General features: G+C 36.8%; 2 long non-coding RNA genes and 1 pseudogene across 2 annotated transcripts in view; 2 read left to right on the top strand and 1 right to left on the bottom strand.

The window, feature by feature from the left end:
- The window catches only part of LOC144334687 (uncharacterized), a 10,061-nt gene extending 6,834 nt beyond the window's left edge, over positions 1-3,227 (top strand). The window contains exon 2 of the long non-coding RNA XR_013404811.1: positions 1-3,227. This exon is cut by the window's left edge and continues 1,975 nt beyond it. This is a non-coding gene — a long non-coding RNA (uncharacterized LOC144334687).
- A 33,648-nt stretch (positions 3,228-36,875) lies between these two features.
- Positions 36,876-37,696, bottom strand: LOC709444 (large ribosomal subunit protein eL8 pseudogene; annotated as a pseudogene).
- Positions 37,697-67,882: 30,186 nt separating this feature from the next.
- On the top strand, positions 67,883-139,482 carry LOC144334810 (uncharacterized). Its single transcript, XR_013405051.1, has 4 exons — positions 67,883-68,041; positions 86,554-86,661; positions 130,920-130,977; positions 139,395-139,482. It is a non-coding gene; the product is annotated as an uncharacterized LOC144334810 (long non-coding RNA).
- The last annotated feature ends 4,697 nt before the right edge of the window (positions 139,483-144,179 follow it).

The following is a 144,179-nucleotide window of genomic DNA, read 5'->3' as shown; positions in this document are numbered from 1 at the left end:
ATGGATTCAGAAAGTGGTTTATGAAAAAAATTAATCAAATAGACCAATAGCTAGACTAATAAAGAAGAAAAGAGAAAAGATTCAAATAAACACAATCAGAAATGATAAGGGGGATATTACCACTGACACCACAGAAATACAACCAACCATTAGAGAATACTTTAAATACCTCTATTCACATAAACTAGAAAATCTAGAAGAAATGGATAAATTCTTGGACATATGTACCTTCCAAGACTGAACAAGAAAGAAATTGAACCCCTGACTAGACCAGCAGCAAGTTCTCAAATATATAGCCTACCACAACCACTACCACCACCACCACCACCACCAACAGAAAGCCCAGGACCAGACGGATTCAAAGTTGAATTTTACCACATGTAAAAAGAAGAGCTCATGTCATTTTTACTGAAACTAGTCCAAACAATTAAAAAGGAGGGACTCCTCCCTAACTCATTTTATGAAGTCAACATTATCCTGATACCAAAACCTGGTAGAGATACAGCAAAGAATGAAAACTTCAGGCCAATATCCCTAATGAACATTAGTACAAACATCCTCAAGAGAATACTGGCAACCAACTGAATACAGCAGCACATCAAAAAGTTTATCCGCCATGATCAAGTTGGTTTCAACCCTGGAATGCAAGATTGGTTAAACATACACAAATTAATAAATGTGATTTATCACATAAACAGAATGAAAGACGAAAACCACATGATTATCTCAATACACTTAGAAAAGGCTTTTGACAAAATTCAACACCATTTCATATTAAAAACTCTCAATAAACCAGGTATTGAAGAAACGTACCTCAAAATGATAAAAGCTATCTATGACAAACCCACAGCCAATATCATACTGAATTGGCAAAAGCTGGAAGCATTCTCCTTGAAAACTGGCACAAAACAAGAATGCCCTCTCTCACCACTCCTATTCAACGTAGTATTATAAGTTTTGGCCAGGCAATTAGGCAAGAGAAAGAAATAAAGTGTATTCAAATAGGAAGAAAGGAAGTCAAATTATCTTTGCTGGCAGATGACATGATCCTATATTGAGAAAACCCCATAGTCTCAGCCCAAACGCTTCATAAGCTGATAAGCAACTTCAGCAGTCTCAGAATACAAAAATCAATGTACAAAATTTTCTAGCATTCCTTATACACTAACAATAGACAAGGAGAGAGCCCAATCTTGAATGAACTCCCATTCACAATTGCTACAAAGAGAATAAAATACCTGAGAAAAGAGCTAACAATGGAAATGAAGGACCCCTTCAAGGAGAACTACTGCTCCAAGAAATCAGAGAGGACACAAATAAATGGAAAAAACGTTCCATGCTCATGGATAGGGAGAATCAATATCATGAAAGTAGCCATACTGCTCAAAGTAATTTATAGATTCAATGCTATTCCCATTAAACTATCATTGATACTCTTCACATAATTATACAAAACTATTTTAAAATTCTTATGGAACCCAGAAAGAGCCTGCATATCCACAACAATTCTAAGCAAAAAGAACAAAGCTTGGTGCATCATGCTACCCAACTTCAAACTATACTACAAAGCTACAGTAACCAAGATGACATGGTACTGGCACACAAACAGACACATAGACCAATGGAACAGAATAGAGAACTCAGAAGTAAGACTGCACACCTACAACCATCTGATCTTTGACAAACCTGACAAAAGCAGGCAATGGGGAAAGGATTCCCTATTTAGTGAATGGTGCTGTGATAAGTGTCTAGCCATATGTAGAGAATTAAAACTGGATCCCTTACTTACACCTTATACAAAAATGAACTCAAGATGGTCAAGATGTGTTAAAGACTTAAATGTAAAACCCCAAACTATAAAAACCCTAGAAGAAAATCTAGGCAATACCATTCAGGACACAGGAATGGGGAAATATTTCATGATGAAAATGCCAAAAGCAATATCAACAAAAGCAAAAATTGACAAATGGGACAGAATTAAAGAGCCTCACAGCAAAATAAACTATCATCAGAGTGAACAGACCACCTACAGAATGGGAAGAAATTTGCAATCTATTCATCTGACAAAGATCTAATATCCAGAGTCTACAAGGAACTTAAGCAAATTTAGAAGGAAAAAACCAACGACCCCATTAAAAAGTGGGCAGAGGACATGAACAGATACTTCTCAAAAGAAGATATTCATGTGGCCAACAAACATGAAAAAAAGCTCAACGTCGCTGATCACTAGAAAAATGCAAATCAAAATCACAGTGAGATGCCATCTCATGTCAGTCAGAATGGCACTTATTAAAAAGTCAAGAAACAAATGCTGGTGAGGTTGTGGAGATAAAGGAATGCTTTTATATTGTCAGTGGGAATATAAATTAGTTCAACCATGGTGGAAGACAGTGTGGTGATTCCTCAAAGACCTAGAGGTATATTCCTTGGGTATATACCCAGTAATGGGATTGCTGGGTCAAATACCATTTGACACATAGACCAATGGAATAGACACACAGACTATTGACCAAATACCATTAAACTCAGCAATCCCCATTACTGGGTAGATACCCAAAGGAATAGAAATCATTCTATTATAAAGATACATGCAGAAGTATGTTCATTGCAGCACTATTCACAATAGCGAAGATGTGAAATCAACCCAAATGCCCACCAATTATAGGCTTGATAAAATGTGGTACATATATACCATAGAATACTGTGCAGCCATAAAAAGGAATGAGATCGTGTCCTCAGCAGGGACACGGATGGTACTGAAGCCATTATCTTCAGCAAACTACCACAGGAACTGAAAACCGAACACTGTGTGTTCTCACTTATAACTGGGAGTTGATTGATGAGAACACATGGACACATAGGGGAGAACAAAACACACTGGGGTCTTTTGGAGGATGGAGGGTGGGAGGAGGGAGAGCACCAGGAATAATAGCTAATGCAATCTGGGCTTAATACCTAGGTCATGGGTTGATCTGTGCAGCAAACCACCATAATACATGTTTACCTATGTAACAAACCTACACATCCTGAATGTGTACCCTGGGAAATAAAATAAAATTTGAAAAGAAGAAAAGAAAAGAAAAGAAAAAGGCATGGAAAGATGCCCAAACACAACAGCAACTGTGAAAATAAAGCAGCCCAGAAATTAGCTTAACAATATATGTATGGAAACTATATGAAAAACTATAAAATTTTACTGTGAGTTATAAATAAATGAATACAAGAAATATAGGCATATCATGCTCGTGATTGAGACTACTCTGTGTTATTAGGATATGTTTCCTTTCAAAGGAAAGATAATATATTTATTTAAAGTAATGTCAATCAAAATCTCAGTGGACCTCTTTTAGGAGATGTGCCCAAATTATTTTGAAGCTTATCTAGAAAAATAAGTGGAGATAATTTCTGCCTGTCCTCCTGGGGAGATACAGGGCTGGGTTTGGTAAGGAGGCTGTAGATGGCAATAAGGTAAGTACAAAGGCTGGTGGCAGAGGATGGGCCACCACTGGAGTCTTATAGTCTCTGAGTTTTCAAAGTGGTCTAGGGAAACTTCTGACAAGACTTGGGCATTTCCCACTGAGGTGGATGAGTATATTTCAGTCATTCAACAAATACTCTTTAAGCAATAAGCATGATTCTGGGAAGTGGAGATGGAACAGTGAACAAAACAGAGTCCCACCCTGGGACTATTTGTTCTATTGGGACTGGTTCTATTTGGGAAGCAAGACGATAAACTTGAATTTTTTTTTGACTAATTCTTAATACTTAAAAGGGAAACCTGGAGACACCTATCAAGACCCTAATGTAGTAAACTAGTGCTTTATAAACTGTTGGTCCTGAAGGCCCAATTGTTCTACTTCCCAATCCAGGCACACAGATATCTTTGGACCTATGAAATCTTTTGCCTGGATGATGTGGCAATATCAAAGGTTTCTACATACACTCAATTTTTGTTCTTATCTCATTGCTGACTGCAAATTAATTAACAATTTGTGATTGGTAGGTCCTTGGACTACACTTTAAGTAGCATTGAAATAAATAATCTCAGGGACTATCTCGGCAGTGGGTTATGGTGCTACAGACAAGCTACTTTTGAAAGGGAGTTGGCTCTGGGAGTCCATTTTCCTTCATTCTATTGACATTTAATCATTTCTCTCCTCTATTCATACAAGAGCACTCCAATTTTAAAAAGTTTCAGCCTTTCTACTCTTAAAAACTTCAGCCTTTCTACCCTTAAAAATTGGTCTTTATGGCAGCAGAATAAGGGGCACCAGCACTGGCAAGTTAGTCTTGCAGAAGAGAAGGAGTTCAGACTTCAGATTGGACCATTCTTGGTCAAGCCTTGAAGCTCTGCCCACTAGCTCTGTGCTAATGGATGCTTTGGGAAGACTTCATTCCATGGGAAATGGAGTTTACTGGAACAGAATATGGATAATCTCCTAAAAGAAAGAAAGAGACAAGAACAGGGATGATCACAGAGTGTTTCCTTTCTCTATATACTGAGACATATTGGGAATTTCAGTTTCTGAAGATCCAAGAAATAATAAAAGGCCTGATTTCCCATCTTTATTTCAAGTTCAGGTTTTTCCTAATTCCCAGGTCTCTCAGGCTGTCAGGCATGCACAGGGCCTCGTTCAAGTTATGTCAGAAGAAATAACTATTTATTTCTAAGAAAGTTCAAACTTCTCTAAGCATTAGCTTTTCTGATTGTAGATATAAATAATTATATACACCTTTTACAGCTGTTTAGAGTTTTAGAACTAATGCTTGTAGATCCTCTAGCACAGGTTCAGTAATATTCTAAGTGCTCACTTAATGTTACTTTTTATCTTGGAAGCAAAAGTTGGATAGGTGGTTACTTGTTTGTGTGCATGATGGTTTACTTCTCTTTTTTTGTTTTTATTTTTTATTTTATTTTATTTTTTTGAGATGGAGTCTTGCTCTCTCGCCCAGGCTGGAGTGCAGTGGTGCAATCTCGGCTCACGTGCATGGTTTACTTCTATGTCCAGGCTTCTATGTATACATTCAGAAAATACTTCCTTGATTCTTTTTCTCTATTTGTTTTTATACGAAAAAGAAGAGGCATGCTGGTATTATTATTATTACTATGGGTTTAGTTAACACACTTTAAATGGGATGCTGTGGACCCCACATTTCTCAATTTTTTTTTTTTTTAATTTAGTGACTTGCACTCAGATACTTCAGTTCAAAAGTCACTTTAGTCCTGAGGGAGATAAACAACACATCCCCAAAGGGCAACCTGCAGTTAGTGAAGTGAGTGAGGGGAAGGCCAGTTTGATGAGCTAGCTTCTGCAAGGAGACAAGGTGTCCCCCAACAGTAACCTCATGCTTTGTGTCCCAAATCAGGACAACTTTGACTCATTTCAGACTTTATTCCTAGGCAGAAGCAAGTCTTAGTCCATGCCAGTTTATCGCTTGATTTGAAAATAGTCTCTGGCTGTCAGACACAACTATGTTTGAAATTAAGATTAAGGTCTATGAATCTTCAGTGAACAAAATGGAAATAAATGCTGAAAATCCCCCTACCTCTCTTGAAAGCATAGCCTGGAGTGAGAGATTGTTTTCTCAATTAAAATTTATCTTTTCAGGTGTTTTGTAGAAGTCTACAGACTCAGTCAGTGGGCATGAGTCATCTGGCTGTGGTAAGATTAGAAATTCCTAACACATGATATAGGAGGCCAGTGCTCCAGGAGGCAGAGAAAATGAAGGAAAACAGCTTTCTATGGCTCTTACCCCCCGGACCCCCAACTCTCTGTAACCTAATTTTTCTTCTCAAGTTTCGAGCAAGTACAGATAGAACCGCCTGTTTTCTAATCTTTTTCTCTTTTTCTCATTCCTCCTCTTCTTTCTTTATTCTTCCTTTTCCTCCTCTTTTTGTTTCCTTTTCCTGACTCTTGAAAACCATGGCAAGTGCTTATTCTTTCAGTTGAATATATTAAAAATCATAATCAGGAAGTTGATTTTTGTGTATAAAAATGGTGAACTAAGATACTGTTAAAAGAGTGGAAAAAATGAAGAGGAGAGACAGAAGAACTAAAGACGGGAAAAGGACTGGAAAAGAAAAAGAGATTAAAAGGAAGGTAAGGGGCGAGGAGGAAATGGGCCTCTGAGCCTGTAGAGACAAATGGGGACTACAGAAGTCTGAGTTTATTTAAAAGACGAACTTGGGGACATACTTTGCTAAATTGTGTTTTTCATTAACTAATATCATAACAAAAAAACCAAAGATATTGCAGCTTCTATTTCAGGAAATGGCAATCTAACTATTCAATTTTTTTTTCCCAGCTGTTTTGATGTTAAAAGATAGGCCAGAGCACAGGTTCTGTACATTTGAAATTGCTAAGTAGCTGGCCCCCAGGTGTTCTTCACTTGTAGTGCTCTTCAGGTGATTGGTCAGTGTTGGTGAGGATAATGTTTCCAATGCTCATTCAGTCTCTTTGGCCTGCTTTCCTGAAGGAGAGTAATACAAATCCTAATTAAAATGAAAATGAGAAGTTACTAAATGTCCTTTCCTTTACAGAACTCTATTTCATTTACAGAGGTCGGATGTTCGTGTTTAGCTACCAAATCCCTCTATCTCGCTTAGAGCTCAGGAGTCAAATAATCTAGACAAATAAGTCAGTGTAGTTCCTAAAAGTGCTGAAGTACTTTCCTGCCATATCTATATATTTTTTTAACTTTGAGGACATCTAGCGGTCATTTAGTGGCTGTGTTCTTCAAAAGCAAACTGAAAGAAACTTCAGGACATAGTAGCAATGGCAGAACCTATTTTTCTGAATACCTTCACACTTGCAGTGATTTATCTTAAGCCTGAAGACAAAACTGCTATGGTCCTGGAGGATAAACAGGCTCCTTCCAGACTCTGCAGCTAAATCCTCACCTGCTACTTTCACTGTTAACCAGACAAAATTCCCTTAGCCTAATTGTTTTATGGGTAGTTTTTAATGAGCTCATTGTTTATTGACACAAATAGATCTCCTTTTAAAGACTGCAGAATGGTCACAATCATGTCAATTCATCAACTAATTAACAGATATTGATAGCCTGCTTTGGGTGGACATTTTGAGGGTAATACTAAAGACAAAGGTCTACATGAAAGGGAATTTTTAACCTCTTTATTCTGTTTGGGCTTGAATTTTACTGGGCAGCATCTTCATCAGTGGAAAGAGGGCAGGTCTTTTTCAAATCCTGGTGGTGAAAGACTTCTTTCCAGTTCTGTCCTCACAGATGAGGGCCTAATAATCTCTCTGAGTTTCCCTTTCCTCATTTGTAAATGAAGGTGATTATACTTAGTTCATAAGGTGGTTGTGATGATGACATGAAACCTGAAGACAACTCCCATAGTGTCTAGTATCTGGAAGATATTAAATAATTTTTAAAATCCCCTGTCTACTCCCCTCACCTCACCCCATGCCTTCGACATGGCCCTTGCTGTAGTGGTCTTCTGGGCAAAAGTGTTCACTGTCTCGCCCAGAGCCCCGCAAATGCCACTCTGATCCATCGTCATCTGAGTCTTTGCAGCTAACCACATCTCACAGCTTTGTAATTCGGATCTACTGACTTGCCCTGGATCTTTCATACAAACCTGTTCTATAAGATCAAGGTAAATCACACAAAATAGCTTGTATAGGCAGAGTTTCTGATAGTTATCATAAGCAGCATCAAAACTGGCTATTTTAGCAGTAAATTCCCTGATAATCATGGGTTTGAGAAGTGACATGTTCAGCTCGTTGACATGGAAGCTGTTGATATCTATATTTTTCATTTAATGTAAATTTAGACAAGGTGATTTCTAAGATCCTCACTGCATGTAACAAAGTTGAAACATTTTAATTCAGTCTCAAAGAGCCACTCTAGCCTACTCACTCCTTCAGATTTATCTTGGGTCACTCTTGCCTTGCTCATTATATTCCTACCCATTCATTTCAAAAACCCTTTTTGAACTCACTGAGCTCTTTTCTACCTTTTGACACTAGACACAAGTTTTCTTTTTTTTGGACTCCTTTTTTTATTCTTCATCTGGCTAATTCCTTCCTATTCATCCTTTGGCATCAACATAAATATTGCTTTATCAGAGAGATTATTTCTGACCTTAATCTAAATTTAGTCTCTTCCTTTATTCTCTCTCCTTTCACTCCTCCTTCCTATTATAATTTCTAAACATGTGTTTGTGGTTTTATTTGTTCATTTATTGTCTGTGTCCTCACTAGAAATGTATACTCAATGAGAATAGGGACGTATCTGCTTTGTTTATTTCTAGTGTATGGCAAGGTGCTTGGTTCATGCAGGGCATTCAGTATCAGATGGCTGAAACTCAACCCTTCTAATTAAAAAGTCAATGACCCTATGACTCATTCTGCACTTGAACATACTCCACATTTCCCTTGACAAAACTTTTGTTTTGCTTAGTAGCCCTCTGGGGAATCTCATTTGCCTCTGATTATTTTTGGTTACTGACGGTTTCAATTTAGCAAATCTTGGTTTGTAAGAAAGATTTCTTAAAATAATCTTCATTTTTCTCCATTCAGAAAATTATTTTTCTTCTTAAACAGGCAATTCAGTGTAGGTTTTTAACATATATTTCGTGCACTTATAATAGTTCAAATCCCATGAGTACAAATTCCCTCACAACAGATATCTGTTGTGCAATGAAAAGATTTTTTTCAAGCCCTCAGTTTGTGGGCTGAGAACTAATAAAAAATTGAAGTCTGTTCTCTAGATTCTTGTCAGTGAATCATGTGCAGTTCCATAGACCTTACTCTTGACATGTGACTAAGCCTTACCTACTAGTGAACTATTAAGGAAGGTATTAAGGAGTGCTAAAATGTGGTATTCGTAAGCACCAGAGTCTTAATAAAGCTTAATGAGGATTTGAATTTTTCCTTCTTTTACCATATTAGGCTGGCACAATGTCTTCGCAATTGTAAAACTCCCAGGTAATTGAAATTTCCAGGACTACATATTGATAGTTATTATAGCATGGTTTTAAAATTGGTTTTGTATTTTATATGTGATTAATATTGCTTTTTCAAAATTGAAATTGCTGTTCATTTAGCTTGATTCTTTTCAATTTAACTTGTGAATTGTTTGGTTAACCTTTCCCAGATCCTTCCAGTCAGAAGTAATTTCTCTTCTTTCTGAACTCTTATAGTTCTTTGTAATACCTTTTTAGTAGCCTTTACCAAAAGCCGTCTTTCAGATATTTGGCTATTTCATTCAACTCCCATTTTTGGACCTCTTCTGCTTTCTGGATTTTCTTTCTCCACTAAAAAAAAATCTACTTAATTCCTAACTGCTTTACTCTGCAAACCTCTAATTCTCACTCATCCTTTAAGGTTTATCTTAGGCAACCTGCCGGGTGACCTCTCTCTCATTTCCTCATCCTCATCTTCATTGCACACTTATATTACTCTGTGTATGACTGTTGTACCATTTACTATGCTAAACTGTCAATTTATTTCTCACCACCAGATCATGCTTCTCAAGGGAAAGTAGCCCACATTTTATTAGCACTCAGTATCATTGCCTTAACATAACACATGTTTAATAAAATTAATATGTTTTATTTCCTCAAGTAGACATCAAGGTCCTTAAGATTAGAGATTATGTTTTATTCAGTCTTATATTTCATTGTCTACTATAATGTCTTGTATAGTACATGCTTTCAAAACATTTGTGTAACGCTAAGAGAAAACCCCTATACTCTCCTCTTGTCTCTAAGAAAATGGGGCTATAAAAACATCTGTAACTCAGGTTGGTGGGCATCTGCAGATTGCATTTCTATTTAAGAAACTCTAGGTATAGACGTATCAGTGACCGCATTTGCCAGGTATCTTCAGAGAATGTTTCTTTTGTAAATTTTAAATCAAAATAGTGACTTGGGCAGTCTCAACAGAAGTGAGAAATAAGAAAATGCAGGTGGTGGCCGGGTGCGGTGGCTCAAGCCTGTAATCCCAGCACTTTGGGAGGCTGAGACGGGCGGATCACGAGGTCTGGAGATCGAGACCATCCTGGCTAACACGGTGAAACCCCGTCTCTACTAAAAAAATACAAAAAAAAAAAAAAAAACAAAAACTAGCCAGGCGAGGTGGCGGGCGCCTGTAGTCCCAGCTACTCGGGAGGCTGAGGCAGGAGAATGGCGTGAACCTGGGAGGCGGAGCTTGCAGTGAGCCAAGATCACGCCACTGCACTCCAGCCTGGGCAGCAGAGCGAGACTCTGTCTCAAAAAAAAAAAAAAAAAAAAGAAAAAAAAAAAAAGAAAATGCAGGTGGTGCACTAGATGAGTCTAATTGGATTTAGAATGAGACACTAGTTTTGGATTTAGAATGAGACACTAGTTTTGAAAGTCCATGTAGTCATTGCCTGTCTAGTATTTCTTCTACTGTGTGTAGTAGTATCTACAAAACAAAGATATCTTGATGTGTGTTTGGTTGATGTAAGAAAGTAACCTCACATATTGCAAAAAGGAGATTTTGAGTGGATTACATTATAATAACTTTTGTATATCTTGTTATGTTTCCACATAATCCTTATTATTTATTTCCATTTTTCTTTGTTATTTTTATAGCCCAGCTTTGGTGGGATCTGAAATGCTCTTACAATATAAACATACATATCTATTGAAAAAAGTAATATCCAGAGATTCTTAGGGTCAAACACTAAATTCTTAGTGTAACAAAGTCATTCTATTGAGTTTTGACCCATTCAATTTTTTTCAAAATCTGAGACTTTACTTTCACTTGGTCTGCCTCCTTCAGTCCTTATAGAAAAACCAATTCAGGATGTCTATGGGTAGTGAAGATAAGGCTGCAGAAATGAGGTAAGGTGTTCTCAAGGGAAATTTAGACTTTATGAGAAATTTTGAGAAATTTTACTCAGGAACAATTCGAATTAACAATCCCTTAAAAGTCAAATATTTCTAGGAGAATTAGGTGTTAAGGTAGGGGTGTGTGTGTGTGTGTTTGTGTGTGTGTATGTGTGTGCATGTACATACAAGTGTGTTTTGGCTGAATTAGAATTCTTCTTTATTTTAATGCCAATCTGCTCAAATGCAAACACGCGTACATATATGTGCATGTATAGTTTTTATTACCTAGCTGAATTTAGCCAGTTTGAAAGAACGGCTATTTAGGCAGGAGGTCTGGGCAGCAGATGGGAAGGATAATGAGGAAGGCAAGCCTGATTGGGTGGTCCATCATTCTGAAGGCCTTTGAGGATTGAAGGTTCATGAAAAACAGTAAGTGTGGTAGTTAAAAAGTATTAGAGATACACTGCTCCACTTACCAGCTGTGTGACTTTGGGTAAGCTGTTTAATCTCCCTGGGCCTCAGTTTCAGTTTTCTCATTTATAAGATGTAAATAATAATAGGCCTATCTCATAGGGTTGTTGCGTTAATTAAGGAGATTGATACATATAAAATGCTTAGGACATAAGCACTCAATATATATAGTTTCTGTCCTCCTCTTCTTTCTCTTCTTCCTTTTTCTCTTCTTTTTCTCCTCTTATTTTGGTTCTTTCTTTGTTTCCTGGTGGAAAGAATACAAGACTGTATCAGAAGATGCGAGAAACATCAGAAAATAAACTTTGGCAGATACAAGAGACAATTCTTCTGGACTTGTGGTCTTTTGTCAAACTTCTGTATCTTCCCTGTCAACCATCCTCTGTCCTGGCAAAGAGGAGACTGCAAGAACCACAGAGTTCTCCACTCTGAGACTCTTGGCCTCAAGTAACCACTGAATCCTTGGTCACTTTAAGGTATACAGAGAAGTTCTGGCATACATTTTTCTCATACTAGGGCTGAAAGATGAAAGTGATCATCTCTAAGTTGGCTGGTTCTCTAGACTTCCCCACCGTAAATACACTTCTGGTTGTGAGCATTAGTGAGCTGGCTCCACTATAGAACATGTAAGTGGAGAGAGAAGGGTGTCAGTTCACATTTGTTCACAAATTGAGAATTTGTGCATCATTGGTGACTGCCTCCCATTTTAGTCCACAGCATTTAAACTCCAGCGAAAATAGGTGCAACCAGTGATGTTGAGCTCACAATGTGCCAGGCACTGTTCTAAGTGCATTCTGTGTATTAATTTTTTTTATCCTTACAACTACCCAATGTGAGAGATACCATTATTATCCCAGTTTAACAAATGTGAAAACCAAATCACAGAGAAGCGAAATAGCAGTCAGGACTAGGCCCATTTGACTTCAGAACCTACCTCTGAACTATTGCCATCTCTCAGCGCCCCCTGCTGTATTCAACTCTTCAAAGGCTCTCATTCTGTGCTTAAAAGCTATGACAAGACTGTTTATTCTGCAAGCCATGCTTTTTCTCTTTAATCTTCACTTGGACACCTATTATTATTAAAAATCATTTCAGTCAATAAGCACCTAATATATTCCATTTTATTTGATTCCTTATTTCTCTTCTCCACAATCATGTTATGTTTTATTTACTATCCTTAGTCCATTGTACATTGCCTGGTACAAACGAGTTGCTCAATAAGGTCTATGGAATGAAATAAAAAAATTATATATTGGGTTGAATATACAATTTATTCATTTTTGAAATCAGGTTTTCAGAATATGATTGTGTAGACAGGTCCAACTATAAAAGGTTGTCATGAACTTTGAAGTTTAAATAAATTTAAATGCGTTCACAGCTTCCTATTAGGCAGAAGAGGCTAATAACTCTGCAGGTGGTAGCTTGCTTTTCTAAGGAAAAGAAGAAACCAGCCGTACAGTTACGCTGATTTCTGCCATTTAATCGTGTGTTTTTGATGTTTGACACTAGGTGGAGCCAAGAAGCCTTGCAGGGAAACTCAAAAGAAGCAAGAACTACTGTTACCAATGCTCTGATTGTACTCAAAATAATTTGAAGTTTTTTTTGTTTTGTTTTGTTTTTTAAAGATTGCAAACTGGCGCATTATTCGCATCAATTATTTAATTTCATTCATTCTCCAATGAATTATTTGCTCTACTGTTTACCTTATTATTTTTGAAGTGGAAAGGTTTTATATTTTATTTCTTTCAGTTTCCCAATACTTAGAGACAATTTTAAATATTTAAGTAAAATCTCTTGGTAGTTGAGACTCAAAACCCCAAATCTTTCTTCACCCTCCCACCCCCACCCTCTTTTCTTTTAAGTGCAATGTGGTGGCAGACACCGAAGGTCTGGCATTCTGTGAAAAAAGTCCTGGACTAGCAGTGGGGAAGTTTTCTTTTTCTTCTCTTTCCTTTTTCTTTTTTTATTTTAAAAATAATTTTTGTACATTAAAACAGTGAATATCAGCAACTGCAATTTGTTCAACATAACCAATTTTACACTTACCAAGTTCACATGAAAGTCAAAAGCAGAGTCAAAACCATTATGGTTTTGGTAACCTTGGTAAGTTACCTGTCTTCTTTGGGTCTCATTTTCTTCATCTGTTAAATGGAAGGAACAGGCACCAACTTGAAAGACCCATTTTCATTTGAATTTCTCATAATTTTGGCCCCTGAATTACTCTGATCTGTGTCACTGACTGGTTTTCTATGCTTTTGTCGAGCATGTGTTTTTGAATTCTATAGATGTTGGCTAATTATGTACTATTACTAGATGTTCATTAATGACGGACCACCGGAGACCTGAAATGTGTCGTCTACATAGGCTCAAGTTCATTTTTAATTTCCTGACATAATTTCTTACAGGATGCTGAGTTACTGTTAATTATATTTAGTTCCATTAAAGGAAAACAATAATAGAAATTCATGTTTTATTATAGTGTTACCTTAGGTTTTTCCCTTTATAATTAGCTTAGTGAGGTAGCTCTATTTCTGTAAAGTAGTGTTGATTTCTTTCCAGCGGGGTATTTTTCTCTAGTCCTTTTAATCTTTCAGCATAAGAATATTACATGGTTAAGTTGAACCAAACCTTAACTGGGAAAGTTAAACTGAATCTTAATTTTCATTTTATCCTTCACCCTGGGTGGGATGTTGGAATAAATCAGTTTTAATAGCTTTTCCAAATATCAGTGTTCATAGCAATTAATAGATGGTTCTGTACCATTTTCATATGGTACTATGTTTAGTTGGTAAAAACCAGATGATGATTTTCCAATGGCTAAACTGTAAGTATTTTAAAATAAGAGTATTATCATTTGCTAGACCAATAATTCCCCCAATAAATTCAGTAGCATGCAAATCCTAAAAAAACTCCCTAAGGAAATTATTTTATGATTAAATAGCATAGGTAACATTGCATATTATATATGAAGGTTCACAATGAATAGCATAATAAAGCTATGAGAAGGCCTGCAGTTATGATTCTTTTCAAACTTTCACCGGGTATTCCCAAATTTTTATGACCTTTTCTCCATAATATTGTGTAGAACTTGATATCCATGAGCCATATCTGATACATACTTTATCTTATTCTTAAAATTTTTTCAAGGCAGTCGTTTACATTAAATTACTACATTAGCTAGCATCAATATTTTACCTCTGGAACAAAAAAGAACATTCAAAATTTAATAACTCTTTGATTTTATTTACTTAGTAGTAAATAAAAGTGAAGTTATAGTTGGAAATTGTACTTTGAAATTGGAGTTTCTTCCATTTTGAAGGAGACATTCCTGCCCATAGTCTTTTACTAGCAGTGGACTGGGTAGATATGTTTTTTAGTCTAAACATGATGGAGGAAGGTGCACAATTTTCGACCAAAACCATGATATAATTTCCCCATATTTCTCATTTCCCTGGTGCTAAAACTGTTCTCTTTATATCAATTGAAATGGGTCTTATTACTAGCTAAGGTCTCTTGAATTCAATCCTGACTTTCTGCTGTGTCCCTTTTTGCAAGCTTTCTAACCAACCTGTGCCATGTTTTCCTCATCTGTAAAATGGATATATTAGTATCTATGTTAAGAGGTTGTTGTGAGGACTATACACACAATGCACTTGGAGCACTGATTGGAAAGCCTTTCATCATGTCAGCTATTATGGTTAATGATTATGGTGCTATGCCTAGGTGATGATGGCGAATGTGATGCATTAACCTTTCCCCAACACCCTCATCAATAGAATGTAAAATTTTTAAAGAAATAGATAAATCTTGAGCTCTGTTTTGCCAAGGCAAGAATTTCCAGATCATATTGTGTTATTTGATCAAAATTCTATTTTGCCTTCCATCTATATCCTTAAAATTAGTCAACTAGTTATCCATTTGTTGATCTCATATATATTAACTGAGTGCCTGTTGTTTTATAGGCACTGGGCTAATTTTGTAGTAACGATATTGGACAAGTTAGATATGGCTCCTCTCCTTGTGGACCTCAGAGTTACAGAGGGACTAGCAAAGAGCATACTGGGACTGTGAGAGAGGAATTCATGAAAGCAGGCAGAGTTAGCCACCTCCAAATAGGGAATTATGGGATTTTCATGGAGAAAAGTAACATCAAGGTTGAAGCCTTTTTTTCTTTTTCATGCTTTCATTTCTTCTTATTTACTTAATTATTTTCAACTTTTATTTTAGATTCAGGGGATACATGTGCAGGTTTGTTACCTGGGTATGTGGTGTGACATTTGGGGTACAAATGATCCCATTACCCAGGTATTGAGCAACATTTAACCCTCTCCCTCTGTTCCCCCTCTAGTAATATCCAATGTCTATTGTTGCCATCTTTATGTCTACGAGTAACCAATGTTTAGTTCCCACTTATAAGTGAGAATATGTGGTATTTGGGTTTTTGTTACTGTGTTAATTTGCTTAGGATAATAACCCCAGCTGTATTCATGTTGCTGCAAAGGACATGATTTAATTTTTTTTTTTATGGTTGCATAGTATACCATGATGTATATGTACCACATTTACTTTATCTAAGCTGCCATTGATGGACACCTGGGTTGATTCCATGTCTTTTTTTTTTCACACTGTGAATAGTGCTGTGATGAACATGCAAGTGCATAGGTCTTTTGGCAGAATAACTTGTTTTCTTTCAAGTATATACCCAGAAATGGGATTGCTGGATTGAATGGTAACTCTCATTGAGAAATCTCCAAACTGCTTTCCATAGTGGCTGAGCTAATTTACATTGCCACCAACAGTATGTAAGCATTCCCTTTTCTCCAGCCTCTGTTGTTTTCTGACTTTCTAATAATAGTCATTCTGAGTGGTGTGAGATGGTATCTCATTGCGGTTTTGATTTTTTCATTTCTCTGATGATTACAGATGTGGAGCACTTTTTCGTGCTTGTTTGGCCACTTGTATGTCTTCTTTTGGGAAGTGTCTGTTCATATCTTTGCCCACTTTTAATGGGGTTATTTGCTTTTTGCTTGTTGAATTGCTGAGATTTTTTATAGATTGTGGCTATCAGACCTTTTTTTGGATGCACAGCAAATATTTTCTACTATTCTGTAGGTTGTCTTCTTACTCCGTTGATAGTTTCTTTTGCTGTGCAGAAGATCTTTCATTGGTCCCAACTGTCAATTATCTTTGCATTTGTTTTTGAGGATTTAGTCATAAATAACTTTCCAAAGTAGATGTCTAGAATGGTGTTTTCTAGGTTTTCTTCTAGGATTATTATAGTTTGATATCTTACATTTGAATCTTTAATCCATCTTAATTTTTGCATATGCAGAAGGTAGGGATCCAGTTTCATTCTTCTTCATATGGCTCACCAGCTATCTCAGCACCATCTGTTGAATAGAGAGACCTTTCTTTATTGCCTATTTTTGTCAACTTTGTCAACGATTAGATGGCTGTAGGTGTGTGGCTTTATTTCTAGGTTCTCTATTCTGTTCCATTGGTCTACATGCCTGTTTTTGTACTAGTACCTTGCTACTTTGGTTATTGTAACCCTATAGTATAGTTAAGTTGGGTAATGTGATGTCTCTGGTTTCGTTCTTTTTGCTTAGGATTGCTTTGACTATTCAGGCTCTATTTTGGTTCCATATGAATTCTGGCATTTTTTCCCCTAATTCTGTGAAAAAATGATGTTGGTAGTTTGATAGGAAAAGCATTAAATTTGTAGATTGCTTTGGGCAATATGACCATTTTTATGATATTGGTTCTTCCAATCCATGAACATGAAATGTTTTTCCATCTGTTTGTGTCCTCTATGATTTCTTTTAGCAGCGTTTTGTGACTCTCCTTAGCTAGATGTATTCCTAAGTATTTTATCATTTTTGTGACTATTGTAAATGGGATTATATTCTTGATTTGGCTCTCAGCTTGAAGATTATTAGTGTATAGAATGCTACTGATTTTTGTTTCCTGGAACCTTAACATTGCTTACCAGCTTTAACAGCCTTTTGGCAGAGTATTACGGTTTTCTGAGGATAGAAACCTATCATCAACAAAGAGAGATAGTTTGACTTTTTCTTTTCCTATTTGAATGCCTTTTATTTATTTTTCTTGCATGGTTGTTCTGGCTAGCATTTTTAGTACTATGTTGGATAGGAATGGTGACAGTGGGCATTCTTGTCTTGTTCCAGTTCTCAAGGAGAAGCCTTCCAGCTTTTGTTCATTCAGTATGATGTTGGCTGTTGGTTTGTCATAGATGGCTCTCGTTATTTTTGAGGCATGTTCCTTCAGTGCCTAACTTCTTGAGTTATTATAATGAATGTATGTTGAATTTTATGAAAGCTTTTTCCAAGTTCATTGAGATGAACTTTGTGTGTGTGTATGTTAATTTCTGTTAATTTGGTGAGTCTCATTTATTGATTTGCATATGTTGAACCAACCTTGCATTCTAGGAGTGAAGCCTACTTGATCATTGTGGATTAACTTTCTGATATATTGTTGAATTTGGTTTGCTATGATTTTGTTGAGGATTCTTATGTCTATGTTCCTCAGGAGTATTGGCCTGTAGTTTTCTTGTTTAGTTGTTTCCTTGCCAGGTTTCAGTATCAGAGTGATGCTGGTTTCATAGCATGACTTAGGGAGAAGTCCTTTCTCCTTGATTTTTTGGGATAGTTCCAGTAGAATTGGTACTAGCTTTTCTTTGTACATCTGGTAGAATTTGGCTGTAAAGTCATCTGCTTTGGGGCTTTCTGTAGTTGGTAGGTTTTATTACTAACTCAATTTCAAAACTTGGTATTAGTCTATTCAGTGTTTCCTGATTAAATCTTGGAAGGTTGTGTGTTTCCAGGAGTTTATCAATTTCCTATAAATTTTCTAGTATGTATCCTAATAGTCCCTGTATTAGTCCATTCTCATATTGCTATAAATAAATACCTAAGACTATGTAATTTATTTAAAAAAAGAGGTTTAATTGGCTTATGGTTCCACAGGCTGAAGAGGAAGCATGGTGCTAGTGTCTGCTTGGTTTCTGGGGAAACCTCTGGAAACCTTTACTTATAGTGGAAGGCAAAGGGGGATCCAGCACTTCACGTGGCCAGAGCAGGAGAAAGAGAAAGAGAAAGAGGGGAATGTGCCACAAACTTTTAAATAACCAGATCTCATGTAAACTCACTCAATCACTTTCATGAGAACAGGACCAGGAGATGGGGCTAATATTTCATGGGAACTCCACCTGCATGATACAATCACCTCCCAGCAGGCTCCACCTCCAACACTGGGAATTATAATTCGACATAAGATTTGGAGGGGAACACAGATGCAAACTATATCATTCTGCCCCTGGCCCCTCCCAAATCTAACGTTCTCACATTGCAAAATACAATCTTGCCTTTCTAACAGTTCTCCAAAGTCTTAACTCATCCCAGCATTAACCCAAAATTCCAAAGTCCCAAGTCTAATCTGAGACAAGGCAAGTCCTTCTACCGATAAGACTGTAAAATCAAAGAACAAGTTTATTTCTCCAAGATACAATGGGGCTACAGGCATTGGGTAAATAATCCTGTTCCAAAAGGGATAAATTAGCCAAAAGAAAGGGTCTCCAGGCACCATGCACGTCTAAAACCCAGCAGGGCAGTCATTAAATTTTAAAGCTTCAAAATAATCACCTTTGACTTCATGTCTCACATCCAGGACATACTGGTGCAATGGGTAGGCTCTCAAAGCCTACTCAGGTCCACCCCTGTGGCTTTGCAGGGTTCAGTCCTCACAGCTGCTCTCATGGGCTGGTGTTGTGTGCCTGTGGCTTTTCCAGACTTGGGGTACAAGCTGTCAGTGAATCTACCATTTGTGAGTCTGGAGGACAATGGCTGTCTTCTCACAGTTCCACTAGGCAGTGTGCCCCAGTGGAGATTCTCTGTGAGTGCTTCAACCCAGATTTCTTCTCCTCATTGCCCCAGTAGAGGCTCTCTATGAGGGATCCACCCCTGCAGCAGCCTTCTGTCTGGACATCCAGGCTTTTCCATACATCCTCTGAAATCTAGGCTGTGGCTTCCAAGCCTTAATTCTTGCATTCTGTGTACCTGAAGGTTTAATACCACATGGAAGCCACCAAGGCTTATGTCTTGCACCCTCTGGAGCAGCAGTCTCAGCTGTACTGGGCCTCTTTGAGCCATGACTGGAGCTGAAGTGGCTGGGATGCAGGGCTCAGTGTCTGGAGACTGTGCAGGACAGCATGGCTCTGGGCTTGGCCCACAAACCATTTTTCCCTGTGGGGCCTCTGCAGCTGTAGTAGGAGGGGCTACTGTGAAAGTCTCTGAAATGTCTTCTAGGCTCTTTCTTCATTGTCTTGACTATTAGTACTTGGCTCCTTTTTACTTATGCAACTTTCTGCAGCCTGCTTGAATTCCTCCCCTGAAAATGGGCTCTTCTTTTCTATCACATGGCTGGGCTACAAATTTTCCAAATTTCATGCTCTGCTTCCCTTTTAAATATAAATTCCAGTTTTATGACATTTCTTTGCTCATGCATATGAGCATATGCTGTTAGAAGCAGTCAGGTCACATTTTGAAAGCTTTGCTCCTTAGAAATTTATTCTGCCATGTTCCATAAATCATCATCTGTCAAAGTTCCACAGATCCCTACATCAGGGCCACAATACAGCCAACGTCTTTGCTAATACATAACAAAAGTGATCTTTGCTCCAGTTCCCAATAAATGCCTCATCTCCCTCTGAGAGATCCTCAGCCTGGACTTCATTGTCCATATCACCATCAGCATTTTGGTCGCAACAATTTAACAACCTCTAGAAGTTTCAAACTTTCATCTTCCTATCTTCTTCTGAGCCCTCCACAGTCTTCCAACCTCTGGCAGTTACTCAATACCAAAGGTGTATCCACGTTTTCAGGTATCTTTATGGCAATGCCCCACTACTTGGTACTAATTTTCTGTATTAGTCCATTCTTGCCTTACTATAAATAAATGCCTGAAAGCGGGTAATTTATAAAGAAAAGAGGTTTAATTGGTTCATGGTTCTTCAGGTTGAACAGGAAGCATGATGCTGGCATCTTCTCAGCTTCTGGGGAGACCTTTGGAAACCTTTACTCATGGTAGAAGGTGAAGGAGGAGCCAGCACTTCAAATGGCTGGAGCAGGAGAAAGAGAGAGATGGGGGAGGTGCCACACACTTTTAAACAACCAGATCTCACAATAACTCACTCACTCTCATGAGAAGAGCACCAGGAAATGATGCTAAACTATTCATGATAACTTTGACCCCATGATCAAATCACCTCCCACCAGGCCCACCTTGAAATTTGAAGATCATAATTCAACATGAGTTTTCTATTGGGACACAGATACAAACTATGTCAATCACTGAGGATCTTTTGTATTTCTGTGAGATTGGTAGTAATATCACTTTTGTTATTTTTGATTATGCTTATTTGTATCTTCTTTCTTTTTTTGTGATACAAAATTGTTTACTAGGAGCTTGACAATTTATAATACCTAGAAAGTAGAAATGGCTTTTTAATACAGTTTAAATTAATGCAACAGGAGTAGCTGAAGGCACAAATTAAAAATCCTTTGCTTTTTTATACTTAAAGTATAGAAAAAGAAGGAATAACTTTAATTTTAAAAAGTACTCTGATAATCCATAGACTTCTTGTTGTACTTTTTAAAAGAAAATCTGATTAAAAAAAACATATTTAGCCTTGTCAAACACCCACAATAATAATGTTTGAAAAAAACTTACCTCTGAAAGCTATTAGACACAGGGAAAGCATTGTGAATATATAAATTTTTTATTTCCAAAACTGAACTCTGCCAAGTGTATACCTATGTAACAAAACTGTGCATTCTGCACATGTACTCCAGAACTTAAAGTATAATAATAATAAAAGATCCCAAGGAGTAAAGCAGGCAAATTGGTTTAAATGCCTGAATCTTGATGACTCTTTTATCCGTTTTACATAGCATCCAAAGCACGTCAATGCTGTGAGTTCCTTTGTCAATCTTTTTTTGAATTTCTGAAGTGAAAAACATACCAAAGAAACAAAATTCAATTTAGAACTAGCTGCAGAGAGTCATGGACGTGATCATTTACGTTAAAACTCCTGCCCACTTCCACTGCGTGCACAGGCCATCCAGCTGCCCCTCGTTGCACCCAGTTGTCCCAGTGATGGTGTTTCCATGGCTATTACTACCACTTCTCTGCCCCTGCAGCCTGTTAGACAAACACCCTTTGCTGTTTCTAAGAGTGCTTGCAGATCCACATAATTATCTTTGTGGCTCCAAATCCCAAGGATTTGACCACTAGCTAAAATTGCCATTTACTTGTTTTCATAAATCTTTTTTTCTAGTTTTATTATTTATAATGGATTTTTATATTGTTACGGCTGCCACCCCTTCCTCCACAATGCACATCCTTTTCCTGTTAGCTTTTCTCTAAGTCTCCCTTAAATCTCAGCTAACAAGATCTCTTATATATGATTAGCCATTCCTTTTCTTTGAATGTTCTTTAAGACAGACAAACCCCTGGGATGACACACAGTTGGTGAAAAGTACATCATCGGGTAATCATTCCATAGCCATCAACTGTTAAGAAATACCAGAGGCTAAAAGAAAAACCTGCTTTTCAGACCCAGTAAACTAAGAACTATCTTACAGTAGCACAGAATTAGCAGATGTTAAGCCTCAGGTAGTTGCTAGAGGAGGTATTCCAAACCAGAGACCTTGGGGACCTCATCAAATTTGCCAGGATATCTCAGTTGCTCAATTCTGCCTGGTGTACCCCTAAGAAAAAAAATTAAATAGTGTCTTTCTTTGTTAATCTAGCTAGCAGTCAATCTTGTTTATCCTTTCAAATCACCAACTTTTGGCTTTATTGATTTTTTGTATGGAGTTTTTGGGTATCTATTTTATTCAGTTCAGCTCTGACTTTAGTTATTTATTTTCTTCTGCTAGCTTTGGGGTTGGTTTGTTCTTGTTTTCCTAGTTACGCTTGGTGCAGTGTTGCATCATTAATTTGTGATCTTTCTAACTTCTTGAGGTTGACATTTAGTGTTATGAACTTTCCTCTTAACACTGCTTTTGCTGTATCCCAGAAATTTTTGTATGTTGTGTCTTTGTTTTTCTCTAGTACAAAGAATTTTTAAATTTCTTTTTTGATTTCATTGTCTACCCATAAGTCATTCAGGAACAAGTTGTTTAATTTCCAAGAAATTATGTGGTTTTTGAGACAACTTAGTATTGATTTCTATTTTTATTCCACTATGGTCTGAGAGTATAATTTTAATTTTTTTTGAATTTATTGAGACTTGCCTTATGGTAGAGCATGTAGTCAATCTTAGAGTATATTCTGTGTGCTAACGAGTATATTCTGTGGTTGATGAGTGGAGTATACTGTAGATGTCTATTAAGTTTATAAATATAGATGCTCAAATATTGGATGCCTATATATTTAGTATAGTTAAGTGTTCTCATTGAATTAAATCCTTTTATCATTATGGAATGCCCTTCTTTGTTCTTCTTTACAGTTGTTGGTTGAAAGTCAGTTTTGTGCTATAAGAATAGCAACCCCTGCCCTTTTTTGTTTTCTATTTGTGCAGCTGAACTTTCTCCAACCCTTTACTTTGAGCGTATGGGTGTATGTGTGAGATGGGTCTCTTCAATACAGCAGATTAATGGATTTTTTTTTTTATTCAACTTGCCACTCTGTGTCTTTTAAATTAGGTGTTTAGTCCATTTACATTCAAGGTTAATATTGGTATGTGTGGTTTTGATCTTATCATGAAGTTGTTTTCTGGTTCCTTTATAGGGTCACATATTGTGTGATCACTTTATAGGGTCTGCAGACTATGTATTTACATGTATTTCTGTGGTAGCAGATATTGTTATTTCATTTCCATTTTTAGACTTCTCTTAAGAATCTCTTGTAATGCTGGTGTAGTGCTAATGAATTCTCTTAGTCCTTGCTTGTCTGGAAAAGATCTTATTTCTCTTTCTCTTATGAAGCTTAGGTAGGCAGAATGTGAAATTCTTGGTTGGAATTATTTTTTCTTTAAGAATGCTGAAAATAGGCCCCCAATGTTTCCTGGCTTGTAATGTTTCTGCTGAGAAGTCTGCTGTTAGCCCAATGGGGTTCCCTTTGTGCATGATCTTCCCTTTTTCTCTAGCTGCCTTTAAGATGTTTTCTTCAGTGTTGATCTTGGACAGACTGGTGGCTGTATGCCTTGGTGATGTTCATTTTGCATAGTATCTTACAGATGTTCTATCAGTTTCTTGTATCTGGATTTTTACCTGTCTAGCAAGATTAAGAAAGTTTCTTGAATTATTCCCTCAAATATATTTCCTATTATTGAATGCCAAATAATTTGAACGTTTGTTTGCTTTGAATGATTACATGTTTCTCAAGTATTCTGTTCATTTTTTAAAAATTCTTCTTTTTGTAATTCTTGTCTGTGTCAGCTCAAAACAACAGCTTTCAAGTTCTAAATTTTCTTTCTTCTGCTCGATACAGTCTGTTGATACAGCTTTCAATTGTATTTTGAAGTTTCTTAGGTGAGTTTTTCAATTCCAGACTCTCTAATTGACTTCTTCATATCTTTCTTCATTTTCTAGATTGCTTTAGAAATTTATTTGTGTTGATTTTCAACCTTGTCTTGGATCTCATTAAGCTTCCTTGCAATCCATGCTTTGAATTCTTTATGTGTCATTTCTGAATTTCCATTTTGGTTAGGGACCATTGCTGGAGAGCTGATGTGGTCATTTTGTGGTGTCACTCCTTTCATATTTTTCATGGTGGCAGAATTCTTATGCTGGTTCCTTCTCATATGGAGACACTAGCACTTTAAATTTTTATAATATTTTTGTGTTGGTAGGATTTTTTTCTTCTTCTTGCTTTCTCTATAATGTTAATATTATTATTACTTTTATTATTCTTTCATTTTCCCCTTTCCCTCCATTTTGGGGGGATATGACTGTAGAGAATGCTGGATAGGGTCCTCTGGCTTTGCTTTCATAACCTTATTCATTTACTTTGGCTGATTTTATATTGGGCTGTAGAGTTCAACCTACAAGCTATTGATGACATTTATAGGTAAGAGTTGGCTGTGCCCACTGTGTCTGGGTATATAATTGATTCTTATTTACTGACAGAAACTCCCTATTGCCTAAGACAGTAGACCAATTCATGGCATGTATAGTGTTCTGAACTCCCTGACCAGCCCCAGAGCAGTAAAGACCATAAAGGGAATGACTGAGCAGGTCTACCTATTGGTCCCCTGATGGCAGGCAAAGGTACCAGCACCAAGGGAGAGTCCTGTGGGTAGCCACCAAATACTCACAGGTGTGCCTAGGGATGGAGCTGGAACACTACTTCAGCTCCAGGTTCTCTGCACAAAATTGGAGGATGGCCTAAGCTTCTAATCCAGAAACGTAGGCACTCTAAGTGCCTGGAGCTCTGTGTAGGCATGGAGCAGAGAGGGTCCCCTGAACCAAGATCTCTAAACAGGAGGGTTGGGTGACAGACTGATTAACCAGGCATGCATGTGCTTTGAATTCCTGGAGATCTGTTTGGGCCTGAAGCAGAGAGGGACTTGCTGCACCACGATCTATGTCCAAGACGGGTGGGGTGGCTCAGGTTGTTGAACCAGATGAGTGGTTGTTCCAAATGCCTGGCATTCTGCCTGGGTATGAAGCAGAGAGATTCCCCCTGTACCAGGATCTCTGCACAGGAAGTGTGGGGCAGGACAGGTTGCTGATCCAGATGAATGGTGCCCTGAATGCCTGGATATCTGCTTGTGTGTGGAGTATAGAGGGCCTCCTTGTACAAAGATCTCTGCATAGGAGGGGTGGAATGTCTCTGGCTGCTGGGCCAAAAAGCAGGTGCTCCTAATGCCTAGAGATCTGCCTGAGCATGTAGAGATGCTCAGAGTAGAGAGGTGTGCCAGGATATCTTCACAGGAAAAGTGGGACAGCTTAGCCTGCTAATCCAAGCAAGCTGGTGCTCTGAACACCTGGAGATTTGTGTGGGTGGGGCACAGAGAAAGCCCTACTGTACCAAGATCTAGGTCCAAGAAGGGTGAGGCAGTTCAGGCTGCTGAACCAAGTAAATGAGTGCTTCAAATGCCTGGAGACAGAGACCTGCCTGGGCATGGAGAAGAGAAAACTCTGCTTCATCACAGTCTATGTCCAGGAAGGGTAGGGTGGCTCAGTCTGCTGAACAAGGCAAACGGGTGCTCTGAATTCTTAAAGATCTGCTTGGGTATGGAGAAGACAGAGCCTCCCTGCACCATTATCTATTTCCAGGAAGGGTGGGGCAGCTCAAGCTGCTGGTCCAGGCAAGTGAATGCTCCAAATGCCTGGATTTCAGCTTAGGAGTGGAACAGAGAGGGACCCAATGAGCTACAATCTCAGGAGAGCAGGATCGGGAATCTAGCAATGGCACTTACCAATCAGTTCCAGGTTGTCAAGCTGGTCCTGGCAGCAAGTCTTGCCACTTAGGAGATATTATAGCTGTAGCAGCTCTCCTCCTGCCCCAGGCTAGTGATAGGGGAAAAACACAATTTCTGCCTTACTGCTGAGGCATTTTCCAGAGTTCTGGCTGTGGAGGCCCTTGCCACACTGAGAGCTGGTGCTCCAATCTCTGGCCTGAGACTAAAATGCCTGTGTAGCCACACTGCTGTGTCGACAAAGAATGACTGACATTGTATGCATTCAGATTAAAAATGGCATCCTTCTCTCATTTCTGGGTCTGGACTGAGACCCTGGACTGAAAGCGTATGCAAGTTTTCATGGTGTCTTTCCTTTACAGCATCTCTAAGCCTCTCAGCCTCTTCCCAAGTTAGTGGGAGACACAAAGTGCTTTCCTTCAGCCTGGGATGCTCAGATCCCCAGTGGAAAGGTGAGTTCCAGAGGGAGGCTGTCTTCCTCTCTCACATACTGGAGCTTAACTCACTTTTATCAACTGAACACCACAGAGGCTGTTTGCTGGTGTTCTGCTCTCTGGGATCTGAATGAGAGGAAGTAAGTCATGTTCAAAGAAATGAGAGAAATTCTACATATCCTAAAGATAGAATGTAAGTTTGAAAGTAATGTGTGTGTGTGTGTGTGTGATAGGAATAAAGCTAGATATATAATTTTTCACATTAATTAGGCCTTTAGTGAACTATAGGTAGAGTGATAATCTGACAACTGTTATGTATTCATGGCCAGGAAGGAGATTCTCATCAGAATACCTTTAAGGCAGAAGGTTGCAACATTTTGAAGACAACAATTTTTTTTCCAATATTTTTTGTAGTAAAGTACACATAACATAAAATTTACCATCTTAATCATTTTAAGTCTACAGTTTAGTGTTGTACAATAATTACTACCATCCATGTGATAACTCATCTTGTAAAACTGAAACTCTGTATCCATTAAAAATCACTCTCTCTTCTACCCTACTCTGCTCAACTTGCTCACATAGGAGACTTAAGCCCTAGGAGAACTGTTGGTCCTGAACTCTGCAGGGTGGTATGACCCATCGTATAAGTTGGTCTGACCTGAGCACCCTTTGGTCTTCTGGCCTCCCCTAGGAACCCAGTCTGACTACGCTTGCCTTCAAGGCAGCCTCAGATGCCCTGGGGCCCTGTATCATAGCTTCTGCACTGGTGGACTGTGCCTGAACAGTGGAGAACTTCAGCAGAGTTTCCCCCATGGCTATGACCAGCCCACCTACTTCTTCCCCACACTGCAGCTTCTTCTGGGCCCGTGGAAACTCCCCACATCACTTTGCTGGCACATATCTGCATGGCCAACTTTTGCTTTCCTTGCTCTGCCAGCGTGTGACTGTTTGTGCACCCTGCCTTGCCACTGCTACAATAGGGTGAAGCCCATCCCCTCCTGCCAACAGCCATTGCAAGCAGAGCCTTGGCAGGCACACAGCCATTCAGCCCTACTCCTGCCAGTGCCCTACTCTTGCAGTCACACTGCTGGGGGAGTGAAAGTAAGTGCAGAGAACATAAGATCCTCTTCCAACTCCTGCTTGTGGCACACAGAGAAGGCACAGAGACCTGTGCCCACTGGTGCCCCACCCCTGAGCCAATACCACCATCAGAACAAATGCACACAGTCACCAGCAGGTGCCTCTGCCACCAACCCAGTTGTGTTGCCTCTGCCACTGTGGTGAATGCCTGCAGAGAGGCAGGCACCCACTAGCATCCTGTCGCAGCTGATGAGTATACAACTTACTGTGCTGCTGCTACCACTGCTGATGGCACATGCGAACAAGAATGAATACTGCTGTCACTGCACTATGAAACACTTTGGCCTACACCACCCTTTGGAGTGTAATGACCAGCAGTGTGGGAGCACCTTGGCTCCCCCCAGTGCATTGGTTTCCTGACCTTGAAAAGCCAGAGAACAAAGTCAGGGCCCAATACAAGTCCTGCAGAATTAGAGTGCAGTTCAGAAATTGGGATCTGAGTACTGGCCCCCCAAAAGTGTTCCAGAAACAAAGCTAGTCAGTTGAATATACTTTATGCCACAATCAAAACCCTCAGGGGTCATCAAATATGATAAAAAGAAAAGAAAAAAATCCAAAGGTCAGCAAACTCAAAGATGGAAGGAATGGAAGCCTACAAAGAAAAAAAGAAACCAACACAAGAACCCTGAAAACTCAGAAAGCCAGAGTGCCTTCTTTCCTCCAAGCAACTGCATCACCTCTTCAGCAAGGGTTTTGACCAGCTGAGATGGCTGAAATGACAAATACAATTCAGAATATGCATACAAATGAAGATCATTGAGCTCTAGTAGTACACTGAAACTCAGTCCACGGAAGCTAAAAATCATGATAAAACAATGCAAGATCTGAGAGACAAAACAGCCAATATACAAAAGAATGTAACTAACCTGATAGAGCTGAAAAACCTACTACAAAAATTTCATAATGCAATCACAAGTATTAGAAGCAGAGTAGACCAAGAGAAGGAAAGAATGTCAGAGCTTGAAGACTTTCTTTATGAAATAAGACAGTCAGACAAGATCTGGGAAAAAATGAAGAGGAACAAACAAAACCTCCAAGAAATATGGGATTACTAAATGAGGCCAAATCTGTGACCCATTGGTATCCCTGAAAGAGATGGGGAAAAGGGAACCAACTTGGAAACATATTTCAGGATATCATCCATGAGAACTTTCCCAACCTAGCTAGAGAGGTCAGCATTCAAATTCAGGAAAATTAGAGAATCCTATTAATACACTCCACAAGGAGCATCCTCAAGACATACAATCATCAGATTCTGCAGTGTTGAAATGAAAGAAGAAATGCTAAAGGCAGCTAGAGAGAAAGGTCAGAGTCATGTACAAAGGGAACCTCATCAGACTAACAGTGGACCCCTCAATAGAAGCCCTACAAGCAAGAAGAGATTGAGGGCCAAATTTCTTTAAGGAATTTCTTAAAGAAAGGAAATTCCAAGCCAGAATTTCATATCAGGCCAAACTAAGCTTCATAACCAAAGGAGAAATAAGGTCCTTTTCATACAAGCAAATGCTGAGGGAATTTGTTACCACCAGACCTGCCTTACAAGAGCTCCTGAAGGAAAATATAGAAAGGAAATATGTGGAAGTGAAACTAAGCACAGAGAACATTGGATCATGTGTCAAAAGCACACTGAAGTACACAGACCAGTGACCCTATAAAGCAATCACATAAACAAGTCTGAAAAATAACCAGGTAACATCATTGTGACAAGATCAAATCCATACATATAGATACTAACCTTGAATGTAAATGGGCTAAATGCCCCAATTAGAAGACACAGAGAGGCAAGTTGAATAAGGAACCAAGACCCACCTCACATGCAATGACACTCATAGGCTCTAAATAAAGGAATGGGGAAAAATCTACCAAGCAATTGGTAAGCAGAAAAAAGCAGGGGTTGCAATATTAGTTTCAGACAAAACAGACTTTAAACCAACAAAGATCAAAAAAGACAAAGAAGGAGATTACATCATGGTAAAGGACTCAATTCAACAAGAAGACCTAACTATCTTAAATATATATGCACCCAGTACAGAAATACCCATATTCATAAATCAAGTTCTTAGAGACCTTCAAATAGACTCCCACACAGTAATACTGGGAGACATTAACACCCTATTGACAATATTAGATCACCAAGACAAAAAAATTAACAAAGATATTCAGGACCTGAGCTAAGCTCTGGATCAAATAGACCTGACAGATATCTACAAAACTGTCCACTACAAAACAGCAGGTTATACATTCTTCTCACCACCACATGGAACTTACTTTAAAATCAGTCACATAACTGGAAGAAAAACACTCCTTAGCAAATGTAAAATAATTGAAATTATTACAAACAGTTCTTTGGACCATAGCACAATCAAATTAGAAATCAAGACTAAGAAATTCACTTGAGACTCCATCTCAAAAAAAACACAAAAAACAGAAATTCACTCAAAACTATAAAATTACATGGAAATTGAATAACCTGCTCCTGAACGATTTTGGGTGGATAATGAAATTAAGGCAGAAATAAAAAAAATTATTTGAAAGTAATGACAACAAAGATACAACATACCAGAATCTCTGGGACACAGCTAAGACTGTGTTAAGAGGGAAATTTTTAGTACTACATGCCTACATCACAGAATTAGAAAGATCTCAATATAACAATGTAACATCACAACTAAAAGAACTAGAGAACCAAGAGAAAAGCAAGCCCAAAGCTAGCAAAAGACAAGAAATAACCCAAATCAGAGCTGAACTGAAGGAGTACAGACATGAAAAACCATTCAAAAGATCAGGAAATTGAAGAGCTTTTTTTTTTTTTTTGAAAAAATTTAAAAAATAGATATACCACTAGCTAGACTAACGAAAAGACAGAAGATTAAAATATGCACAATCAGAAACAACGGGGATATTTTCGCTAAACCCATACAAATACAAACAACAATCAAATAATATTATGAAAACCTCTATGCACATGAACTAGAAAAAACTGGATAAATTCTTGGACACATACCCCTCCCAAGACTGAGCCAGGAAGAAATTGAATTCCTGAACAGACCAGTAATGACCTCTGAAATGGAAACAGTAATAAATAGCCTCCCAAACAAAAAAAGCCCAGGCCTGAGAGGCTTCACAGATGAATTCTACCACATGTAAAAAGAAGAGCTCGTACCATTCCTACTTAAACTATACCAAAAAATCGAGAAGAGACTCCCCTCTAAATTATTCTATGAGAACAGCATCATCTTTGTAGTAAAACCTGGCAGAGACACAACAAAAAAAGAAAACTTCAGGCCTTTATAAACATCAATGCAAAAATTCTCAATGAAATACTGGAAAACTGAATCCAGCAGCACATCAAAAAGCTTATTCATTATGATCAAGTAGGCTTTATCCCTGGGATGCAAGACTCATTCCACATAAACAAATCAATACATGTAACTCATTACATAAAGAAAACTAAAGACAAAAACCACATGATTATCTCAGTAGACTCAGAAAAGGCTTTTAACAAAATTCGACATCACTTCATATTAAAAACTCTCAATAAATCAGATATTATTGAAGGAACATACCTCAAAGTGATAAGAGCCATCTATGACAAACCCACAGCCAACATCATACTGAATGGGCAAAAACTGGAAGCATTCACCTTGAAAACTGGCACAAGACAATGTTGCCCTTTCTCACCACTCTTATTTATCATAGTATTGGAAGTTCTGGCTGGAGCACTCAGGTAAAAGAAAGAAATAAAGAACATTCAAATAGGAAGACAGGAATTTTACAGATGACATAATCCTATATCTAGAAAACCACATAGTCTCATCCAGAAAGCTCCCTAAGCTGATAAACAACTTCAGCAAAGTCTCAGGATACAAAATCCATGTGCAAAAATTACTAGCATTCCTATACACTAACAACAGTCAAGCCAAGAGCCAAATCAGGAGTGCAATTCCATTTACAATTGCCATAAAAAACCATCTAGGACTACAGCTCTCTAGGGAGATGAAAGTCTCTACAAGGAGACGTACAAAATATCACTCAAAGACATCATAGATAACACAAACAAGTGAAAAAGCATTTCGTGATCATGAATAGGAATAATAAATAGTGTTAAATGGCCATACTGCCCAAAGCAATTTATAGATTCAATGCTGTGCCTATTGTAACACCAATGACATTCTTCACAGAACTAGAAAAAACTGCTTTAAAATTCATATGGAGCTAAAAGGAGCCCAAATAGCCAAGACAACCCTAAGGAAAATGAACAAAGCTGAAGTCATCACATTATCCAATGTCAAACTATGCTACTGGGCTACAGTAAACAAAACAGCATGGTACTGGTACACACACACACACACACAGACCAAGGAACAGAATAGAGAACCAGAAATAAGGCTGCACACCTACAGCTATCTGATTTTCAACAAGACTGACAAAAACAAGCAATGGGGAAATAATTCCCTATTCAGTAAATGGTGCTGGTATCTCAACCAAGCAGTATACACTAAACTCAATTTATAGTCTTTTATCCCTTGGCCCCCTCCTGTCTTTTCCCTTGAGTCCCCAAAGTTCTAGCTATATGCAGAAAATTGAACCTGGACCCCTTCTTTAAACTATATACAGAAATTAATGCAAAATGAATTAAACTCTGAAATGTAAAACCCCAGATTATCAAAACCCTGGAAGGCAACCTGGGCAATTCCATTCTGGACATAGGAATGGGCAAAGATTTCATGATGAAGACATCAAAAGCAATTGTAATGAAAGTAAAAATTGACAAATGGGATCTAATTAAACTAAAGAGCTTCTGCACAGCAAGAAAAATGATCAACAGTAAACAGGCAACCTGCAGATTGGGAGAGATTTTTGCAACCTATCCATCGTATAAATATCCAACATCCAGCCTCATAAAAAAACTTAAGCAAATTTACAAGAGAAAACAAACAATCCCATTAAAAAGTAGGTAAAGGACATGAACAGACACTTTTTAATAGAAGACATACATGAGGTAACCTGGATGAAACTGAAGACTATTATTCTAAGTAAAGTTAACTGAGGAATGGAAGACCAAACGTCGTATGTTCTCACTTATAAGTGGGAGCTAAGCTATGAGGATGCAAAAACATATGAATGATACAATGGACTTTGGGGACTTGGAGGAAAGGGTGGGCGGTGGGTGAGGGTAAAAGACTACAAATTGGGTTCAGTGTATACTGCTCAGGTGATGGGTGCACCAAAATTTCACAAATCACCACTAAAGAACTTACTCAGTTCCAAATACCACCTGTTCCCTAAAAGCCTATGGAAATAATTTCAATAATAATAATAAAGTGGAAATCTTATCCAATGAAAAAAATAGAAAAAACTTTCCCATTCTCTCTTCCCAGACCTTGACAACCACCATTCTATTTTATGTCTCTATTATTTTGATTACTCTACCTACTTCTTGTAAGTAGAATCATACAGTATTTATTTTTTGTGAGTGGCTTATTTTATTTAGCACAATAGCCTCAAGGTTCAAATACTACCTGTTCCCTAAAAACCTGTGGAAATAATTTCAATAATAATAATAAAGTGGAAATCTTATCCAATGAAAAAAAATTAAAAAACCTTCCCATTCTCTCTTCCCAGACCTTGACAACCACCATTCTATTTTATGTCTCTATTATTTTGATTACTCTACCTACTTCTTATAAGTGGAATCATACAGTATTTATTTTTTGTGACTGGCTTTTTTTACATTTAGCACAATAGCCTCAAGTTTCATTCATGTTGTGGCATGTATTAGGCTTCTCCAGAGAGATAAAACCAATCAATAGGTCAATAAAGTATACATATATATATATATATATATATATATATCTCACAATAATATCCCTCCCTATTTCTTTTCTTTCTTTCCTTCCTTTCTTTTCTTTTCTTTCTTTCTCTCTCTCTCTTTCTCTTCCTTTCTCTTCTCTCTTTTCTTTTTCTTGATTCCACATATGAATGAAATCATGTGCTATCTGTCTTTCCGTGCCTGGCTTATTTCACTTAACATAATGTCCTCTAAGTCCATCCATGTTGTCACAAATGACATGATTTTATTCTCTTCTTATGGCTGAATAGTATTTCATTGTGCATATATGCCACATTTCCTTTATTCATTTATCCACTGATGAATACTTAGGTTGATTTCCTATTTTGGCTATTGTGAACAATGCTGCAATGAATGTGGGAGTGCAGTTATCTTTGACATACTGATATCGATTGCTTTGGATATATACCCAGCAATGGGATCACTGGATCATATGGTAGTTCCATTTTTAAAATTTTGGGAAATTCATACTGTTTTGCATAGTGGCTGTACTAATTTGCAATTCTGCCAATAGTGTGTAGGTGTTCCTTTTTGCATCTCATCAACAATTTTTTTTTTCTCTTCGATAGTAGCCATTCTAACTGGAATGAGATGGTATTTCATTGTGATTTTAACTTAAATTTCCCTGATGATTGGTGAAATTCTGCATTTTTAAATGTATTGGTTGACCATTTGTATGTCTTTCAAGTAATACTTATTGCTGTTTTCATGATAGTGGGTGCATTCTCACAAGATGTGGTTCTTTAAAAGTATGTAGCACCTCCTTGCTCTCTCTCTCTCTCTTCTGCTCCAGCCACATAGGACATGCCTGTTTCCCCTTTGCCTTCTGCCACGATTATAAGTTTCCTGAGGCCTCTCCAGCCATGGTTCCTGTACAGCCCATGGAACTGGAAGCTAATTAGCTAATAGCTAAACCTATTTTCTTTAGAAGTCACCCAGCCTCACTTAGTTTTTAGTTTTTTGTTTTTTTGTTTTTTTTTGTCGTTGTTTTGTTTTGTTTTGTTTTTGAGACAGGTTCTTGCTCTGTCACTCAGGCTTGATTGCAGTGGCATGATTTAGGCTTACTGCAGCCTCAACCTTCTGGGCTCAGGTGATCCTCCCACCTCAGCCTCTCAAGTAGCTGGGGAGTAGCTGGGACCACAGGTGCATACCACCACACCTGGGGCTAATTTTTGTGTATTTTTTTTGTAGAGACAGGGTTTTGCCATGTTTCCTAGGTTGGTCTCAAATCCCCGAGCTCAAGTGATCTGACCACCTTGGCCTCCCAAAGTGCTGGGATTACAGGTGTGCACCACCATGCCTGGCCTTCAGGTAATTGTTTATAGTAATTTGAGAATGGGTTAATATGGTGCATGTTTTAATTAATTAATTAATTAAATTTATTTAGTGACAGAGTCCCAATCTGTTGCCCAGGCTAGAGGGCAGTGATATAATCACAGCTCACTGCAGCCTCAACCTCCCAGACTCAGGTGATTCTCCAACCTCTGCCTCCTGAGTGGCTGGGACTACAGGCATGCACCGCCACACCCAGCTAATTTTTATTTTTATTTTTTGTAGAGATGGTGTTTCACCATGTTGCCCAAACTGGTCATAAAGTCCTGGGCTCAAGAAAGCCACCTGCCTTAGCTTCCCAAACTGCTGGGATTACAGGCATGGGTCACTACACCCAGATTGTCCCTGTTTTAAGTGTGTTATTTGGGGGTTTTGTGGCTACTGAGTTGTTTTAGGTCCTTATACAGGGTGAATGTTAGCCCTTTGTTGGAACTTTGGCTTGAAAATATTTTCTCCTATTTGGTAGATTGCCTTTTCACTCTGTTTATTATTTCCTTTGCTGTGTAAAAGCTTTTTAGTTCAATGTCATCCCATTGATAGGGTTTGGATATTTGTACCCACACAAATCTCATGTGGAATTGTAATCCCCAGTGCTGGAGATGGGGACTGGTGGAAGGTGTTTAGATCATGAGAGTGAATCCCTCAGGGCTTGGTGCTGTCTTCATGATCGTGAGTTTTCATGAGAAGTGTGTGGCACCACCTGCCACTCTCTCTCTAACTCTCGTTCCTATTCTCACTGTGTGATGTACCTGATACCCCTTTGTCTAACACCATAATTGGTTGCTTCCTGAGGCCTCTGAGAAGTAGATGTTGCTATGTTTACTATACAGCCTGGAGAACCATGAGCCAATTAAACCTCTTTTCTTATAAATTACCCAGTTTCAGGTACTTTTTGTAGCAGTGCAAGAATGGTCTAATACAAAATTGGTGCTAACAGTGGGGAATCACTACAAAGATGCCTGAAAATGTGGAAGCAGCTTTGGAACTGGGAAACAGGCAGAAGTTGTAAGAGCTTGGATGGCTCTAAAGAAGACACAAAGATCAGGGAAAGTTTAAAACTTCTTAGAGACTGGTTAAATGGTTATGACCAAAATTCTGGTAGTGATATGAACGTGAATTTCCAGGTTGCTGAGGTCTCAGATGGAAATGAGGAACTTATTGGGAACTGAAGCTAAGGTCATGCATGTTATGTTTTAGCAAATAGTTTGGCTGCATTCTGTTCATGCCCTAGGGATCTGTGGAAGTGTGAACTTCATAGTGACAGAGTATCTGGCAGAAGAAATTTCTAAGCAACAAATTGTTTATGATGTGGCCTGACTGCTCCTAACAGCCTGTACACAGACACATGAACAAAGGAATGACTTACATTTGGAACTTACATTTTAGAAAGAATCAGAGCAAAAACATTTGGAAAATTTACAGCCTGTTCATGGGGCAGAGAAAGAAAAAGCTTTTAATTCAAGCAGGTTGTGGAGCAATTTCTTGCTAGAGAAATTTGCATAACTAAATGAGAGCCAAGTGCTAATATCCAAGACAGTGGGAGAAGACCTTGAAGACATTTTAGAGGTCTTTGCAGCAGCCCCTCCCATCACAGGTCCAGAGGCCTAGAAGAGAAGAATGGCTTCATGTGCCTGGCCCGGGACCCTGTTTCCCTTTACAGCATCAAAACACAGCTCACCACATCTTAGCCACTCAGGCTCCAGCCTCATCTCAAAGGGGGCCCAGGTACAGCTCTGGACATAGTTCCAGAAGGTGCAAGCTATAAGCCTTGGCAGCTTCCACATGGTTTTAGGCATGTGGGTGCACAATGTGCAAGAGTTGAGGCCTGGGAGCCTCTGCCTAGATTTCAGAGGATGTATGGAAAAGCCTAGGTGCCCAGGCAGAAGGCTGTTACAAGACTGGATCCCCCACAGAGAACCTCTACTAAGGCATTGCCAAGGGAAAATTTGGGGTTAGAGCTCACACACAGAGTCCTCACTGGGGCACTGCCTAGTAGAGTTGTGAGAAGGAAGCTACTATCCTTCAGACCCCAGAATGGTAGATCCTAGTATCTATCAATGGCTTGCACCCTCAACCTGGGAAAGCAACCAGCATTTAACTTCAACCCACTGGAGCAGGCCTAGGGGCTGAACCCTGAAAACCACAGGAATGGAGCTGCCCAAATCCTTGGGAACCCACCCTTTGCATCAGTATGCCCTGGATATGGGACATTGAGCCAAATAAGATTATTTTGGAGCTTTAAGATTGAATAATTTCCCTGCTGGGTTTTGAAATTTCATGGGGCCTGTAGCCCCTTTCTTTCTTTTTTTTTTTTGAAGGAAAATTTGTATTTTAATTATTTTTATGTATAGAAAACTCAACAGTGTACATTTAACCCAGTTTAGTGGCAAGTTTTTTAGCCTTTGCCTTTTCGAGCTTGGCGATACCATCCACAGACTTGGGACCCAGGACATTGCCTCCCCAGTGACGGCGGATCTCATCGTATCTGTCGTTGTAATTGGTCCTGATAGCTTCCACCAGCTTAGCCAAAGCGCCTTTGTCTTCCGAGTTCACTTGTGTGAAGGTGACAGTGGTGCAGGTCTTCCTGTGGACTAGACGTCCCAGTCTTGCCTTCCCCTTGATAATGCAGTAAGGGACCCCCATTTTATGACACAGGGCAGGCGAGAAGACAACCAGCTCGATGGGATCCACGTCGTGTGCAATCACCACCAGCTGAGCTTTCTTGTTCTCCACCAAGGTGGTGATGGTGTTAACTCCTGCTCGAAGGACAGGTGGTCTCTTAGTGGGGACGTCCCCTTTGCCAGCAACTTTATTCTCAGCCCGGGCCAACAACCTCTGCTTCTTCTCTTGCTTTGTCTCCGGTCTGTACTTGTGGGCCAACTTAAGCAGCTGAGTAGCTGTTTGGCAGTCCAGGGCCTGGGTGAACTGGTTAATAGCAGGAGGCACTTTTAGCCGCTTAGAGAGGATGGCTCTCTTCTGCTGCAACCTGATATAGTGAGGCCATTTCACAAAGCGGGTGAGGTCTCTTTTGGGCTGGATGTCCTGTCCAATGCCAAAATTCTTAGGTCTTTTCTCAAACAGAGGATTCACCACTTTCTTGGCCTTCTGCTTTTTCATGACAGCAGGGGCCAGAGCCACCTTCTTTCCCTTGGCCTTCTTTCCTTTCAGCGTCTTGGGCGGCGGGAGTAGAGCTGTATTTGGCTGATTTCTTCCTTTTGGAATGGGAATATTTACCCACTGCCTACTCCCACTGTATATTGGAAGTAAATAACTTGTGTGTGTGTGTGTTTTTTTTTTTTTATTTTACAGGCTTATAGCTGGAAGGGACTTGTCTTGTCTCAGATGAGACTTTGAACTTTGGACTTTTAAGTTAATGCAGGAATGAGTGATGAGTTTTGGGGACCATTGGAAAGGCATGATTGTGTTTTGCAATGTAAGAAGGTCATAAGATTTGGGAGGCGCCGGGGCAGAATGATGTAGTTTGGATATTTGTCAACACCCAAATCTCATATCAAATTGTAATCCCCAATGCCAGAGGTGGGGGGCCTGGTGGGAGGTGTTTGGATCATGGGGTCAGATTCCTCATGGCTTAGTGCTGTATTTGTGATAGTAAGTTCTCATGAGATCTTGTCGTTTAAAAATGTGTGGCACCTTCTTTCATGACTTTCTTTCACTCTTACTCATGTTATTGCCATGTGATATGACTGCTCACCCATGCCTCTCATCATAATCAGAAGCTTCCTGAGGACTCCCCAGAAGCAGATGGCATTAAACTTCCTGTACTGCCTGCAGAACCATGAGCCAATTAAATATCTTTTCTTATAAATTAACTAGTCTCAAGTTTTTTTATATAGCAGTGCAAGAATGACCTGATAAACTTACTTGTTCACTTTTGCTTATTTTTCTTGAATGTTTGAAGTATTATTTTAATAAATTTTGCTCACTTTCATGTCATTTAAGGCATTTAAGATATGATTTCTTTTAGTATTGTCAGTTTGGGATGTTATTTAAGTCAGTTTTCAAATATGTTCAGAAATAGAAGTTTAGTTTTATTCTTATGAATGTGGATATATAATTTTTGAATCATTTATTGAACAGACTGTGTATTTCCTCCAGTGTACGTTCTTGGAATCTTTGTAAAAAAATAATTTCACTGTAGGTATGTGATTGTTATTTCTGGTCTCTCTTTTGTTCCATGGTCCATGTGTCCAATTTTATGTTGGTACTATGCTGCTTGGATTATTAAATCTTTGTAGTATAGTAGTGTGATGTCACCAGCTTTGTTTTTTTTGTTGTTGTTGTTGTCATTTTAGGATTTTTTTCTATTTCTGTGAAGAATTTCATTTATATTTTGATATCAAATCAAATAGGGATTCCATAAAATCTGTAAATTGCTTTGGGTAGTATGGTCATTCTAATAATATTAATTCTTTCCATTCATGAATGTAAGATATCTTTTCATTTCTCTGTCTTCTTCAATTTCTGTCATCAATATTTTATAGTATTCAGTGTAAAGATCTTTCACCTACTTGTTTAAGTTTATTCCTAGGTATCTTATTTACTTATTTATTTTGAAATCTATTTCAAATACAAATATATTTCCTGTTGAAATTGGAATTATTTTCTTGATTTTTTTCAGATTGTTTGCTACTATTGTACAGAAATGATTCTGATATTTGTATGTTGGTTTAATATTCTGCAACTTTACTGACTTTGTTTATTAGTTCTGATAGATTTTTGTCAAAATCTTTAGGGTGTTATCTCTATAAGATCATGACATCTGCAAACAGGAACAATTTGACTTCTTTTTTTTCCAATTAGGATTTCTTTTATTTCTCCTCTTGTCTAATTGCTCTGGCAAGGACTTCCTTTACTGCACTGAATAGAAGTGTTAATAGTGGGCATCATATTCTTATTCATGATCTTACAGAGAAACCTTCAGCTTTTTCCATTCAGTGTGATATTATCTGTGGGTTTGTCATATATGGTCATTACTTTGTTGAGATAATACCTTCTATACCTTATTGAGAATTTTTAAATGATAAAGCAGTATTAAATTTTGTCAAATGCTTTTTATATATGTATTGAAATGATCATATGGTTTTGTCTTCTTTTTAATGTGACATATCACACTTTTTTGTGTGTGTATGTTGAACTATCCTTGCATTCCTAGATGAATTCCATTTGATCATAGTAAATGATCTTTTTAATGAGTGGTTGAATTCAGTTTGCTAGTATATTGTTGAGAATGTTTGCATCTGTTTGTCAGGGATATTGGCCTGCAGCTTTTTCTTGCGTTGTTGTGTTCTAATTTATTTTTTGGAATCAGGATATTGCTTGCCTTGTAACGTTAGTTTGGAAGTATTTATTCAACTTTTTTCTGAAATAATTTGAGAAGAATTGGGACTAGATCTTTTCTAAATGTTTGGTATAATTCAGCAGTGAAGCTGTCAGTTCCTAATTTTTTTTTTTTTTTTTTTTGTAGGGGAGATGGAAGACTTTTTGTTATGGATTAAATTACCTCACACAATAGTAATTTGTTCAGATTTTCCATTTTTAAATAATTCAATTTTAATAGGTTGTGTGTCTCTAGGAATTTATTCATTTCTTCTGTGCTTTCAAATTTATTAGTATATAGTTTACATTAGTCTTCCATGATCCTTTGTATTTCTGTAATGCCAGTTTTAATGTTTTCTATTTCATCTTTGATTTTATTTATTTGGGTCTTCTCTTCCTTTTATTTAAAGTTACTGTACCTAAAGTTCTATTGTGTTCATCTTTTCTTTTTATTATTTATTTATTATTTATTTATTATTATTATTATACTTTAAGTTCTAGGGTACATGTGCATAATGTGCAGGTTTGTTACATATGTATATTTGTGCCACGTTGGTGTGTTGCACCCATCAACTCGTCAGCACCCATCAACTCGTCATTTACATCAGGTATAACTCCCAATGCAATCCCTCCCTCCTCCCCCCTCCCCATGATAGGCCCCGGTGTGTGATGTTCCCCTTCCCGAGTCCAAGTGATCCCATTGTTCAGTTCCCACCTATGAGTGAGAACATGCGGTGTTTGATTTTCTGTTCTTGTGATAGTTTGCTAAGAATGATGGTTTCCAGCTACATCCATGTCCCTACAAAGGACACAAACTCATCCTTTTTTATGGCTGCATAGTATTCCATGGTGTATATGTGCCACATTTTCTTAATCCAGTCTGTCACTGATGGACATTTGGGTTGATTCCAAGTCTTTGCTATTGTGAATAGTGCCGCAATAAACATACGTGTGCATGTGTCTTTATAGCAGCAAGATTTATAATCCTGTGGGTATATACCCAGTAATGGGATGGCTGGGTCATATGGTACTTCTTGTTCTAGATGCTTGAGGAATCGCCATACTGTTTTCCATAATGGTTGAACTAGTTTACAGTCCCACCAACAGTGTAAAAGTGTTCCTATTTCTCCACATCCTCTCCAGCACCTGTTGTTTCCTGACTTTTTAATGATTGCCATTCTAACTGGTGTGAGATGGTATCTCATTGTGGTTTTGATTTGCATTTCTCTGATGGCCAGTGATGATGAGCATTTTTTCATGTGTCTGTTGGCTGTATGAATGTCTTCTTTTGAGAAATGTCTGTTCATATCCTTTGCCCACTTTTTGATGGGGTTGTTTGTTTTTTTCTTGTAAATTTGTTTGAGTTCTTTGTAGGTTCTGGATATTAGCCCTCTGTCAGATGAGTAGATTGCAAAATGTTCTCCCATTCTGTAGGTTGCCTGTTCACTCTGATGGTAGTTTCTTTTGCTGTGCAGAAGCTCTTTAGTTTAATTAGATCCCATTTGTCAATTTTGGCTTTCGTTACTGTTGCTTTTGGTGTTTTAGACATGAAGTCTTTGCCCATGCCTATGTCCTGAATGGTACTACCTAGGTTTTCTTCTAGGGTTTTTATGGTATTAGGTCTAACATTTAAGTCTCTAATCCATCTTGAATTAATTTTCGTATAAGGAGTAAGGAAAGGATCCAGTTGCAGCTTTCTACTTATGGCTAGCCAATTTTCCCCGCACCATTTATTAAATAGGGAATCCTTTCCCCATTTCTTGTTTCTCTCAGGTTTGTCAAAGATCAGATGGCTGTAGATGTGCGGTATTATTTCTGAGGACTCTGTTCTGTTCCATTGGTCTATATCTCTGTTTTGGTACCAGTACCATGCTGTTTTGGTTACTGTAGCCTTGTAGTATAGTTTGAAGTCAGGTAGCATGATGCCTCCAGCTTTGTTCTTTTGACTTAGGATTGTCTTGGCAATGCGGGCTCTTTTTTGGTTCCATATGAACTTTAAAGCAGTTTTTTCCAATTCTGTGAAGAAACTCATTGGTAGCTTGATGGGGATGGCATTGAATCTATAAATTACCTTGGGCAGTATGTCCATTTTCACGATATTGATTCTTCCTATCCATGAGCATGGTATGTTCTTCCATTCGTTTGTGTCCTCTTTTATTTCACTGAACAGTGGTTTGTAGTTCTCCTTGAAGAGGTCCTTTACATCCCTTGTAAGTTGGATTCCTAGGTATTTTATTCTCTTTGAAGCAATTGTGAATGGAAGTTCATTCATGATTTGGCTCTCTGTTTGTCTGTTACTGGTGTATAAGAATGCTTGTGATTTTTGCACATTAACTTTGTATCCTGAGACTTTGCTGAAGTTGCTTATCAGCTTAAGGAGATTTTGGGCTGAGACAATGGGGTTTTCTAAATATACAATCATGTCATCTGCAAACAGGGACAATTTGACTTCTTCTTTTCCTAACTGAATACCCTTGATTTCTTTCTCTTGCCTAATTGCCCTAGCCAGAACTTCCAACACTATGTTGAATAGGAGTGGTGAGAGAGGGCATCCCTGTCTTGTGCCAGTTTTCAAAGGGAATTTTTCCAGGTTTTGCCCATTCAGTATGATATTGGCTGTGGGTTTGTCATAAATAGCTCTTATTATTTTGAGGTACGTTCCATCAATACCGAATTTATTGAGCGTTTTTAGCATGAAGGGCCATTGAATTTTGTCAAAAGCCTTTTCTGCATCTGTTGAGATAATCATGTGGTTCTTGTCTTTGGTTCTGTTTATATGCTGGATTACGTTTATTGATTTGCGAATGTTGAATCAGCCTTGCGTCCCAGGGATGAAGCCCACTTGATCATGGTGGATAAGCTTTTTGATGTGCTGCTGAATCCGGTTTGTCAGTATTTTATTGAGGATTTTTGCATCGATGTTCATCAGGGATATTGGTCTAAAATTCTCTTTTTTTGTTGTGTCTCTGCCAGGCTTTGGTATCAGGATGATGTTGGCCTCATAAAATGAGTTAGGGAGGATTCCCTCTTTTTCTATTGATTGGAATAGTTTCAGAAGGAATGGTACCAGCTCCTCCTTGTACCTCTGGTAGAATTCAGCTGTGAATCCATCTGGTCCTGGACTTTTTTTGGTTGGTAGGCTATTAATTATTGTCTCAATTTCAGAGCCTGCTATTGGTCTATTCAGGGATTCAACTTCTTCCTGGTTTAGTCTTGGAAGAGTGTAAGTGTCCAGGAAATTATCCATTTCTTCTAGATTTTCTAGTTTATTTGCGTAGAGGTGTTTATAGTATTCTCTGATGGTAGTTTGTATTTCTGTGGGGTCGGTGGTGATATCCCCTTTATCATTTTTTATTGCTTCTATTGATTCTTCTCTCTTTTCTTCTTTATTAGTCTTGCTAGTGGTCTGTCAATTTTGTTGATCTTTTCAAAAAACTAACTCCTGGATTCACTGATTTTTTGGAGGGTTTTTTGTGTCTCTATCTCCTTCAGTTCTGCTCTGATCTTAGTTATTTCTTGCCTTCTGCTAGCTTTTGAATGTGTTTGCTCTTGCTTCTCTAGTTCTTTTAATTGCGATGTTAGAGTGTCAATTTTAGATCTTTCCAGCTATTTCCCTCTACACACTGCTTTAAATGTGTCCCAGAGATTCTGGTATGTTGTATCTTTGTTCTCATTGGTTTCAAAGAACAACTTTATTTCTGCCTTCATTTTGTTATGTGCCCAGTAGTCATTCAGGAGAAGATTGTTCAGTTTCCATGTAGTTGAGCGGTTTTGATTGAGTTTCTTAGTCCTGAGTTCTAGTTTGATTGCACTGTGGTCTGAGAGACAGTTTGTTATAATTTCTGTTCTTGTACATTTGCTGAGGAGTGCTTTACTTCCAATTATGTGGTCAATTTTAGAATAAGTGCGATGTGGTGCTGAGAAGAATGTATATTCTGTTGATTTGGGGTGGAGAGTTCTATAGATGTCTATTAGGTCTGCTTGCTGCAGAGATGAATTCAATTCCTGGATATCCTTGTTAACTTTCTGTCTCGTTGATCTATCTAATGTTGACAGTGGAGTGTTGAAGTCTCCCATTATTATTGTATGGGAGTCTAAGTCTCTTTGTAAGTCTCTAAGGACTTGCTTTATGAATCTGGGTGCTCCTGTATTGGGTGCATATATATTTAGGATAGTTAGCTCTTCCTGTTGAATTGATCCCTTTACCATTATGTAATGGCCTTCTTTGTCTCTTTTGATCTTTGATGGTTTAAAGTCTGTTTTATCAGAGACTAGTATTGCAACCCCTGCTTTTTTTTGTTCTCCATTTGCTTGGTAGATCTTCCTCCATCCCTTTATTTTGAGCCTATGTATGTCTCTGCATGTGAGATGGGTCTCCTGAATACAGCAGACTGATGGGTCTTGACTCTTTATCCAGTTTGCCAGTCTGTGTCTTTTAATTGGAGCATGTAGTCCATTTACATTTAAGGTTAATATTGTTATGTGTGAACTTGATCCTGCCATTATGATATTGACTGGTTATTTTGCTCGTTAGTTGATGCAGTTTCTTCCTAGCCTCGATGGTCTTTAGATTTTGGCATGTTTTTGCAATGGCTGGTACCGGTTGTTCCTTTCCATGTTTAGTGCTTCCTTCAGGGTCTCTTGTAAGGCAGGCCTGGTGGTGACAAAATCTCTAAGCATTTGCTTATCTGTAAAGGATTTTATTTCTCCTTCACTTATGAAACTTAGTTTGGCTGGATATGAAATTCTGGGTTTAAAATTCTTTTCTTTAAGAATGTTGAATATTGGCCCCCACTCTCTTCTGGCTTGTAGAGTTTCTGCCGAGAGATCTGCTGTTAGTCTGATGGGCTTCCCTTTGTGGGTAACCCGACCTTTCTCTCTGGCTGCCTTTAAGATTTTTTCCTTCATTTCAACTTTGGTGAATCTGGCAATTATGTGTCTTGGAGTTGCTCTTCTCGAGGAGTATCTTTGTGGCGTTCTCTGTATTTCCTGGATTTGAATGTTGGCCTGCCCTACTAGGTTGGGGAAGTTCTCCTGGATGATATCCTGAAGAGTGTTTTCCAACTTGGTTCCATTTTCCCCCTCACTTTCAGGCACCCCAATCAGACGTAGATTTGGTCTTTTTACATCATCCCATACTTCTTGCAGGCTTTGTTCATTTCTTTTTCTTCTTTTTTCTTTTGGTTTCTCTTCTCGCTTCATTTCATTCATTTGATCCTCAATTGCTGATACTCTTTCTTCCAGTTGATCGCGTCGGTTACTGAAGCTTGTGCATTTGTCATGTATTTCTCATGTCATGGTTTTCATCTCTGTCATTTCGTTTATGACCTTCTCTGCATTAATTACTCTAGCTATCAATTCTTCCACTCTTTTTTCAAGATTTTTAGTTTCTTTGTACTGGGTACGTAATTCCTCCTTTAGCTCTGAGAAGTTTGATGGACTGAAGCCTTCTTCTCTCATCTCGTCAAAGTCATTCTCCGTCCAGCTTTGATCCGTTGCTGGCGATGAGCTGTGCTCCTTTGCCGGGGGAGATGTGCTCTTAGTTTTTGAATTTCCAGCTTTTCTGCCCTGCTTTTTCCCCATCTTTGTGGCTTAATCTGCCTCTGGTCTTTGATGATGGTGACGTACTGATGGGGTTTTGGTGTAGGTGTCCTTCCTGTTTGATAGTTTTCCTTCTAACAGTCAGGACCCTCAGCTGTAGGTCTGTTGGAGATTGCTTGAGGTCCACTCCAGACCCTGTTTGCCTGGGTATCAGCAGCAGAGGCTGCAGAAGATAGAATATTGCTGAACAGCGAGTGTACCTGTCTGATTCTTACTTTGAAAGCTTTCTCTCAGGGGTGTACTCCACCCTGTGAGGTGTGGGGTGTCAGACTGCCCCTAGTGGGGGATGTCTCCCAGTTAGGCTACTCAGGGGTCAGGGACCCACTTGAGCAGGCAGTCTGTCCCTTCTCAGATCTCAACCTTCGTGTTGGGAGATCCACTGCTCTCTTCAAAGCTGTCAGACAGAGTCGTTTGCGTCTGCAGAGGTTTCTGCTGCTTTTTTTCTTGTTGTTGTTGTTTAGTTGTGCCCTGTCCCCAGAGGTGGAGTCTACAGAGACAGGCAGATTTCCTTGAGCTGCTGTGAGCTCCACCCACTTCGAGCTTCCCAGTGGCTTTGTTTACCTACTTAAGCCTCAGCAATGGCGGGCGCCCCTCCCCCAGCCTTGCTGCTGCCTTGCGGTTAGATCGTAGACTGCTGTGCTAGCAATGAGGGAGGCTCCGTGGGTGTGGGACCCTCCCGGCCAGGTGTGGGATATAATCTCCTAGTGTGCCCGTTTGCTTAAAGTGCAGTATTGGGTGCGAGTTACCTGATTTTCCAGGTGTTGTGTGTCTCAGTTCCCCTGGCTAGGAAAAGGGATTCCCTTCCCCCTTGTGCTTCCCAGGTGAGGTGATGCCTCGCCCTGCTTCAGCTCTCGCTGGTCGGGCTGCCGCAGCTGACCAGCACCGATTGTCCGGCACTCCCTAGTGAGATGAACCCAGTACCTCAGTTGAAAATGCAGAAATCACCGGTCTTCTGTGTCTCTTGCCCTGGGAGTTGGAGACTGGAGCTGTTCCTATTCGGCCATCTTGCTCCGCCCCCCGTGTTCATCTTTTCAAAAAGACAACTCTTTGTTGAGTTTCTTTTTTGGCTCCTATTTTATGTATTTCCCTTTTGAGCTGTATTACTTTCTTTCTTCAAACAATTTTGCATTTAATTTGTTCTTGACTTCCTAGTTTGTTGGGTTGCAAAGTTAGGTTGTTTGTTAGAAATCTTTCTTCTTTTTGCATCAATATTGCTATGAATTTCCCTTTTAAAACTGCTTTTGTTATGTCCCATAGGTTTTGGCATAGTGTCCTTTCATCCTTGTCTCAAAATTTTTTTTAAACTTATTTTTAGTTTCTTTATTGATGTATTGTTCATTCAGAATTATGTTGTATAATTTCTATGAAAACTTTTGTAAGGTTTCAAAAATTTTTATTTTATTGATGTATAATAATGATTTATGGGGATGTGTGATATTTTGATATGTGCATAAAATGTGCAGTGATTAAATCAGGGTAATTGGGATTTCCACTACCTTAAATATTTATTATTTATTTATGTTCAAAGTCTTCCAAATCTTCTTTTTTATGCTATTTTGAAATATTCAATAAGTTATTGTTATTATAGATACCATGCTTTGCTATTGAACACTAGAACTTATTTCTTTTATCTATCTGTATTTCTGCACCCACTAACTAACCTCTGTTTATCCTCCATCCTCCTACCTTTCCCAGACTTGTAATCACCATTCTGCCACCTGCCTTAATGAGATAAATGTTTTAAGTTCCAATATATTAGTGAGAACATACAATATTTGTCTTGTTTTTCCTGGCTTACTTTACTTGCAATATCCTCTAGACTTATTCATGTTGCTGAAAATGACATAATTTTATTCTATTTATGAATAAATAATGTTCTATTTCACATATATACCACATTTTCTTTATTCATCCATTGATACACACTTATGTTGATTCCCTATCTTGGCCATTGTGAATAGTGCTGTAATAAACATGGGAATGCAGAGGAAAACATACTAATTTTCTTCTTTTTGGATATATATCCAGTGGTGGGATTTCTGGATCGTTTGATATTTCTATTTTTTGTTGTTTTGAGTATTGTGAGTATTTCTTGCTATTGGTTTCTAGTTTTATGCCATTATGGTTTGAAAAAATATTTGATACGATCTATATCTTCTTACATTTGTTAAAATTTGTTTTGTAGCCTATCATATGATATATCTTGGAGACTATTTCATGTGCACTTAAGAATGGGTATCCTGCGGCTGTTACAGTCAGTGTTCTGTAAATGTATGTTAGGTCCATTAGGTCTATGGTATGGGTTAAGTGCAATCTTTCTTTGTTGATTTTCTGTCTAGACTATCTTCTATTGTGGAAAGTGAACTGTTGAAGTCCTCTGCTATTATATTGCAGTCTATCTCTCCCTTTAGAATTAATATTTTCTTTATATATTAGGATGTCTGATGTTTGCTGTGTATATATTTGCAACTGATACTTTATCTTATTGAATTATATAATAACCTTAATTTTATTTTTTACAATTTTTGCCTTAAAGTTTTACCTAGTATAAATATGGCTACTCCTCATTTTTTATTTCCATTTGCATGAAATATCTTCTTCAGTCCATTCACTTTCAATCTGTTTGTCTTCAATGGTGAGGTGAGTCTCTTGTAGACAACATGTAGTTTGGTCTTATTTTTTTAATCCATTCAGCAATTCTGTATCTTTTAACTGAAAATTTAGTTCATTTATATTCAGAATTCTTACTGATAGGTAATGACTTACTCCTACTATTTTGTTAGTTTTTTGGGGGACTCTTTTGTAGGTCATTTGATCTTTTTCCACTTTCTTTTTTAACTTCAAGGTTTGGTGGTTTTTTGTGGTGTTAATCTTTGTTTCCTCTCTGTTCCTCATTTGTGTATCTGCTGTAATTTCTTTCTTCCTGGTTATTATGTGGCTAATATAAAAATCTTGTGACTATAAGACATTATTTTAGGCTGATAATAACTTTGTTTACATAAAAATACTCAGGACTTTTCTCCCTTGCCTCTACTTTCTGATTTGGGTTGCCTTAATTTACTTTACGTTGTGTGTGTTGCTTAGTCACTAATTGGGGTTGTTCTTTTTTTTTTCCTTTTTGACTTTAAACTTTTATACTAGAGGATTGAAAGGTTTTTAGCACTGGGATATTCTGATTATGATTATGTATTTATCTGCAATAGTTAGTTGTATACTTTCATAATAGTAATTATGGCTTTTTGTTTCCAGTTGTAGCATTTTCTTAAGCATTTCTCTTAAGACCAGTCTAGTGGTGATGAATTTCCTCAGTTTTGCTTGTCTCAGAAGGTCTTTAATTCTCCATTACTGAAGAATAGCTTTGCTGGATATAGTATTCTTGGCTGACATTTTTTTTTTTCTTACAGCACATTGAATATATCATTCTACTCTCTCCTGGCAAATAAAGTTTCTGCTGAGAAATATGCTGACAGTCTAATCATGATTCCTATGTGACAACATTATTCTCTTATAGCTTTAAAGGGTGTCTCTTTATCTTTGACTTTTGGCGGTTTGATTACAATGTGCTTCAGAGAGATTTTCTGCAGGGAGGTGAGACTCACTGGGAATCTTTGAACTTCCTGGATCTGAATGTCCATTTCTCTCCCAAGGCTTGGTAATTTTTCAACTATTATTTTGCTACATAGATTTTATGTGTCTTTTCCATTTCTTCTTCCTCTTGTACACCTATAATGCAAACTGTTTTCTACATAATATGATGTCCCATAAGTCCTGTAATCTTTCTTTATTCTTTCTTCTTCTTATTTTTTCCCTCTGAAGAGAATATTCCAAAATACTCTCTTCAAGTTCAGAAATTCTTTGTTCTGTTTAGTCTGCTGTTGAAGTGTTAAATTGTATTTTTTATTTTGTTCTTGAATTCTTTAGCTTCAATAATTCTAGTTGGTTATTTTTTTATGATATCTATTTCCTGGTTGAAATCTCATTCAGATTATGAATTGTTTTCCTAATTTATAGAACTGTTTTTGTATATTCCCTTGTATCTTACTGAGTTTTCTTAAGATCATTATTTTGAACTCCTTTCTAGACATTTCATAAATAGCCTTTTTGGTTACTGAAGATTTACTGTCTTCTTTTGGGCATGTCACATTTTCTTGATTTTTTATGTTTTTTGTCTTCCTGCATTGATATTTGCACATCTACTCAAACAGTCAGTTTATCCAATTTTTTGGAGTAGTTTTCAGAGGAAAAGACTTTTTGTGTAGATATGTTCCAAGATTTTGGGTAAGAATGGTGTGTTAGCTTTGATTCTGGGTGGACTCAGTAGTGTGGACTTTCTACAGATTCTTCAGCGATCATTTTTATCTGCAATGACTGTGATTGTCTCACTGGTCTAGTCTGTGGGAATTGGTAATGACAATGGTACAGTTTCCTATGCAGGTCTGCTTGTTTCTCTGAAGGACAGCATGCCCATTGGGTTCAAGTGATGTGGTCATCTCTTTAGGCCTAGGCTCTAGATAGCTGGATTATTGGTGCTGCAGGTACCATAATGGCAGGGCCTCAGGTATAGAGGCAGTCAGAGGCTACTGGCTGCAAGACAGGACACTCTAGCTCTGGGTCCTGCTTCAAGATGACTGCATGCCTAGGTTATTTTTAAAAACAAACACCCTAGTCCTAAATTTAGTGATTTGCAACATATGTGCTTAGTTTATTTTAACTGTTGTGTAAGATCGATTCATAATAAAGCCCAAGTGTCTCCTGACTACGGTGTACAATTATATTATGGGTAATATAGTCAGAATAAAATTAACAATTTTCTTTAGTTCCTTTCCTGGAACATTATTTTAGAGCTTCCTCTTTTATTATGTTATTTTACTCTAAAATGTTCTTGCTTGTATTATCAATCTTAACTTTTTCCAGATAATTGTGCCATAGCACCACATTCAGTTTAAGTAGTGAGTCTTTGTTATACTGTAAAATGAGACATATGTTTTCTGAATATGTCCTGCAAAACATCTGCTAATAACTGCAACCTCCTGGAGAATGACTCCTGCTCGATTCTTATGGTGCTATGACCCCACTCTCTAGGTGTCTTTTTCTTGGTTTGTTCTGCATTATTTTTCAAATCATGCAATGATGGTGGAAAAGTTGTATATTTTATTTTGGGTTTTAGAAGGAAGAGTGATTTTCTAATTAAACCTAAATTGTAAAGGGTCATTTCGTTGTAACAGTGCCAGTTTATTTTCAAAAACAACATATTGACTGCCATAGCTATGAATGATATTATAATCCCCAAATGCAGTTATTCTTTCAATAAATATGTAATGAGTACTTTCTATGTGCTAGGCATTGTTCTGGTGCTTAGGAAACATCTGTGAATAAAAATGTCAATAACATCTATTACCATACAGCTTATTTTCTAGTTAGGAGAGAAAAACAATTCACAATAAATCAAAAAGTTCTACCTGATCTGGATTAGTAGGTGTATTGAAGTATATTTTAATACTAGAAAATAACAGTATATTGGGAGGTTAAAATACATTTGGGGTTTAAAAATGACACAAAGCTTTTCCAATTAAGTGACATTTTTTAGTCCTCAGAATCTGCCTGGGTATGGGTTTCCATAGGTAAATTCTCCAAATTGTCTTGATATATTTTGTTTTATTTAAATCAGGGTTCAAACAAGCCACTTGCTGATTTGGTTATTTCACTGAAGTATTTTAAAAGTCTCCTTTAATCTGGTGTAGTGCCTTTATCTCACTCCCTTTTCCCATAGTTTGGTTGAAATGTCAGTTTTCCTATAGATTATTTCACTGTAGCAAATACTATTTTGTCCTATCATATTCCTGTGGCATTCACTGTTCCCATGAATAATAACTTAGTGGCCTCCAAAAAAATAGCAGCTGTCACTCTGCCTTTGAGCTTCCTTGCCTTTCCTCACCACCAGTCATGCCAACATTCATTCATGCCTTAGTTTATACTTCCCTCTCTCTTCAGCCATCCTCAACAGTCTTCAACCAATGGCTGATAAGAGTGAATTATCTAGATCTCCTATTTCATTTGGGATAACTCTGTATTTCAGAGTCCCTTAGTGGGACTTAACCCAAGTGACTTGCAGCGGTATACCTGCTCAATAACACTCTTTTAGTGGCTTGTTTTTCTGTGCTTGTGTTGCTACCTCATTTCTCTGCCAGTGATATCCCACAAATAACCTTTAAACATTTTCTCAAGGTTTTATTTTGAGGGAATCCAACCTAAGATCCCCTTGATCTAAATTTGGTGAAATAAGTAATTCTCATAATATCATTTATTATATTCATCTGCTTCTATAGACTGAAAGCTAGAATAAAGGCTTTTTTAGATTCAGTGTTTTTTACGGGGAAGGGTCAAGAATTTTTTGTAGTTGGTGCTGAGTATCTCATATTGCATCACATCAGGAATCAAACAGTGCTGGTTGTCTCACTTTTAGTACATTAGTAAATTAAAATGACGGGAGTGTGTGATTCCCTACTAGCCTTGTGCCTAAAGGTTTTAAGATTCATTAATGGCTATTGCCAGAATCAGTAATTTCATTAAGGATTGTAAACTGATAATTCTATTATTTCTTCAGCGTACACTACCTGAAATTCTTCTGCATTGAATAAGTTTTCTCTCATCTACTGGTGATATTTTGTTATCTTATAATACATTTTACACCCAAAGGCAGGATAAATGCTGGAATTATCTACTTATCTGAGTAAAAGTTTATACCCTAACAACTTAAAATCTTGTCCAATAAATTTTATTTCTTTTCCTTCTTCACTTTGTTCCATTCCTACTAGTCTTTCTTTCTCTTCTCCCTCCTCTCTACATTCTAATCCTGCCTTTTCTCCTACTTTTCTATTCCTTCTCCTTCTTTATATTATTATAAACCATGTCTTTTACATAATCAACATTTTAAAATCATTTTTGGATGTTAATATTGGCCCATCTTTGGCCAGTGAGGGCTCTATCACTCCTCTGTTCTTTTGGCATGATCTTGTTTTACTTTGATAGTCTCTGCAATAGACTATATTTTTATGTTCCCCAAAATTCATACATTGAAACCTCATCCCCAGTGTGATGACATTTGAAGGTAAGGTCTTTGAGTGGTAATTAGGTTGTGAGGGTGGAACCTAAATGAATGGGATAGTGTGCTTATCAAGAGACCCCAAGAGATCTCTTGCCTCTTCCATCATGTGATGAGACAGAGCCATGACATTGTCTATAAACCAGGAAGAAGATAGCCCTCAGCAGGCACCAAATCTGCCAATGCTTTAATCTGGGACCCCCCAGTCTCCAGAACTGTAAGAAATACCTTTCTGTGTTTTATAATCCATCACTTTGTGGTATTTTGTTATAGAAGCCTGAATAAACTAAGACAATATCTTTGCTTACTGGCACCTAGAGATATTTCAGGCTCCTTGTGAACATTTCTCTCCTAAGCTTAGAATCAGATGTTTTGAAAGAAGGTTCCCTTTATTAGAACTTATTTAGAAATTATAATCTTAGAAATAGGACTGTGTATTGCTACTATTTGTCCACTGCCTCTGGCATTTTTTTAATGAATAGGGCAAGGAAACAATGTTTCCATAAAGAGGGAAAATCATTATTTTACAGTGATATTTTCTGATTCAAATTTAAGAGATTTTACTTAAAATATTTGATTTTATAGTTAAATATAATTTATATTAGATTCTAACAACTTTTACAAAATTACTAATTTTCATTATTTTACAAAAAAGTTATTAATAAAAGACTGCTGAATAAAGGTTTTTTTTTTCTTGTTCTTTTTGTCCATAGCATATGTCTCATTGAAAATGCATAGGCAAAATACTGGTGTTAGTTGGAATAATTATTTTCTTTATGTGTTTATACCATCATCTTGACATATAGTTACATTTATTTGTTTTATTATTTTTATTTGCTTTTGGGGGATTTTAACATTTTTTTGTTTCCTTGATTATTAAAAACAATTACATGAGTGTAACACAAAAAGTATATTACAAAGTATGTCAGATAATTTTTGCTTTCATCCTAATTTCCTCTGCCCTTCTTCTATAGATAGAAAGTAGTTAATCCTTTCTATTTGTTTTGCTTTATTCTTCCAGGATTTTCTTTTTTTTTTTTTTTAACAATGAAGAAATTATATCCATATCCATTATCTATCTCTATCTATCTATCATCTATCATCATCTATCTCTAACTTTAATCTGTATTCCTCTCCTTTCTTTATAAAAGGTGAGTCATGTACATTGTTCTGTACCTTGGTCTTTTTACATTTTACAGCTGCATAGTCTTCTATCATGTGGATGTTCCAGTTATTTAACATTTGGTTTATTTCCTATCTTTTTCTATTTAAAAATGTCAGAAAGAATAACATACATAGCTTTGCAAGTGTATTTTCAGGACAGATTCCTAAAAGTGAGGTTGATGTGCAAAAGGGTAAATACACATTTGCTTTCATTGGGTGTCTTAGTTCAGTTGGGCTGCTATAACAAAATACTGTTGACTGGGTGGCTTATACGCAACTGATATTTATTTTTCATAGTTCTGAAGGCTGAGAAGTCCAAGGTCAAGGTGTCACCAGATTTCGTATCTGGTGAGGGCCTGCTTTCTGGTTGATAGATGGTATCTTCCTTCTGTCTCCTCACATGGTAGAAGGGGCAAGTAATCTCTCTCGCATCTCTTTTGATGAAGGTATTAATCCCATTCAAGAGGTCTATCCCCATGACCTAATCACCTCCCAAAGTCCCCACCTCTGAACACCATCACCTGGGGAGTTAGTATTTCAACATAAAAATCTTGTAGAACACATTAGTATGTGGTATGTCTTCAGACCATACCACTAAATATCAGTAAATTCTATTCATAGGAGCCATAGCATTTGCATTTCCTTCAACAGTGTATGACAGTATCTGTCTTTCCTCAGTCTTGCTAACAGAGTATGTTGATCAACATTTGGAATTTTGCCTATCTGATAAGTTAAAAATTATATTACAGTGTAGTTTTGATGTTTTACTTCACTTATGAGTGCAGTTGAATGTCTTTCAAATGTTGCAGTTTTTGTGTTTCTTCATCTTCAAATGTCTATTCATATATAGTATCCATATTTCTGTTAAATTTTCTCTTCTTTGAAATAAGTTTATTGAGTTATAATTTATTTACAATAAGCTTCATCCTTTATACATGTATACTTTCATAAATTTTCACAAATATATATAGTCATGCATTATCATCTAACTATCACCACAATCAAGATATTGAATCTGAAAAGGATTTGTTTCTCTTTGTTGTGCAAATTGTCAGAGTTTTTAATATATTAAGGATATTACCCCTGATATGGTTTGGCTGTGTGGCCCCATGCAAATCTCATGTTGAATTTGAATCCCCAGTGCTGGGGGAGGAACCTAATGGGAGGTAATTGGATCATGGAGCAGATTACATCCTTGCTGTTCTCATAATAGTAAGTGAGTTCTTACGAGAGCTGGTTGTTTGAAAGTGTGTAGCACTTCCCCCTTTCTTCCTCCTGCTCTAGCCATATAGTGCATGCTGGTTTCCCATTTGCCTTCTGCCATGATTGTAAGTATCCTGAGGCCTCCTCAGCTATGCTTCCTGTACAGCCTGCAGAACCATAAACCAATTACAATTTTTTCTTCATAAATTACCCAGTTTCAGGTAGTCCTTTATAGAATTGTGAGAATGGACTAATGTAGCCCTTTAAGATAAAGGTTGCAAATATTTTTTCTCTCTTTCTTTTTTTTTTTTTTTTTTTTTGAGACGAAGTCTAACTCTATGACCCAGGTTGGAGTGCAGTGGCACAATCTCACTGCAACCTCCGCCTCCTGGATTTAAGCAATTCTCCTGCTTCAGCCTCCTGAGTGGCTAGGACTACAGGCATGTGCTACCATGCCCAGCTAATTTTTTGTATTTTTTTAGTAGAGATGGCATTTCACCGTGTTAGCCAGGATGGTCTCGATCTCTTGACCTCGTGATACACCCACCTCGGCCTCCCAAAGTACTGGGATTGCAAATATTTTTTCATAGTTAATAATTTTTTCAGTCTTTGCTCATGTTATATTTTACCATTCAAAAGTTTTTAAAATGGTATTTTATTGAGTGTGTTAGTCTTCCCTTTTATTTCTTCCAGATTTAAAGCTTTCCATGTTTATAAAGGAAAACTATATTTTCTCACAGAAATCATAAAGTTTTATTTTTTAATATTTAAATCTCTGATCCATTTGTATTTTATACAGTGCCTAGTATAAATTTTAGATTAGATTAGATTTTCCCATGAAGTTTTATGTGGTTGTCTGGAGATCATTTTTTAAAGTTTACTTTTCTCACTATTTTTATTTGCCACCTTTATTACATAATAAATTTCTATATGTACTTGGATCTATTTTTATTTTGTCTATTATGTTCCATTCACCTACTTGCCTATTCAAAGGCTATTTAACTTTTAATTATAAAGAATTTATAATAAGAGTATAATGTCATCTTACCTGAAAAGCAAGGCCTTCCTCTTGCTCTCTTTCTCATCATTTTGTGATGTTGAGAGAATATAAAATTATAATTGATTTAAATTGTATTATTTTGTTTTGAATCATGAATAGTTTAAAATTAAAATGTTTGTGACACTTAGGAAGATAATTTTTTTCTTTCTTTGGTTCTATTCATAAAATAAATTATATTACTGCATTTGTTAATAATAAGCCTTTTCAGAAATGAGCCCCACAATGCATTTTTACTTTCTATTTGCTGAGATTTTATTTGATATTTTTACCACTCTTAAGGTTTTGATATTAATCTATACTATCTTCATAAAAACGTATTATGTTTCACTCCTTTGCCTATAGAACAGAAAAATTTAAGTAGTATTAGGACTATCTGATTTTGAAGCATCTTATAATTGTCTAGAGAAAGCTAAGTCTGGTGGTTTGGTTTCTCCTTGAAAACTCTTCACAAATTTCTTTACTTCTATTAAAATGGTTATATAGTCAGCTCTCTGTATCTGCAGGTTTCATATGTGCACACTCAACCAACTGTGGAGCAAACAGATCCAGGAAAAAACGTAAAAAAAGATGAAGTACTATGCAGCCTTTAAAAATAATAAAATCACGTCCTTTGCAGTAAACAGATGGAGCTGGAGGCCATTATCCTAAGCGAACTAACACAAGAACAGAAAAGCAAATACCACGTATTCTCATTTACAAGTGGGAGCTAAAGACTGAGGACACATGAACATAAAGATGGGACAAAAGACACTAGGGACCACTACATGAGGGAGGGAGTGATGGGGGCATGGGGTGAACAACCACCTGTGGGTAGGATACTTACTGCCTGGATGACAGATGGTTGTGACCTCAAACCTCCACATCACACTATTTACCCATTTAACAAACCTACATGTGTACCTTTTAATGTATAATACAATTTTAAATTATAAAAAATTAAAAAAAATTGAAAAATACAAATAAATACTATGTAACAACAATGTTTACAGCACTTAAATTGATTAGCTATTGTAAGTAATCTAGAGATAATATAAAGTATACGGAAGGGCCTGGGAGGCAGAGCAAAATGGCAGAATAGAAAACTCCATTGAGTGTCCCCCATGCAAGGAAACCAATTTAACAACTATCTACACAGAAAAAACACCTTCATAAGAACCAAAAATCAGGTGAGCACTCATAGTACCTAGTTTTAATTTTATATCACTGAAAGCACCGTTGAAGAGATAGTAGTAGAAAAAAACAGAGAAGACAGAATAAGCAGAGACAGAAAAAAACCTTTCTGAAAGACTGGTGCCACCCCTCCCCCACACCCCTGCAGCAGCAGCTTAGTGCAGAGAGCCTCTCTGGACACTGGGGAAGGGAGATTGTGAGGCAATTATGAGGCATTAAACTCAATGCCATTTTGTTAGAGAAGAAAGGAAAACCAGACCAAACTAAGTTGACACTCACACATGGAGGGTCCATTAAACCAGCCCTAGCCAGAGGAGAAATCGTCAGTCCCAGTGGTTTGAACTTGAGTTCCCGCAAACCTGGCTACTGAGGGCTACAGTGCTCCATGTTTCTAAATAAACTTGAAAAGCAGACTAGGCCATAAAGAGCGTAATGCTTAGGAGAGTCCTAGTGCTAAACTGGGCCCAGAGACAGTAGACTGTGGGAGCACACAACTACTGAGACACCAGCTGAGCAGCCAAGTGAGTACTGGCATCACCCTTCCCCTAACCCCAGGCTGCACAGTTTGTGGTTCCATAACAGATGCCTTCCTTCCCCTTGAGGAGAGGAAAGGGAAGAGTCAGGGGGACTTTATCTTGCAACTTGGATACCAGCTCACCCTCAGCAGAATAGGGCAGCAGTCAGAGTCATGAGTCCACCATTCTAGACCCCAGTTCCCTGACAACATTTCTAGATACATCCTGGGCCAGAAGGGAACCTACTGCCTTGAAGGAAATGACCTAGTCTTGGCGACATGCATTATCACCAGCTAACTGAAGAGCTCTCGAGCTTGAATAACAAGCAATGATATCCAGATGCTATGCTGAAGGCCTTGGGTGAGTCTCTGAGACTTGCTGGCTTCTGGTACCAGCAAGGCCATAAGAGGTTAGAGCACCAAGCAGGATCTTGGGGTCACTGATTTCCAGAACTTGACTCTTGTTTGGCATTTCTAGACCTGTCCTGGGCAAGAGGGGAGCCCACTACCCTGAAAAATGAGTCTTAGGCCCAAGAAGTATCCACCACAAGTTGACTTAGGAGAGCCTTGGGCCTTAAAGGAACGTCTGTGTTCATCTGTTCATCATTCGTCATAACCTGGGGTGGCAGCGGCTACAGAGTGAGGCTCCTCTGCCTGTGGAAAGGGGAGGGAAGAGTGGGAAGGACTGCATCTTGTGGTTTGAGTGCCATCTCACCTGCAATACAATAGAATACCAGGTAGACTTCTAAGGTTTTTGACTATAGTCTCCGACTCCTGATGGTAACTCTGGAACCCCCTGGGACCTGGGGAACCTGGGGAACTGCATTGCCCTGAAGGGAAGGACACAGGCCTGGCTGGTTTTGCCATTGCCTGATCATAGAGCCCTGGGGCCTTGAGGGAACATAGGCAGTAGTCCTTATTTTTTATAAGTTTTGTTATTTATTTATTATTTTTTGAAGCAGAGTCTTGCTCTGCCACCCAGGCTGAAATGTAGTGGCAAGACCACAGCTCTTTGTAGTCCTGAACTCCCAGGCTAAAGGAACCCTCCCACCTTAACCTTCCTAGTAGCTAGGACTACAGGCATGAGCCACCATGCCCAGATAATGTTTTAATTGGCCAAATTGCCCAGGCTGGTCTTAAACTCCTCACCTCAGCGATCCTCCTGCCTCAGTCACCAAAAGTGGTGGGATTACAACATGAGCCACCACCCTGGCCATTTTGTGATTTTCAATAGTATTTTTCCTTCACCTAAGAAGTGGCTTAACAGGAGGTGTTTTTAGTTTCTGGGTAGAGGGGACTGTTTTGGTTTTTTATTTTGTCATTAATTTATAACTTTGTTGTATTGTGACAAAGATTGCTACTTATATTAATTATCTTTTTGAAATTTAGTGATTTTCTGAGATCTAATATATGGTAAAATTTTTAGAAAGAAAGTGTGTTTTCTATTTCTGGAGTTCAGAATTTAATATATATCCATTCATATAGAATTATCTTATTGATTAAGTTTTTAGTTTTTGTTTATACTTATTATTGTTTTGGTCTCTTCATTTGTCTTGGACAGGAAGGTGTGTTAAAGCCTAATAATGATGAGTGGTTTCTGTCTGTTTTCTTCTTGCTTCCCTTGTAGTTCTGACTTATAAAAGTTTTAACTTTATATTTGCTTTATAAATGTTAACAACTTTTATTTTCATTGTAAATTAGAGCTTTTGGTATTAAGGTTACCATCATTTAATGATTTTTGACCTGAATTGTACCTGATAGGAAGATAATACCTTATTTTTATTTGTGTTTTCCTGGAATGTGTATATGTTTACCAAACTTCCCTTATTTTTTAATCTTGCTGAATTATCTTGTTTTAGATTTATCTCTCACATGCAGCATAGAGTTGGGTTTTGCTTTGTTTAACAATTTAAAAAGTTTTCTTTTTTAATAGATGATGTTAAACTTTACATTTACAGATATAAGCAATATGATTGTTATATTCCATTATATTATGATATACTATTATATGCATGTATAGTTTTTCACTAATAGTTCTTTTCATTTGCTTTCTCTCCATTATTTTTAGCATTTTTTGTTATTTAGAAAGTTTTAGTTTTTGTTCTATTTTATCTTTAATCTCTTCATTTATTAGATATGGTCTATTAAAATTCCTTACCATGAAAAACGATGATGCTAGCTTGTAACCTGTTCTTTCCACCCCACCTCCCAATTAGATCAAGAATAATTAGGAGGGGATTGCCTGAAAAAAAAGAAAAATACAGAAAAGCAATGCAAGGGCATTCTACCTTATATATGCAAGCTGCTGAACCCTGAAAGATGTCATTTAGTGAATCACAAGGTTATTGTAATTGGAGTGCGTGGTGTGGTAGATCTGAGGAGTAGTGAGTGGTGAGGCTGGGGCAACTGCTGTAACTACATGAAGCTTTGTGTCAAGAGGTTAAGAACTGAAGATCTGAAATCTGCTAATTGGATTCAAATCTCATTCTCCCCAACTTCCAAGCCTGGTGAACTCTGATAAATTTCTTAATCACTTTAAGCCACAGATTCAGCGTTTATAATATGAGGATACCAATATTACTTATCTCAAAGTTAGGTTGGTAATAATTAATCCATGTAAAACAATTCTCATGGGGCTTCATCTATAATAAACATTCAGCATAGATTAGCAATGAATATTTTTGTTAGCATTAACCAGTAGCAATTACTACTACCATGACTTTTCCTTCTGTAGAGATAGAGAGGAGGAAGCTCAAATCCTATCTGAAAATCACTTTAGACAAGTGTTGGATATGGAGAAAAAAATATTCTAGGCAGAGGAATCACCATATGCAAAGACAAAGAGGTGAGGCCAAGTATAATATAATAGGAAAATAAAGTATACTTAGTTTGCAAGATGTGTTTAGGAACAGTGAGAGATGAATTTGAAAAGGTAGGCAAGAATCTTTTATAATGTTATAGGCTTAAGATTTTGTCCTAAAATTAATGAGAACCACTGAGGGATTTTAAATGTGGGAGCATTAGTCATCACAACATTTGGAAGAAATCACTTTGTCAATATTGTGAAAAATAGATTGGACGTTCGTAAGAGTAGAGGTAGGGAGAACAGTCAGGAAGATGTCATCATAGTTAAAGATAGTAGGAGAGGGGAAAGATAAGTTACATGTTTCAGAAGATAGACTTGACAGGACTGAATGACCGACAAAATGTAGAGGCGAGGGAGAAGAGGAGTCCAGGATCTTTTCCCACTGGTACGAAAGGTTGGGTAGATGGTGTCCTTCCTAAAATTGGGAATGTGGGAAAAGTAGAAAGTCTGATTAGAAAAATATCTTGGCTTGGCTTTGTGCATATTGAGGTTGAGGTGATTATGGAACACACAGGGTGAAAATGTATAATCAATAGCTGTCATTATGTGTAAAAATTCAGGAAGAAGATTGGAGGCAGAAATACAGATTTGGTCTTTTTGTCATCAAAAAACTTTTCATTGGAAAAGTCCTATACTAATGTTAGTTATTGTTGCCATCACCACAGCAGTCGTTATTTTGAAGACAAATATTACACTGTAGAGTAATTCTTCCTTATATTTATTTTGAAAATATTTACTTTCTAAGACACATAGGCTTGGGGTAGAATGATAATTTTCAGGCTCTGTGAAGCTTCATGTATGAGCAAAGAAGGAAATGCCATCAAAAGGGAAAGAAATATTTTTCCTAATCCAAAATAACTTCATTTGCAGCACTTCCAGAGAATTTTATTTTAACTTTCATTCACAAATGCTTTAACAAGGTTAAACTGAAGCAATGATGACAGCTTTATTAATTGGAATCTTTCATTACTGTCATGCTTTCTTTGCTAGGAAGCCAGGAGCTTATATTTTAAAAAATTCATTAAAATGCCAGTGTGCATCAGTCAGAGAAATCATTTTAAAAACATTTTAATCTTAAGTATAGGGTGAAAAAAAACCTTCACATTTATTTTTGTGCCAAGAAATAAAAGCTCAATTGAGCAATGGCATGAGTTAGAGTCTGGATTGTATAGAGTGGCTGAAGAACTACTCACTGATTCAATTCAATGCATAATTTTTCATCACCACTCAAAATTACAGAGCCAAGCCTAAGTTAAAAAAACCCTCACATAAGAGAAAAGCAGCCTTTGCTGATTGTTTGCCAATTTGTCCTTTACAGGATAAAGGCATATTAAAAATGCAATTTTTACAGGATTTTTAACAGGTCTGAAATTCTCATTCTTATTTAGCCTAAGGCAATAATTCTTACAATTTTTTTGGTGTGTGTCTTAGAGCATTTTGAGAGCCCGATGACAGAAGTGGATTCTCTTCTGAGAAAAATGCTCATATTTACAATATTTTTCACACAATTTTGGGACATTCTTGACCTACCATTTTCCCTGAAGTCCAGAGATTTCAGATAGTAAACTGCTGGTTGAGATATTTAATCCTCTGAGATAGTCATTTGAAGGACAATTCAACTTTTAATCTTGAGCTTGAGGCTTGACATTAACAAAAAACTATATTATACTTTGTTTGAAAGTGATCTGAATCTCAAGGGATGGTATGAGCTATACATTAGTTTTTCTACTGGAATATACCCACTCTTTATATGTACTTACTTGTCCTAGCCACTCAGAAAAATGGAAACAATCTTTTTATTACAAATTTGTTTGAAAAAACCTAATTACTGAAAAAAACAGACTATCTAGGAATTTGGACATTGGAACTAGAACGACGTTTAAGAAACATGGTCAACCCCTACCTCTCACTATAGACAATAGATGGATTAAAGATTTAAATGTAGGGCCTCAAACTATAAAAATTCTAGAAGAAAACCCAGGAAATACTTTTCTGGACATTAGCCTAGGCAAAGAATTTATGACAAAGTTCTCAAAAGCAAACACAACAAAAACCAACATTGACAATTGAAACCTAATTAAACTAATGAGTGTCTGTACAAAAAATGAAACTATCAACAGAGTAAACAGACAGCCTACAGAATTGGAGAAAACATCTGCAATCTGTGCATCTGACAAAGGATTATTATCCAAAATCTATAGTTCCTTATAAGTTCCTTATAAGGAACTTAGAAAATCAAGAAAAAAACAAGCAACTCCATTAAAAAGTACACAAAGGACATGAACAAATGCTTCTCAAAAGACACACAAGCTACCAGTAAACATGAAAAAATGCTCATTGTCACTAATCATCAGAGAAATGGAAATCAAAACTACAATGAGATACCACCTCGCACCCATCATAATGGCTATTATTAAACAAAGTCAAAAAAATAACAGATGTTGGCAAGGTTGCAAGTAAATGGGAATGCTTACACACACTTCTTGGTGAGAAGGTAAATTAGTTCAGCCACTAGGGAAAGCAGTTTGGAGATTTCCTCAAGAACTAAAAATAGAACTACCATTTGACTCAGCAATCCCGTTACTGGGTCTATACCCAAAGGAAAATAAATCATTCTATCAAAAGACACTAGCTCTCTTATCTTTATTATAGCACTATTCACAGTAGCAAAGGCAGGGAATCAACCTAGGTACACAACAGTGGACTGGATAAAGAATATGTGGTACATAGACACTATGGAATTGATGCAGCCATAAAATAACAAAGTTATGACTTTTGCTGCAACATGGAGGCAGCTGGAGGCCATAATCCTTCGTGATTTAATGCAGAGACAGAAAACCAAATATCACATGTTCTCACTTATAAGTAGGAGCTAAACATTGGGTACATGGACATAAAGATGGGAACAATAGACACTAGGAACTTCAAAAGGGGGAAATGGGGTGGGGAATGTGTTGAAAAACTATCTACTGAGTATTATGTTCACCATTTGGGTAACAGGTTCAGTTAAAACCCCAAACCTCAGCATTTCACAATTTACCCATGTAATGAACTTGCACATGTCCCTCCTGAATTTAAAAATTTTAAAAAAAATTTAAAAGAAGCATAAGGCCATGGAATATATTTACATGACCATTATCCAGAAAGTCCTTCTAGCTCTTGGATGGATGGATGGATGATCAACATCTTAACCTATACCTGGAGAGCAACAGGTGGGAAGGGTTAGGGAAGGAAGCACTGTGTTTGGTCTCTGACATATATTTTCTGTTTCTAAATGCATGTGTATTAGTTCATTTTCACACTGCTATAAAGAAATACCCAAGACTGAGTAATTCATAAAGAAAAAAGATGTAATTGACTCAGATCTGCATGGCTGGGGAGCCCACTGGAAACTTACAATCATGGCAGAAGGGGAAGCAGGCCTGTCTTACATGGTGGCAGGTGAGAGAGAGCACGTGAAAAGCCCAAGAAAAACTGCCATTTATAAAACCATCAGATCTTGAGAGAACTCCCTAACTATCATGAATAAGCATGGGGGAAACTGTCTTCATGATCCAGTCACCTCCTACCAGGCTTCTCCCTCAACACCTGGGGATGACCACTCAAGATGAGATTTGGGTGAGGGCACAAAGCCTAACCATATCACATGTCCTTAATTCGTCCTTTAATTTGGACATTTAGTTTCCACTTTTTGCCTCAAAATAGACATTTTTTTCTTATCTGGACATTTAATTATTGATTTGATTTTTAAAATTTAACACACTCATTTTTTTCATCAGACATAGCACCACCTGAGGTTTGGTTCAGCAGAATTGAGAGTGAATACATCTCTAAATAAGTTCTGCGTGTTACTTTAGTTCTGTGTACTATTTTAAAATAAATATATGTGTCATTAAAAGGAAACACCCAGAGTGGCTGCCAGTTTACCTCCTCATGTTTGTATAACATTTTAATTCTTGAAAGTTTTTTGTATTAATGACCTGTAGTTTGAATAAAAGGCAAACATTGCTATGCCAAACTCACAGGTGAGGAAACAGGCTTAAAAGAATTGCAACGTACGGTTGACAAATGACAGAGCTGAGATTCCACCTCAGGTTTCTCAATCTTTATGTGATGCATACGTTTCCAAGTGTATTTTAAAAGCCCATTTTATTCCTTTATACTTATGTTGGTAAATTGAATAATTATCTGAAGCATACAACTATTTAACAACAATATATATCACCATGATTTAATATTGCCAAGGGTCTATTCCTGGCCTTGTTTCAGTCCTACTACCTATCTCTGCTATTGATTCTAAACCAGGATTAGTCTGAATTATGCCTGAGAACCAGTTTGGTTTCATGAGAAAAGTAGTTCTTTTGTTTTTTAAATAAAGTTCATATAAATTAGTGCTTCTGTTTGATGTCACTTTTCAGAATAATTCATGTATGAAAGGTCATTTCACATTATCCTTGCAAAAGAATTACCTAATTTTCCATAAACTAGTTGCATAAAGGGTTACAGTTATAATAAAAACCCATTGCCGGGAATGCCACAGTGAATGTCTCTACTTTGCACATGATGTCATTTCTATGTACCTAGTACCTAGCAGAGAGCATGACACTGAAATGTTGGCTTAATTGGATTATTTCACAATGTCACAACATAGGCCTTGTGGAAGTAGAGTTTGAATAAAGAAACAATTTCCTAAAGTTTCAAAACTTTACAGAACTCCTGACCTTCATAAAGGAGAAAAGTCCTAAACTGAAAGAGCTTTAAAACTGTAAAACTCGAAAACATACTTAACTCTAATATCACACATAAAACAGGATGAGGAAATAATAAAGGAAAGCTCACCAAACACTTAAATCTGCTACACACTCAACAGGATTTCTCAGTGAACATGAAAACTGAAGCTTCTCTTTTCTCATTTTTTACATCTTTGCTTCTAAATGCTGACTGATTACTTTTAGATGAAATATATTTTCATTGCTATATGTTAAAACACACACACACACACACACATGCGCAAGCACACACACACCCCCAATGCTGACAGCAGAAAATTCATGCTTCCATGGTTTTAACAGCTCAACCAACACCTTCCTTTCAATGTTATGTAGGATAGTGCTGTACCCTTCTTCTATATCATTAAGCACTAATTGCCCAATTACAGTGCTTTGGGACACTGCTAAAATTGTGCCTGAGGCTTTTAAGCAAATTCAGCTTTAAAGCAAATGATCCCAGTAGTCAAAATTATTTACTAAACACAGCACAATTTCTTCTAGATAGATTATTTAAGGCCTATTACGCTTGCTAGATCCTTATAGTACAAAATACTTGGGTCCTTAGTGAGACTGTTGCCTCTTTTCATAAAGCCTTTTTATATTCAGCACCAACATGTAAAAGGAGTATTATATATTTGGGTAGAGAGGACTCATGCAAATATTCTTAACCTGAAAAACAGTTTTCTTTTTCTTGGGCTATTTTGAAGAAGGGATAAAGAGTTGTTCTGCATCAGCATTATTTGTAAATATAGAGTTAAAGGTTTATTTAAAAAATGCTCTCTTTTTGTTCAAGTATATATAGCCATGTAAACTATAAGGGATTTGAATGTATTCTAATTTATTCCATTATTTGGGCATACTCCTTTTTAAATTTCTGTTTGGGGAAATTTTATCAAACCTTTGCATTACTGACAACAAATAACCATTGTGGACTGTGTTAGGCATTTTCTCCATTTTCTCACATAGTTCTCATTAGTCTTCTCAACAGCTCTCAGCTATTCCCAACTTCATTTTACAGAAGAGGAAATTGAGGCTTTCGGTGGGTAAATAACCCACCTAGGATCACATTGCTGATAAGTGGCAGGAGAATATTAAGTATAGCTTAAAAAATTGAAAACCATGGTACAAATTAAAATATTTCCAGAAGATAGAAACAAAAAAGAAAGTACCAAACACTAAAACACGGATCTTAACAATACACTGAAAAAACTGAATATAAATATATTTTACAATTTTGAACATGTTTTTAATAAAATACTTTTTTAAACCCTGTAATGAATTCTTTTAAAAGTTAGTCTCTAATTTATCCTTCATAATAATCTGGGTTTTCAGATATAAGATCTGCTTAAGGTGGGGTCCATCTTCACCATTTGGAACTATGTCCATATAACACTTGAAAAGTGGGCCATCCTTTACTATACATAATTCATACATTTCACTACTCTCTGTCTTTACAGTTAATGAAGATTGTGGCTGTCTTTATTGTATTGATAACTTATAATGGTATTTACATCAAACCAAGTTGACCTCTGTGTTAGGTCATTCTCATGCTGCTATAAAAATTTATAATAAAACAGGTTTTAATTGACTTATGGTTCTGCAGGCTGTACAGGAAGCATAGTGGCATCTGCTTCCGGGGAGGTCTCAGGAGTCTTCCAATTATAGTGGACTGTAAAAGGGGAGCAGAGCACATAACATGGCAGAAGCAGGAGCAAGAGAGGGAAAAAATGGAGATGGGAGGTGCCACACACTGTTAAATGACCAGACTTTGTGAGAACTCACTATCACAAAGACAGCACCCAGACAAGAAGGATTCGCCACCGTTATTCAAATGCCTCCCACCAGGCCCCACCTCCAGCACCGGGGGTTACAATACAACATGAGATGTGGAAGCAGGGGCATAATATCCAAACTATATTAATCTATAATGTCCTTTTATGCCTTCCTCTGATCTTTTAGAACCTGTAGCCAAACTGTACATGTAATTATGAAGTTCAAATGTAACATAGAAATACTATTGACTTTTATCATTAACAGTTTTTCCTTTGGGGAAATTTTTTTAAAGCCTATACTTTTTTTTTGTAGTTTAGAGAAAATCCAAAAGGAGGTGAATTTACTCAAGACTCAGCCAACCAATGGAAGAAACAGCAAAACAAATTCTTATAAAGAAAACAAAACAAACAACAACAAAACTTACTTCAGTGTAGTTTCAGACTTGCCTTACACAGAGTAGGCAAACAGAAAATATTTGTTAAACTGAATTAAATGGTCTATTTCTTGTGTTAGGAACATTTCTTTGCAGTAATCTTGGACATTTTTGCAAGCTGAACTCTCTGGGAAGCAGACTCAGATAGTAAGCAAAGTACAGGAGATTTACTAGGAAGTCTTCTAGGGTTGGGGAGAGGGAGAAAATGGTTAGCAATGCAGTGTCACCCAAGGATTTAGCCAACACTATACGGGGCTTTGAGGCTGAGCTGGCCCTTCTGGTTTGTGTCCTGTTACGATGAGAGGCCTCAGGTCTTTGTAATCTGTCATTGATTAGTCACTGAATATTGGCTGCTCCCTTCCCTCCCTGGGAAGGTGGCCTGACCATGGACAAGGCAGCTTTCTCCAGCTGATGGCACATTCTGTATAGAGCTGACCGCAGAGATAGCACTATTTCAGTAGCTGGTGGAATAAGTCTTGGTAGCCTGACATGGGAGCTGAGAGAAGTAGCACTGTATTCGTATCCACTGCAAACACTGTGGCCGGTGAGTGAAATGAAACAAAAATAACAAGGAATATTTTCACTATGCTGTTCCATTCCAACACTCCATCTTTCAAACTCGAATTCTGTTAAATGACAGACATGTGTGTGTGTGTGTGTGAGTGTGTGTGTTTCTTTTGTTACTCTCAACTCACAGGTAGACTTGTGAGGTCTGACTTGGCTCATTATTCTGAAAATTTCCTATTCATTATCTCACATAGCAGGGAGCCTCTTTGGACCATCAAGCCTATAAATTTACAATTGCACATTAATCAGTGGAATATAATTGCTAGTTGCTGCCTCCAGGCTTGGGACACACTGTAAATGCCAGGATATACACAATTACCCCCAAGGTTTGCTTAGGAGCCTTTGCCCATCCAACAAGAAAATGAGCATTGCAGTAATTGAGAAAATGAACACCTTGGGTCTTTCTCTTGCTGGCAATGGTTAGAAACTCTTATCATGGAATTGGCCTGCTTTGTTTCTTGTTTTCTCTCATAAGTATTGCTAGGAAAGAAGCTATTTGGTACACAAAGAGTTTAGCTTGTTTGGGTTGAGGAAGATGAACTGTAAGATGAGGAAGTGTTAAGTCCTAATGCCTTACAGACTCAGCACTCAGACTATTTTATTAAAGTTTTTTTCACTAGATGGAGCAGGGAGGTGGAGAGGGGAAAAATTTTACCTGGGAGTTCTGGAAATCACCTAAAAGTGTATACATAATTTTGGATATATATACATCCGTACATTTTTCTTTCTTTTCTTTTTCCAGAGGAGATTGTCCATAGCTATCATTAGAGGCTGAAAGTGATCTATGACAACAAAAGTTTAGGAATTATTATATTAAAAATAAAACAAAAAAGGCTTATTTATTTTCTGATTTTAAGCTATCATCTTTCTATGCCTAAACATGTATTTGGACACTGCACAAGCATCTTATTCCACTTTTAAACAACTAATTCATCACAAGTGAACTCTATCACTATTTTCTCTATTTCTGTAAGTCATATCACATTCATTTAAATTGTTCAGTTTAGAGATGGAAGCATTAGTCCCTTCTCCTCTTCTTTGTTTTCCACATCTGAGATCCATGTGATGATGTGGCTGAAAGACAAAGTATCTTCCATTTTATAAATCTTACTTACCCTGGTGGTCTTTTGGTATATCACTGCTCAGAATGTTTTATGAAGCCCCATTCATTGATAAAATGGTTTTTGGACATGATAATTATAAAGGAAGAGTAGTAGAAAATGTTTCTTTATAAGGATACCAAATCCTGGGAAGTCCAAGGATAGAAGGAAAGAGCCAATGAGACCTGGTTTACGAGACGATGCTTAGATAACGTTTTTTTTTTTGTTTTTTTTTTTTTTTTTTTTTTTTTGGTGAATGGATTAGATGACCTTTCACAGACCAGTCTAAATTTTGCTGTGTTAGCTGTAGCATGGTGATTATGAAGGGGAAGGTATATGTGTTGGAATCAACCACGGGTAGGCTGGGTTTGGGAGGCCAATAATCTTTGAAGAGATTATGTGAACTCTGCTCAGTAGCAGAGTCGAACAATAGAACCCATTCAAATTCACAAGTTTTGGAAAACACAAATGCTAGGTTAGCAAAGAAAAGATAGGACATGAAACCACAGGTTCTTGTTCCTAGTAAAGTTAGGTAGAATTTCCCAGTGTCTTATGAAATTTGCTACATATTCCTGAGCAGGAAATTGTTCTGCTAAGTCCTCTTTTTCTATTTCCCATATATCCTTACCATAGATTTATCCTTGTAGGCAATTTGTGTATCTCTTCTTTAGAACTCACAAGAGTCTAGCCTGCTGGACTATAAAACTTCTCCAGCTAAAAGGGAACATTTCCCTGCCAGTGATCTCATAGGTGTTTACTGATGCCTGAAATTCCAGCAACAATATGCAAAGCCTTTTATTCAACAAGAAAAAATGCAGAATAGGGAAGGAAAAGACAGAAGTCAACTAATGTTTGCTGTGCATCTATCATGGCTCTGGCACTATGCTAAGCCCCATATTCAGATTACCTATTTGTGCACTTGATTCTACTTTCCAAGGTAGTTATATTTATCCCAGAAGAAAAAACTACTGCCCAGTGAGTTTACGCAACTTGCCAAAGTCAGTCACTTTTTTCCTTAGGGGGTTTTGTTATCACTATGACAACGGCACTGTGACCCAGGATGATTCACTTAAATGTTTGGTACATAGCAAGGCCCTTTACCTCTATCCTTTTGTTAAGATTTGGACCAGGAGGGAAGAGAGTAGAACTAGCTATGAGGGAGAGAGAAAGTTTGGTGTAGGACTGGTTATTTAATAATTTCTTTAGCTCCAAGTCAACTCTCTTATGCTCCATTGTTTGATACTGCTGTGGGGCCCTGTAAACTACATTTTCCAGACTCCTTTGTCTAGGTGGTCCTTTTATAGAACCTGCCAATAGGGAGTACCTTAGAGAGACAAGAAAGTGAGTGCAGGGGAGAAGGGACTTTATCCTTTTGCCCATTCCTACACTGTGGGACCAGAAACAGTGTTAGCCCTAGCTGCAGTTGTTGGATGCAACATCTGATTACTTTCTTTTTTTATTTTTATTTTATTTTTATTATTATTATACTTTAAGTTCTAGGGTACATGTGCATAACATGCAGGTTTGTTACATATGTGTACTTGTGCCATGTTGGTGTGCTGCACCCATCAACTCGTCAGCACCCATCAACTCGTCATTTACATCAGGTATAACTCCCAATGCAATCCCTCCCCCCTCCCCCCTCCCCATGATAGGCCCCGGTGTGTGATGTTCCCCTTCCCGAGTCCAAGTGATCTCATTGTTCAGTTCCCACCTATGAGTGAGAACATGCGGTGTTTGGTTTTCTGTTCTTGTGATAGTTTGCTAAGAATGATGGTTTCCAGCTGCATCCATGTCCCTACAAAGGACACAAACTCATCCTTTTTGATGGCTGCATAGTATTCCATGGTGTATATGTGCCACATTTTCTTAATCCAGTCTGCCACTGATGGACATTTGGGTTGATTCCAAGTCTTTGCTATTGTGAATAGTGCTGCAATAAACATACGTGTGCATGAGTCTTTATAGCAGCATGATTTATAATCCTTTGGGTATATACCCAGTAATGGGATGGCTGGGTCATATGGTACATCTAGTTCTAGATCCTTGAGGAATCGCCATACTGTTTTCCATAATGGTTGAACTAGTTTACAGTCCCACCAACAGTGTAAAAGTGTTCCTATTTCTCCACATCCTCTCCAGCACCTGTTGTTTCCTGATTTTTTAATGATCGCCATTCTAACTGGTGTGAGATGGTATCTCATTGTGGTTTTGATTTGCATTTCTCTGATGGCCAGTGATGATGAGCATTTTTTCATGTGTCTGTTGGCTGTATGAATGTCTTCTTTTGAGAGATGTCTGTTCATATCCTTTGCCCACTTTTTGATGGGGTTGTTTGTTTTTTTCTTGTAAATTTGTTTGAGTTCTTTGTAGGTTCTGGATATTAGCCCTTTGTCAGATGAGTAGATTGCAAAAATGTTCTCCCATTCTGTAGGTTGCCTGTTCACTCTGATGGTAGTTTCTTTTGCTGTGCAGAAGCTCTTTAGTTTAATGAGATCCCATTTGTCAATTTTGGCTTTTGCTGCCGTTGCTTTTGGTGTTTTAGACATGAAGTCTTTGCCCATGCCTATGTCCTGAATGGTACTACCTAGGTTTTCCTCTAGGGTTTTTATGGTATTAGGTCTAACATTTAAGTCTCTAATCCATCTTGAATTAATTTTCGTATAAGGAGTAAGGAAAGGATCCAGTTTCAGCTTTCTACTTATGGCTAGCCAATTTTCCCAGCACCATTTATTAAATAGGGAATCCTTTCCCCATTTCTTGTTTCTCTCAGGTTTGTCAAAGATCAGATGGCTGTAGATGTGTGGTATTATTTCTGAGGACTCTGTTCTGTTCCATTGGTCTATATCTCTGTTTTGGTACCAGTACCATGCTGTTTTGGTTACTGTAGCCTTGTAGTATAGTTTGAAGTCAGGTAGCGTGATGCCTCCAGCTTTGTTCTTTTGACTTAGGATTGTCTTGGAGATGTGGGCTCTTTTTTGGTTCCATATGAACTTTAAAGCAGTTTTTTCCAATTCTGTGAAGAAACTCATTGGTAGCTTGATGGGGATGGCATTGAATCTATAAATAACCTTGGGCAGTATGGCCATTTTTATGATATTGATTCTTCCTATCCATGAGCATGGTATGTTCTTCCATTCGTTTGTGTCCTCTTTTATTTCACTGAGCAGTGGTTTGTAGTTCACCTTGAAGAGGTCCTTTACATCCCTTGTAAGTTGGATTCCTAGGTATTTTATTCTCTTTGAAGCAATTGTGAATGGAAGTTCATTCCTGATTTGGCTCTCTGTTTGTCTGTTACTGGTGTATAAGAATGCTTGTGATTTTTGCACATTAATTTTGTATCCTGAGACTGTGCTGAAGTTGCTTATCAGCTTAAGGAGATTTTGGGCTGAGACGATGGGGTTTTCTAAATATACAATCATGTCATCTGCAAACAGGGACAATTTGACTTCTTCTTTTCCTAACTGAATACCCTTGATTTCTTTCTCTTGCCTAATTGCCCTAGCCAGAACTTCCAACACTATGTTGAATAGGAGTGGTGAGAGAGGGCATCCCTGTCTTGTGCCAGTTTTCAAAGGGAATTTTTCCAGTTTTTGCCCATTCAGTATGATATTGGCTGTGGGTTTGTCATAAATAGCTCTTATTATTTTGAGGTACGTTCCATCAATACCGAATTTATTGAGCGTTTTTAGCATGAAGGGCAGTTGAATTTTGTCAAAAGCCTTTTCTGCATCGATTGAGATAATCATGTGGTTCTTGTCTTTGGTTCTGTTTATATGCTGGATTATGTTTATTGATTTGCGAATGTTGAACCAGCCTTGCATCCCAGGGATGAAGCCCACTTGATCATGGTGGATAAGCTTTTTGATGTGCTGCTGAATCCGGTTTGTCAGTATTTTATTGAGGATTTTTGCATCGATGTTCATCAGGGATATTGGTGTAAAATTCTCTTTTTTTGTTGTGTCTCTGCCAGGCTTTGGTATCAGGATGATGTTGGCCTCATAAAATGAGTTAGGGAGGATTCCCTCTTTTTCTATTGATTGGAATAGTTTCAGAAGGAATGGTACCAACTCCTCCTTGTACCTCTGGTAGAATTCAATCTGATTACTTTCAATACTTTAAGAACCAGTGTCTTCACACTCCCTCATAGGAACCACCTGCAGGGAATGGTGTGCTCCCTCCTCAGAAGCCTGAAAACCAACTCCATGGGGCTCCTGGTCCAAGCTCACAGGTTGTTGTAGCCCCATTTATTCCCTTTCTTCTAGCCTTAAAGTGGCAGCAGGTTCCTTCCTGGGCTACCTCAGTGTTCCCTTTTTGTTCTTTCAGTTTTACAACGTCCTTTGCACCCAGTTCCTTGTATGAAAACCTCTGTTTTTGAAATGTTATGATGGGTTTTCCTGACCAGAAATTGATGGTGTGTGTTTGTATAGCTAACATGGGGAGTAGATAGACAATTGGGAGTACCAAAGGCTTGAGAAAAATAAAAGTCTTTAATGTGGCCCAGCAAACTGCTAGCTGCATCAATGGATTGTTAGAAAAGGAGTTGTCTTGACTGAGAGGCCCTTGGAAGAAAATGTCTGAATTTCATGTCATCCACCATAAGAGCATTTCTTAATGCATGAAGGCATGAGATCTAGAAAGAGGCTCTGGATATTATGTCTCTTTAAAGTAAATGGAAAATGTCACACAGAGTGTCCTAGTCCATTTATGCAGGTATAACAAAATACCTTAGACTAGGTAATTTATAAAGCAGAGAAACATATTTTTTTCCCAGTTCTGGAGCCTGGGAAGTCCAAGATCAAGGCACCAGCATCATGTCTGGTGAGGGCTGCTCTCTGCTTCTAGGATGGCACCTTGATGCTGCATCCTCTGGAGGGGAAGAACACTGTATCATCACATGGCAGAAGGGATAGAAGGGCAAAAAGGGGTGAATTTCTTCCACAAGCCCTTTTATAAGGGTACCTAATCCCATTCATGAGGGCATAGCCCTCATGACTCAATCACCCCTAAAGTTCACACCTGTTAATAATGTTGCATTGGGAATTAAGTTTCAACATGAATTTTAAAGGAGTCAAAAGCATTTAAATCATGGCACACAGGAACCAGATTTCCATATTATAGCATATTTTTACTATATCAGGTGGTAAAAGAGAATTACTTGCAATTTAATCCATTTCACTAGAGACACAAGAGCAATCTTCCCTTGTGTGTCCAATGTCTTTTTCACCTTCCTAGAGTTTGGGATGAGATGGTGTGCAAGATTTGATCCTCCCCCCACCACAGACTGCCTGTGTTTCCTTTCTACTCAAATGTCAGTGAATGCTTTCAACTGTTTTCTAAGGAAACAAATTACCTATTTATCGAAATGAGTTAACTGTAGCTTGCTGACAAACAGTATTCCATTTTCGGGAGCAGCTGTCAGACTTAAAACATTAAAATCCCATCAAAAACATTTCAGGAAGTACAGCCAAAACCTTATAAGTAACTTTCTAAAATCTGTTCTGCTCAGATGTATTCAAGATAATAATTGGCATAGTACTTTTCATGTTCTGAGTATTTTTTTTAAGTTGATAAATTTATTTCAGATGTTCTCATGGATATATTACCTTAAATTTAACAAATAGACACTACATGCAGTGATAAAAATAAAAATGACCATGATACAATGGAGACCTACAATATGTCCAAAAATGATGAAAACTTTTTCCATGCTGGCACAGGGGAAAGCACAGTTATTTATACCTCTCCTATGTTTAGCATTTTCCTTCACCCTGGTCTCCAAACACGCTCTCATAGAGTTCTTCTGCGGTCCACTAGATGGAATGGCGTAAAGGCCCTTGCGGTAGAGTCAAAAGGTCCCTAAGTCCTAAACAATTTGAAATAGTAAAGGTCTAGAATTCCAACTAAATCTCAGTTTTCTGAAATGTACTTAATATAATATTGTCCCACAGTTACTCAACAAAAATAAGATTTTCAAAGCCAAACAAATTGGGACAGTTAGGCATACTATCACTATTTCCTGGAGGTTTAGCTCGTAAAACACAATTTAAAGACTCTGAGAAGGCCTGTGGTAAAGAAACTGGTTTAAATTTGTGGAAGATAATAAATTCCAAATTTATATGATCATAGAACCTCTCTTATCTTTTACAGTTTGTATGATCAACACCCCAAACTAATATTTGTAGGAACACATTTTTGGCAGTACTGTATATGAATAATAGGAAGTAGGTAAAGATATTTAAAGGTCCTTCAGCAAAAGAGTAAAACCTAGAGAATATGAGATTCTAATAAATATTTACTTTCTGAAAAATATATGATATTTTATATTAGTTAGGTGTCTCTGTTGAAAGTGATAGAAGAACTGTTTCAAAGTGGTTGAAAGCAAAAATGGGAATTTAGTGTTTTACATTGAAAAATTCAGGATAGACTTTGCTTCAGACACTGCTAAATTCTAAAATAAAGAAGTGTTTTACTTCTAGTACTACCATTATTGTCAGAATCCTTGTATAGTCTCTGGAAACCCATCTTATCCATATGTGGCAGCATGACAGCTGTAAATCTTCAGTCGTTTATATTTTCAGGATCTAGTGTAGTGGGAAGGAGACCGTCTCTTTCCCACCACGCTAGCTGGAGCTCATGGTGGAGACACGTTCAAATTGAGTACATTTCCCTGGTCTATTTTTATATTGTGCTAACAGGAAAAAAATCCAAAACATTTTCAAAGTTATATGTTCTTACTTGAGCATCAGGAGAAGGGTATAAGTTTGGTTGACTGGATTCCCACACTGCACTGGAACAAATTGGAAAGAGATCCTGGTTAGAAGCAACCATTGCTTTTATCCAGAAAAAAGCAATCTGTTTCTCTGGATAACTTACCAATGGAGCAGTGTGTTAGTCAGGGTTATCCAGAGAAGCAGATATATATATATATATATATATGAAGGTATATTATGGGGGTTATCCAGAGAAGCAGATATCTATCTATATCTATATATCTATATCTATATCTATATCTATATCTATATCTATATCTATATATGAAGGTATATTACGGGAATTGGCCCACATGATGATGAAGGCTGAGAAATCTGCAATATGCCATCTGCAAGGTGGAGAACCAGGAAAGCCTGTGGAGTAATTCAGTGTGAGCCCCAAATTCCAAGAACAAGGCACTCCTTTATCAGACAGCAGGAGAAGATAGATGTCCCAAATCAAGGAGAAAAAAATTTGCTGTTCCTTCATCTTTTTGTTCTCTCTGGATCCTCAGTGGATTGGATAACGCTCACCCACATTGGAGAGAGGATCTTCTTCACTCAGTCTATTGATTCAAATGCTAATCTCTTTTAGAAATACCCTTAGAGACACACCTGGAAATAGCGTTTTACCAGTTGTCTGGGCATCCCTTTAACCCATTCAAATTGACACATAAAATTAATTATCACAAGTGTTGACCATCAATGCCTTAATATGGCCTTAGTAATTTGCATTAGCAGGAGCCCCCAGAGCCACAGAAAGAAGAGAATGAAGACAGAGAAGGAAGAAGGGAAGCCCACAGTTGACCCTTACAGAATCTCCTTCCTTTGGCTTCTATGATTTCTCCTCTTTCCAGCGTCTGTTTTCTCACAATTCTCCATCACTTGGAGGGTTAGTCCAGTTCTTCACCTTGTCAGTCTTGTTTTCCCTTCCAAAATTCCAAGAATACCTATCTGTCCTCACAAATGTTTACATAGCCCCAGACCTGTGGCTTGGGTTTGGAGTCTCCTCATTTCTGATGTATGGTGAGAAATGGCATGTAAATTATTGTTTATTGTAAATAGAAAAGATATTTTCCTGGCAATGCAAGATAGCAGTCTGAGAAATTTCTCTTCTCCCCACCTGTGTGAATACTTTATATGTATCGAAGTTCAATCTGTGTTTATGTGTGTGTGGGTATCTTGATGATTTTATGTGTTGTTTCCCAAAGTACCTCTCATCCTTCTAGCCTCCTCTCTCACCACTCCCTTACTTACACTTTTTGCTTAATCAATGCAAGCCTCCTGTAGTTCCCAATGCATTTTCTTACTATGTACCACTGTCCTTGGTTGAGGTTTCCTAAATACAGCCTATGCCAGTAATTTATTGAGGGAGTGCTCTTAGGAGAAACCTGGAAAGGATTGAGGGAAGCAGGATGGAACAGAGAAAGACATCAGGCCAACATGTGGGTTCAACTGACCCTGTGGGGAGCTCTGGAACCTGAAGAATACCACAAAGTTTTTCTATCTTAAGGTAATTGGACTAGCCTTTTATTTCTCCATATCATTCAGTCATTGGTTGAGGATTATTTTTGAAAAGGGCATACCCTGCCAGGCATTTCTAGATAAGCCACCTCTCATGAGCTGAGAATGAGTCTCAGGAGCAGAGTGCAGTTGTGAACTGTTAAGAACCAATACTCAGAGCGACTGGAAGATCTATTACAACTATCCTAAGTGCTTGAAATCAGAATTCACTCCCTGAAAATTCATCAGCCCTTCCTCATGCTTTATTGCTTAAAAACTGACCTATACAGTGCTTTTCAAACTGTTGTATGCATCAGTATTGCCTTGAGGGTTCGTTAAAACTCAGGTTGCTTACCCTTGCCCTCAGAGCTTCTGACTCAGTAGCTCTAAGACTAGGCCTAATAATTTATACTTCTTTCTTTCCTTTGGTGTAATTTTTATTTCTTAAAATTTTTCATTAATTTTTAAACATTATTTTAAAACACTTTTGTGGGTACATTGTAGGTGTGTATATTTATGGGATACATAAAATGTTTTGATACAGGTATGCAATGTGAAATAATTACATAGTGAAGAATGGGGTATCCATCCCCTCAAGCATTTATTTTTTGAGTTACAAACAATGCAATTATACTCTAAGTTATTTTAAAATTTACAATTGAGTTATTATAGACTATAGCCACCCTATTATGTTATCAAACAGGAGATCTGATTCATTATTTCTACTTTTGTTGTACCAATTAACTGTCTCCATCTCCCACCCCACCCCCATTACCTTTCCAGCCTCTAGTAACTATCCTTCTACACTCTATGTCCATGAGTTCAATTGTTTTGATTTTTGGATCCCACAGTAAGTGAGAACATGCAATGCTTGTCTTTCTGTGCTTGGCTTATTTTGCTTAACATAATTATCTTCAGTTCCTTCAATGTTGTTGCAGATGACTGGATCTCATTCTTTTTTGGTGGCTAAATAGGACTCCATTGTGCATATGTACCATGTTTTCTTTATGCATTAATCTGTTGATGGACACTTAAGTTGCTTCTAAATCTTAGTTATTTAACAGTGCCACAACAAACACAAGAGTGCAGATATCTCTTTGATATAATGATTTCCTTTATTTTGGGTGTACACCAGTAGTGGGATTCCTGGATTATATGGTAACTCAGTTTTTAGTTTTTTTGGACAACTTCCAAACAGTTTTCCATTCCCACCATCAGTGTACAAGGCTTTCCTTTTGTCCACATCCTCACTAACATTTGTTATTGCCTGTCTTTTGGATATGAGCCATTTTAACTGGGGTGAAATATCTCATTGTAGTTTTGATTTGCATTTCTCTGATGATCAATGATATTGAGCACCTTTTCATATATCTGATTACCATTGGTATGTCTTCTTTTGAGAAATATCTATTCAAATCTTTTGCTCATTCCTTAATCAGATTCTTAGATTTTTTCCTATATAGTCGTTTTAGATCCTTGTATATTCTGGTTATTAATCCTTTGTCAGAGGGGTAGTTTGCAAATATATTTTTACCATTCTGTGGGTTGTCTCTTCATTTCCTTGATTGTATTCTTTGCTGTGCAGAAGGTTTTTAACTTGATGTGATTCCATTTGTCCATGTGTGTTTTGGTTGCTTGAGCTTGTGGGGTGTTGCTGAAGAAATCTTTGCCCAGACCAGTGTACTGAAGATTTTCCTCAATGTTTTCTTGTATTACTTTCATAGTTTAATGTCTTAGATTTGCCTTTAATCCATTTTGATTTGATTTTTTTATCTGGTAAAAAATAGGGGCTTTGTTTTATTCTTTTGCATATGGATATCCAGTTACCCAGTATCATATATTGAAGAGACTGTCTTTTCCCCTGTGTCAGTTATTGGCACCTTTGTCGAAAATGAGTTAACTGTAGGTGTGTGAATTTATTTCTGGGTTCTTTATTTTGCTCCATTGGTATATATGCCTGTTTTTATGCCAGTACCATGCTGTTTTAGTTACTGTATTTCTGTAGTATGATTTGAAGTTAGGTAGTGTGATTCCTCCGGTTTTGTTCTTTTTGCTCATGACAGTATGGCTATTCTGTGTCTTTTGTGGCTCCATATAAATTTTAGGATTTTTTTTTCTATTTCTATGAAGAATGTTTGGTATTTTGATAGGAATTTCATTGAATCTGTATGTTGCTTTGGGTAGTGTGGACATTTTTAACAATATTGATTCTTCCAATCCATGAACATGCAACATTTTTCCATTTTTGGTGTCCTCTTCAATTTGTTTAACCAGTGTTTTATAGTTTTTATTATATATATTTTTCACTTCTTTAGTTAATTACTAGGTATTTAATTTTATATGTGGCTATTGTAAATGGGATTACTTTTTAATTCTTTTTCTTCAGATTGTTCACTGTTGACATATAGAAATGCTACTAATTTTTGTGTGTTAATTTTATATCCTGCAACTTTACTGAATTTGTTTCTCAGTTTTCTTGTGGAGTCTTTAGATTGTTTGAAATATGAGATCATCAAATGTCCATCAGTGACAGATTGGATTAAGAAAATGTGGCACATATACACCATGGAATACTATGCAGCCATAAAAACGGATGAGTTTGTGTCCTTTGTAGGGACATGGATGCAGCTGGAAACCATCATTCTTAGCAAACTATCACAAGAACAGAAAACCAAACACCGCATGTTCTCACTCATAGGTGGGAACTGAACAATGAGATCACCTGGACTCGGGAAGGGGAACATCACACACCGGGGCCTATCATGGGGAGGGGGGAGGGGGGAGGGATTGCATTGGGAGTTATACCTGATGTAAACGACGAGTTGATGGGTGCAGCACACCAACATGGCACAAGTATACATATGTAACAAACCTGCACGTTATGCACATGTACCCTACAACTTAAAGTATAATAATAATAAATAAATTTTAAAAAAAATTACACACACACACACACACAAAAGAAATATGAGATCATATCATCAGCCGACAAGAATAATTTGACTTTTTCCTTTCCAATTTGGATCCCCTTTATATCCTTCTCTTGTCTGATTGTTCTTGCTAGGACTTCCAGTACTATGTTGAATAACAGTATTAAAAGTGGGCATCCTTGTTGTGTTCCAGATTTTAGAGGAAAGGCTTTTATATTTTCTCTATTCAGTATGATACTAGCTGTGGGTCTGTCATATATGGCTTTTATTAAGTTGAGGTATGTTTTCTCTATCCTCAGTTTTTTGAGGATTTTTATCATGAAGAAATGTTGAATTTTATCAAATTCTTGTTCTCTATCAATTGAAATGGTCAAATAATTATATTCTTCATTCTGTTGGTGTGATGTATCATGTTGATTGATTTGTATTTGTTGAACTGTCCTTGGATCCCAGGGCCATAATATATGACCTTTCTAATGTATTGTTTGCCAGGATTTTGTTGATAATTTTTTTATCAATATTCATCAGAAACATTGGCCTGTATTTTTTTTTTTAATGTGTCTTTGTCTGGTTTTGGTTTCAGAGTAATACTGGCCTCGTAGATTGAGTTTGGAAGTACTCCCTCCTTCTCTATTTTTCAGAATAGTTCAAGTAGGATTGGTATCATCTTTAAATGTTTGGTAGAATTCAGCAGTGAAGACTTCAGGTCCTGGGATTTTCTTTACTAGACTTCTTCTGATGTCTTCAATCTTATTACTTGTTATTGGTCTTTCAGGTTTTGGATTTCTTCCTGGTTCAGTTTTGGTAAGTTGTCTGCATCTAAGAATTTGTCCATTTCTTCTAAATTTTCCAATTTATTGGCACATATTTGTTCATAGTAGCCACTAATGAACCTTTGAGTTTCTGCAATATAAGTTGTAATATCTCCTTGTTCATTTCTGATTTTATTTATTTGAATCTTCTCTCTTTTTTTCTTAGTCTGGCTAAGGGTTGGTCAATTTTGCTTAAGTTTTTTAAAAACAACTTGTTCTGTTTCATTGATCTTTTATATTGTTTTCTTCATTTCAAATGTATTTGCTCTTGCTTTTCTAGTTCTGTAAGATGTGTTGTTAGATCATTTGAAGTTTTTCCTCTTTTTCTTGATGTAGGCACTTATAGCTATAAAGTTCTCTCTTAGTACTACTTTTACTGTATCCCATAGGTTTTGATATGTTGTGTTTCCATTAATATTTATTTCAGTAAATTTTGTAATTGCCTTCCTAATTTCTTTATTGACACACTGGTTATTCAGGAGCATATTGTTTAATTTCCATATATTTGTATAGTTTCTAAAATTCCTCTTGTTATTAATTTCTAGTTTCATTCCATTGTGGTCAGGGAAGATGCTTGATATTATTTAAATTTTTTGAATGTTTTCAGGCTTGTTTTGTTACCTAACATACAGTCTATCCTTGAGAATGATCCATGTTCTGAGGAAAAAGATGTATATTATGGCTGGGCGTGATGGCTCACGCCTGTAATCCCAGCACTTTGGGAGGCCAAGGTGGGCAGATCATGAGGTCAGAAGATCGAGACCGTCCTGGGTAATATGGCGAAACCCCAACTCCACTAAAAATACAAAAAATTAGCCGGGTGTGGTGGTGGGTGCCTGTAGTCCTAGCTACTCGGGAGGCTGAGGCAGGAGAATGGCATGAATCCGGGAAGCAGAGCTTGCAGTGAGCTGAGATCATGCCACTGCACTCCAGCCTGGGCGACAGAGTGAGACTCTGTCTCAAAAAAAAAAAAAAAAAAAAAAAAAAAATGTATATTCTGCAGCTATTGGATGAAATGTTCTGTAAATATCTATTAGATTCATTTCGTCTACAGTGCAGATTAAGTGTGATGTTTGATGATTTTCTCTCTGGAAGATCTGTCCAATGTCGAAAATGAGATGTTGATGTCTCCAGCTATTATTGTATTGAGGCCTATTTCTCTCATTAGCTCTAATAATATTGAGTTTATATAACTGAATGTTCCAGTGTTGGGTGCATTTATATTTAAAGTTGTTATATTCTCTTGCTGACTTGACCCCTTTATCATCATATAGTGACCTTCTTTGCCTCTTCTTATAGTTTTTGTCTTGAAATCAATTTTGCGTGATGTGAGTATAACAATTCCTACACTTTTTAATGTTTCCATTGGCATGGATTATCTTTTTCCATCTCTTTATTTTAAGTTCATGTGTGCCTTTATAGGTGAAGTGTGTTTCTTGTAGGCAACAGATCAATGGGTCTTGTTTTTTCATTCATTCATTCAGTCAATGTGTTTTTATTGGACAGTTTAGTCCATTAAATTTAATGTTATTATTGATAAGCAGGACTTACTCTTGCCATTTTGTTATCTGTTTTCTGGTTATTTTGTGGTCTTCTCTTCCTTTTTTTCTTTCCTCTCTCTTCCCTTTAGTGAAAGTAATTTTCTCTTTAAATACAGTATAGTTTCTTGCTTTTTGTGTGTCTCTGTTGTTTTCTGGCTTGAGGTTATCATGAGGTTTGCAAATACTGTCTTATAATTCATTTTAAACTGTTAGCAACTTACTATTTGTATAAACAAACAAGCAAAAAGAAAACTAATAAAACCCACACCTTAATTTTATCCTTCCATTTTTTACTTTTTCTCGTTTCTATTTAAATCTTATTATACTATGTCTTGAAAAGTTGTTTTAGTTATTATTTTTTAATTGGTTTATTGTTTAGTCTCTCTACTTAGGGTAAGAGCAGTTTACACACCACAGTTACAATAATAATATTCTGTGTCTTTCTGTGTATTTACTATTACCAGTGGGTTTTGTACCTTCAGGTAATACTTTATTCCTCATTAACGTCCTTTTCTTTCTGATTTAAGTATTTCCTTTAATATTTCTTTTAGAATGGGTCTGGAATTGATGCACTCCCCTAACTTTTGTTTGGGAAAGTCTTTATTTCTCCATCATGGTTGAAAGGTATTTTCACTGGATTCTAGGTTAGAAGGGTTAAAAGGATTTTTTTTCCTCTATCACTTTAAATATGTCATACCACTCTCTCCTGCCCTGTAACATTTTCTCTGAAAAGTCTGCTGCTAGACACATTGGGCCTCTACTTTATGCTATTTGTTTCTTTTCTCTTGCTGCTTTTGGGATCATTTCTTTGTTCTTAACTTTTGGGATTTTGATTATTAAATACCCTGAGGTCATCTTCTTTGGGTTAAATCTGCTTAGTGTTCTATAACCTTCTTGTACTTCCATATGGATATCTTTCTCTAGATTTAGGAAGTCCTGTATTTTTATTCCTTCTAATAAAGTTTCTACTCCGATTCCTTTCTCTACCTCCCCTTTAAGGTCAATAACTCTTAGATTTGCCCTTTTGAGGCTATTCTTTAGATCCTGTAGACTTGCTTCATTGTTTTTTATTCTTTCTCATTTGTCTCCTCTGACTGTGTATTTACAAATAGTCTGTCTTCAAGCTCACTAATTCTTTCTTTTGCTTGATCCATTTTGCTATTAAAGGACTCTGATGCATTCTTCAGTGTGCCAATTGCATTTATCAGCTCCAGAATTTCTTCTTGATTCCTTTTAATTATTTCAATCTCTTTGTTAACTTTACCTAATAGAATTCTAATTTTTTTCTCTGTGTTATCTTGAATTTCTTTGAGTTTCCTCAATACAACCGTTTTAAATTCTCTTTCTAAAAGGTCACTAATCTCTGTTTCTCCTGGATTGATCTCTGGTGCCTTATTTAGTTCATTTTGCGAGGTCATGTTTTGCTGGATGGTGTTGATGCTAGTAGATGTTCTTGGGTGTCTGGGCATTGAAGAGTTAGGTACTTATTGTAGTCTTCAATGTCTGAGCTTATATGTAGCCATCCTTCTTGGGAAGGCTTTCCAGATAATTGAAAGGACTTGAGTGTTGTGATCTAAGGCTGTATATGCTTTAGGGGGCACCTCAAGCCCAGTAACACTGTGGTTCTTGCAGACTCGTAGAGGTATCACCTTGATGGTCTTGGACAACATCCAGAAGAATTCTCTGGATTACCAGGAAGAGATTCTTGTTCTCTTCCCTTACTTTCTCCTAAACATACTGAGACTCTCTCTCTCTGTTTTGAGACATCTGGAGTAGAGGTGGAAAGACACAAGTGCTCCTGTAACCACCATCATGATGAATGCAGTGGGTCAGACCTGAAGCCAGCACAGCACTGGGTCTCACCCAAGACCTGCTGTAACCACTCCCTGGCTACTGCCTGTTCGCTCAAGGACCTGGGGCTCTACAATCAGGCAGTGGCTAAGCCAGCCAGGCCTGTGTCCTTCCCTTCAGGTCAGTGAGTTCCCCCAGACCCCAGGTGGTATTGAAGTGTCATCTGGGAGTCAGGGACTCTTCTCTTTTCTGTTCTAACAGGAAAGAACTGTGTTCAATGCCTCATAATTTCTGAGTTCTCCCTCCTCCAGTGCCCAGAGATGCTCTGTGAACCATGCTGTTTCTGTCTGTGGTGGGAGAGGGATGGCATACGCAATTCAGGACTGCTTTTTCTATCTCTTCAGTGCCTCTTTCTGAGATGTGAAGTTAAAATTAGGTACTGTGAGTGCTCACCTGGTTTATGGTTCTTATGAAGGTGCTCTTTCTATTTAGATAGTTGTTAACTTAATATCCTTGTCTGGGGGAACCATTGGTGCAGCTTTCTAGTCTTCTGTCTTGTTTCACCTCCTAGTTATATATTTCTAACAAGTTCTTAAGTCATGTTGATGCTGATGGTCTGAAGTTCACACTTTTTGAGACTCAGTGGTGTAATGAATCTCACCTATCCCTCATGATTCAATGGATCCATCATCTTATTGAGAAATGCTTTCTATTTATTCGTACTCCCCTCATCCTTTCCCATCTTGGGTGAGTACCTTTTCTGTTTCACTTAATACCTCATGCACTTATCATACAATGTCGGAGAGTCTTTGCTCCAGGTGTTAGGAAGGTGGTAGCTAGAGGTATATGAGTATCCATCTGTAGAGTGAAAAAAAAACACATGCTTAGACTCTTAAGGAGAAGCTTTGAGTACATTTCCCATAAAAATAAATTCTGTCCTATTACCTTGTAAATACTGAGGACAGCACCCTGTCTTATTCATCTTAGTACTCCTGGCTCTTAGAACTTCACCTGGTGCATTGTAGGAGTCAGATAAATGTTTGTTGACTTAAACAATATCAACCTTATTTTGGATTGGTTTTATGGGAAAATATGTTTAACTCACATAAGTTAAATACTTACATAAGTTAAAATATGTTTAACTTATGGGAAAATATGACAACATACAAATAAACTTTATGGGAGCAAAATTTATGTTTTAGTTGAGGGTTGCTTTCTCTGGCACACTATGTTTGTCTCTAAATGTATGTAGGAAGGCATTTACCTGACTTTTCATACAGACACGCAAATGAGTCATTTCAAAAATAAGCACCATTTCTGGTCCAACACTTATTTAATTTATGAACCTATAATTTGCTTTTGGAAAAAACATCTCATAAAATGATGATGACTTGAGGCTTAAGAAAACTGGCACAGAGCTAGGAAAAAAAATGTAAACTTTGTGGCAACACTGCAAAGAAAAAATTTTAAGCAGCATTTATTGTTAGTAGCTGTTAAAAGTAAGCATTCACTGCAGACAGTCTTCCTTTAGAAAACACAGGCAATGACAGAGGATAACAAATAGATGTTGTTGCCAGTGAAAGTATGAGTGTTCTCTCCAGAAGAAACATGAAAATTGGGGAAAAAATTAGCAAAAGGCCAGTTTGGAAGATTGGTTAAGGAGAATATAATGTAATCACTGTTCAGCTATATATTCATCAAAGCCATTGACATAGTTCTCTTATTAGCTAATATTTAAAATTTTGTTTTAAGGAAATGGTACATCTGTAAAGTACCAGAGGCAAGAGGGTCTGGAGTAGTTGCCATTAAACGTCTTTGCTAATTGGACACGCCAGTCACTGCTACATTAGTCTGCAGTTTTACCTGACAGGCTAAACAAACTGAGTTAACTGAACATCTGAAATTAATGTGTTTCCTTTAAGAAACACGAAGTCTGATTCAATTAGCCTCCAAAGTCATGGAGCCTACCGAATTTAATGTTGGAGGTTTTCTTTTCTTAATGTGTACTCCACTGTTACAGAACCCAGATTAATGAGGGGATGTATTTTTTTTTGTCTTAGAGGCTGAAAACTTAAAAAATTGGATGAAAATTATGAAGATAGTCTGACATGATATATTAAGAGCTCTGAACGATGCCTAGGGACGTAGAAGAGAAGAAAAACACTTGAGTAAGTAAACAGAGTTTATGAGACTTGTTTATGCCAGGAAAGCAAGATGAATATTTCTGACTAAAAGTTAATTAACTATTTTGCCTCAGCGAGCCAATTTGTCGTCTTAAACTTTGATTCATTAACTACAAGCTGAAACGATTGCTTGCTCCTTAGTGTACTTGTAGACTGAGTTTGTGTTAAATGGTGCTGTGAGATATTGTCTCTTCTTCCCGATTGAAATTAACCAAAAAGGCTATTATAAAGAAAGTAAGAATTTTTAAGTGGCAGTAAGTAGATGGGTATTCTTTCAGAGCAAAGCGTAAGAACTATATGGCTGAACTGCAAAGCTAATAAACCCTTATTAAACAAAACAAGGGTAAATCCAGGATTTTTGAGTCTGCACATTTAATGGGGCATGAAAGTTGACGAGTTGGCAATTCTGAAGTTTTAAGACTTGTGAACTTATGAGTGGTTCCCCTTCAGGGTTTTTCACTTGGAGGCTCTAACCATTTTTTCTTTTAATCTGTTGTGCTGAGAAAAATAAATCTCCATTTGTCAAGATATTGGCTTTGTCTCTTATCATTGCATGTTTTGTGAAAGCCCATTTGTTGGATAAGGAACTTCTTTGAACTCACAAATGAGCAAGTGAAAAGAAAGGAATGTAGGGGAAAAGAGTACCAACTATACTCCTAATATATTTATCTTTAAGATTTTAAGAAGATATGTGAAGAGTCAGAATATATGCTTCTTTTAAAAAAGTCACACTCATACACAACTAAATCTATATCATAGGATATATTTGTAAAAATTCATGTAACTTAGGTAAGTTGTGTCTGTAAACTTTGATACAAATGGAAAAGAGGAAACACTATTCTTCACAAGGAGTGATTGCTTTTTTCTATAGCATACAACATGAAACCTGTCTTGCACTGGCTCTCTGATCCTAGCGTGGAAGACAAAGAGCCCTGTCCCTCTATGAGAATTCTTCTCATCAATGCAGATACTAGAGCCCCTTCAATATGGACTAGACCATGAGTTCCATGAGAGTAGGATGTGTGTTCATAGCTGTACCTAGTACCTAGAACAATGCTTATTGAATGAATAAAGCAATGACTGAACAAATGATGAATGTACCCAGACATTTTGATATCTACTGAGAAGGTTGTAGTCTTGTTTGGTGAAATGAACAACGAATTAAACCCAAGTTTTCTGCAAGAGTCTGGACTAAACAGAAAGTTTATGGTCAATGAGTTACAATCTTTGCTCTTCTACTTATTATGTAACTTTGAGTAATCTATTTAGTAAAGGGTGAAAGATTTATATGATCTGAAGAGAAACCAGAGCATGGGTAATCTATTTAATCTCTCTAATCTCAATTTTCTTATTCATAAATTAGGGTTAATAATGATAATACCTTTCTCATAGGCTTCCTGTGAGGAATGAAAAAGATACTGTTTGTAAAGTGCTTAGCAGAGTGCCTGCTACTTGGCTGTAAGAGTTTATGAAGCTGCCATCTGCTATGAGGTGATTAATCCTAAAATGAAATTTGTCTCAAAAGAGAGTCAGAAAACACCAGCATCTACAGTTGAGGCTTTAGAAAGGCAGAAAAATTTAACTAGCAGAAATTTATAAAATGACTTTTGCATTTTCAAAGATTTCAGCCTGTGATATATAATGATAATGAGTTACATTCATGACTGCTGTATTTACTAAAGAAAAAACACAAAAGTTGGCCAAGTTGGATATGTCTCATAATATATATAGGTACATATATGACATTATAAAAATAGCAAGAACATCAACAAAAATTAATACAGCCATTATATGGATTAAATGTCCAAAAGTTATAAAATTATCAGAAGTGTCATCACAATGGTGAAATAGAGTTTTATTTAAGAGAATCCTGAGATGCTTTAGAATAGCATGTATGTGTGTGGTGGGGTGTGGGGGAGGCACTGAGACTTTGGGGGATGGGTGGCTAAAGATTTTTTTGGGCATACTGAAAAAAAATGGAGCTTGGACCCTGATTAATATAGTACGATAGGAATGCTCTTTACCACTTGCAAATCAACTTCACATGTTGCCATAGTGAATGAGGGATGCAACCTTATATAGAATTTGCTTTTAATCCTTGTAACATAGCAGCAGGCTTGCTATCTTTGGTCTGTAAGGTGTACCTGTACGTTCTTCTCTGTGGAGGGAGAAAGAGGAGATTGTCCTTTGTTTCCCTAGCCACTATATCATCCACATTGAAGGGTCATGATAGACTACCATTGCTTGGGGTAGTTGTGGAGGTTGTTTACTGCAATTTACTCATCTCGACTAAAAGAAAACATGCATGCACACACACATACACAGCTGCAAAAGGTTCAATAAACAATTTTCTAAAAAATGGTAGTAGGAAACACATAACTTAAAATTTACCATCTTAACCGTTTTAAGTGTGCAGCTCAGTGGTGTTAAGTATTTTCATGTTGTTTTGCAACAGATCTCCAGAAATTTTTATCTTGTAAAATGGCAGCTCTGTATCCATTGAACAACTCCCCATTTTCCCCTCCCCTCTAGTTCCTGGAAACTACCATTCTACTTCTTGTTTCTATGAATTGGATTCCTTTAAATACCTCATATAAATGGAATCATACAGTATTTGTCTTCTGTGACTGGCCTATTTCATTTAGGCTAATGTCCTCAAGGTTCACCTGTGTCGTAGTATGTAATAGGATTTCGTTCTTTTTTAAGGCCCATAATATTCCATTGTATGTATATACCACATTTTCTTTATCCATTTATTTGTTGATGGACATTGGGTTGCATCTACTGGCTACTGTATGAAATGCTGCCATGAATGTGGGTGTGCACATGTCTTTGAGATCATGTCTAAGTGGCTCTTTATTCAATATTCCTGGTGAATAAATTCAAACCAGAACGGAATGGGGAATATCATGGAAAAGTCATCAATGTTTGTTTTAATCTAGTGAATTCCTTTCTTTTCACTACCAAAGGGTGTGGGGCATCACTGCCAAAATCTCTGTGTGATCCCTAAATGAATGTTCATTCTGCAGAAATGCCTTCTCTTTGTTTCGCATACCACCTAAACGCATTTTCATGTATCTTGGCTCTTATTAATTATTTTGGTACTTCTAAAATTCCTGCTTTATGTCCCCCCTTTTTGTGGGGTTTGATCTTTCCTTTTGTTTGAGGCAAGTTCATGACATTCTCTTATATTTTTGAGATTTTCAGCATTCCCATGAGTGTTCTAATACTCTACGTGTATCACTCCTCTACATGTTTATGCTCTTTTGAGTCATGGGTATGGAGATAAGAAGGAAGAAAGAGACCTATAATTCAAGAGTTGGTACCCATATCCTTGTCTTGATTTCATACAAGACAAAAAGGGTGAAGCAGCAATGTAAGTTTGTCTTAAGAGTAAGGATTAGGAGTTTCTTCTGTACCAGGGAGGATGTGGCAGGGCCAGTGACTAAGGCAATGGAAGTCAGCTTGGCAGGGAAGCTCAGCGAGGCACTATAAGTCACTATTAAGGGCCACAGTGTATGACAAAAGGCAACCAAGAAAGAACAAAAAGTAAGAGACCAAGACAAACAGGTATGTACCAAGAGAGGTAAAAAATTAGGTAAGATGTTTGGATATCAGGAATGGTACACAAGCAGCAAAAACTTAGGCATGTGTAGAGTTCATGGATTAATAACATTAATATTACCATTAAGAATTACAGGCCAGACACGGTGGCTCATGCCTGTAATCCCAGCACTTTGGGAGGCCAAGGCGGGCGGATCACTTGAGGTCAGCAGTTCAAAGGCCAGCCTGGCCAACTTGGTGAAAACCCATCTCTACCAAAACTACAAAAATTAGCCAGGTATGGGGGTGGGTGCCTGTAATTTCAGCTGCTCAGGAGACTGAGGCAGGAGAATTGCTTGAACCCGGGAGACAGAGGTAGCAGTGAGCCCAGATCACGCCACTGCACTCCAGCCTCGGCAACAAGAGTGAAGCGAGACTCCATCTCACAAAAAGAAAAAAAAAAAAAGATTTCTTAATTTGTACCAGATACTGTTAAGTACTTTTCATACATTGGGCCATTCAGTCCTTACTATAACCCTATGAGGTAAGTTCTACACTTAACTTTGCAAACAACGAAACAAAGTCTCAGAGAGGTCAAATAACCGATGCAAGGACACATTCAGCAATTGAAAGAGTTGGTTTTAAGATTCAATAATGGCTTCTGGTTGTAGGAATATATAAATTGAACTGGGGAAGTCAGGGGATAAGTAAAATGTCACTTAGCTCCCTGTAATGAGTCTTACAATGCATTTCCTGGTGTGTAACAGGTATCATTTATCATTTGATCAAGATTCAGTCAATGACCTTGTTTGCATAAATGAGATTTCAACCTACTTTCCTTAAAATCTGGTAGTTGCTTCTGCATAATCAAGCGAAAAGGACTATAGGAGTGAAAATCTTAAGTTTCCAATTTTTGAGAGATCGTTTTCAAACATGTTCCCAGACATAGTCCCATACTTACCAAAATTATCTTAAAATGTTGTTTAAAAATATTTTCACTTTAGAGAGGGATACTAGTTTTAACTGTTGTACTTTTAAAAATTGAAACATCTGCCTTCTAAGCCAGGCTTTAATAAAAAAAAGTTTTACTATTTTATATTTGGCATAAAAGTTTTGAAAAATGAGACATTAGGATTGTGATCCAAGACTTTAAAACTTGAGAAAGAATCTCACCCTGGGGGGAGGAATTGCAAGACTGAGAATGTGGAAGGGAAAGGATTGGATGGAAAGAATTTTGGATTTGGTACCAGAAGATGCAGGTTTATTTTTGTTTCCTGCTAAATCCAAACCTGAAACAGAGAATGATAATACCACGTTTTCAGAGTTGTTGTGTAATTTAAGTGAAATAATGTTACACAAAATATACTTTATTAAATGTAAATTTAGTGAAGCAAATGGTAGGCATTTATTGTTGCAACCGAATTACTAGTGTTAAGGCTATATAAATAAATCTTCAATACAACTTTTATTTTTCATGCTAATAATGCTTCTATCAATTTGAAGAGTCAAGAGAAGTAGCTGGTGAAAATAAGCATAGCTTGAAATATGAATTGTTAGTTGGTGAAGACGGGCCAAGACATCACACCTTCTCTTGGAGACAAAGACTAAATTACAAGTTCTTCCACCTGGACTTCCAGTTGTGGGAGTTCCAAGTTTCAGAAGTAACTTCCAAGACCCACAAGAGGGAGCTCATGCACTTCTTAGGCACTACTGGTTAGCTTTTTAATATCTTATTCAAAACAGGCAGTAGTTTGGGAGGTGAGGTGTGATGAAGAAAATGGATTAAGGGAAATGAACTTCTTCAAGAAAAATCATTGGGGAATACGAAGTTAACTCCTTTAGTGTGTTTGAAAGTGTCTGAGAAAATTTTGCCTAGAATCCCTTTTAACCAGCTCCCTTAAAGGAAAAGGAACTGCTGCAATCATTTCCAGATTAATCTTTCTGGCTTAACACCCATTCCAAATATTCTCTTCTTAGAAAAGAACATTGAGAGATGATTATCCAGTAATGTCATCCAACTCCACTTAGCCCAGGCTGCTTTGTGAGATAGCTAGGAATATCACAGTTTAGGCATTTGTGATCACAGCTGAATTCAGTTAATCATCCAGAGAGCAAGAGTAGAGTAGGGGTATATGCTCCCACATTTAACAACGTGCTTATTATCTGATGTAATTTTGTAGACTGTCAGAGATGAAGAAACCAGTTGTGTGTATGTGTGTGTGTGTGTGTGTGTGTGTGTGTGTGTGTGTGTCTGACTGAACATGTGTATGGTGGAGAATTGGGATGGGTAGAATGCAGCATGAAACAATGGCAGAGGGAGAGGTCCTCAGTTTTGATGTTACTCATTTTATGACGTGGCATACTTCTAAGGTCTACAAACATGATCCAAAATGAAATGTCTAAAAAGAACTAACACATCTGCATATAAAGCAACACAGTCAATAGAAGAGACAAACTTTGGCTACTAGTATTTTATTATAAATATTATATTGCAATTGAAAAGTAGGTACAATTATAAGTCCAGTCAATGTATTATAAGTAATAATTATTTCATGGAATGTTTATTTTCCAGAAAAGCTTTGTGAAAATTGAGTTGGTATCATATAAAATAGAATTTTCTCATTACATTTTATAATCAAATTGAAAATGCATTTCAATGTATACATTTTTGGCTCAATTAATATTGAAATTACTAAGGCAATACATCTTTTAAAGCAAATAATTAAAGGAAAATAATGTTTGTTTTTGACCAACCATTAACAACGACAGATTTTGCTGTTAGTAAGTTAGTAATGAAACAAACCATAAAATGCCAATTCATAGGGTTGGAGTTTGAATTAAATTAAATGCAGTGAGTTCAAGTTTGTTACCAGGAGAGGGTGATTGGCTACCTCCCAAAGGGTCTACACAAAGGAGTATTCACTATTGCCTGTGAAATCAGAACCTGGGTTGGTCAACCCTTTCAAAATGAATTAATCTTTCAGGGAATAATCAATATATTAATTAAATACAATGAGAAATATACCTTGAATTTTGAAATCAATATGACCAGTGAATTGTTTCATAATAGGAAAACCTCCCAGGTATGTATGTTATGTTTAATCAAATTGTTTTATATCTATACAATCAGAATAAAAGGACTGATTTGGTTAGCTAAAAGGGTTTTTGTTTGCCTTCCCCCCCACCCCCTGCATCTAAGTGATTTGAGAGACTGTTTTCTACTGCAGGAATAGCTTTTCTCATGGTATAGAAATATTTAATACCTGGGAGCCAACATCCTCTTCTTTGGATGCTGTTTGGATGGCCTTGGGGTATGGTAGAGGGTAGACACAGCTCTTGCTCTCAACTGATATCCAACTATCTCCTAGCAGGAGAGCAGACAGTAAACAGTAAGTGGACTAAATGTGATGGTGAGAGTGCTATGGATCATATAAGAAAAGGGCATTTCACCCAACTTGTGTAGTGGGGAAGGGTCAAGGAATACCTTCAAAGGAAACAATGTGAACCAATTTCACTTTTATCTGGAAAATTGTGTAGGAACAATAGACATCTGTCTTCAAGGATGTTTCAAACATAGTTGGCAATAAGTCCCATATTCCATATGATTGAAGGTGTGGGCAATTATTCAGCTACTTGGGCAGGATCAGATTATTTGGAATTCATGGGATCTTTCTCTTAATATTATTCAGTAATTCACCTCAACAGCATTTGTTGAACATGGCCTCATGACAATTGGATGTGGTTCATATTTCAGCTTGAACTTCTGGCTTGTTTTGATGTAGGATTCAGCTTACTGCACAGTCACTATCTTGTGGATTAGCTTACTATTGATAGGTATGACTAGTTTGGTTAATGGTTTGCCAAGGGAAACTATTAATCAGGAGACAAAAGAATATATGACTAATAAGGTAAGTGAATTACAAAAACACTTTCCTTCGAGTGCCATATCAAACATATGTAATCAAAATTGAACTACCAATATATCTGTCTGCAAATATGTTCCCCCACAAGCTCCACCAAGGGCATAATCATCATCCATTCAACTGCTCAGGCCAAAATCCTAGGAGTTATTTATGATTCTTCTTCTTCTTCCTACATAATTTATATCGAATCTCTCAGCAAATCCTGTTGGCTGTACCTCTAAAATATGTCCCAAATCCTGCCACTTCTTCTGATCTGTATTGCTAAAACTTTGGTCCAAGCCACCATCAATTTTCACCCAGACCTCTGCAACTAGTTGGTATCTTTTCTTCCAGTGTCCCCCTCACCCTACATCCCCTGTCCTGATGCACTTACATACAATAGGCAGAAGGATCCTACATAATTTCATTCCATTCTGTTCAGAATAATATCCAATCTTTATCTTGGCCTATAAGACCGCATCTGGATGTGGGCCCTGCTATCTCTCAGACCTCACTTTCCACCACTTACAACAGCCACCCTAATCTGTAGGATGTATCAGAGTGCTTTGTAGATTTACATCAAGTCTAATTGGATTTATAATGTTTTCTAAGATTTAAATTTCCATGCTGATCTTGTTATATTTACTGGGACTCTACTTCATGTGGATTTGAGTTACTGTCTAATGGCCTTTAATTTCAGCCTGAAAGACTCCAAATGTCCCTTAGACTAAATTCAATGTCTGGGTTTCAGGAACAATTTCAAGCAACTATTTTCCTGAGTATGGACTATTCTTTCTTATTTCTTTGCATTTCTCATAATTTGTTGAAAATTTGATGTTATAAATAATACAATGTAATAATTCTGATAATCAGGTTTTACCTCTCCCAAGGTTTTTTTGTTATTGTTTGTTGTGTTGTAATTGCCCAACAGTTTCTTCCTGCTCATTGCACATACAAAAATCAGTCTACTGAGGCTATGGTATTGCAGTAGAGAGTTTAATTGACATATTGTGGGCCCACATATGGGAGAATTGGAGTTATGACACAAATTTAGTCTTCCTGAAGGATTGGAGTTTAAAGTTTTTATGGACAATTTGGTGGACAGGGAGCTAGGAAATGGGTGCTGCTTATTGGTTAATGGAATGAAATTATAGGGGTGTGGAAAACAGAATGGTTGCTGCCGATTGGTTGGGGGGTAAAACTATAGGGGTGTTGAATATATTCCTCCTGTGCTGATTCTATCCTCGGGTGGGGCCACAGGATCAGTTGAGTCATAAGTCATGAGTCTGGGTGGGGTCATTCTGAAAGATATGTCAAAAAACCAATTTTAGTTTCTTCAATAGTGATGTAATCTATAGGAGCAATTCAGAAAGTCACAGATCTTGTGCTTACTGGCCACATGACCTCTGAGCAGTAAGACATTATAGAAACTATACCTATTTTATCAGAATTCAAGCCACTCTTATAATCCAAACATTGTAGACTTTTGTTAGTTTTACAAAGGCAGTTTAGTTTTGGGAAGGGCTATTATCATTTTTGTTTTAAGGTAAAACTATGAACTAAATTCCTCCCAAAGTTAGCTTGCTCTATGCTTAGGAATGACCAAGAAGAGCTTGGAGGTCAGAAGCAAGATGGAATCAAGTATGTCAGATTTCCCTTACTGTCGTAATTCTGCAAAGGCAATTTCAGTAGTAGTAGTTCTTGTATATATATGTGTGTGACTTTTCTAAATTGATTTTATGAAGTCTGTATTCTTTGTCATGTGTAAACCTGAAGTCTCTGTTTTGTTAGCTTAGTTGTGAGTTAATAATTGGAAAGAAATTTTTTTTTGAGTTCCTGAAACCAGTAAGTCTCCCAGTCTTTGCCAAGTGGCTCTCTGTGCACTTTAGGGCGTGAGTTTAACACTCAGTGAAACTGTTGATATCTTGTTTAATCTACATTTGCTGCTTGCATACAACCTCTTGAGCAGCCTCTGCATGTCTTTCCTGACTGAACATATGCAAAACTGTGCACAGCTCTGAACATGGATGTGAACTTCTAGATTGCCAGGTACATGTCAGAGCTTTCAAAACCCCTATGGAAATTTTATTCCCCAGGCTTTTCCTTTTTAAGCTTTTTGGTTAGTCTGTTATTTCTCTCAATTGTTATCAACTGTTTTAGGCAGCTGCAAAGTTAATCCATTGCCTGAAATTGTTTTCAGCAACACCTTCTCATCTGGGGGAAAAGAGCTTTTTGTACTGGGGGAAGTCCAAATCAGGTCCAGAGAGGTCAAATAATAAAAGTTCTCTGCTAATGGGGTTTTGAAAGGTCCAGCTGTGTTCTATCTTTAAAGTACAAAAAATGCAGGTTGTAATTTTTCAATGCTACTGTGGAATTGAAAAGCACTTAACCCATAGGATTGGGTTAAGTTAAAACACCACAGATGTCACCAGTGAGTTGTTTTTCTTGAGTACATATTTCATAGATTGCTGCAAGACTTTAATGCCCAGAGTTCTGAAAGGTGTATTTTGACATTTTTTGGTCAAATATTTTGTTACGAGGAGATACTTTTTGGAGGTTCTTAATCTATTTTCACTTGGCTGTTGTGACCTGGCTGTTGTTGATTTCTTTATGACAATTGCCTGCTAGTTTAATAAATTATTTTATAGTTTGAGTTACTATTATTGATTCTCTAAAGGCTTTTGTAATCATACCCTCTGCAAACAGAGATAGTTTTACTTCCTCTTTACCATTTTTTATGCCTTTAATTGACTTGTTTTGCTTACTTGCCTTGGTTAACACACAAATTTCAATGTTGCATAGTAGTGAAGACAGTGGTCAACCATATCTTGTTTTTTGTGTTAATGGAAATGCTTCTAGAGTTTTGTCTTAGTAAGATACTGGCTTTTGATATATTTTATCATGTGAATAAAGCACACTTTTATTGTTATTTTGTTGAATATTTTATCAGACACTGGTGTTGAATTTTGTCAAAGGCTTTAAAGCATCTCTACACGTGATGAAATTACTTTCTCCCTTAGATCTTTAAGATACTGTATTATATTAATGGTCTATCATTATTAATAATATTCAATATTGAGTCAGTTTGCATTTCTGGATTAAATTTTACTTTCTTAAAGTAGTATTTATTTTGTTTGCTAATATTTTAGTTAGAATTTTACATCAATATCCATACATTATATTGATCTGCAATTTTCTTTTTTTTAGCATTTTATCAATATTTTACTTGATTTTCTGTATTTTAAATGTTCTGGAACAATTTATGTAGCATTGAGACTATCTAATTTTTGAAAGTTTGTACAAGTTTACTTTTGAGTCATCTTTGTTTGGTACTGCATGGTCGGGTAGTTCTTGGAAAACTTACTGTTTCTTCCTGGGAAAATATCCAATTTATGCCTTCTTTCACTGATGTGGTCAAGTTTAGTAAACACTAGTTCTTCAATAACTTATCTGTTTATGTATTCAAATTAAATTATGTCAAAGTTACAAAGTAGTTTCTCATAAAAATATTATGTTTAGGCTGGGCGTGGTGGCTCACGCCTGTAATCCCAGCACTTTGGGAGGCCAAGGCAGGCGGATCATGAGGTCAGGAGATCGTGATCATCCTGGCTAACATGGTGAAACCCTGTCTCTACTAAAAATACAAAAAAAAATTAGCCGGGCGTGGTGGCAGGCGCTTGTAGTCCCAGCTACTCGGGAGGCTGAGGCAGGAGAATGGCGTGAACCTGGGAGGCGGAGCTTGCAGTGAGCTGAGATGCGCCACTGCACTCCAGCCTGGGCAACAGAGCAAGACTCCGTCTCCAAAAAAAAAAAAATTATGTTTAAATTATTGTTTCTCACTATAATTTCTCATTTTAAAATTTATGATTTCTCATTTTATTTTGGTTCACCTATTTTCTCTAAAAATGATTATTTGAAGTCTAATTTTCTATTCTCTGCCTTAATTTCTGATTTTATCTATATATTTCTTACCTCATGTCTTCATTTGGTTTATTTTCTTGTTTTTATTCTACCTCTGTGAGTTGCAAATTTATCTCATTTACTTTTATCTTTCATTTTTATTGGTCAAAGTAATAAAGGCTGTAGATTTTCTTCTCATCATTGCTTTAAATATGTCTCACAGATCCTCATTTGTAGCATTTTAACTATGATATTTTGGGAAAAAATCTGTTAGTTTGGTATATAATTCTCTTTGCTCAGAGGAGATTTTTAAATAAAAATAATTTCTGGATGATAAGATGGTTTCACTTATTTTTTCAAAGAATTTATCATATGTTTTGGGATCTGTGAATTTTGCATTAATATTTCTATTTTATGAAACTCACTAATATCTTCTTTGTGACTTAATGTATAATCTTTTGTAAATGTTCCATAGGTGCTTGAAACAACAGTGCATTTTCTTTTATGAACATATAAAAATTTTTAAGTATTCATGATTATATTGGTTATATTATTCATATCCAACCCTTTCCCTTGATCTCTTTGTTAATGAGTGTGACATATTACATTTTCCTATTATTAATGTGTTGGTATTTATGTCTTTTTCATGCTTTGTAGTTTTTTGCTCTTTAAAGATTGGTATAATATTTAATGTTGTATAGCCATTGCATCAATATTTGCATAGATCTTCAATGTTGTTACATCACATTTTGAATTGTGCTGAAATAGTGCTAAGAGTACTTTTTGCATTTAATCATTTTATTTTTGGTTTAATTTTTACTTTGTTATCAGTATTATTATCCCTGATTTCTTGTTGTTTTTATTTATTTGCTATATTATTGCCCATCTTTTAGCTTTCCAACATTATTTTGCTTTAGATATATCTCTTGAATTTGTATCAGTCAACTTTTGGTTATTGAGGTTTATCTTCCAGTAGATTCCGAAAGAGTGGCTTATGGGTACAGAATTTTTAAAACTCTTGCAATTTAAAATCCGTTTTCTATAGCTTGATACTTGAAGGGTATACAATATTTTATTCATACTTTTATACCTTGAGTTTGTTGAAAATGCCTTTTTATTATTACTTTGCTTTGTATGTTGCTTTTGGGAAATATGATGGCAGTCTAATTCATGGTCCCTTGTGTAAATATTTGATCTTTCTTTTAAAATGGGGGCCCTAAGATTTTTTATTTATATTTAAATCTATAGTCTTACTAGAATATATCTTAGAATTTATCATTGTATATCAGTATTCCCTTGTCATCAGTGAGACCTTGCAATAAATAGAATCAGATATTTAAATATGTATTAATAAACTTCTTAAGAACAGTTTTAGGTTTCTAGAATAATTGAGTAAAAAGGGTTGAGAGTTGCCATATATTTTCTCTTCCCCCTCTTCTCCCCTCTTCTCACAGTTTTTTCTATTATTAATATATTGTTTTAGTGTGATACATTTGTCACAGTTGATAAAACAATAATGACATATTAACTAAAGTTCATAATTTACAATAGAGTTAACTTTTTGTGTTTTGTGTATCTATGGGTTTTGACAAATGTGTATTATGTAACCACCACTATGTATCACACAGAATAGTTTCATTGTCCTGAAAATGCTCTGAGTTTCATCAGCTCATCCCTCCAACTTCCAAACCATAGCAACTACTGATCTACTTGCTATGTGTATGGTTTTGTCAGAGTCAGGTGTTTTATTTTTAATTTTTAGAAATTTTTCTTTCATTATAGTTTAAAATATTAGTTTTGTTACATTATTTTTCTTCATCAGAAACTTCAGCTGTGTATATATTATTTCTTATTTGCCTGTCTTTCATTTTCTCTTTGAAATTTTTACTTTTTTTTTATTCTCTTGGCCTTTTTTCTCCTTTTCTTCTATTTGCCTTATAATGTTTGCATTCACATCAGTCCTTCCTTGGACACAGGAAAATGCAGACAGTTTTCTAATGTAATTTCTTTCTTTTTATTGATTTTCTCAGTAAAATCAACTCTTGTTTTTATGATTTTCTCTCTCTTTTTTTTTTTTGTCAATTTCTGACTTAGGTTTTGAATTGCTGATTCGAAGTGTTCTCTCATATCCCCCAATAGTTATTTGAATATATTTAATTCAGTTTGAAGTGTTGTATTACACATCTCTTCTTCAGCATTTTGGGGGAAAGAGTGAGGAGAAATTTTTATCAACTAACTTCGTTTAATTCTCATTTTCTGTTTTACTTATTGTACTACTTTTATAGATAAGGACTTTTTTTGTGTGTGCTTCTAAATTTATTTATACAACAAATTTAAGAGTTTGAGTAGCTTACAAAATTTCTATTTCAAGATATCACTCTTCTACCTGTAGGAAAGTTGGTTTATTTTATTTTTAATTGGACATTTTTGAGACAGTAGAGGTAGGAAAAAGGACATTTGGTATTTATTCTTCTACTCACAGGTCATTTGAAATTTGATATCCCTTGTCTTCTAATTGTGTTTTCTGCAGCTTTATGATATTGTTTATTCTATTTGGGAAGAAATGGAGAATATTGCTTTTACATGGTCACCATTGCCTTAATTACCCAAAATTCTTCTCATTTTACTTTACCTGGTACTTTTTGCTTTGGGTTAGATTATCTGTGACAGACCTTTTGAAAGGCAAGGCCCACTTCCCTTAATAAAATAAAACTTTGTCCCTGAGTGTTGTAATGGAGGGAAACGCTTCACATAGAAAGATCAGTTGGACTATCATACCCCAGTCCTGACCTTCCCCAAATCTCACCTTGAATTGTAATTCTCAGTGTTGCAGGAGAGGCCTGGTTGGAGGTGATTGGATCATGAGGGTACTCTGTTGTTTCAGCACCATCCTCCTAATGTTGCTTGTTTAAAAGTGTGTAGCACCTACCTCCTCTCCCTTCCTTCTTCTTCAGCAATGTAGGACATACTGGCTTCCCCTTCGCCTTCTGTCATGACTGTAAGTTTCCTGAGGCCTCCCCAGCCATGCTTCCTGGACAGCCTGCAAAACTGTGAGCCAATTAAACCTCTTTTTAAAATATAAATTATCCAGTCTCAGGTAGTTATTTATAACAACATGAAAATTGACTAATACAGATAATTGATACTAGAGAGGCAGTTCATTGCTATACAGATACCTGAAAATGCGGAAGTGACTTTAGAACTCGGTAATGGGCAGATGTTGAAACATTTTGGAGAGCTCAGAAGAAAGGCAGGTGAGGAAAAGTTTGAAACTTGCTAGAGACTTGTTGAATGGTTTTGACCAAAATGCCGATAGTGATAGGGAAAGTGAAGTCCAGGCTGAGGTCTCAGATGGAGATGAGGAACTTACCAGGAACTAGAGTAAAGGTCACTCTTGCTATGCTTTAGCCAAGAGACTGATGGCATTGTGCCCCTGCTCTAGGAATCTGGTGAACTTAGAACTTGAGAGAAATGATTTAGAGTATCTGGCAGAAGAAATTTATCTGAAGCAAAGCATTAAAGATGTGATCTGGCTGCTTCTAAGAACATAATCTCATATGCGAGCACAAAGAGATCAAAGAGATGATCTGAAACTACAACTTATATGTAAAAAGGAAGCCAAGCATAAACGTTTGGAAAATTTGCAGCCTGACCATGTAGTAGAAAAGATAAACCCATTTTTCTGGGAAGAAATTCAAGCCGACTGTAGAAATTTGCATAAGTAAAGAGGAGTTGCATGTTAATAGCCAAGACAATGGGGAAAATGCCTCCAAGGTGTTTCAGAGATCTTCACAGCATCCCCTCCAGTCACAGGCCTGGAGGCCTAGGAGGAAAAAATGGTTTCTTGGGCCAGACCCAGGGCCTTGTTGCTCTGTGCAGCCTTAGGACATGGTGCCCTGCATCACAGCAGCTCCACCTGCAGCTGTGGCTAAAAGTGGCCAAGGTACATCTTGGGCTGTGACTTCAGAGGGTTCAAGCCCCAAATCTTGGCAGCTTCCATGTGGTGTTGGACCTGTGGGTGTGCACAGGATTAGAGTTGAGGCTTGGGAGCCTCTGCCTAGATTTCAGATGATGTATGCAAATGCCTAGATGTCTAGGCAGAAGTCTGCTGAAGGGGAAGAGTTCTCATGGAGAACTTCTACTAGGGCAGTGCAGAGAGAAAACGTGGGATTGGAGCCCCCAGACAGAGTCCCCACTGGGGCACTGCACAGTGGAGCTGTGAGAAGAGGGCTACTGTCCTTCAAACCCAGAGCGATAGATCTACCGACATCTTGCACTGTGTACCTGGAAAAATTGCAGGCACTCAATACCAGCTCATGAAAGCAGTCACTGGGGCTGTATCCTGCAGAGCCACAGAGACAGAGCTGCCCAAGGTCTTGGGAGCCCACCCCTTGCTTCAGTGTGGCTTCAATGTGAGACATGGATTCAAAGAAGATTGTTTTGGAGCCTAAAGATTTAATGACTGCCCTTCTAGTCAGACTTGCATGGGACGTGGAGGCCTTTGTTTTGGTTGATTTATCCCTTTTGCAAAGGGAGCATTTACCCAATGCCTCTACCCCATTTTATCTTGGAAGTAACTGACTTGTTTTGATTTTACAGGTTCACTGGTGGAAGGGACTTGACTTGCCTCAGATGAGACTTTGGACTTGAACTTTTGAGTTAATGCTAAATGAGTTAAGTCTTAGGGAACTGTTGAGAAGGGATGACTGTATTTTGCAATGTGAGAAGAACATGAGATTTGGGAGGAGCCAGGGGCAGAATGATACTGTTTGGCTCTGTGTCTCCACCCAGATCTCATGTTGAATTGTAATTCCCAGTGTTGCAGGAGGGTCCTGGTAGGAAGTGATTGGATCACTGGGGTGGTTTCTATTGTTTTAGCACCATCCCCCTAGTGCTGCTTGTTTAAAAATATGCAGCACCTCCCCACTCTTTTTCCCTTTTTCCTACTCCAGTCACATAGGACATGCCAGTTTCCCCTTCACCTTCCGCCATGATTGTAAGTTCCCTGAGGCCTCCCCAGCCATGCTTTCTGTACAGCCTGCAGAACTTGAGGCAGTTAAACCTCTTTTCTTTATAAATCACCCAGTTTCAGGTAGTTCTTCATAGCAATGTGAAAATGGACTATTATAAGAGATTTATCTTTAGTTGGGTATATTTTACTGTTGCTGTTGTCCCACCTTGCTGGCCTCAAAGGAAAGAATCTCTTTTCCTTTTAGCAAGATTGCTAAATACCTCATCAGGATCTTGATTTAGTATGCAGGTTCTTAAAATTAGGACTATATGTGAGCTTTAGGTAGTAATAACATTTCCTGAAATAATATGCAAAATTTTTTTCTACCAAATGCAGTGTATGGATATTATTTGACTTCTGCGTTAAACAAAATAATTAGAAAAAGTCTTATTGGTGCAATTATGGAAATTTGAATACGGAGTTATATTAGATTTACATTAGATGATATTTAAGAATTTCACTTGTTAATTTTTATGGCAGTGCTATTAGGTATTAGAATATGGTGGAAAATGCCCTTCACTATTAAGTGATACATATTGAAGTATTTAGGAAGAAAAATGCCATGATGTTTCTAATCTATTTTAGAATACTTGAACAAATATGGCAAAATGTTAATCATTGATAAATAGAAGTAATGAATGAACCATTAGCATGAAGTTTCTTGCTACTTTTCTACTTTCACGATTGTCTGAACATAATAAAGAAGTTTTAAAATTATGTATTGTGTGATATTTTAGGGGTAGGAGAAGGTACATAGCTTTCTAAAATATGTTTTTTAGCTTCTTTTTTTTTTTTTTTTTTTTTGAGATGGAGTCTTGCTCTGTCGCCCAGGCTGGAGTACAGTGGCACGATCTCCACTCACTGCAAGCTCCGCCTCCTGGGTTCACACCATTCTCCTGCCTCAGCCTCCCATGTAGCTGGGACTACAGGCGCCCGCCACCACGCCGGGCTCATTTTTTAAAATGTATTTTTAGTAGAGACGGGGTTTCACCGTGTTAGCCAGGATGGTCTCAATCTCCTGACCTCGTGATCCGCCCGTCTCGGCCTCCCAAAGTGCTGGGATTACAGGCGTGAGCCACCGCGCCTGGCCGTTTTTTAGCTTCTTAAGAAAAGGTACATGAGCAAAGCAAGGGCCAGAACCACTGACTTTCCATAACACAAATACAAGGCTGCTATATTTCAGTGAGGCTGCACCAGTCTTTACATCAGATAACACGATTTACAGGATAGCTTGCAGCTTGCGTCTACCCTGAGAAAACCTTCCTACTCGGTTTTAGATCTCCTCCATGTGCTCCTTACTCCATTAACAAGGCCTGCTGCTACTTTCCTTCAGAACGAGTTCAAAGAAACCAATAATGAAATTGTCTCTATGCCTACTGAGATCTGTCTCTGATTTCTGACTGAAATGATACAACTTTACTCCCCTGATAATCGACTTCAAGATGTTCATCTCATATCCAAGTAAAACTACATCTGTGCCAAAAGTCACTTTATCCCACAGGTTCCAATGGGATAACGAACATTGAAATAACTCAATAACACATAATATAATAAACACTTGGCACCTGAAGGCTAAATTTTTTGAAATCTTATATTTCCTGTTAGCAGTATAACCAATTATCTTGGTTTTCCTGCCTGAGGGTCTTCCCAAGATGCAGAATTTTTATTGTTAAAAATGAAAATGCTGGGATCCTACCTGGTAGGCAGTAAAATCTATGGAGTAAGATCCATATTTGATTTTGCATTCCTAGCACCGTGAAGTATGTTAGAAAAAGATTAGGTTTTTAATAAATGTATACTCAATGTAAACATAAATAATTTATTATTATGGTTTAGAAATGGGATAAAAGAAGAGCCAGAATTCACCCACAGATGTTTTTGAAAAGATTTCATAAATTGCAGATATGGCCTAACAATAGAGTTAGATTAGCCCTTAGTGCTAAGTGATCTGAACCCTTGTCCTCTGTGGCTATGCCCTGCCTTGGCCTATTGCTGCCCCTAAGCCTAACGTATATTCACAAAGGTTTAGGAAGAAGATTTTTCTCAAAGAACATGTGGCTCAGTTTCAACCTAAGTTTTAATGAGGGCTTTTAACTTATTTTATATTTAATTACATCAAGTAAATAAACACTTATATTAAATACATTATAGAACAAGGAAAATTTTTACATTTCCAATAAATATTTGAATTCACTTCAATGCATTTGAGTGCCTACTAAATATGTTGTGAATTCTTGCTTAAGGAATAAAAGTTAGACAAAATAGGAATCACAGAAATCCTGGATTTAATTGCTGAATGATAATCTGTTTACAATAGGCCTCAGATCGCATTCACACTATTTACAATTCACTTTGTTTATACAGAAGGTATTACCCAGCATCCTCATATTTATTGATCAGTACAAAAAGTGATACTGGTATGTGACCAAGAATGACTAAAGTGAGCTTTTGGTTTTGATCCTTTCTGGGTGGTCTTATTTCTTTCTTCTTGAATAATGATATATGCATAATTTGTAATGAGTGTGTGCTTTGCATAACGATAAGAGTAAATGAGGTACATTTCAGAATTTTGAGTTGAAACAAGAAATCTGTTTTGGATTTTGTTTTGAAGTTCCCATTTGAATTCAAATAATTCATATTTATGAACTAGTTCTAGGAATTAGTTCTTACATTTTATATGAACTATAATGGTACCATGAATGTTACACATTTTACCCTAGATTGTAAATACTTTCTTTCCCTTCAAGTAAGTGGATGGACATATATCAACACCCTAAATGCCTAAACTGCTGATTAATTTAAGAATCAGATTATAGGCTAAACTGTGTCCACCTCCAAAATTCATATATTTAAGGCCTAATACCCAGCACCTCAAAATATGACCTTATTTGGGGATATTAGCTTTAAAGGGGTGAGGCAGTTAGGAGGGTGGGACTAATTCAATCTGATTTTCTTTTCTTCTGCTTCTGTTTCTTGCTTCTTGCTTCTTCTTGCTTCTTCTTTCTTTCTTCCTCTTCCTCTTCTTCTTCTTCTTCCTCTTCCTCTTCCTATTTTTGTTTTTAGAAAGGGTCCAGGCTGGAGTGCAGTGGCATGATCACAGCTCACTGCAGCATCAACCCTCCAGACTCAATTGATTCTTCCACCTCAGCCTCTTGAGTAGCTGAAACCCAGGCACATGTCACCATGCACAGCTAATGTATTTTTATATTTTGTAGAGATGGGGGTCTCTCTATATTGCCCAGGCTAGTCTCAAAATCCTGGGCTAAAGTGATTTTCCTGCCTCGACCTCCCAAAGTGTTGGGATTACAGGTGTGAACCAATGCATCCAGGTGGTTTTCTTATAAGAAGAGGAAATGTAGACACACAGATTGACAGCAGGCATACACCCAGAGAAAAGACCATATGAGGAGACAGAAATAAGGTGGCCATCCACAAACCAAGAAGGAAACCTCAGAAGACACCAAACCTGCAGACAGTTTTGATCTGAAACTTCCAGTCTCCAGAAGTGTGTAAAATTAATTCCTGTTTTTAAATTAATGTAGTCTGTGATATTCTGTTATGGCAACCTGAGATGACTAACACAAATCATTTACCTAAGTTTTGGCCAGTTGTTTTACAAGTAGCTTTGCTTTCTGTATGACCAAATAAGGTAGCATCTGTCAGTTAGAATCATGGCCAGATTGAGACATGTGTACATTTTGGAAAGTCTAGTAACTTGGTGTCCCTTCAAATCCATATTTTAAAAGTATTTCTTCAACATTTATTTGAGGGAAGGCTGACCATTTGAGGGACAAAGGAAGAGAAGAAAGAGTGAACATGATGGTTTTCAATGAACTCTCTACTACCTAGAGAAGTCTATCCCTGACTCTGAACTGTAACGGAGTACTCAAGAATGAAGTATTATATAAAGGGTTTACACTTTGTTGCTCCATCCCAAGGAGGCAGTTTGGCAACCTGCTACTATTACTTGATCATATGCCTTGTGATGGCCTTTTTGGTGTATCAACTTGGCTAAGCTATAGTGAATAGTTATTCAAACACTCATCTAGATGTTGCTGTCACACTATTTTGAAGATGTGAATAAAATACGTTATCTATTGACTTCAGGTAAGAGGAATTATGCCAGATAATGTAGACGGGCCTGATTTAATTAGTTGAAAGTCTTTAAAACCAGAGCTAAGTTTTCCCCAAAAGAAAAAGAAATTCAGTTTTGGACAGCAGCTTCAGCCCATGACAGTCAGTTCCAGCATGTCCTTCCTGATGGACCTTCTCTATAGATTTTGGATTTGCCTCATTATCCCTTACCAGTGTGTAATCCAGTTTCTTGTAAAAGTCTCTTAATGTACTTTTTCTACTGGTTCTGATTTTCTCACTGAACCATTACTGGTATAAGTTTTGGTACTAGAAGTGATTCTAGAGGACAGTACCTTAAGGATGAGGTTTCTGAATTTGCCCCTGATTTTTTTGGAATTGGTTCTCTAATCTAATTAGATTTATATTTATGACACTGTTTTCAGTGGTATAGCGGGCATTTGCTGTTTATGACATAATGTGGCAAAAGACATATGCAAAATATTGCCAAATCAAGTGCCTATAGAAGGGGAGTTTCTGGGTGATCATGTATTGGCTACCTCAGAAGATTTTATTCAAACTAAGAAGTATGATGGGATAACTGGTTGCTTCTAACTGCTCTAGAGAAAGTGGGGAAAGGGAAGGATGAGCTAGGGCTTCAAAGTTTTAGCTCAAGTGCCACATAAATGATATAAAAACTTCTGTATCTGTCCTAAGTGAAATTCTTATCTTCTGAAGCTACAGGGCTGAGATTTCTGAAAACCAAACCTAGAATCTCATTCTGCAAGTAACCATATTACAACACCAGTTGAATTCTCAACCTTTCAGATCGTCTTCTATTAAAGTTAAGGCATTTATTGGGAAGAAATGAGATCCTGAAAATTAGGCTGGAGACATTCGTACAGATCACAATGAGGCTGGGGATTTTTAACCTCTAAATCCTGTCGTCTTTTCAACCAGTGGAAGTAGCCCCCCAACTGCTGCTTAGAATGATTAGTTCTCTTTTTTCATGAAAAACCTTTAATGGCACTGCTGTTCCCTTCAGACCCTTCTCCTACCACCCCTATTAGTCTCTAGACCGAATTTTCTATCATTCCTCTAAGAATTTACTGCAAACTTCATGGTTTAAATCATATACATTTATTATCTTACAGTTTTGCATGTTATAATCCCAACGTGGTTCTCCCTGAAATAAAACTACAGTGTCAGTAGGGCTGAATTCCTTTCTCGAGGCTGTAATAGAGGATGTTTCCTTACCTTTTCCAGCCTCTTGAGGCCACTCACATTTGTTGACTTAAGGTCCCCTTCCTCCACCTTCAAAGGCAGAAACAGTAGATTGACTTCTTTTCCTGCCACCCCTCTGGGTTTTTGACTGTAGCTGGGAAGTGTTCCTCACTTAAAGATTTGCATGATTACATTGGGTCTTTATCCTTAATAATATCTGCAAAGTCCCCTTTCCCCTGTAAGCTAACATATTTATAGGTTCCAGGTTTTGGAATGTGAACATCATTAGGGAAGTGATTTCGTTATTCTGTCTACCATATCCCTGTGGAAGTGGGGATCTGATTCCCATTTCCCACCCCACGTAGCTGAGCAATTACTTTTCTTATGAAAAGAAGGCTGATACATTTTTCTCCATTTGGTTACATCTGTGTAAAATTTGTATTTAAAATTTTATGCTTTATGGAAAGTATAATATAGACTGAAAAAGTATACAAAAGATAAATGAACATGTAAATGAATTATTTTAAAATGTTTCTAACAACACTTATATTAACAATATTTTCATCATCCAGAAACTCCTTCATGTCCCTTTCAATCGCTATTGCCTTTCTTTCCCCAGAGGTATTCAGTGTCACCAAAGATAAGTTTTTCCATGTTCTGAAATTTACATAAATGGAATTATACAGTATATATTGTTTCTATTTTCTGTCTTCACTCAACATTATCTGTGTGAGATTTATCCATATTATTGCATGTAGTTCATTTGTTTTCACTGCTGTATAGTATTCACTGTATGACTATGCTAACAAATGTTTAAGCTAATATACTGTAGATCAGGGGTTATCAGACTTCTTCTGTAAATAGCAAGATAGGAAGCATTTTAGGCATTACAGGACATTTTTTTACCCTGCAATTACTCAATTTTGACATTGTAGAATGACAGCAACCATAGACAATGGGTAAGTGAAGAGGTGTGACTGTGTCAAGAAAATTTGCAAAATAAGCAGTGGGTGGATTTGGCTTGTGGGAAGTTGCTTCTAATGTGACGCTGTCATGAGCAGAACCATGAAGTTTCTTGTACATGCCTCTTGATGCTCCTGTGTGTGTGTTTCTATTATATATGCAGCAAGAAATAAATTGCTTTGCCAGCTTTAGCAAATGCTATCCAGTTTTCCAAAATGACTTTTAGGAACAGCGTGGATGCTAGATGTTTTTATCAACACTTAAATTTTTCAGTTAATATTAGGTTGGTGCAAAAGTAGTGGTTTTGGCCATTACTTTTAATAACATTTTAGGCATTTTGGTGGGTACATAATGGTATTTCCCTAAATCTTTTTCTGATAAGTCAACTGGGAAAATCAGGGGTGAATACTGACATTTGAACATATAAATTACACATTGATTATTGTAGGGTTTGTATTATTTTATGTAAAATATGATCTGAAATGAAATTCAGGAGATTTAAGCACTGGAATTAAAAAAAAAATTGCAGAATTTGGCCTGGTATTGAGAATAGTGAAATTTAAAATTAAATGAAAGAGTGAAAGCTATTAAGTTGCTTTCAGTTGAAAAACTTTTAGTCCTTCAGTGTGGTACAAACTAAAGCAAGATGTTCTAGATTTGAAACTAGTTCTAGGTGTATAGTACTTAATATAGAATAAGTTATAACAAATTGAATGAGCTTGAATAAGTCACTTAATAGCATTATTGTAAAGTAGAATGTCTGACAAACCTATTCCACATTACTTTTGTGAACAGAAAATATAATTATATTAGTGATAATTTAAAAATATTTGGAAATAATTAAACTTGATTAAGATGTTTTATCCACTAAGCACACCAAATCTTAACTGTTAACAATCTCCAAGGTCCTATCCAGTTCACATCCATCTATAAAAGTAATTGAAGGAGTTCTTTCAGTCAAAACCCTCTCATGACAACAAAAAGGTCTATTGAGGCTAAGGGAAGACAAACTGCACAGCAGGAACTACATTTGTGACACAGCTAGCCTATACATAAATACATTATCCTATGAAGTGGAGTTTTGGTATTTTCTAGTTTTTTTTTTTTTTTCCCACAAAGAAAATGAAAAAGTTGGTGAGAAAAGTTGGTGGTTGAGACTAAGGGAGTGCTTCTGCTTTGTTGTGGCTTCATTTTTTCCCTGGGTGCTAATAATTCTTTTTTTTTTTTTTCCCAATGAGATCTGATGCCTCATGGCTTAATTGTTTTATAATATTCTTGTAGATTATTCTTAGACTGTGCCTATGTTATTGTTTGAAGTTCAACTCTTTATTTTTTGTTTTGATGTGTGATTCTTTCATTAAGATCTGTATAGTTACTAACACTATGTTTTTTAACAAGAAGTGAAATTCTTTATCCTAAGTTTATTTTTTTAATGTTGGCTGTCTCACTGCAGTTATTGGAAAGTCTATATATTTTATTCTATTTAGCAAGCACAATAACTTACTTGTGCAGGAATCAACCAGATAATTTATTTGTCTCCAATCAGGGGGAAAATCCTATGAAAAATCATTAAACATTCTCAGCTCAGAGGGTTTGTTTTCGACTATTTCATCCCCGATGTTTTCTAGCCTTCAAAAATATGGTTTGTAAACTTTGAAGTGCTATACAAATATTAATTTATAATATTGTTAATCTTATTAAACTTTGAAAGACACTTTCCTTTTTCTCTTGCTCCTTAAAATACTTTGATCCTTCTGCAAAACCATGAGAAAAAGCCATAGTGATGAATCCTAGACCAATAGGAGGAAAGAAATTTGTTTTGTCTATTTCTATTATTTCCAGACTTCTACAAATGAATGCTATAAAATAATTCCACCTTCCAAAGTTCCATGATTTCCTTGCAGCTGCAAATTCTATGCATTTTGAGAACTCAAAAAAGCCTGAGCTGTGAGGTTTCTAATCTTGTTCTTGCTTTTTAACTTATCCTTGGTGAAGCTTTTTAAATTTGCACAAGTTAGGTTATAGCCTTCAAGAGCTCTGGACATTAAAGTCTAACTCGGTTTCAGTATGTAAATTTTTCCCCCTTATACTAGTGAAATTTACACTCAGGGTCTGCTTAATTAGCTTCATTTTTAAAAGCCTAACATGGGATCATCAAAGTAACAAGTCTCAACTGTATAACTTGACATCTCATTAACACTTGCTTTATAATATATGGTGCTTGGATGATCTGAGTTAATGTGGGTGCCAGTAAGGTGGTGGAGGTGGGTATAGAGAGTCAAATTTTTATGTCATTTGACATGTTACTTTAAATAAAATATTCATTACATTTACTGAGCACAGTATAGAGTCATGAATGTAATAGAATCTCTAAGTATAGCTGTTTAGATAAATTACTATGTAAATGATCTTCAAAAACTTGAAACGCTTTTGACATCAGTATGATAGAGCACAGTCTAATTTGGTGAAGGATTGTCATGTTTTGACACATTTTTTGCAATGGTAACTGTGATCTAATCAACTATATCACCTGCAGATTGCATGTAGTATTTATAGTTATAATTATTTTTCCGTAGTTTCTGCAAAAGACTCGGATTCTTTCTTCATGCCTTAGATTCAGTATTTTGACAAACTGCCAAGCTACAAATTTAAACAAGTTCATTGAAAAGACTATGTGTTTACTTAACTTGAGATATGCTTTGTTTTATGGAGTAGGAAAAGAAAAAGAATGGGAAATCATGTTTAAAAGTTAAGCGTGTGTTAGTTAAGATTATACTAATTAAAAAATCTAAATGTTTACATGCTTTTATTTTACTATTCATAAATACTTTTCAATTAGTCTGCATGATAAGTACTTCACTATACTCTAAAGCCTGAGGCGACCAGATGGTAGAATTACAGAATTTGGAGCTCAGAGAGACTTAGAGACTCGCAGAGGTCACTTAATTTAACATCTTAACTTTACACAGGTGAAAAGTAAGCCTCAGAACTGTGGCTTATATTTTGTAAAACATCAGTTTCTTTCTTTATGAAAGAACTTTAGACAGGCTAATGAGTCTATGATTAATAGATAGAGAAAACTGATTTGTTACGGCATTGCATTTAATATTCTGATCAAATGAAAATAGAGGCATGGTAAGACTTATGATATAGAGCACATTAAGGTCCCAGTGTCACAAGACATGCAGTAACATTACTGTAGGAAGTGACTTCTAAGTCTCAGAGAAAGAATTGTCATTTCCTAAGTAACTGTGATTGGTTTTCAAAAATGAGACCTAGGATTTCAAGCTGTATATTCTGCACAGCAGTATATTCCACTATGGTTAAACCTTAACTATACTCTTCTATCATGCTTTCTCATTCTTTTGTTTCATGGCCCTACCTGCTTAAAGCTCTATAGCTTCTCATAAACCTTTGAGTGCTATAGTTTACATTTTAGCATTCTTTTTAGATCAAACACTGTTTCCATAAGAATACATGATTAAATTTCAAAGTAACTCTTTAAAGTCCAGCGATGTTCAATGCAATCAGAATGTTTTTTTTTTTTTTAATACAGAAATTATTCTTATGGAAAGGTTATGATTTGGGAAAGAAGAAAAACAGAAAAGAGGCCACATGATATCCTAAATTCTTTATGATTTATTAATGTAGTGTTTGGCAATATAGAAGCAAGGAAGGAAATCTCAGGATTTACAAAAGCTCCACTAGATTTTCAGCACTCAGATAAATGATGCAGATGTAAAAAACATAAGAGTAATAATTTGATTTTCTGTTTTTCCTTTAATTCATTTGCATTTGCAGATATTTTCTATTTTTCTAATGTTATAAACAGAGCATTTTGTTGTGAGAAAGTTTGGGAAATACAGAATATAATTGAATACATTTCTGTAATTATAAATATAAAGCATAAAATATGACAATGATTTATCTTGAATATGATGACAATGATTTATTTTGAATATGATGAAAACATGACGATAAGTTATCTTGAATATGATGGAAACTTTGATGTGTAATTATTCCTTTTCTACCATCTCAATTTTTTTTTATTATACTTTAATTCCTAGGGTACATGTGCACAATGTGCAGGTTTGTTACATAAGTATACATGTGCCATGTTGTCTTGCTGTACCCATTAACTCGTCATTTATATTAGGTATTTCTCCTAATGCTATCCCTCCCACTGCCCCTCACCCCATAACAGGCCCCAGGCTGTGATGTTCCCTGCCCTGTGTCCAAGTGTTCTCATTGTTCAATTCCCACCCATGAGTGAAAACATGCAGTGTTGGGTTTTTTGTCCTTGTGATAGTTTGCTCAGAATGATGGTTTACAGCTTCATCCATGACCCTGCAAAGGACATGAACTTATTCTTTTTTATGGCTGCATAGTATTCCATGGTGTATATGTGCCACATTTTCTTAATCAAGTCTATCATTGATGGACTTACCTCAATTTTTTATGTTATCTGGGATTTAGGTCCAGATTAGTAATATTTCTTTTTAAGTGATTCATGTTTAGATATAATTTTCATATTTATTTTGAAGTTTAAGAACTTTATTAATACATTTTAATTATTAATTATGACAAGATTTATCATATTTATAATTGCAAAGAGTATTGGATTATGTTATCAGTATTAATTCTTCAATACTGAAATTTTTATAGTTGATTTCTTCATTTGGGTTCACCTCTTAGCTAGAATATGTATGAGCAGTTTCTCAGCAACAGCATGTAGATGTCACATTCTCTGAGTTCTTGATTATCTAAGAAAACTTTTAGCAACTTTTGAACATGTGAGATAAATTGATTGGACGTACAATTCTTGTATCAGAATCATTTCCTTCACAAACCATTGATTCCTGTTATTTTATGCCATAGAAGAAAAGTCTTATTCCAAACCAATTGATTTTGTATATTTTTAAGGTAAATTTTTTCTCTTATTTGCTGCAATTTTAAGCCCTTTTTAAAAGTGAATTTTTAAAAAAAATTGTACTTTAAGTTCTGGGATACATATACAGAATGTGCAGGTTTGTTACATGGGTATACATGTGCCATGGTGGTTTGCTGCACCCATCAACCCATCACCTACATTAGGTATTTCTCCTAATGTTGTCCCTCCCCTATTCCCCCAACCCGCCAGCAGGACCCGGTGTGTGATGTTCCCCTCCCTGTGTCCATGTATTCTCATTATTCAACTTCCACTTATGAATGAGAACATGTGGTGTTTGGTTTCCTGCTCCTGTGTTATTTTGCTGAGAATGATGGTTTCCAGCTTCATCCATGTCCCTGCAAAGGACATGAGCTCATCCTTTTTTATGGCTGCATAGTATTCCATGGTGTATATGTGCCACATTTTCTTTATCCAGTATATCATTGATGGGCATTTGGGTTGGTTCCAAGTCTTTGCTATTGTGAACAGTGCTGCAATAAACATATGTGTGCATGTGTCTTTATAGTAGAATGATTTGTAATCCTTTGGGTATATACCCAGTAATGAGATTGCTGGATCAAAAGGTATTTCTGGTTCTAGATCCTTGAGGAATCACCACACTGTCTTCCACATTGGCTGAACTAAATTACACTCCCACCAACAGTGTAAAAGCATTCCTATTTCTCCACATCCTCTCCAACATCTGTTGTTTCCAGACTTTTTAATGATCACCATTCTAACTGGGGTGAGATGGTATCTCATTGTGGTGTTCATTTGCATTTCTCTAATGACCAGTGATGATGAGCATTTTTTCAGATGTCTGTTGGTCGCATAAATGTCTTCTTTTGAGAAGTGACTGTTCGTATCCTTTGCCCACTTTTTGATGGGGTTGTTTTTTTCTTGTAAATTTGTTTAAGTTCCTTGCAGATTCTAGATATTTGCCTTTTATCAGTTGGATAGATTGCAAAAATTTTCCCCTATTCTTCAGGTTGCCTGTTCACTCTGATGATAGTTTCTTTTGCTGGGCAGAAGCTCTTTAGTTTAGTCAAATATCATTTGTCAATTTTGGCTTTTGTTGCCATTGCTTTTGGTGTTTTAGACATGAAGTTTTTGCCCATGCCTATGTCCTGAATGGTATTGCCTAGGTTTTCTTCTAGGGTTTTTATGGTATTAGGTTTTACATTTAAGTCCTTAATCCATCTTGAGTTAATTTTTGTATAAGGTGTAAGGAAGGAGTCCAGTTTCAGTTTTCTGCATATGGCTAGCCAGTTTTCCCAACACCATTTATTAAATAGGGAATTCTTTCCCCGTTGCTTGTTTTTGTCAGGTTTGTCAAAGATCAGACGGTTGTAGATGTGTGGCATTATTTCTGAGGCCTCTGTTCTGTTCCATTGGTCTATGTATCTGTTTTGGTACCAGTCCCATGCTGTTTTGGTTACTGTAGCCTTGTAGCATAGTTTGAAGGCAGGTAGCATGATACCTCCAGCTTTGTTCTTTTTGCTTAGGATTGTCTTGGCTATGTGGGCTCTTTTTTGGTTCCGTATGAAATTTAAAGTAGAGTTTTCTAATTCTGTGAAGAAAGTAGCTTACAATCAGCCTTTTAAAATGCAATACTTTAAAAAAATAAAATATTTAAAACATTGTTCCCATTCACTGTATGTCTAAAAATTGGTAGACACTTGTTTCCATGTTACTGAATACTACATGAATAAATCTCAAAGAATTCAGGATATCATGTGGCATCTGTCTATTTTTCTTCCTCCCCAAATCATAACCTATCAATAAGAATAATTTCTGTATTAAAATACAACATTCTTCTTACTAGTACTTGGTACTTAGGAAACCCTTTTTATCTGAAGAGTTGTGTCTTGCTTTATTCCAGTAAATATCATTTTGTTTTTTAAGTACTGAGCATGCTGTCTTACTATCCGTACACATTGTTGCCATCCAAATCTCTTTTCTTTCATCATGTTTATTTACCTATTAATTTTGAATTCTGAGAAAATTTCAAAAGTTTGTCCTGTAACCTTTAATTGCATTATCCATGTTCTTGTATGTGTTGTATGTGTTATATACTGTCTCCATTGTATTTATTAATTTAACAATTGAGTTTTTAGCTTCCATGCCATCTCTCTAATCTCATCTATTTTCATGACTGTCTACTTTGATATCAGAAAGTACAATATTTTCTTGATTATTGAGAACATGAATTGAAACTTTTCTTGCATTAGCCTCCTGCTTCTTGCTGTTCATTGATTTTATTAAAAGTGTTTCCTCTGATTTTTTTAATACCATTTTCCTTTTCTGTTGTTTGTCTATTTTGATGAATGGAGATAGCTGACATTCCAACACTCCTCTGGCCTTCTCCTGGTCATTGACCCTGAAGGAAGCTCCACCCTACTGGCCTTGGCCTGTCATTTTCTAAGCCCTCTCAGTCCTGGTTTCAGTTACAGTTTCCTCTACTCATTGATTTCTGTATAGAATTCTGTCTCATTCAGGCAATATTTTACTTGGCAGAAAACCATTATATTTCAGAAAGATGGAGACAACTCTAGTTTTCACAGCTGATAAAAATTATTGCTTATTTTTTTATTCTGTGGCCCCCATGCTTCAGTAGGGAGGTCTAGTAAGATGCCTTTGTGTTTTTCTAGCATATTATCTAGAAGTATCCAGTATTTTCTATAGACCAATTACTCTTTACCTTTTACATTTGAGTAAAATAAACAGTTATCTGGCTTCTGATTATCTGGTCTGTCAGTTTCTCATATGCTGTAATCTTTGTACTTTACTGTCCAGGCGTAAAGAACCATCAACTGTTTCCTCCCAAACCACCACTCTATCATATCTCTTCCTTAAATGTGCTTGGAACACTCCTGAAAATGCATCCACAAATTTTCAGATAAATGACTTTACATCTTTTCCTAGGTAGATCTATTCTTCACTAAAATAATTATCCTATTGTTTAGTCATTGTTTGTACACTTGGCACATGGAAGGCATTTGAATGAATGGATGGATGGGTGGATGGATGACTGAATGGAACAAGCCTGTCATAAGCACTTTGGACAAGCAAGTCAATAGATTATGTTTAACTATTGAGTATAGAATGGTGTACTGTGGTCATCAGGTCACATGGGAAAGCATCCCAAGAAGCAAATCCAACAATTGATTGAAAACCCAATGGTTATTGATCTACTCTTTAATGAATTAATGCTGGATATTTTACATCTGTCAGAGGTCTCATATCTATATGGGACTAAAATATATGACAGACATGTGTTGAAATACCACATCCAATATTTATTGTTAACATGACAGTAGGCAATATTTGAGCCTCTCTGATAATTAATTGTTTCACTTTGTTTTTAAATCTGCAAGTAGGCATAAACATAATAGATATATGGTACAGCTTTGAAGATTCCTCTCTCCTCTGTAAAAATATAAGGAAAGTATATTCTTTTATTCATATTAATTTTATGAGGAATTTATATTTGAAAATAAACTGGTGTCATTATTTTCACAAAATTAGAAAACTCTTAGTCAAATCTCAAATTTGACATGCGCTTTGATAATAAATGGGAGGGATAATCTATACATTCCCTTAGCTGGTGTGTGTACATTATTCAAAGTTTATTGATCACTAATATTTATCAGTGAAGTTTCAAATGGCCTGCCCACTTGGTGCGTCATTTCATACTAATAATGAAAATAACAGCTCTCCTGTTTTATAACTTACAGTTTTCAAAGCTCTTTTACACACATTTAATCCTTTGATGCCAGCTGGTAATGAAATGTTTTCTAATTATTATGCATCATTGGGCAGGGTGAGCCTGAAGGCCAAAAGCAGTTAACAGGTATTAATTATAGCCATTCACTTTCCTCTGAACTTTCATTGACACTCCCACAGGTTACAATTCTTAAACCTTTTAAAGATTTGATACATTCAGTTTCTCCTATACTGACTTGTCTTTTAAATATACCACATAGTGTCCAATGTTTAAATTTTTGTGGCTCAATATGTGGTGTTTCCTACTGTAAGTAATATAATGCAGATTGCTTAATTTCCTTGTTTTCTCTGGAGCATATAATAATTTGTGACACCAACAGAATAAATACATTTAAAAAATGGTTATTGGGACTGAAAACAGTTAAGAAAGACTATTTTTATACAGCCCAGTCTTACAGATCCAGTATAGTTGGCTAACAAGATATTGATTTGGAAATTATGAAATATATGAATCATTGTGAATTACAAATTGAAATCCAAATAGCTATACAGGACTTTGTGGAGGCATTGAGTTCAGAGGTTCTCAACCTTTGCCATCTTATGGACCCCAGTCATACTGAAAATTGAGTCTTATCATCACAGGAATGAAGAATTCTTTTTCCCGAACAAGATGAATCATATTTTCAAACTTTCATTATATGTGTATTTTATGGTAAATACAGTGATATAGGATGGAGAAGCAGTCACATTTTGGGTAGATTTTAGTGCTATGATTTATGCTAAATAGACAAAAATGTTATCCCATTTGAAGTTGAAGACTAGAATAAGAGTGCTCAGCATACATTTCATAATACATAAGTGCAAAACAAAAAAGTGAATCAACACAAAACGTCATAATTATTTTTTCAGATCAACATAAAATAGGATAACATAGGGAACACATTCTTTACAAGTGCCATGAAAACACCTACAGCTTAGCTAGACTACTTCGATGTCTAACTGGTAGTATGTATATGTTATATTTCGATGTTGTTATTTCCTCACTTCTTGTGGTACATTGCATATTGACCCTAAACCTTAACCTTTCCCTTCCCATGTTCCTTATATTTGACTGTGGTTCCTCATATTAAAGAAGCAGGGCATATTTCTCTGGCCCTTGAGTTTTGGTTTGGCCATGTGACTTGCTGTGGCCAGTAGAAAAAGTGAGGCATAACAGTGTATCAGCTCGGAGCCTAGGCTATAAGTGAACTTGCATGCTGCCCCAACCATGCCCAGATCAACTGATTTCCAGTGGGTCCACAAATGTATGAGCAAGCCCATCTAACTAAATACACTGTCTGTCTGTCTGTCTGTCTATCTATCTATCTATCTATCTATCTATCTATCTACCTACCTACCTACCTACCTATTTATTTATATATCTATCTTCTCCCAAATTTGTTGTGGGTTAAAGCTTAAAATTTTTATGAATCTGGATTCCTTACAGGAGAGTAAGAGGTTATTTATCTAACACTCTCCTGTGGACTGTGAATAGAAAGAAGGCAGAAAACTTGTGCAGTAATCTAAAAGAACATAAATATACATCTTCTTTCATAGAGATAACTTCCAATGTCAAAGCAATGAGGAATAGAGGCAAAATTTTTATTTAATATTTCAGATAGTTTTGATGTACTTCATGGTATAGAAAATAACCTGGACACATCCCTTGTATCTCAAAATTAATTAAACTAATATTTATTGAGCACATATTATGGGCCAGAATATACGAGAGAAACTGGATATATAGTGATCAACAAGAGATACATGATTCCTGCCATCCCAGTTTGGTGGAGAACACTGATATTAATCTGTAAATGCACTAATAAATACATAATGACTGATTTTGGTAAGTGACATAAGGAAAAATATAAAATGCCATGGAACTTTGTAGGATGGAGCATTCTTATAGAGTATAGTCAGAAAGGGCTTTAAAATGACCTTTTAGCAAAATTTGAAAGGTAGGTAGGATTTAATCAGGGTACAAAAGTGGGCTTTGGAGAAGTGCATTGCAAGCTAAGGAGTAATCTGTGCAAAGGTTCAGAAGAAGGAAGACATATTGTGTGTTCTTAAAACTTAAAAAAAAAAAAAAAAGCCAGGGTGGCTAGACAGTGTCCAGTGAGAAACAGAGACCTGCAGCATGGCTGGACCCATAGGCAGGACACATGTACAGGATCTTGTAGACCATGTAAAAATGTGAGACTTTATCTTAAGTTCAATGGGAAGCTGTTAAAAGATTTTAAGCAGATGGAATTATATTCCAATTAGCATTGTAAAAGATTACTCTGGATGCAGTGGGCAAAGAACCAGAGAGAGAAAAATGGACATAAGGAGACTAACTGCAAGGTGGTAGCAATTGTTCAGGTGAGTGAGGAAGATGACTTAGACTAGGATGGTAAAGGAACTTTGGAAATAAACTGCAGAATTTCATGGCAAATTGGAGATTGGAGGTGCTTAAATAAACCACTGCTGCACAACAAACACCGATAAAATCTCAATGGCATACAACCATAAACATTTATTTAGTTATGACATCTGTGAGTTGGTTGTCTATGCTGGGCTCAGCCAGCAGCTGTGCCACATGTCTTTCTTATTCTGAATTGTTATACAGTTTTACTTATCACATGGTAGGTTTTTGTTATTGTTGCTGCTATTGTTGTTCATGGTGCTATCCTTTGTCTTTTCATTGACTAGGTTGTATCTTCTTGAAAACAAATCAGTCCTTATCAATCACCCACCCCATTTTTTTAGATACAGGTTCTCTGTTGTCCAGGCTGGAGGGCAGTGGGGTGATGGCACCATCACAGCTCACTGCAGTCTCAAACTCCTGGGTTCAAGAGATCTTCCTACCTCAGCCTTCTGAGTAGCTGAGAATACAAACACTCACCACCATACCTGGCTAATTACAATTTTTTTTTTTTTTTTTGTAGAAATGGGATCTCGTTATGTTGTCCAGGCTGGTCTTGAACTCCACTGTTTATATACTTAAATTTTTTTTTTGATATAGTTAAGCATTGACTAAATAAATGGTATGTCCTTAAAATATGTTTTATCTACCAATTTGTATAAAGTAGAATAAGTGTTCAGAATTTGGAAAGGGTATATTGAATTGACTTCTAATTGATTGATTGATTAATGCATTAATGTATTTACCCAGCCTTTTGTTAAGCAATCATTGTCTAACAGTTATTGTACTAGGCCCTGGGGAAGCAGAAAATTTCAAAATCTTATCACTATTCCCATGGAACTCAGAGTCTTGTAAGGGAGAGAGATCTACAAAGGAAAATAATTATGTGCGTTTCAGAATCTAAATTATTATTATCATTACTTGACTATTACAAAAGTCACATTTAAAATATGCTCTCGCAAAATAACTATTAAAACTTTAGACCAGTAAGTCTTAATTATATAGTCTAAATGCAGTGAGGTTTGTTCACATCTTCTCAGAGATCAGTTAGCCTCACTCCAAACTCCTGATCAATAACTTAAATTTAAATTCAAAATCTCCTCACTTGTGCCTTCTGCACACAAACCCGTACCTTTACTCTGGTCCCCATATGTTGCTTTTGGCCCATTCGTCACCAAAGACCAATACTCAGTAAAAAATGTGTAAATTAATTTTATCCTTAACAAGGAGCTCAAAATCAAAATGCAAGAAGAGAAATAACTTGACAAATTCTAAGTTCCCAGATGTCTCCTAATTCCAGGCATTATATGAGCATTGCAAAGAGCCTTAAAGCTAATACACACATACAAAACAGGATTTTGTGAATTCTAATTAGAACTAAGAAAGAAAAATCTTTCTTAAAGAGATTTTATAATAAAAAAGAATGATATCCTTTTTTGTTTCATTCCCAGGTATTATGTAACATTGAGTACTGATACTATAATCATACAAATACTTATTTTCAACTGTTTTTGTTCTGAAGATTTACAACAAAATAAAGTAAGAGATTACCCCATCTTTAATTTTTTAAGAAAAATCATAAGATTACCCTATCTGGAATGTTATTTTATGACACTAATGAATAAATTGGGTCTACAGAAGAATGCCAAGTGCATTAGCTGGTTTGTGTATTAGATTATGTTAGAAAATCTTGCCATGTATGAGCTTGATACTTTTCCAGGCCAAAATAGAGGGAAGGTTTGCAGCAATTATTTTTGTTTTTCATACTTCAAATTCACTTAGTCACAAATATCCAAGTTACTGAAGCTAAATGCGAATTTCTATTCATGGAATAAGTGCTAAAATGTTTTAAGGTCTAGTAAAAAGCTGGGGTAAAATTTAAAAAGAGATGGCTAAGTTTTTGGCCAATGTGTTTTCCAATGTTTTATTTTTTATTTAAATATTTTGCTTTCTTAATTTTGAAAGCAAAAAAAAAAAATAAAAGAAAAGAAAAGTGATTCTACATAATTGAATTACTGGTGAAGTGCAAGTATTATATTTTAAAGAAAATCATTGATCACCTAAGCTTTATCTATGTTATAATTTCTTTTTAAGAAATTTCTATGAGGAATGGAGAAATAAATGTTATTTTCTAGGTGAAGCTTATAAAGTTAGATAACTTTCATTAGCTGATATTCAAAGGCTTACTTTATGCCTTTGGATGCCTATAAGACAAAGCTTATGTACCTTAGGTGGTAACTGCACATAGAGAGATGATAACTTAAAATTTGCTGTATACCTTATAAGAGATATTTCCATATCAAATAATAGCTTCCTATACAACCTTTCACTAAGGTAACCAATGATGTTTGTAATGTTCAAAACAATGGACATTAAGTCCTCAGCAGACATTGAAATCTTTGATCAGTCTCTTCTTGAACTTTTCTGTTCTTTTGGATCCTAAACCATAAGTTCTTTCTGATTTTTCTATCATCTCGCCATCTGTTCTCTGCCTCCTTTCAAGCTCATCTTCTTCTGTCTGTCCATTAATGTTGACATACCTCAAGGGTCTCCTCTTTCCTCATTTCCTATGTGAGCTTCTCTACATCTTCAGTTATCTTTGTGCAGGTGATATGTATTTATGGATCACCAGGCCTGGTTTTTCCTTTCAGTTCCAGGCCTGAACTTCATCAGCATCCTTGTCATCACTTCATGGGCATCTGAAAATAAGCATGTTCACAACCAAAACCATAAACCCTCCCCAAGATTTTGTCATCTTTCAATATCAGTGGATGTCACCACTATTCAACTTCTTCTGTCTCCTATAGACCCAGTGGTCAGTCTTACACTGCCCACTTCCTCACCTCTGTGTTCAACTCATCACTGTGTCCTGTTGATTTAACCTCCTAGTTATCTCATAAATCCAGCCATTTCTCTACCATCAAAAATTTAGCCAAAGGGATCTATAATCCTCTTTTGAAATGGTGTAAGTAGGTATTTTTATTCATCATTACCTATGCATTTACAGACACTCTGTTTCACATATATATGCACACTCATACATTTGAAAAGTATAAATGAGATACTACCACACACATTATGAAATGGGTTATTGTTTTGTTAACAGTTTGTCTTGATGACTCCTTGGTATTTGTCAGTTTATATAGATATACATCATTATATACTAAGTGCATTTTATTTCATAGAACTGTCATGCCATGATTTGTTTACCTACTCTCTGATCAATAGAAATTATTAATTAAAATCATGACCAATCCTGCTGAGGATTTAAAATACTGTCCATTGTGTGGAACATTACAAACACCATTGGTTACCTTAGTAAAAAGATGTGTAAGAAGCTATTATTAGATAAGGGAAATACCTGTTTCATGCATGTGGTTTACAAAAATATTAAATTTTGATAGATATTGACAAAAGTACCTTCTGAAAATGGTGTGCCCTCAAACTCACACCAGTGTGTTATGAAAGTGCCTGTTTCTCCATACTCTCCTTAAAATGAATATTTTCAAACTTTAAATCTTTATGTAATGTGATGAGTAAAACTACAAAGCAATTTTGTTTTAGTTTCAATTTCCCTGATTACTATTAATATTTAGTGTAATTTCATATATTTATTATAAAGTTTTCTATAAATTATTTATTTGTATCTTTTATTAATTTTTACTACCTTTTTCTTAACATAGGGGCTATTTACATACAGTGATAATGACTACTTTGTCTCTTAAAGATTTTGCAAATATCTCTCCATATTACTGTTTATCATCATCATCATTGTTGTTAATAATGACCTTTGTCAAAAATAAGTTTTAAAATTTTTACGTAGCCAATCTGCTAATTATTTTCTTCAGTTTGTGTTTGGTATATGTTTCTTAGGAAACCCTTTCCCAGTCCTCAATATTAAAAGTCAGTAGTCCATGAAAAAAAATTATAGGTTGTTATTCAATCATTCTGTAATTTATTTTGTGTATTTCAGTAGGGTTCTAATCTAGTATTAATGTATGGGATGAACTGGACTTATTTACTAAACCAGTCTTTCTCTGCTAATTTAAATATCCATTTTTTCATGTATTACACACACACACACACATATACACACACACACACACACACACCTTTTTTGTTTTCAAGTCTTCAGTTTTTTCCAGGGATTATTCGTCTATTCCTGTATTCCTGTGCTAATACATTGTTTGCATTTTCATACCTTTATGGTATGTTTTGATATCCGTTATGGCTAGTCACCCCAACTGTCCCTTTCAAATAACCTCGTCTAGTTGCATAAAGATCCTAATATGAATTGGTTTGGGATCATATTGAATTTATAATTATTTTATGGAAAACGTTTGTCTTTTCAGTGTTGAGCATAGTGACTCTTGGATGTGCAATCATCATTATGCTTGAGATTCTATGGATGACATATCTGTTTAGGTTGCTACCAGTTTATGGGGAAGGTGTAGAACATACTGCTGGGTTCGCCACGAGTTATCTGCCAGGAATGGGGACTTCTTGTAGTCACAGCTATCTGGAGCAATGTTCTATTTTTGTCTCAGTGCTCATAATCCTGGCTTTCACTTGGGTGTAAATGCCACTGACTTATGCAGTTCTCCAAAGATCACCTGATGCTTTCCCAGAGCAAATGTGATGTCCTGCATCTACTGACTCTGGCTCTGAAGGTTTTTCAACCATTTCTATCTCTGTCTGCAATGATTTTCATTTTCACGTCTGTGTATTTTGAGCTATGCTTTCTTATGGCTTTGGTTTTCTGAGACGTAACTCCATCAACGTTTTATGCAGAAATTCCTCACACATTTTGCTTCCCAACAATTTCTTGAATTAAAAGAATTCTGCCATATTTTGGTAATTTTCAATAGAATGGTGGGTAATATTTTCAGAAAGTCACTTAAAATGGTTTTTAGAATAAAGATTTAGTAAGACCCCTCCCTGTTAGTTTCAGTAGCTGTATTTGTAAAGCAAGGATGATGATATACTTTTTAACAAGGCTGTTTGGAGTTTAAATGAGACACACATGTATCTTATCATAAAGGTACTGATGCATAAAATGCACTCCGTAAATATTAAATAACCTCCTTTCCCCTCAATCTTAACAAAAACTCAACCTCATTTAAAAAATTCCAATCCAAGGATCGGGGTGAGTATTATTGGTGTAAAGTAGATCATATTTTGAAAGCATCTGCAGTATCTGATTTTCCTCAGGTAAAATCTACTACCAGAAACACTGCAGGCAGAATGATAGGAAACTGAAATTTAGGAAGTATTCCAGATTGGTTTGACCCCTTGGCTGTAATCTAACATCAGGAAAACTTCAAGAGAAAAATGATATTAGGGTATTCCTGAGAAACAATGGTGACACTGTTTGTGCTATCAAGCTTCTTCTCTGTTGTGTAACTGCTGCAGTTGCAATTCATTACCTCAATGCCATCTCAGTGAAGGTAGGTGCGAGAACAACAGTTAACACATCATCACAATAAAGGCCGTGAAACAACAGTCACTTCAATGTGATAATATCATAGCAGCGGCTTTTAAAGCACTGGTGGTTGATTTAATTTAAAATTTAGTTTTTAAAAGTGATCATCTGTCTTATTTATAATCATAATCAAGTTATTGCATTAGCTTTTCAAAATGGAAATTTTACCACTGCATATAATTTTAATTTTTCAGTTTTTTTAATACTCAGACTTGGATGCACGTAAAAAGTGAAGGCTTGTATCAGGTATTAATATGGCCATTACCAATGAGAAATAGAGAAGTCGAGTGATGGTCCTTGAAAAAGAGCATGGTAAATCAGGGTAAAGCATAGATATATGACGGATTTTTTCTGGCTTTTAGACTAACATTTTTTTTTCCCTCTGATCTGTACTGCTGCTTTTCTTTTCCCTTTTTGATGTACATGAAGGTCATTTGCTGTGATGCTAAATATTGCACATTCTCTCCTAGCAGAGTTGGCACCCAAATCAAAACATAAATAAATAAAGTAAAAAGAAAAATGAAGGGCTGTACATGTCTGGAAGCGTCTTTAGTGAATCTGAAATTTCAAGGATGTATTGGAGGTCCCAATGACTCATGAAACAGGAATGTTAGCCAGCCCTGATGTAATATTTTATATGAAGGGCTTTTCATTTACAAAGATCTCAGTATTCAGCAAACTTAGCTATCCTAAGGCATTCATTTCATCCTTCACAGACTAATGATGTGCAAATAAGATTGGATGGACCTGAGAAGTCATTTAACATACAGCAAGTGTTTATAGCAACTGAGCTAAGTAGATAAAAAAGACCCTGTTCTTTTGAAACTACAGGGTAAGGCTTTAAGCCAGCAGCTACAGTGATCCAGCTAAGCTGACTCTGTCCAGGATTCTGGGCTACAGGGAACATGACCATGGGCCAACTATATTTGCTAACCACACATTACAAGTTATGAAATGTTTATTTTTGGCTTTTTCATCTAGGGAAAGTTAAAGATCATATCTGTAACCAAATAGGCTTATGAGCCCTCCATACTTCAGGCCTTCTCTGTAACTCTAGTCTGTGCAAACAAACTCAGTTTTATCCCTTTTATAAGGGAGAAGAGCTTATCATTCTTTATTGGTGAGCTCCCATAAGTACTGAATTATATTCAGTTGGTAACATCAGAATTGTTTTGAGCCGTGTGCTTTCATGAGTCTAATGTTGTGAGGACCATCTGTCTGCCTCTTGGAGACCACGGTCTTACTTGATTCTGTTGATACAGTTCTTTCTTCCTGAAAACCAGCATGCTAGTACTGTAGGAGAAACTGCTGATGTCAGGTTTTTAAATTGTGTTAGGGAACTCACTGTATTACAACCCATCCCATGTGCCTATAAATGTGTAGCACAGGTAAGCTACACAGATGTAGAACTTTGTTTCATGTAGTCCATTTGGTCCTAAGAAGAATTTTTTTCATTTTGAATTAATACTTTTCTTTCTAGAGATATTCAACACATTGATTTTTTGTGTTCTTTGTTTTGTTCTAGACTCTATTCCTAAAGTCAGATTAAGTTAGAATATACATATGATAGAATTTCACTGGCTTAAATTTATGGAAAAGGGAGAGAGGGGGAATGTCATTGAGAAGGATGGATGATTTTAAGTGAAATGCAACTTTACTGCTTTGAAGTATATTTGGCAATGAGAATCAAGCTAACAATCTTTTTGTTGAATGAACAAGAATGCACGTAATTTCCTCACAATTTGACATCTCTACAAAAGTTACGGTGGAACACAAAATTTAGTCCAGACTTTCCTGATAGCTAAGACAAAAAGGGAAAACTCTTGGAATATGTATTTCTCATTGTCAGATAAGAGGAAACACAATTTTCTGAGCAGGGACACTTTTACTGACAGTGTACTGAAGGTAAAGTTATTGCTGTTTATATATTTACTAGTTCAAGTTAGTTAATTAATTCTCTTATTTTATCAAGCACCCAATATATGGTCAGGCATTGTGCTAGATATTGAGGTTTATAGACTAATAAGACAAAGTACATATCCTCAAAAAGCTAACAGTCTATATAAATAAAACAATGCATAATGATTTTATAAAAGTGCAACTTAATTCAAATGGTATTTTTCTTTTTCTTTATAAACCTGGGGAGATGATATTAAATCTGAACTTATGAACATTATTCCTTGGACATTTGAGACAGTAGTTTGAGGACCATACATTCAGCCCAGAACATACAGAGTTGAAAGCAACAATGGTTTCCATGTTCATTGCACTGTTTTTCTTATATATCAAATAGATAAAACAAGTATTTGGTAAAATTTGGATCCCAGGTGAGTCATGACTTATTTTTGAGGCATGTGCCTAGGTCTTGAATATTATGTGTTGGTGATTGAAGACTTTAACTACTACACATTTAGAAAGTAGACTTTTAATTTTCTTGTGAAACTTTGAAGAGTTCTTGCGGAGTTTTTTGGGTTTTTCTGCCAAGATATTGGAACAGTCACCATCTGTTCTTCCTGGAACTCATGAGGATCAATAGAAAGGACAATATTTTTCCCCGGTAAGATCTCTGAATGTACTTGAGCCCTTGGACATGCACTTGGTTGACTTCCCAGAAATCTGTGCCATATAGCACAGAAAAAGTGATTTGGGATAACGTGATGACATGATTATTAAGGTCAGGAGGCTATACCTTATTCATGCTGCATTTTTATCACATAATATACTGCCTGGTATACAGAGTTCAATAAATGTTTGTGGATAGCAGAATAAAATTAAAAACAGAAGTTACCACAGTATAGGACTTACCACACTAAATATTCAAGTAATTCAATTGTTTTAGTCATTAGAGTACAAATACAAATCTTACTCATAAGAAATTTATAGTCTGGGCACGGTGGTTCACGCCTGTAATCCCAGTACTTTGGGAGGCCAAGGCAGGCAGATCTCATGAGGTCAGAAGTTCGAGCCTGGATGGCATGGCAAATCCCCATCTCTACTAAAAATACAAAAGTTAGCTGGGCATGGCAGCACAAGCCTGTAATTCCAGCTACTCAGAATTGAGAGGTTGAGGCACAGGAATTGCTCGAACCAAGGAGGCGGAGAGGTTGCAGTGAGTTAGCCTGGGTGACACCAGAGTGTAACTCTATCTCTAAAAAGAAAATTAAATAAATAAATAAAAAGAAAGAAAGAAAAAGAAAAAAGAAATTTACAGTGTTTTTTGGAGAGTGGACATTCAACACTGTAGAGGGGAATGTACTAAGTAGTGGAGAAGCACAAAATGGAGTAATTAACCTTGCCTCAACAGACTGGGGAAGGCTTTGCACTCTGAAGTAAGATGACATTTGAATTGTATCTTTAAGAACAAAAAGAAATTTATCAGGCAGAGAAAGATGGAAAGGTATTCATTCAGTGCTATGTCAGGTATCTATTGCTGCATATCAAAACCCCCCAAACATAGTAGCTTACCACAACAGTTATTTATTTTGCTCATAAATCTTCAGTTTGAGCAGGACTTGACAGGCACAGCTTGTTTCTACTCAGTGTGGCTTCAGCTGGAGTGGCTGGCTTAGTAAGTTGTTGGCCAGTTGTTGGTTGGCAGATCAACTAGGGCTGCCATCTGGGGTCCTTTCTATGAAACTACCTGGGCTTTCTCACAGCATGGCAGAGGGTTTCAAGAGCATGTATTCCAGGAGACAGGAAGCATAAGCTGTGAGCCTCTTAAGGCTAGCACTTAGAAAGACAGTATCATTTCTGTATGTTTGCCAAAATCAAGAAAACGAAAAAAGACTCCCAGAATTTTGGTGGCTGTCCTTAATATACCACATCTTCAGAGAAAATACTGTTATTCATTGTCCACTAAATGCACAATTTGGTCAGAGAATATAGAGAAACCAATTGTGACAAGCAGCGGAACACAAAAGGTTATGATAGGGAATGTGTGGAGAAGATTTTGGGAGGGGCACATTTAGGCAAGTTATGAAGAGCTTTTAATACCATATCCTGAGTTTTGTAATTTTTTGTCTCCAGATAATTGACCTGATTATTTCTGTATTTAGAAAGATCAATAGAGTAGCAATGGGAAGGATCAACTAGATGTAGGTTGCATGGGAAATAGCATGAATGGGAAGGAGGTCTTGTAACAATTTATGAGAAAGATGAACTTGGGCAGAAATAAGAGAAAGGGGATAGAAAACAAAGATGGATTACAGTGAAATGTTAGATGTGGATTTAAAAGGACCTGGTTGTGCAAATGAATGTGTAGTTAAGAGATAAGAAAGAACTGGATAGTCCTGAAGTTTTCAGCTTAAAAAGTGGGAGAAAGTATGGAACACAGAAAGAGAATCATGTTTGAGAAATGAAAAAAAAGATGATTGGTTTGATCTAGGACACACTTTATTTGAGATATATATGGAATTATTAGGCTACACATTTTAATAAATAACTGGTCATATGAATAATAAATTCAAAAGAAAGTTCAAGTATGAAACACTTAAATTTGTAGTCATCAAATTCTAAGTAGTAGTCAAAACTAGAGGAATAAACAAGATCAACAAAAAAGACTGTTTTTAAGAACGGAAGAAACTGGAGATAGAGCCTGAGGAACAAAACATTAAAGCATAATGATAACAAGACCAAAAGAAATGGAAAAGGCATAGTCCAAAGTAGGAAAATTGCCTTACTGATCCCACTAATCACAATGAGCAAATGCCATATATTTGTCGCAAAGAAGGTTGGGCTAACAATATATTGTTTCCCAAACTACTTTTTATGATCCATATGTTTATTCAAACATGCACAAATGAGGTATACAACTTATAGGTGTACAATTTGTCTTAGCTTTCCTAACATTGTACACATGCAGCAGTTTTACAAAAAGGGGTATTCCATGGTTGAAAATGCAGTGACTTTTAACAAGTTATTATTGTTCTAAAGCTGTAACAGCTTTCAGAAAGGAAATAGATAGAGTCTGATGTTTCTTCATGTAAGATCTGTACAGTTTAAACCTTTTAGAATAGCTATTTTCCTTAAAAAGTTCCTCTATTTTTTAGCAATCAGAATCACTGATATTTGGCTATGAAGTCACATCTCATCCTTAGACCTAACAAGGTAAGTAAATTGCTCTCAGTCAAAAATTCAGAAAAAATATCATTACTTAAAAAGCTTTGTCTAAACTGTTCCATAATTATTGGAGCATACATTATTGGGAATTTAAATATTGACTTTGAATATTAATAATGAAGGCATCTTAAAATTCCTTTTAGTGTTTTCTTTGCATATCTCTTGTGGAATGCAAAGAGATGATTCCCATTTTGTTCCCTGTGAGCCACAGAGTCATAGAAATAAGAATATCTGCTGTAAGCTGGCAAGTAAAAGCTGAATGTAAACCACTTTCAACAGTACCTCTCAATCCTATACCACTGGGAGTTATCCTTACTAAGTATAAAGCTCACTTTGAATTCAAGTCAGAATCTATGCCTGGCTATGGGGAATGACTGGAAGTGTCTGAACATCAGGTCTGATTGTCAAAGGATGGTGCTACATTGACTAACTTCCCTGACCCAACTTTAGGAAGTTGTATGACAACAACTGGAAGGCTCACCAGGGACATGGCTGTGAGCACTTTTTTTTTTTTTTTTTCTCCCTGAGACAGAGTCTCTGTCTGTCCCCTAGGCTGTCTCCCAGGCTGGAGTTCAGTGGCGCCGTCTTGGCTCACTGCAACCTCTGCCTCCTGGGTTCAAGCAATTCTTCTGCCTCAGCCTCCCAAGTAGCTGGGACTACACGTACCCACCACTACACCCAGCTAATTTTTGTATTTTTAGTAGAGATAGGATTTCACTATGTTGACCAGGCTGGTCTCTAACTTCTGACCTTGTGATCTGCCCTCCTCGGACTCCCAAAGTGCTGGGATTACAGGCGTGAGCCACTGCGCCGGGCCATGAGCACTTCTTAAAGGGTGAGAAAAAGGAGATATATGGAACTGCTGGCTTGGATGACATGAACAGCTAAAGGAGGTGAGGAATACCACCACTATGAAGGCTGAGGCTGCTATCGTCTTGAGCCAACATTGGAGTAGTGGAGAGGATGTAAGACTTTAACGTCTCTATCCCTTTATAGCTCCATTCCAAAAGGTCCATTATCAATTCTTAAAATAAGGACTTGCTGAGCTTTAAGGTTTTATGTTCTACTGGGCACTCGTATTACTTCTTTTTATCTTCATTATTATTCTGTGATGGTACACATTGTCTTTCTCATTTTACCTATGAGAAAAATAACACTCTGAGCTGAATTGTTCAAGACAACCAAATTGAGAAGATGTAAACTAAGTCTAATTCCGAAGTTCATGTTCTTTTCACTATGTGACAATGTCTTTATAAAGTTTTCCATCCTATATGCCTAATTCAAAGGGATAACATTTATCAAAATTTAATTTATATACTGTAAAATTCACTTACTGTAAATGTGCGGTTCAAGAAGTTTTTAAAAGTGTATTTACAGAGTTGGACCACTGTCACCATAATTTATCTGGGGCCTTTAGTGCAAGAAAATATTTAGGGTTATATGTGATTTGCACATGGTAAAGTGCTTAATGACTAATTTTGATTAAGTAAATGAGAGATAGGGTAGGAAATAGAAACTTCAAGTGGGGCCAGCTTCAGATATTTTGAGATGAATCATATTTCTTTGAGAGAGAGTGACCTCTCACCTTGTCTATTAGTATAGAAAAGAAGTTTACACTAATATGTATTATGTAAAGCCACAATCCTCTGGTTTATTTTACCTAAACTTTCATTGTACTTCGAATCATATATTTAATCATTCTTTGGAATAAGTTGAAATTATTTCTTACATGTTGCTTTTGCATTTCCTTGAATTATTTTTCTGACAGCCTAAAGAGCTATGTAAGACAGTAAATATTGAAGAACATGAATTTAACAGCTAGTCAAAAACTCAAAAACAATAATGTCCTCATTGCCACAAGGTCGTTAAACTATCTGTTTAAAGACATTTATTTTCTCTGATCCACGCTTTTCTTTCTTATCTATAAAACAATGCTGAACTAGCTTACCACATGGAGACACTGTATTTAATACATAATTTCTTTTGTGTGTTGTTCTGGCCATTTTCAACATCAGCAGTGGAGTATGGTGGATGGGACTTGATACTAGTTATGTGACCTTAGGACAGGTAATCAGTTTTCAAAGCCTCTGTTTTACATTAATAAAATAAGGTTCTTCTGAAGCTTAAGAAGATAATATAGATGAATCTCATTCTTTGGTACCTGGCAGATGGTAAGTCCTTGATAAATACTCCTGAATGAATGATTGGATGAATAAATAGGTGAGTGAGGAATTTCTCTGGTTCAATGAGTTACTGCATGTATCTCACTGAACATGCCAATGAAGTGATTCTGCTGTAGGGAGAAGACTGATAGCTGAGGGGAGGAAGCAAAATGGTGTAGGTAGAATTAGTTTGGTTGGAAAAAGAGGTTGGTAAGTGGAAAAGACAGGAGTAGACAGACCTGGTTTCACGTTCTGGTTCTCTATGAAATGTGAGAACTCATGCAGTTTACTTAACCTCACAACTTTAAAGCCTTAGGTTTTTGTTTTGTTCGGTTTTCATTGTAGAGATGATACTCCTTGTGTATGGTGAAGATGAAATGAGTTAGCAAATAGAAAGCACACACCACAGAATTTAGCACATTGTAACATTCAGTAAACATGAGTTAATTTTCTCTTTTGCCCCCTCCCTTCGTTGTATACTAAAACTTTTGCTTTGTAGACACTTTGTGATTTTAAACTAAAAGAGAAGTTTTTGTGACTTTCTGATATGCAGAGGTCATAAGCGTTTTGAATTTGAGGGAAGTGTTAACATTGTGGGTGAGCATGGGGACAGTGGTAGAGTTGTATTGCGAAGTCCCAAACACAATTGTGACATTGGGCCGGTGAGAACCTTTCACACCATTAGCGTTCTCCTCCTGAAATACAGAAAATGAGAAAGCCATTTATTGTGAGGATTAAACAAAATGCAGCATTGAAAATAATTTCACAAAGGACTTGGAATTTAGTTAAGCCTTCAATAAATATTAATTGCTACTGCTCTTTCCCAAGTTGGATTTTCATATTCAGATTGAATTCCCAAAGTTAGAAATGGTTGTTTCGAAAATCAAATGACACGGAAACGCAAATGCTCAATCTGATTGGAAATAACCACCAATTAAAATCAGTGGAGCATGAGATTAAGGATCCTAAACTCTTTAAATTTGCGTAGGGAAATATAACTTATGAGTTGAGGCCAGCTAATTTTATTTTTTACATTGTACTGGAGACAGATGAAAGCAGCCAACACGTATGTTTTAATTTAAATTTCCCTCTGTTCTTCACGGTCACCAATATTCAGTATTCTTTCATTTTGTTTTATTGTTCATTTATTGAGTAGGGCGATTTAGTACCTGAATCAATGGAATTGCCCAATGCCATGGTACATTAACCTGATATAATTTTAAGTGGCAATGTTTAGAGACAGCATTTTCTCTGAAGTCATGTTATTTGACACTGACTTTATATTAAGGGTATGAGAGTTACTTAATGATGGAAAGTCCAAAACAGTGATGATCACAAATTCATGTTTCATGTGAAAGGACTTTGTTTTAGTAAAGGGGAAAAGGGGTAAATCTCTGCAAAATGTTAGGAGATATACCCTTTTCCCAGAGTATTTCCTGTTTCTTTTACCAGCAAATCAGCCCTCTGAAGTCCAAGTTGTCAAGAAGCCTGTGTCTCTTGTAAAGTGGGAAGAAACCACTCCACAATTCTGCTATTCTCTAAGCTTAATGAAATGCTAGCAGGCTGCCCTGCTGTTCCCGTATCTTATATTTCCAGGCCTTGCCACCTGTGCAACAAAAGCAAGCAATCTATTTAGAAGAGTGTTTTTCATTCTCTTAACTCTGAAGGTCTTTATTCTCAGCATGAGATTATTGCAACAACTTAACAAGCCGTGTTTTCTCCCCCTATATTCCTTTCTTTTCTTTTTGCACCTATGTCCTTTTAAGTCCATTCAGGCCTTAGGGAAACATTTAGTACTTAAGCTTTGGTTTTTCAAGCTCAATCGGGTAGAAAATCTAACACAGAATGTGTGCACAAACGATAGCTCTGCACAATAGGGATGAACAAATAGCAAAAAAAAGAAAGGAAGAATATGAGTGTTCAGGGAGCAGGGCTGTACTTGAATTCAATTTTCCAACAGCAGACCTGATGCTTTCTCTCAAGATTCCCAGGTTTCAAATTGGTCATATATTGAGGGCCAGTTACCTGGACAATGGGGGGAAATGACAGTCGGTAATTATGATCTTGGTTTCTAGGTTGTTAGGAGACTAATATTAATCCTGAAATTGTATGAGGAATGTGTTCATCTGGCCATAATTGTATAGTCTTCCTGAAAGCATTTAGCAGCAATGCTAATTTAACACAAATCTCCCCAGGGTAGTATTTTTGAGCTAGTAGGGTTGCCAATGTATTGGTTAACTTAGGACACTTACTTCAGAGCAGGAATAGCAACAGGAAACTCACAAAAAGATACAGGTATGTATTTTCATTTTCTATTAGGTGAACAATTCAGTGTAAAGACTAGCAGAGCATGTATTGTTCTTCAAAAAACATAGTGCCTGTGTTTGTTGGCTGGCAAATGATTGTGAATACTACTCAGTTATATGTAATGAAAAGCATAGTGAGATACTAACACCAGGTGATAATAAAGCTGTTTTCAGAAAATAGATTCAGTTAGAATAAATACATCAAAATGTTATCTTTCACAGTAAAATATCTGTGTGAAAGATTATTTATCCTACTCTCTGAATCTCTCTCCAAATCAAAGCATAGATTATAGTTGTCTTGTTTAGTTTTTTGTTTTGTCTTGTTTGCTGTTAAGAGTAAAGACAATTGTGAAACCCAAGAAATTCTAAAAGTGTTGTTTTTAGAGACAAGATAAAACATCCTTAAGCATTTGCTTAATCTTGCTTTGTAAAATGATTTTTATTGTTCACAATGAAGATTATTTCATTCTTCCTTTTGTTCTTCAGTTGTTTGCTTATTTCATCATGTTTGCTGGACAAAGTCATATGTGCAATTATTATATATCAGTAATAAATAATCTCAAAAAGTCAGGTTTCTGAATTTTGGGGAAAAATCTTAGTAGGTTTTATTTTTGAGACAGTGTATTTTTGAGATTTATGGAAGGTAATATGAAAGTAGGTAATAATTTCATTGACTAGGACCAACTCTTTTACATATGATTGGTTAAGAGGATAATAGTGTAACAAATTTTGTAGCTGTTGTGTTGAAAGATAAGCATACAAATATTCTCAAAAATAGTTTGCTTTATCTATGTGATTGAGATATTCAGCTTGTCTGTATAACTGATGATGATAATTGACATCTTAATAATAAACAAATGGAATAGTGGGGTTAGAATATTATATAGCCACCAAAACATATGATCCAAAATACTTGAAAACATTATGAAATGCCTTTAAATCCCAGTGAGTTGTTTTAACTATCAAAATATGTATGTTAGATTAAAGTTGCCAACATAATTTTACATGCAGACAGCTGAAAGTTTGTATAGCAAGTTTATCTGAAGAATTGGATAAGGTTTCAAACCTGTTGTTTCTTTTAGGGAGTAGGTGTGCATAAATACTTGGGAAAGTAGAACTGGCCCCATCTTTTAGATATGGTTCTTTCATGATAAAGCTGCATTCTACTCTGGGTGTTGGTGTTCCTAGAAAACTGCATAAGGAACAGATGTAGTCACATGTGTTTTGTCATTAAATCATTCAACATGCTGTTTATGATCAATACTCCAAATCCAAATGATAAGAATCAGTTAGATACTCATCAAGATGAAAATAACAGCTTGAGTTGACGTCTGAAATAAAATAAAAAGATACCATAACAATTTGGTGTAATTATGACTCATACCCCTCAGCTTACTTGAAGTGTATTTTACATGTCAGTGTATGTTGTTATCACTTACTTGGTCACAAATGCTACAAATCTAAGAATTATGTTGACTACTTCCCATTCCCAAGCCACCATTCCTAGTTTGTCATCTAGTTCTTCCAATTTTAATTCAAAACGTGTCTTTCCTCTTCCCACCCACACTCAGTTCAGTGTCTTATCTCAGTGCAATGGCCTTCTAACTAGCCTCCTATCTCCATTCTATTAATCTCAATCCTATAGTCAACACTGCTCCTAGAATAAGCTTTCCCAACATACAGAAATTATTTCCTTAATTATAAATCTTTATGTCTCCCCATTGTGTATAGAATCAGGTACAAACTCCTTCATGAGTCACCAAGATCCTGCATCAGGACCAAGCCTGCCTTCCAGGATCATGAACCACCATCCCCTTCCACAAACCCTATACTTCTGTTGTATTTCTATGAACATATTTTATACTTTCTTATCTTTGAGCTTTAGATTTGCCTTTTATTCTTTCTGGATTGACTTTTCTCTGCTTTACGCAGAGAATTCAGATTCATCCTTCAAAGTCTTCCAAAATATCACTTCCATATAAATTATCTTCCTTGATTCCCTCAGACAGAAAAGCAATCAACTGGTCTCATGGGTTAACTTTATATACCTATACTATAAGATTTATTATTATTTTTTAATGTTTGCTACATCATAAGAATGAGCTCCTTGAGAGAAGAAACTGAATTTTATTAATTTTTATGTTTCCATTACCTAGCTTAGAGCCTAGCAAATATTGAATGCTCAGTAATCATTTGTTGAATGAATGGATAAATCAAAAGCAACTAGAATCATTCTGCACTAAATAAAATTACACGCCTGTAATCCCAGCACTTTGGAGGGCCAAGGCGGGCAGATCACCTGAGGTCAGGAGTATGAGACCAGCCTGACCAACATGGTGAAACCCCGCCTCTACTAAAAATACAAAAGTTAGCGGGGCACAGTAGTGGGCACCTGTAATCCCAGCTGTAATCCCAACTCCAGAGGCTGAGGCAGGAGAATCACTAGAACCTGGGAGGTGGAGGTTACAGTGAGCTGAGATCATGCCATTGCACTCCAGCCTGGGTGACAGAGCGAGGATCCATCCAAAAAATAAAATAAAAATAAAAATAAAAATATTCTAAAGTAAGCAGCTGATGCTACACTCCTGGTTATCGACATAGCAGTTTCATGCTGTGTTCTAACTACCCTTGGTGCTACCCAGGCCTCTCTTTCTTAGTGGAGAACTCACGAGTCCAGGACTTTGATTCCTCTTATTTCTCTCAAACTTAATTATAGTGAAATGTAGTTAAGAGCATGGGGATCCGACTAACTGCAATCAAATCCGGCCCCCATTTTTTACAAGCTGTGTAACTCTGTTCAAATTATTTAACATTTTTGTGCCTTAGTTTACTCATCTGTAATATGTTTGATTACATAACCAATATAGTACAATTGTGATTAAAAAGTAAATGAGTCAATGCATATGAAGCAGCCAGAATTGTGCCTGACATGTCCTTAATACATTTCAGCAATTTTTAGCTATTTCAATTATTAGCTCTGGGTCTCAGTTACCCAGGGCTTTGTTGATCAGTGACTAGTTGGTTTTACAAATGAACTCCTATTGAGATCTTCATGACTGAGAATATGGTGTTTTCTCTTTCTTCATGATGTTTGCAGTTGAATTGTTTTAATGAGACATGCTAAAGATACAGTTAATTTGTGGGAATTTTGAGCACTATAAAGGTTTTTAGGTGAGCTTACTGAATGAGTCTTTTCCCATGAAATCACAATTTCCAACTTTAAGCATTTCCTGAAGATTCTCTCTTTGCTCTGGATGAAGGTAGGTACTGAAGTCTAAAAGAAAGAATGGAAGAAGAAAGATAAGATCCTACTAAATATAGTACAAACAACTTTTTAATCTAACAAACATAATATGAAAGGTTATGGAAGGTTGGCCTTTAAATATTGTAGAAACTCAGAAAGGTCACATAGTTTGGGATAGTCATTAAAAGCTTTTTGGACGAGGCATGTTAAAAGATAACTATTACTAATAGGTAGAGTTAGGATGGGTTGAAAAGAGACACAGATAAAAGAAAAGACACAGAATAGATTGTAGATTATTGTCTATTAAATGCATGAGCACTGCTGCTAATAGAATCTCCGAGGGTGCATTGCAGTTCCTATGTCTCATTCAAAAGTCTTAAGATGAAATACCGCTGCTTATCTACCTATTGCCTTCACATATCAAATGGTAGTTACTGCAGTGGGACTACAGAGAGTGGAAAACTTCATGTAAAAATATTACACAGAGCGTGCATTCATGTTTTATTGTTGGTGGATAGAGTAGTTAGGAGAAGAGGGACGGAGTTTCTGTAATTTCTCTTCAGAGGCCCCTTCCAACTCTGAAATGATGAGTGTCTGATAATAAAGGTTTACAGTACTATGCTGTGATTTCTCTGGATATAGATTGCATTTTTGCATATTAATTCAAAAAGGTCTTCATGTGTTCTTTGTTAGGACTTTTATCTTCCTGATCTCCTGAGGATAATCTATGAGTGCAAAATGACTCTGGAAATTAGCATGGATTTCTAAAGAATTACTGAGCAACTAATGTGAGTAGGCTTTTGTATGTCTGTAGCTCCTGAAAGTCCTATAATCATCAGGAAATGCCCTACATATCCATCAATATTCCTTGAAAAGTTTGATTTTCAAGATATATTAATGAATGAAAGAAGTATCCGGGTCTTCCGTGATTTGGGCCTCATATGTGATTCTGTTTACAGTAGACAATTTCACTTATCAATATAGGGAATGTCTTTGATAGTGTAATGGCAAAATCACATTGCATCATATTTTTTATTTCAAATGACATTCTGATTTCCTTTGAACATTCTTATTAGTTTTGGAATTAGCATAAACTGATAGCCTTATATTAGGCATCTGAAAAATCTATTGTAGTATGAGTATTACCAGTGAGATAAAGCAGGACAAGGCATGTGGCCCACTATCAAAAAGAAGCATGTCACAATCTTTGACTTACAAGAAAGAATATAAAGATAATGTTTCTCAGTTATCCATACTTAAATATAAGTTTGAGCTGTTTTTATGATTACATATATATGACAGAAAACTATTTGGGGGCACAGGTTTGCAAGTCTGACAGCCCTGGGTTTGAGTCCTATTTCTAGTCATACTGAGCTGTAGTCTCCCAGTTTCTTCATCTGAAAAATAAGATGAAGTAAGACAATGTGCATAAAGTTCTTAGTAAGCAAAATTAGTCAGTGGAGGTGAAGTCGGGGTCAGTCAATATCTAGTGGCCTCTGTCTGCATCTTTATAATTTATTTTGTGATTTAAAGGCAACCATTTATGAAATAATATACTTTTTCAAAATCTAGTTTATTCATTTCATCTTCAGGGTCTGTACTCAATGAACAGAGTGGAAATGCAATTGGAAAAACTCTACTATAAAACTCTATTAAGGACCCTACCTGGGTGTTTCCATCTGGGGCTTCTTCACCATGCTGACTCGGAGAGATATTCCTTCATTGTTTCAAGTTCCCCCTTTACTCCTGTGTATCATGTGTCCAAAAGCTTGTGGAAATGGCTTTCTACTTATTAGAATTCAGCAACTTTGGAATTTAATTTCTTTATGCCACTATTAGTAAAATCAAGGTAATAATAATATCTACACCACCTACTGCAGCATGAACATGAAGGTAAGATGGGATTATATTAGTGACAGCAAACAGTTGGAATGTTTCCATTATCCCAGTCACTGTTCTGAGTGTTCTACATGTATTAACCTATCTATTCTCCAAAACTCCTATTAAGGTTGACACTACATCTCAATGGGGCAATTGCAACACCTGTTCTTTCTAATTTGTCCTATATGTTCCAACAATAATTCTCCATGTCTGGCCATTTATAACAATGATAGAGCTGTAATATGGATTGAGGTAGTTTGAATCCACAAAACACTGACATCACACAGATTTTGACAACCCTTTACAAACAGTGAATAACAGAGAACTTGCATGATCATGCCCACTTAGGCTTTCTACCTACAAGGAAGAGGAGTCTAGGTAGATTGGTGATTTCACATGGAGTCCAATAAAGGAAAGAACTAATAAAGGAAAGAGCCAAAGGCTGGCTTTCCTTTGTAATAGGGGTTTGAAGAGGTCTATGAAATGCAGTCAACCAGAGAATAAGATGCAAGGAATGTGGAATAAAAATGCAGATTTTATATACAGCAGAACTGGAAACACATCCTCATTTATTCATTCATTGATTCTTTCATTATCGGGCATTTTGTTAATTATTGGTAACAGAGAGATGAATAAGACAGTTCATTGCCTAAAAGTGCACCCTGTTTACTGGTGAAGACAGTATTGCTTGTCATCCTGAAGTCTGTGACGTGAACTTGAGTGACTCACTCAATCACTTAGATCCTCTGTTCCCTCACTTATAAAAAAGGATAAAATCTCCCACATTACAAGGTTTCAGTGATTATTTAGAGAAGGGCTGCATAAGATGCTGAAAAAAATTGTCACTGAATAAAGTAGTTGTTATGAAGGTGGTGTATGGAGGAAGTTGAAGTTACAAAAGTAATTTACACACTCAAAAAAGGATAAGAGGAAACAATAAAGGATATTTAACAGGGATATGTGATATCAGGTTTTTATATTAGAAAGTTCACCTTGGTAGCAGGATGGAGACTGGGCTTCAAGGGAACTAAATGAAAGATAGTGTATCTGTTAGGAATTATTAAGTAGAGGAAGAAGGCCCATAAGGACAAAAGGGGTTGTGGACATGGAACAGAAACAAAAGAAATTTTTAATATAGAATACATTTTTCTACTTTAACTGTATCTTAAACAGGGCTATTTAATGGGATTTAAAAACAGAACCTTAGGAAAAATCAAGAGCACAACCAAACATTTTTAGTGAACAAATCCTATTTAGAACATTTCTCTTAGGTTTGAGACAGCCAAAAGGTAGGTATTCTAGATGTTAACTTGCTGCTTTTGAGCTCTCTCCATTCCCCCTTCCTGAGAGTCAGTAGAGGTCACTTTATTTTGGGCCACTGGACATCTTTCCACAATTTATTTCTAGCACATACTTCAGCTTGTTACACTTTTTTTTTCATGTATGCATCCCCCAATAAATGGATAGTTCATTGAATGAAGAGTGTCTTTTTCTGAATCCCAAATATTTAGATGATGCATGGAATTCAGTAAATGCTTGTTTCATAAATAAACAAATGAGAGCATAAGAGTTAATCATGAGATCCCTGAAGTAAGACTGACAGGTTTTGAGTCCTGATTCCACCATCAATTACTAGCAGGATAACAAACCTCTAGGCCTATTTCATCATCTATGAAATGGAAATTACAATATTATAGAGTTGCAGTGAAGTTAAATGACACAAATATATGTTAAGTCCTTAGCCTTCTCCCTGACACACAATCAGGATTTATTTAATTAAATGAGAGCTGCCATTATTACTATCAATATTATTATCATAAAGACACTGGACTCTTAATTTCTGAGGAACCATTTTCCCTCGTTCTTCTACTTTCTGCTGCCCAATATAATTCTGCTTTGGAAAATTGCATTGATGGAATGAATGATTATAATAACTAAACTTGACGAACAGTAGGACGGATGGATTGATTTTTATTTTCTTTTATTTTTATAGCTTACTCTGTCATTCTCTGTCTCCATGCAATCAATGCCTTAGAAGATACACATTTTAGTTATTTAGGGTTAAGATGGCAGATCGGAGGCAGGGCTAACTTGCAGCTCCCACTCAGCTAAACAGAGCAGCATGTGGGGACTCACATCGTGAACTTTTGCTCCAAGAACTACTGCCGGAACATACCAGGAAAGCTGAAAGAATCCACAGACCCTTTGAAGGAACTGGATCACTTCTACAGGCTCCCTGAGATGCCAAAAAAAATGTGTCTGCTTGCTTTCTCAGCAGGGTTCCCATGGTCTGAGGAAAGTTCTCAGCCCTTGTCTCCAGCTGCCTGGAAATAGACTTGCTGCTGTTAGGGGATCACAGTGGGAATGAGACAAGCCTTTAGGACTGCCAGCTATGTGGGAGCAGGGTGAGGTCTGTAACTGCTGGCTTTCCCGCAGTTCCCTGGGAATCTGTATAACTCAGCAGAGGCAGCGATAACCCCCCTGGAAACATAACTCCATTGGCCTGGGAACCATACCCATATCCCCCACAGTAGCCTCAGCAAGCCCTACCCAAGGAAAGTCTGAGCTCAGACATGCCTATCCCTGCCCGCAGCTGGTGGTTTTTCTCTATTCACCCTGGTAGCCAAAAACAAAGGTGATAGTCTCTCCAGAGCTCTATGACCCTGCCCATCACCTGAGAAACCTGAATACTTAACCAGGCATCCCTAGGACAAGTTTGCATCATTCTTATAGGACCACAGCTGATACACTCTTTTTTTTTTAAACAGAGTCTCGCTCTGTCGCCCAGGCTAGAGTGCAATAGTGTGATCTTGGCTCACTGCATGGTGTGATCTCAGCTCACTGCAAGCTCCACCTCCCAGGTTCACACCATTCTCCTGCCTCAGCCTCCCAAGTAGCTGGGACTACAGGTGCCCGCCACACACCCAGCTAATTTTTTGTATTTTTAGTAGAGACGGGGTTTCACCATGTTAGCCAGGATGGTCTCGATCTCCTGACCTTGTGATCTGCCTACCTGGGCCTCCCAAAGTGCTGGGATCACAGGTGTGAGCCACCGTGCCTGGCTGATGCACTCTTCAAAGCATCACCTCCTGGTTGGAGATAAACCAACACAAAACCAGCACACTAAAAAAAATATACAACCAAAGACCCTCACAGAGTCCACTTCACTCCCCTGCTACCTTTACCAGAATAGATGCTAGTATCCAGGCTGAAAGACCTGAAGATTGATCACATCACAGGACTCTTTGCAGACACTCCCCAGTACCAGTCTGGAGCCCAGTAGCTCCACTAGGTGGCTAGACCCAGAGGAGCAAAAACAATCACTGCAGTTAGGCTCTCAGGAAGCCCCATTCCTAGGGGAAGGGGGAGAATACCACATCAAGGGAACATCCCATGGGACAAAATAATCTGAACAGCAGCCCTGGAATCCCATATCTTCCCTCTAACATAGTCTACTCAAATGAGAAGGAACCAGAAAACAATACTGGTAATATGACAAAACAAGGCTTCTTCACACCCCCAAAAGATCACACCAGCTCACCAGTAATGGATTCAAACCAAGATGAAATCTCTGAATTGCCAGAAAAAGAATTCAAA

The sequence above is a fragment of the Macaca mulatta genome, chromosome 15 (assembly GCF_049350105.2).
Source record: "Macaca mulatta isolate MMU2019108-1 chromosome 15, T2T-MMU8v2.0, whole genome shotgun sequence".
Taxonomy (NCBI): Eukaryota; Metazoa; Chordata; class Mammalia; order Primates; family Cercopithecidae; genus Macaca; species Macaca mulatta.
The sequence above is the reverse complement of the archived record's forward strand: the minus strand, read 5'-3'. Positions and strand labels throughout refer to the sequence as shown.